The following is a 144,179-nucleotide window of genomic DNA, read 5'->3' as shown; positions in this document are numbered from 1 at the left end:
AAAACTTTTGTGTTTTAAGAAATTAAAATATATTTTTTTTGGTTTTCTAGAAAAATAAAACAAAAATTATGTTTAAATTGTAAATGAATATAGCTTCATCTTTATTTGTATGTAATAGTATATTTATTTAAGGTAATATATATGGAAGAAGAATTATATGCGCCATATTTGGATGTGAAGATATAGTTGATGATGTTGTGGGTATGAACTTCAATATAGTAACTTCAATATAGTAACACACTTACACTGTAAATTACAAATGTGCAGAACACTAGTTGCAATAACAATGTTATGCATTGTTGCACATGTGTTGAATATATTGAATATGTATTCAAACACAACAAATATTGTTAGGGAATTTATGCTAGATAAAGATCATCGCAGAAAGCAATTGATGTCTTACCTTATGCATTCTAATCGATGTCGTGACATTATTCGAGTGGGACCAGAGACATTTGTTAACCTATGTCAACGACTAAGGGCAACTGTGTTTGTCCATAATGCATTACGGTCGATAATGGAGGAACAAATTGCTAAATTTCTACATATTATTGGGCATTGTGAAGAATCAAAGTGTGACATTTTTCTTCCATCGATCTAGGTCAACTGTTAACAAACACTTTCACAGTGTCTTGAAGGCAATTTTTGAGTTTAGAGTTTGAATTTTTAATTCAACCCTCCTTCATCCAAATTTAATAAACAATAGTCAATTTACACATATTTTAAGGTAAAACTGTGAATACTTATTTTCTTATTTTATGAAAACACAAGTTTGTTGTCCACTTTTACTAACAATTGTGATTTCTATGAAATAAGATTGTTTGGGGGTCATAGAAGGAACTCATGTACAAGTAAGGGTCCCACGATCATATGGTCTCAAGTTTCGAGGGTGAAAGGATTGACCAATTCAAAATGTGTTTGTGGCATATGATTTTGATATGAAATTCACATATGATTTAATTGGTTTGGAAGGGAAAACATCTGACTCAAGAATTTTTGAAAGATGCTCTTGTATGAGATGATCTGTTGGTTATACATGAAGGTTAATTAATGCATTATTTGGATTTTTCTTTGTAGGTTGTGAGTAAGATATAAGTCATATATGTACAACATTATAGAAAAGTACTATATTGGGAATGCTAGATTTATACTAAAAAAAAGTAATGACTCCATATAAAGATATGTAAGATGTTGCCTTAAAGAGTTTACATGAAGAGAGCCACAAAATCTACGCGAACTATTTAACCATCATCATTCATCGTTGAGAAATGTCCTTGAAAGGACATTCAATGTTTTGAAAAAAAGATTCCCTATTGTCACTAATGGAAGTGAACCCCATTATGCTTTGGATGCAATGACAGACATAGTTTTAGCTTGTTGCATCCTTCATAACTTCCTATGCGATGTGGACAATGTTGAGTCATTAATTGATGAGGTTGACCGGGAGTTGATGGAACGATAAGATGAAAGGACCATTACTCAAGTTCGTGAATATGACTATAAGGTTTTTTATAATATTAGGAATGTTTTAGCAAAACAAATGTGACGAGATTATGAAAATTCTTAGATTGATGTACTTAATATTTGACTATGTTATGTATAATGATAAAGAGTGTTTTTTATGAAATGCTTTAATGTAATATCATCAATTTTTTTCAATTAGGTTTGACATGAACAGGAGAAATATTGTTGCCACGGAGTCGTCCGTCAAGCCTAGATAATTTACAAAATGGATTGAAGAGATGGAAGAACGACTTTTAAATGTGATGATAGAAGAAGCTCGAATGGGAAACAGGGTTGACAACCGCTAGACGACCCAAGTGTATAGTAATATTGCTTATAATCTTTAATGGCGTCATCATCATCACAAAGAAGTCGTAAAATTCAAAAGAGAAAAGATTCGACCATTGACAAAGACACTCCTGCACCCAATAAGCCATACGTTGAAGATGTTTTAGATCAATGATGTTTCTTTAGCGATTATCATAAGATGAAACATTATGAAAATTTATTTTCTATAAGAAGAATTGTGGAACCAAAACTTATGAATTTTGATTCATTCGCTACATCTGGTCTTTATTTTCATTATCAACTAGTATTTTAAGGGATAATTGACTTCGTAACATTGGACCATCCATGTTATCCAAATTTGATAAAAATGTTTTATTCAAATCTAAAGATATATGATGATTGATTAAACTAAAACTAAATGATTGATTTAATATTCCTCATGTCAAGTACCAACGTAAAAAATCGTCCTTTGTAGATTTACCAAAAGACCTCCCCTTCAACTAAGACATGGTATTGACTTTTATGGTGAGACTAAACATAAAGGGTTAACGTGTGAAAATTGTTGGTTGTCTTAACATAAATGACAAACTTCTTCATTATGTGGTGGTACCTCTACGTGGTGGTAATTTTGCAAAACTGATGCAAGAAGATATTTTTATGATATGGGTGCTGAAAAATAACATATCCATTAAATGGTCTCATCATATCATGCGACATTTGCTTAAATGAAAGGCTAATGATATGTCTCTTCCATATGGTATATTGATCACTCAAATTATGTAATATAATGGAGTAAAACTTTCTGCTGACACAAGCACAACTATTGGATTGAGACAACATTTTTCCACAAACTCTTTGAAGAAGCTTAATATTGTTAAGGTCAACGGGCTAGGACAACCATTATATTAATGATGATGAAGGACAACCAAAAGAACAAAGTCTAGGGCATGACGGGCCTGTTATAGGAACACACTAATATGGTGATCATTTTCAACATCCTTCATCCACTCAAATTCTGAAATGCTAAGTCAAACATGAAACGGGTGCAAGACTTACAAAATAGAACGCAATGAATGAAGATATGCAAGGATGTGCTCAACGAATTGAAGATAATTTATCAAACATAATTCTGGATATAAACCGACACATGGGAAAAAGGGAATTTCAATGTCAACTCAATTCTCCACAAATTATATTTTAGTAACTTTAATTATATTTTAATATATATTACTTCTTAACGTTTTTTATTGTCATTTTAACTTATTGGTCTTCAAATCAAATGGATTCTAGAATAAGTGACACACTCAAAGAAACAAATGTTCAAAGAAGAAGAATCTTTGTCATTGTTGACTGACAACTTGCAACTATTGAATGTCAAAATGCGCTCCTTATTGACAAAAACAACCTAATTAGTGAAACCCCTTCATGTCAATATATCGGAGAGTAAATTTTTGTCTTATTAACGACAATTAACATTCAAAATGACAACTTATTCATATAGTGCTTTGACTTTCTCTTCACACCCATCTCATACACAACGTATAATGGGGATGCTGACACATGAATAAAAGATGTTTATTAGGAATTATAATAAGTCATATTATGAATTATCATCTACATGTTAAATTATATTAATAATTTACATTGGTTCATGTAATTTAAAGTATAACTTTGATGTAAGGATTCTAATGTGATAATTATTAGAATATAAGGTATTAAAGTTATTGGGGTTATTTTAGAGTTATTAAAATTAATCCCTCTCTTCTCACTCTAAAAGGGCATTTTGGTATTTTATTAAAGTTAATTAAAATATCATAAAAGAGGACATGTTAAGTTTCTGAAGAGATATAGAGAACGGAACGTTCTTAGAAAAGAAGAGAAACTTGACAGAGAAAAGAAAACCTCCTACAACTTCTATATCATCCAGAAGGCATTAAAGTGGAGTAAGAGAGAGAGAACAGTTGACAGGAAAAGACAGGAAGAAGTGCACAATGGATCCAGGTTAGTTCTTCTTTACTGTATATGTGGGAATTGTGAGTATCATGAAAATTCAAGATTCTGTGTGTTGTTTTCATTTAATTGGAAATCAAAGATTTTCTTACAAGTGGTATCAGAGCCAGGTTGTGAATTTTATGATTCTCCATGAATGGTAATTTTCTCAATTTTGAAACCCCTAATTTGAAACCCTAATTTTGAAATTATGAAATTTTGGGATTTTAAATTTTCAGATGTTTAATTATTTTATTGGCATGAAAGAAAATCGATTCTCTAGAACGTGAATTTCGTTTATTATGGAAGCCGCAAATTTTTTATCCTTGATTGTTGTTATTACTGTTGCACGTCCAGTGCAATGTGAATATGGCAAATTAAATTCTGCATGGTTGTTTCAATTCACTGTAACACGTGAATTTCATCCAGGAAGCTTTTCATTATTATTTGATTATCGCATTAATTTTTTTTTTGATCTGTGCACAATTAAAGTTTCGAAATTGAAAGCCGTGCAAAGTAACCAAATTAAATGCTGCATGAAAGAAAATTCAATGTCTTGAATTTAACCCCTGAAGCCGTGCATATAAATGTTTTAATTTGGTTGTTAAAGCATAAAAGCAACTTTATTGTTGCATCACTGTAACGTGCACATGTTTTCACAATAATGCAATTTATTGTTGCAACTTATATTATTATTATATTATGAACATAGTTATTGTTACTGCATTGAATGAAAATTATATGTGAATTAAAAGTTTTTGTTTATAGTATTGTGAAAATTATTCATAATATAAAAGATGTTTAATTATGAATATATATAATAATTAATCATTGATGTAAGGATGTTATGGATTACCCAAAGGTGAACCATGGTTTATAATTGATGACATTAAAGTGAAACATTTCATGTACTTAGTATATGTTTGTATATCCAAAGATAGCATACATATAGTCTTAAGTATGATTGATTGTTTATTAAAGTATATATATGGAATTTGTCAGTTTAAGAATCACCCAAAGGTGAACTTAAATGAATGACTTAATTGGCTACCTATCAGTTTAAGTGTCACCCAAAGGTGAACTTGAATGTATGACTAGCGTAGTAATTTGTTTGAATCCATTAAATTTAATCAAAGCATTGATGTATGAGCTTGTGTATTATTCCAGCTTACATGAATTTAGCAGGTTTGAGCAACAATGTCGTCAAGTTTAATGGGCTCAATTATGCCGATTGGTCAGAACAAATCCAGTTCCAACTGGGTGTTCTAGACTTGGATATGGCTATTATGATGGATGAAATGCCCGCAGCCATTACAGAGACCAGTACAAGTGATGAAAAGTCTCTTTATGAGGCTTGTCATAGGTCTAACAGACTGTCATTAAACTTGATGCGCATGTCTATGGCAGAGAACGTAAAACCTTCCATGCCCAAAACGGAAAACGCAAAGGAATTCATGAAAATGATCAAGGAGTATTCACAATCAGACATAACTGACAAGTCTATTGTGGGAACTCTTATGAGTGAGCTGACTACCAAAAAGTTTGACTGGTCACAGCCCATACATGAACATGTAACTGGAATGGCTAATATAGCAGCAAGATTGAAGTCAATGGGAATAGAGGTGAATGAGTCTTTCCTAGTACAGTTCATCATGAACTCTCTTCCTCCTGAATTTGGCCAGTTCCAAGTGAATTATAACACTATTAAGGATAAGTGGAACTTCCAAGAAATCAAAGCCATGTTGGTTCAAGAGGAAGGGAGATTAAAGAAAATGAGAGATCATTCTATCCATCTCACAACTCATGAAGGTGCTAGCTTCAGTAAAGGTAAATCAAGAAAGAAGAACAAGAAGGACAAAGCCCCAATGAAAGTGAATAAGGGCGGTATCCAGAAGGACCAGAAATGTTTCTTTTGCAAGAAAGTAGGTCACTTCAAGAAAGATTGTCCGAAAAGAAAATCTTGGTTCGAAAGGAAAGGTACTTTTTATGTTTCTGTAAGTTTTGAAGCAAATATAGTTGAAGTGCCTAATAATACCTAGTGGTTGGATTCTGGAGCTACTACTCATGTTTCTAATATTATGCAGGGATTCCTTTCAATCCAGCCCATAAAAGGAACTGAAAAGTATTTATATATGGGGAACAGAATGAAGACACGGATAGAAGGAATTGGGACTTACAGATTGATTCTAGACACTGGTTATTGTCTGAATCTTGAAAAGTGTCTCTATGTTCCTGGTTGTGCTAGGAATTTGATTTCTGTTGCAAAGTTGGATTGTTTAGGTTTTAACTTTAGGATTGAAAATGGTATTTTTCATTTGTATAAACTTTCGTACTATTATGGTTCTGGTACATTATTGGATGGTTTATATTGTTTAAATCTTGATGTTAATTTTTCTGAATCCCTGTTTAATGTTGAACATGTTGTTGATAGAAATTCTAGTGCAGGAAAGGAATGTTCTGCTTTCTTATGGCATAAAAGATTGGGTCACATATCCAAAGAAAGGATGTTGAGGTTAGTAAAAAATGAAATTTTACCTCAATTGGATTTTGATGACTGGGATGTATGTATTGATTGTATTAAGGGTAAACAAACAAAACACATATCAAAATATCCTGCCACAAGAAGCAGTCAACTTCTTGAGTTAATACACACTGATATTTGTGGTCCTTTTGACATTAAATCCTGGAGTGGTGAAAAATATTTTATCTCCTTTATTGATGATTTCTCACGTTATTGTTATATATATCTATTACATGAAAAATCTCAATCAGTGAATGCCCTTGAGGTGTTCATAAATGAGGTGGAAAGGCAATTAGACAGAAAAGTAAAAGTGGTGAGATCTGATAGAGGTGGTGAATATTATGGTAAAACTGATGAGAGTGGACAATGTCCAGGTCCATTTGCAAAGTTTCTTGAAAGTCGGGGTATTTGTGCACAATATACAATGCCCGGTACACCACAACAAAATGGTGTAGCAGAAAGGTGGAATCGTACTCTTATGGATATGGTTAGGAGTATGTTAAGTCATAGTAATATTCCTTTATCTTTGTGAATGTATTCATTAAAGACTGTTGTATATCTGGTTAACAAGGTTCCTAGCAAAGTAGTTTCTAAAACTCCTTATGAACTATGGACCGGAAGGAAACCCAGTTTGAGACATCTTCATGTTTGGGGTTGTCCGGCAGAGGTAAGGTTATATAATCCACATGAAAAGAAACTTGATGCAAGAACCATTAGTGGTTACTTTATCGGTTATCCTGAAAAGTCAAAGGGATATAGATTTTATTGCCCTAACCATAGTACAAGAATAGTTGAGTCTGGAAATGCTCGGTTCATTGAAAATGGTCAATTTAGTGGGAGTGAGGAATCACGAATAGTGGATATTCAAGAGCATACTGATAGTGTTTCTACATCTAATGTCTCTTCTGAAGTTGTTATCCCTCTTGTTGTATCACAATCACACAACAAGCAGAGACAACAAATTAATGTTACAATCCCACATAATGAACACATAAATGTTGAGCCAGTTGACAATGAGCCAGTCACAAATGAGCAAGTCATAAATGAGCAATTGATAGAGGAACCACAAGAAGCAGCATTAAGAAGGTCTGTAAGGGAGAAAAGACCTGCTATTTCGAATGATTATGTGGTTTACTCTGTTGAACATGAATGTGACTTAAGCATTGATGAGGATCCAATCTCTTTCAGACAAGCCATGGAAAGTAATAATTCAGAGAATTGGTTGAATGCTATAAAAGAAGAATTGAAATCAATGGACGACAATAAAGTGTGAGATCTAGTTGAATTGCCTAAAGGTTCAAAAAGAGTCGGTTGTAAATGGGTCTTTAAGACTAAACATGACTCAAAAGGCAATATTGAAAGGTATAAAGCTATATTAGTCGCCAAAGGTTTTACTCAAAAGGATGGCATTGACTACAAAGAGACATTCTCTCCTGTTTCTAAGAAGGACTCTTTGAGAATTGTTTTGGCTTTGGTGGCTCATTATGATTTAGAGCTTCACCAAATGGATGTAAAGACCGCCTTTCTGAATGGTGACTTAGAAGAGGAAGTTTATATGGACCAACCAGAAGGTTTCACCATAACAGGAAAAGAAAATCTAGTGTGTAAATTAAAGAAATCAATATATGGACTAAAACAAGCTTCCCGTCAATGGTATCTAAAATTTAATGATACCATAACTTCGTATGGTTTTGTAGAGAACACCATTGATCAGTGTATATACATAAAGGTCAGTGGGAGTAAGTTTGTTATTTTGGTTCTATATGTTGATGATATTCTTCTTGCTACTAATGATACTGGTATGTTACATGATGTAAAGAAGTTTCTCTCTAACAACTTTGAAATGAAAGATATGAATGAGACATCTTATGTGATAGGAATAGAAATATTCCGTGATAGATCACAAGGATTGTTAAGTTTGTCTCAAAAAGGATATATTAACAAAGTGTTAGAGAGATTCAGAATGGAAAAATGTTCTCCTGGAGTAGTTCCAATTCAAAAAGGGGACAAGTTTAATCAAATGCAGTGTCCCAAGAATGATTTGGAACGAAAGGCCATGGAGTCCATTCCTTATGCGTCAGTGGTTGGGAGTTTGATGTATGCTCAAACTTGTACTCGGCCAGATATCAGTTTTGCTGTTGGAATGTTAGCCCGATATCAAAGTAATCTCGGAATGGATCACTGGAAAGCTGCAAAGAAAGTTCTTAGGTACTTACAAGGTACCAAAGAATACATGCTCACCTATAGAAAGTCAGATCATCTTGAAGTGATTGGCTACTCGGATTCAGACTATGCTGGATGTGTGGATTCAAGAAATTCCACATTTGGGTATGTTTATCTATTAGCTGGAGGAGCAATTTCTTGGAAAAGTGCAAAACAATCAGTCATTGCTACTTCCACCATGGAAGCTGAATTCGTGGCATGCTTTGAGGCCACAGTTCATGCTTTGTGGTTGCGGAACTTCGTATCGAGGCTTGGCATTGTTGACAGTATTGTTAGGCCGATAAGGATTTATTGTGATAATTCCGCAGCCCTCTTCTTCTCTAAAAATGACAAGTACTCAAAGGGTGCTAAACACATGGATTTGAAGTACTTGTCGGTCAAAGAAGAAGTGCAGAAACATAGAGTGTTGATTGAGCATATTGGTACGGATTTGATGATAGCAGATCCGTTAACTAAAGGACTACCGCCCAAAACTTTTATTGGCCATGTTGAAAGTATGGGCATTATGGATAAGTCAATATTAACATAATGATGTTATCTATCTATATGGATATGTATAGTTATATGCTTGTACTGTCATGACACTTGTGAATTCAATTAAAGTTATGTTTCTCTTTATTCTATTGTTATCCACATTAAATTATATACATGTATTATTGATTGTGGTGACATGATAGGTGTCCTTTAGAGACATGAAAGTTATAAGATTGATTAAAGTTATGTTGAGTTGTTTTGATTATGTGATACATGGAAGGAATCTTGTCGATCATGACTTTTGCCCGCCATGATCCGATTATTTCAATTCATATAAGGATGATGACTTGATAATTCTAATGAATGGTGCACACTTAAAGTTTATTTTAGATCTTCAAGTCATCACATGAACCAAGTGGGAGAATGTTAAATTATATTAATAATTTACATTGGTTCATGTAATTTAAAGTATAACTTTGATGTAAGGATTCTAATGTGATGATTATTAGAATATAAGGTATTAAAGTTATTGGGGTTATTTTAGAGTTATTAAAATTAATCCCTCTCTTCTCAATCTAAAAGGGCATTTTGGTATTTTATTAAAGTTAATTAAAATATCATAAAAGAGGACATGTTAAGTTTCTGAAGAAATATAGAGAACGGAACGTTCTTAGAAAAGAAGAGAAACTTGACAGAGAAAAGAAAACCTCCTACAACTTCTATATCATCCAGAAGGCATTAAAGTGGAGTAAGAGAGAGAGAACAGTTGACAGGAAAAGACAGGAAGAAGTGCACAATGGATCCAGGTTAGTTCTTCTTTACTGTATATGTGGGAATTGTGAGTATCATGAAAATTCAAGATTTTGTGTGTTGTTTTCATTTAATTGGAAAACAAAAATTAATACCAAGTGTCACTAAATTAATATACTAAAAAAATTATTATAAAAAAAATATGAGTGTGTTATCAAAATATATTATATTATTTTTTTATTAATTTTTTTTAAAATTTTAGTATTTCAAATAATTTTTACAAAATATATGTAACTCATAAATATCATTTTATATTACTATTATCATTAAGGACAATTTGATAATCTTGACCTCCAAATCTCTTAAAAAAAACAACACATTCTTTACTCTCTTTCAAATCTATCTTAAATACACCTTAATCTTAGGTTGAAAGCATAAACTAATTGTAACGAGTTTGAAAAGAATAAAGCAAAGGTAGATCAATTGTAAGAAAAAAGAGAGGTTTTTTTCTCTCTCTGATTTCAACATATCCCCTCTAGAATGAATGCATTTGCATAATGATCAAAGATTGGTAATGAAAAAGCATGCCTATCGTCTAGAATGCATTTGCATAATTATAAAAGTTTGGTGGAGGAAAAGGATACCGAAATAATTCCAATGATGTAGACCCAACACATCTTTATGCAACTTCGTCAACCTACTCCAATGTATTCGGCTTGACCTAAGCAACTTTTGCATCACGTGTTGCATAATCTCATTCAACTTCAACTCAAATAACCAAATTGTCGGATAAAATGTCCTGTTAATAAAACGTAAAGTGTGAAAGAAACAAAAGAAAGAACGTGCAAAAAAGATATGGAACATTGCTAAAGTTCAAACATCTTTTCGTCAGAATATGGAAAAGTAGAAGAGATCTGATATTAATAAACCAAACCCATTAATCTCTTTATATCACATAACAACAGAAATTAAAATTAAATTTCAACTTTAAACTAACAGTTCTGTCATAACCCTAGGTGTAGCATTAAAGTGACATAATAGTACTCAACCAACAACATAAAGTCTTTTTGTAATTTACCCTTTTGGTCCTCTTTTACCACCTAAATCTAGGGCACATGTAGTGGCCACCAGCCATGAAAATTTTATATTATTATCTTAAGGTGTTCATCTTTCTGTCCACATAAAACAAAGCAATCACTACTGTAGGAACATCTTTATCCTTTAACTAGAGAAGAGTAGGTGTAATTTTTTCATAATATTCACACATACGGAGGGTAGAGTTTCGTTTTCTGATATGCAACAATTATACAAGTTAGTAACTCTTTTTATGCAATTTTCTCTTTCAGACCATCAGCTGTAACAATACAATTCAGCACCAACAGTTGAAACTGCCTTAGGAAGATAAACTAGCAAATTTTGCGCACAACCTTATACAAGTACTTTTTTCTTTCCATTACCGTCTCTTATATTATCCTTTAGTTCTTCTCTTCTTATCTCTCCTAAATTATAATTTTTCCATTTTCCCTTTCTCCACGTTGCAAAGTCAAAATTCAGCCGAACAGAAAAACTGAGATTCCCTCACATTCATTTTGGCATATGACAGAGTTGAAAGAGCTGTCAATATTACTCCAAATAAGCCCTTATGTGACTTTCACTATGTTACCAATAATGTTAAAAAGTTAGCAACAAGTTAGCAAGCTAGCCTTTGTCAAAAATGGAAAAACCAATAAATCATTGTCCTCAACAGTGTAGATTACCCCTTCTCCATATACTAGCAGAGAATCAAGTTAAAGAACATTAACCTTCATTAATAATCAATACCAAACTGAGTACAGACTATAAAAATTTGCATTGACTGAATGTCTACTGTATCTAAGGTTCACAGTAGCATAATTGTAGGACTAGAGGAGCAAGCAACATGAATACACCTGCAGGGTATATATGCCACTACCTAATAGTCTTGTCCTATATCATTGTTTCAGTATAAAGGAAGACCAGAATAGGCCTGAAATCATTATTATTTTTCTCAAACATGTCAGCCCTATGCAGCCCCCTTCCCCCACATCAGAAAAATACATGTTACTCAAAACCTCTGTTTGGAATAAAGTTTTCCATGAGAAAATGAAGATAAAAGATAAGTCCTTTGAGGCTAGAAGTAACACAAAACGTAATAAATTTGCATCTCCAATAATAGTTTAAAAAAATCCAATCATTTATGGTATTACACTGCACAGAGTTACGTGTGGACGGCAAACATGTTGAATAGTTCATGCTTATGAATTGTAACACCAAGACAGAGGGCAATGATAGTAGCATACATGATCTACAAGTAACGGATAAATTTTTATCAACAAAGGCGATATTAAGCAAATACTAATCATAAATTTGCATATCAAAAGTGTATAAGAATCTATCAGTTTTGAATTAATATCATAAATTTGATTCAACTAAAAACCCCCAGTATTATATTCTTATGATACAATAACATTTGACATGATACAAAATCTTCGCAAAGTTTTCACCTGAACCCATATCAACCAACAATGCTAGCATCACCGCTATGTTCTCAACGAGAAATGGATTCAGGATATTTATCTCAATTGCTTTCCTCTTTATAAGAACCCATGAATCAATAAATTACGAAGATACGGATTGCTTCTACAACACTAACTCTGCACTATATGAGAAGATAACACAAATAACACAACAGGTCCAAATCAGTGGACCTATTAATTTATACTCTCCGAAGGCATACAATCTGATTGGAGAACCCATGATCATCGTGCTACAGAAAAATTCCATTCACCCTTTTTTGCACGGTCCATACTATAAAACATTTCTTCCAGAGGTCTCCTGATCAAGCTTAAACTCAAGCCTTCCAGATTGACTATGCCCCTGCATATGAAAGACAAACCAAACCGCAGAGATTTTAGCCCAATGCCTCAAAATAGAACATCAAGATTTTCACAGCATGCTCACAATCTGTATGCAACTATATACATGCAATATGAACCATAGGGATACAAAGAGAACAAGCACAAAAGAGATGCCACAGAATACGACTAACTGGTAAAAGAACTTCATCATAATCAGCTCGTTCTAAACACAAAAACAAACAGCATCCAAATTAAAACCTTAGGACGTGTTCGATTTCCTTCTCACTCTTTAATTTTAAAAAGTGTTTCTGTAAAAACAATTCCATGTTACATAACAATCAATTTCTCATCCAAAACATACCCAGTCTTGAAAATTGTTTCGAAAACAAAAGCTTTTAAAAAAAAAACAATAAACAGCCGGGAAATGTCTTCCCATCCTCTTCTGTTTTTGTGGTCCTAGCTCAATAGTGTGGGTCATATCGAGTGACACTGCATGTGATGAGGCATGAGCTTGGTGTCGATATCTGTCCTCTTCATTTAAAAAAGAAACAAAAAATAATATTTTACAATATAAATCACACTCGAGTTACAGAAACCAGTCTGCATAATCATGGCCACAACATTATGCTTTGACTCTCTGTAACAGCCACTGCAGCCGCATCAAACACATTTGTCTCCTAACACCAAGATCGCCACAAAACCCACAACTCCACCAATAGTAAAAAGACGACACAAATGAAAGATCAAAACCATTCAACACATCATCCCATCCTCCACGTGCACCCACTTAATCACCATAAAGAAACGGTTCCCAGGATTAACAGATACACAAAACTAAACCATAATAACGGAATTCAGACAATAACACCATCTTGCTTTTCATCCATTCCTCCCTCCAACAACCCCCCCCCCCCCCCCCCCCCCCCCCCCCCCCCAAAAAAAAAAAAAAAAAAAAAAACTAGATTTGAATTAATCCACCACAACTTCGTCACAATCCTGACAGAAAATTCCAGACAAATGCAACTCCCACTTCTGAAGTTGCATTTTTTCTAGAACCTCCACTCCAAACACACAAAAAGGTTTATCCCCAAGTCAACTCCACGTTCTAAATTAGACATTGGTGGAAAACCTGATAATGACTGAATAGTCAATGGTCTAATAAACCCAATAACAATCACAAACACTATATGTAAGAATTTGGATTTAGGTCTAACTGGATCCTCTAAAACTGACTCACGATGTGAGGCAAGGATTGAAACAAGAGAAAAGGAGAAGAGAGAGTGGAACCTGGGAAGGAGCGTGGTGTTGTTTGGAGCGCACGGCGACGCATTCCGGGGGCGTTTCGAAGAGCGAGAGAGGGAAGCGCTTGTAGGCGGCGCCGACGTCGAAGTAGATGACGCCGGTGGTGGGGACATCGACGCGGATGCTCATGACCTCGAGCCAGAGGAAGAGCTCCTGGGCCTGGAGGCCCGTGAGGGCGTCGATCATGCCGCAGCTGAGGTGGCCCGAGACGTTGCGTTCGTAATGCAGCTCGTTCTCGAACTTGGCGTTGCAGGCCTCGTCAAGATGGACCCAGAAGCTGCCGTCATGGGCCAGGCCGAAGTCCCTGACGCCCTTGGGGAATAGGCCCATGGGTAGGCCGTAGTCGCTTAGGACCTCGTAGATGGTGGTGGCATTGGTCTGGCGGCTGAGCGAGGCCGTGGGAGAAACGAGAGCGAGAAGAAGAAGGAAGAAAGGGTGCGCGAAGAAAAGCATAACTGGGTTGAGGGTTTTGGGTGCGTGGATTGTGAAGGTTTTAAGGTTGTGGGAACATTGTTTGTTCGTTGGTTTGCAGAAGAAGAGATCAGTGAAATGGGTTTTGGGATTGGCGAAGAGAGAGAGAGAGAGAGAGAAACAGAAGAAAGGGTGACAGCTTGTATACAGAAGGGATTAGGAGAAGAATGATCAATTATTGGTATTCGGTGGTGACTGCTCTCAGTGCTATGTGCTGTGTGGGCCTTTTTTTCCTCTTTCTTTTCTTTTCTTTTCTTAGTTTCTTTCCTCCATTTTCTTACAATTTTTTTCTTTTAAAAGTTATCTTTAATCTTAATTAATCTATATTTAACTTCTTACAACAGTCGTGTGTAGATGATAATTATAATTTTAAAAATATTTTGACAATTATTTAAATCAAAATGTGTGTGTATGTGTATAGAATTTTTTCTTATTCTTAATGTAAAAGGAATTTTGAATGATAATTACAAAGATAATAAAGTTTGTATATTTTTGTAATTGCAATCTACATCGTAGACAATATATTGGAGGTGTGACAACGATCGTAATTTTGTCTTGTTTGAATCATAGACCATTATTTTGTGTAATGAATTTAGATAATCATGTTTTGCAATTATTAATGGTAACTGTTATTTTTGTTGAACAACTTGCTCTGTCACCATAATTGTTGACTTTATCAAGTAACAGATGGCGTATGCGCTACCTTTTCGTTAGATTGAATTCACTCCAAGTCAATTTATTAATTAAGAATAGTGTTGACTCTAATCTAAGATTAAGGCAGGCTTATTTTTTTTAGTTTATTTTTAAGATAAACATTGAAATTATAAACAGTCACAAAAAGTGTTTCCGATAAAAGACGTATCATACAAAGTAATCTTTTAATATTTTAGAAATCAACTTGTTTTCTTTTCTTATTTAAATATACTTTTAACAAAATAACCTTTCAAAACCCTCGACTATTATTTAGTGATATAATATTAAATAATATATATAATTAAAGCCGCAAATATAAATAAAAAACAAACTCTTTTAATGATTATATATATTGTATATTAGAATAACTACAATATGTAACTAATATACAAAACAAAAACCAAAAAAAAGACTCCATCTTACTAAACACTTGTAAAAAATATTTATATAGTATATAACTGTAACTAACACAATAGGCAAAGATTTTCTTCTAACGCCAATACCTAATAATTGAAACCCTAAACTTGTAAATGGCTTCCTACTCTCATGACAAATAATAAAAAAAAAAACATCATCCACGATACCCAACCACTGTTATGCACCCACAAAAAATTTTCAGTCGATTCATATAAAGAAAAAGGCTTAATACCTCTTTTTGTCCCTCTTTATAAGGAAAATGTTCAATTTCGTCCTACCTTTTTTAAAAAGTTCAATGTGGTCCCAAGTTGTGAAAAAAGTGTCTAATTTAATCTTTTTTGGTCACGGCGTTAAATATTTAACGATCTAGCTGATAGCGTGGACTGATATGTGCAACGTGGCGGTTTACCTTCGTAACGTGGCAGTGACAGTATTTTTCATTAACTGAGAACGTGGCAGTGATTAAAATTTCTGAGTTAGGACAGTGATTAAAATTTCTGAGTTAGGGTTTCGAAATCGCAATTTGGGGCTTCTAAGGTATTGGGCTTCGAAATCGCAATTTGACTGTTCATGGGTTGTGTCGAGCTTCTAAGGTATCAGAGGCTTTGTGGATGGGGTTGGAAACCCGATTTCATGGCTTATTGGGTTGTTGCCGCAGGGTTCCGATCAATGAGGAATATGGCTACAATGTTTTTCAATTTCATGGTTGAGAAAGAGAGGTTCCCAACTATTTTGACTGTTAATGATTTGTGTAGGAATCTGTGTAGGCATGGCAAGGTTGATGAGTTATTGGAGACGTTCCATGTTTTGAATTCTCAAAACTACTTTAAAGATGTGGAGGGTTTCAATGTAATGATTTCATTTTTGTGCAGGGCTGGGAAAGTGAGAGAAGGCTATACTGTTCTGCAGGAGATGAAGAAGAAAGGGTTTCAACCCAATGTCTCGTCTTATAATTACATAATGGAAGCGTGTTGTAAGGAGGATCTACTGCGTCCTGCGAGGAAGCTTTGGGATGAGATGTTCTCGAACGGCTGTTTGGGGAATTTGAAAACACTACCCACTGCAATTATTGGGAGTGGCAGAGGTGGAAGAAGAAGATGATGTGTCAAGCAATTTTTTTGTTAAATTCAAAATTGACACGTCACCATGCCACGTAAGAGAAAAAATGAACAACTCATCAAGTTTAGTCCAGAGGAGCAGTTTCATCGTTAAATATTTAACGCCGTGACCAAAAAGGATTAAATTGGACACTTTTTTCACAACTTGGGACCACATTGAACTTTTTAAAAAAGGTAGGACGAACTTGAACATTTCCCTTATAAAGAGGGACAAAAAGAGGTATTAAGCCAAAGAAAAATAACGCATTAAAATGCCCAACCCGAATACCACATCTTTTAACTTTTGTACCTCAGATTAAGTCAAACCCATAACCACAATTACTTAGAACAAAAGAACAAAGGTGTAATTGCCAAACTTTGATATATGTTATATTTTTAACCAAACAACATCCACCGTGATGTAAATAATTGTTTTTAACACCATCTTATAAATAATTAGCTTCAATTTTATTTAGATAGAAATTGATAAAGGTGGGGACATTAGGCTCAAAAGAACGACTCTGAAAGTTTATAGAGTGGTCTAATTTTATCCATTCTTAAAATGATTCATTTCTTACCTTAGAGTATTCTAGAAGGAATTTGTTATAATTGTTATGTTTTTTTTTAGGCTTGAGTGTCACGTAACAGAAAAAAGTCTTCTCTCAGTCTTTCCTTTAATTATATTATTTTGCATTCAATGAAGAGGAGGAAATCAATATTCTCATCTTTCTAATTGTCTTTTCTTAGGTGGCAACACTGACCTCGAATCGAGTGCTTATTCACTCAATCTTAACATTTGGTGCTTTCATTGCCCTTTTCCATGATTGATGGTACGTTTGAAAAATCTCTCTGACAAACTTGATTATGTGCTCACACAAATGTCCCTTTTCTCCACCCACATGATAGACATCCATACTTGTATATCTCACCTCGAAGCTCACCCTCTCACCCCTCCTTCTTCACTGCACCATATCCGTTCTAGTGACACCTCCTCCTCACAACGTCATTTTCTAAAGCTTGATGTGCCCTGTTTTGACGGCACCGACCCACTTGGATAGATATTCAAAATCACACAATTCTTTGACTATCATAATACCCCTGAAGAAGAATGCATTATCATTGCCTCGTTTTACTTGGACGACACCGCCTTGGCCTGGTTCTAGTGGATGTATCGCAACGGCCATATCCACTCATGGCAACACCTGCTCCAAGCTTTGGAAACGCGATTAGCTCCCACAACATTCGACGATCCACGGGGCAAACTCTTTAAGCTAGCTCAAACCACCACTGTCTCAGATTTTCTCATAAAGTTTGAGGCGATTGCAAATCGTGTGGCAGACTTACCCCCTTCGTTCCTTCTCAATTGTTTCATCTCGGGTCTCAAGCTAGAGATCCGCCATGAGGTGGTGGCCCAACAACCCCCAACATTATCTCATGAGGTTGGCTTGGCAAGGTTGCATGAAGAAAAAATGTGGCATCCCAACCATGTCCTGAAGCCCAAATCAGTGTCTCCTTGGCCTCCTCCATCTATCAGATATACCATTACTTCCCCTATCCAACCACAAATCGCAAAAAACCTTTCCCCACTTCTACCCTCTCTTACGCCAAAAACCTATTACTGACAACTCACTAAAGTAGAGATGGTAGACCGCCGTGAGAAGGGTCTCTGTTTTAACTGTGACAAAAAATATTCTCGTTCCCACCGTTGTTAAGCTCGTTTCCTTTTTTTCATTGCAGAGGAAGTTGACTCTGTTGGGGAAGGTGACTTAGAATTTCCAATTTTAGATATGGGTCATGGCGTCTTGGAGACAACGAGAGATAGCCTAGATCACTCAGCCCAAATCAGTCTTCATGCCCTTTCTGGCATTAGAGCCCCTAAACGTTGTGACTTATGGGACAAATTGGGCCTCATCAGATTAATGTTTTAGTAGATGGGGGTAGTACCCACAATTTTGTTCAAAGGAAGGTAGCTCAGTTATTAGACCTGACCTATTCTCCTTCACCTCCTTTGAAGGTTTTGGTTGGCAGCGATGATGAGCTGACATGTTCTCATGTGTGCCTAGGGGTAGAGCTCTTTCTTCAAGGTCACTCATTCACATTGGATCTGTATGTCTTGGACATGAGGGGTGCAAATGTGGTCCTGGGAGCCTAATGGTTGAAGTAGTTAGGGCCTATTTTGATGGACTATCAAGCTCTCACCATGAAATTCGTCTTCAACGAATCCATTATTGAGTTGCGCGGTGATTTGGGATTGAAACCCACTTCCATTTCACTTCACCAACTAAAGCGGGATGCGAGAACAGATCCTTCGGCCTAGTTCTTTTCTCTTTCGATTTGTCCATCTCACCTTCCAAACTCTTCTCCATCTCATCCTAACACTTAAGTACAACATCTGCTTCAATCGTATTCCACATTATTCTTTGAACCATCCTGTCTCCCTCCCTCCCGAGCCACAAATCATGTCATTCCCTTATTTTCTCATGCCCAACCAGTCAATGTGCGACCCTATAAATACCCCCATGCTCAGAAATTTGAAATCGAGTGTCAGGTTTCGAAGATGTTGGAATCAGGATGGATCTAACCTAACACCAACCCTTTCTCGTCTTTGGTCCTTCTTTTGAAAAAGAAGGATGGTTCTTGGCGCATGTGTGTTGATTATCGGGTATTGAATGCAATAACGGTCAATGATCGCTTTCCTCTCCCAACCGTGGATGAGCTACTGGATGAATTGGGCTCTGCTCGTTGCTCCTCCAAATTGGATCTCACTTCTGGGTTCCATCAGATTCGGCTACAACCCAGCGACATCCACAAAACAGCCTTTCGAACACACGATGGCCAATACGAGTATCGTGTGATTCCATTTGGGCTATGCAACGCCCCAACAACATTTCAGTCCACGATGAATGAAATTTTCAGACCCTTATTGCGTAAATCTATTATAGTTTTTTATATGATATCTTGTTTTTTAGCACCGACTTTGAGCAGTACTTGTCTCATTTGAACCAAGTTTTCCATATTTTATAGCACCATCAGTTCTTTTTGCAGCCGCATAAGTGCTCTTTCTTCCAGCCACAAATTACTTATTTGGGGTACATCGTGGCTAATGAGGGTGTGTCTCCTGATCCTGCGAAGATACAAGGCATGGTTCAATGGCCTACACCCCAATGCATTAAAGGGTTACATGGGTTTTTGGGGCTTACTGGTTTCTACCGGAAATTTGTTCAAAACTATGCTGTCATTGCGATGCCTCTCACGAATTTACTCAAGAAGGGAAATTTTCAGTGGTCTTCTTTAGCCCAGTCAACTTTCGAAGCTTTGAAATCTTCCATGACGAGTACCTTTGTTCTCAAGCTCCCGGATTTTTCTAAACCATTCTATGTCCAGATGGATGCTTCGGGGTCTGCCATGGGAGTCGTTCTACTTCCGGGCAACCATCCAATTTCTTTTTACAGCAAGGTTTTTTGCCCTCGCTTGTCTAAGTCCTCTGCATATATCCGTGAGTTACATGCCATCACAAGCACTGTAAAGCGGTGGAGTCAATATTTATTGAGCCATTTGCTCATTATACAAACAGATAAAAAAAGTTTGTGTGAGCTCTTAACTCAAGTAATTCAGACTCCAGAGCAGCAACATTACTTGTTAAAATTGCTTGGTTATGATTACGAGATCCAATAAAGACCAGGAAAATTGAACGTTGTCGCAGACGCTTTATCACGTTCTCAAGGACAGTCTCAAAATAATCTTTTCACCCTCACTACCCCCTAGTTTGTATTCCTGCGAGAATTGAAAGCTTCCTTGCTTACTGATCCTGAATTCATATTGATGCATGATAAGTTTATTATTGATCCCTCTTCCCATCCGCTATTCTGATTGCACGAAGGGATGTTATTGTACAAAGGCAAGATTTGGCTTAGCAATAAATCACAATTTGTGCCACTGTTATTGCGTGAGTTTCATGAAACCCCGATTGGGGGTCATGCTGGCATCAACAAAACTTTAAAGCGTCTGAGTGAAAATTTCTATTGGGGGTCCATGGCTAAAGATGTGAAGACATTTGTTTCTTAGTGTGTTGTTTGTCAACAAACAAAGTACAACACTAAACCGCCAGGGGGGCTTCTTCAGCCTTTTCCCATTTCGACAGGAGTTTGGAAGGACATATCTTTGGATTTTATCACCGGGTTGCCTCCTTCAAAAGGTTACATGGTTCTCTTAGTGGTGGTGGACCGTTTTTCCAAGGCTGTACACATTGGTGCTTTACAATCCAATTTCACCGCCTACAAAGTTGTAGAGCTCTTTGTCTCTATTGTTTGTAAGCATCATGGTTTACCCCGCAACATCGTTTTTGATCATGACCCCATTTTTATCAGTCGTTTCTGGTAAGATTTATTCAAATTCAGTGGCACATTCCTTTGTATGAGCTCTTCGTACCATCCACAAACGGACAGATTTATTCAAATTCAGTGGCAGATTTATACCTCTACTCATTCTAGTTCAGGTTTGTCTCCTTTTGAAGTAATGTTTGGGAAGCTGCCACCATCAATTTCGCATTACATAAAGGGCTCTTCCCCTAATGATGGTTGTGACAATGTGCTCTCCTCCCGTGAAGAGATAATTTCTCTCTTAAAGCGTAATTTGTTAAAAGCACAAGGGCGTATGAAAAAGTAGGCTGATGTTAAGCGCTGTGACTTAAATTTGGAGGTTGGCTCATGGGTCTACGTAAAACTGCAACCCTATAGGCAAATTTCATTATCTGGTAACAAATATAATAAGCTTTCCAAGCGTTTTTATGGGCCCTTCAAGGTTCTGGAGAAAATTGGCCCGATTGCTTATCGCATAGAGCTTCCCTCCTACTCCAAGATTCATTATGTGTTTCATTGTTCTATGCTGAAACCACATAAGGGTTTGGTTCCGTCTCTCATAGATCAGATCCCCCATACTTTTGTTGATAATAATCCTCTCATTTCACCCTTGGCAATTTTGGATTTCAAAACAGTGAATATGGGGGGCAACCCAACATGTTATGCTTTGGTTCAGTGGGAAGACCTCTTGCCCGACGATACTTCTTGGGAAAAATAGGATGAGCTTAAATCACTCTTTGACCTTGAGGACAAGGTCATTGTCGAAGGGGATGGTATTGATACATGTGGGAACATTAGGCCCAAAAGAACGACCGAAGGCCTGTAGGGTGGTCTAATTTTATCCATTCTTAGAATGGTTCATTTTCTAAAAGGAGTTTGTTATAATTGTTATGTTTTTGTTAGGCCTGAGTGCCACGTAGCAAAGAAGAATCTTCTATAAGTCTTTCCTTTAATTGTAGTATTTTGTATTCAATGAAGAGGAGGAAATCAATATTCTCATCTTCCTAATTGTCTTTTCTTAGGAGGCAACACTGACCTCGAATCCAGTGCGTATTCACCCACTTTTAATAGAAACATATACCAATGTATGTAATTGTATAAAAGAAATCCATTGCCATTATAAAATTAAAGATCTCATACGAACCAATCATAGATAAGTTTAAAAAACAAACTACAAAACTAGTTCATTTTCCATACTAACTCAAATACAAACAAGAAAAAGGCAACAAGAAGAATTAGCTCATCTCACATAAAAAAACATCTAAACTTTCTTTTACCCACAAAGTTAAACAAGTGTTTATCTCAAATCCATAACATTAATCACATAAAGAAATAAAAATAGACATAACTTAACTTCTTTTACATGAATGGTTAATTTAACTCTAACACTTAATACTGTTGACCAACATTTAAACCTCCAAAATTTATTATTTTTCTCTTTCTTTTTTTACCTTACTGACCTCTAAACCATACCGTTTCAAAAAAATATAACACCACCAAAGCTTCATACTAATAAAAACCAAATGATATATATAACATGTTTGGTCATTTTGCTCATTCTAAAAATTAAAATTTAAACTTAAATCATCATTTTCACTATTCTACTAAGTTAAATTTTTCTAAGGTCTTACATTCTTTTCAACACACAAATTTTCGTCCTAAAAAATTGCACTTACTAGAAAAAAAAAGGTAAATCCTCCTTGTGTCTTCCCTCTCACAAACATCATACACAAAAGAGTGCGTAACTCTAAAGTCAAAAAGCACATTCACACATTTACCATCCAAAATAAACATATCTTGAATCAAATTACATTGAGCACAAACAATCAATACATTATTAGCAAAAAGAGAAGAACTGAGGAACATGATATATTGATGATGATAAAAAACATGTCCAAGAATTCAAAACATGATATATTGATGATGATAAAAAGCATGTCCAAGAATTCAAAACATGCAAATGATGCTAGAAGACTTGTACTTTAGTTTCAAGCTTTTGTAATAAGTCTCTTTTAGTTATATATTGAACCTAGTTTAGAAGGATACATAACAACTTGTAAGATTACTCAGGAAAGTGTTTTATTTCAAAAACGCTCTAGAACAATCAATTATCATAAGAGATAATTGGTTATCCTATTTAATTTAAGATTTTCAGAAAATTCCCTATGATATTCGATTACTGCTATTGGTAATCAATTATCATAGCGAGAAAATATTTTTTGTAACAGTTTATAGAATAATCGATTATCACTTATGATAATTGATTATCAGCGGCAAATGCGAATAGACTCTTCAATTTTTGGACCTAATTTTCAAAAAAGAGACTATATATATTTTACCTAAACCTAGTTTAAAAGAACTTTTCTATTAAGAGGTTTAATGTTGTTTTACAGAAAGGAACTCTCTATGTTTTGAAAAGAGCCTTGTAAAACCTAGTGTTGGTAGAGTAAGAGCTTTCACTGAGTGTGTGTTAAGTGATTATGTGCATCTATTGTGGCTAGGAAAAGTTGTCCATCCTTTATGTGTCAAAGGAAATGTTGTCCATCTCTTATGTCTTCAAGAGAGGTGTTTTCTAAGCTCTACTCTACTCTTTGTGATTGTAAGTTCTGGTTATTTCTTAGTGATTAGTTAATTCCTCTTTAAAGAGATTGACACTAGATGTAGGGTCTTTTGATCCAAATAAGTATAAAACTACTAGTGCAACTTTCTCTTTCCCTACACTCTTTATCTTTCTTGTTGTTCTTTATAAAGAATCAATTTTTGTTATAAAATCAGTTTGTGAAAGGGAATTTTTTTCTTTCAAAAGACAATTTTATTAAACAAAGTCACCCCCCGCCCCAGCCCATTTAGGATGTCACTAACCTCTTGTCAAATTACTTAATCACAATTGAAACTTAGCCTTGATACCATCGTATATTAAAGAAAATTTTCAAAAATCTTTATAAAAGAAAACTTGAGAAAAAAAGGAATATTTACAAATTTAATTTAAACAAAATTTGAGATGACTAGCTTTCTATGTTTGTGATATTTCTTCTCCATTAAGATGTTATATTCTATAGACATTGTTGTTAGGGCTTTGCCAATCTTGAAGGGTCACTTCAATTTGACATGAACTTGTTTTTTGATGGACCCTTGCACGCATTGTTCCTCATTAACCACATTATGTCACCTCTTTGAAATGATTTAGTTTTGAGCTTAGAATATTAGCATCATGATGTTTGCATGCATCCTTTCAATTTTTTTGTTATATTTCACAACTTTTCAACAAGGTCAGTTGGCCCTTAAGCATTTCTCTTTCAATGTTAGGTCAAACGATTCTCAACACAAGGTTAGCTCTTCTACCGTAACTATTATCATGACATTCATCCCACACACTAGGTTGTTAGCCAATTCTCATGTTGTACTTTATAGGCTCCATTGATAAGCTTATGGTATTTCAAGTAGTTCTTCAACCCATTTTTCTTATGACCTTTAACACCCTTTTGGAATTTGTCAAGACAACTTTGTTTGTCACCTCAAACTATCCATTTTTCTACTATATTTAATTAAGTTGGTCATATGTCAGATGCCTAGAAATTTGTAAAACTCTTCAATGTCCTTATCTGTAAATTATCTACCAATGATGATACTATGTGGGACCCTAAAATGACATATTATGTTTTTTCATATGAAGTTTTGTACGTGCTAATTTGTTATTTTTGTTAATAGATTTTCCTCAATCCATTTAGTGAAATAGTCAATGATAACAAGTAGGAATTTGCATTGTCCTTTGGCGAGAAAAAAATACTAACTATATTGATTCGTAGAAAGGAGAAAGACTAAAGAGAGGTGGCGTTATGTACATAAAGTGGACCATATTGTCACATTTTTTAATAGTTTTTTCAGCTTTTTACCATCTTTGTGGAGTCACTTCATAAGGTTGACTTATAATATCACAGTTAAAGAATGCAAAATGTTATATTTCTTTTGTCAAAATGTATCTGACATATTGTTGTTTAGTTTGTTTATGATGTACTCATGTTGAGAATCCAAGTGTGAGTCCAAATCCCACATTGGATAGAAATGAGAAAGTGGAGTAGCATATAAAGGTGAAGAAGACCCATTAACCCATTGTCTTAAGGTTTTGGGTAGAGAGTGATGTCAATCCCTTATGAGGCTAAGCTCATGTCTCATTGGTGTTATATCTCCCAGTGAAATCCTTCCCTTTATAAACCCAAATAAGTATTATTAAAGCTAAGTTAGGTTTAGATGAGTATAATGGTCCATTTACTAAAAGTCTTCCTGGTAAAGGCTTTCAAGTAAGCATGTTTCGTTAAGATGAACGACGATACGAAAATAGATACTCGAATGCTTCCGCTAGAGGGAGAGTGTACCAATGTAGAAGGGACTTACCCTTGAGGGGGAGAATTGTTGAGAATCCAAGTGTGAGTCCAAGTCCCACATTGGATAGAAATGAGAAAGTGAACGACGATACGAAAACAGATACTCGAATGCTTCTGCTAGAGGGAGAGTGTACCAATGTAGAAGGGACTTACCCTTGAGGGGGAGAATTGTTGAGAATCCAAGTGTGAGTCCAAGTCCCACATTGGATAGAAATGAGAAAGTGAACGACGATACGAAAACAGATACTCGAATGCTTCTGCTAGAGGGAGAGTGTACCAATGTAGAAGGGACTTACCCTTGAGGGGGAGAATTGTTGAGAATCCAAGTGTGAGTCCAAGTCCCACATTGGATAGAAATGAGAAAGTGGAGCAGTATAAAGGTGAAGACTCGTTAAGCCATTTCCTTAAGTTTTTAGATAGAAAGTGGTGTCAATCTCTTATGTGATTGAGTTCATATCTCATTTGTGTTGTATCTCTCCAACGCACCCCCTCTATGATAAACCTAACAACTTAAATTATGACTTGGACATACATTTTAATAGTAGCACAATTTCCCTCTCTTATATAGGTCATCAACTCTTATTAAGAACTAGAAGACCTTCTTGACAATGATCAATGTAAAGTTGACCTTATAAGTATATCCTAGTTAGGCATTATTTTATATTAATAGTCCTTATAAAAGAGTCCTATCATGTTGAAAAATATTAATTTGAGAATTACTAGTGCAAAAATAGGTTTTTATGACGACTTATTATACAGGTTAAAATCCACCCAGCATAATAAGTAATGTGGTGGAATAACAATAAATATGATGAGACTTTTTATGCCAGTTATCACTAGAACCGATATAGAAAGTGGGTGCAGTGATAATTTCGTAATGAAGTAGAAAACTTTCTATGCTAGTTATACACAAAACTAATATTAAAAGTAAGAGTAGTGGAAATTTCGTAATAAAGTAGAATATTTTCTATGTTGGTTACACCAAGAACCAACATCGAAAGTGGGCGTGTAATTTATTTTAAATTTAAAAAACATATATTATGTTGGTTCTTCACTATAATTGGCAAAATCTTTAATTTTTTTATTCCTTATTCTCTCTTTCATGCTACACTTCATTATTTTGCTCGCACCTCTATTCCCTCACACTGCTCCATCCTCGGACTAACTCTCTCCTCCCTCTCGTTAGTGGCTTTCGTCTTCTACCTCGCTGCACTTGATTGTCGCTCTCATTCTCGTTGTGCAAGTTTCTCTCATTTTTGCTCTGGTCAGTCTTAAACCTTAATTTGTTATTATGTTTATTGGATTTGTTATTGGTGCTTATTGGGATAGTATCACAATATGTTTATTGTGTTTTCTATACCAGTGTTGGAGTTCCAGACCTCCTTTGCAAAGAAGTGTGCAACGAGAGTGGTATTGGAGGAAAAGAAAAGGTTTGTGAGAACGTAGACCTCGCAAATGTAAATGAAGAGGCAGAGGAAGCAAAGTATGCCTGCAAAAAGAGAAGAACTGAAGATCAGGATATTTTGATGATGATAAAAAGCAACTCCAAGAATTTAAAACATACAAATGATATTAGAAGACTTGTAGTTTAGTTTTAATAAGTCTCTTTTATTTGTGTATTGAACATAGTTTAGAAGGTTACACAACAACTTGTATAATATCACTCGGTAAAGTTTAAAATATTTCAAAAATGGTTTGTGATAATTGATTAACTTAAGTGAGAATATAATATCCCAATTAATTTTAGATTTTCAGAAAAGTCTCTATGATAATCAATTATCGTCATTGGCAATTGATTATCATAGCGAGAAAATATTTTTTGAAAAAGTTTCGCTGATAATAAATTATCACTTATGTTAATCGACTATCAGAGGCAGTTGTGAATAGACTCTTTAGTTTCCTGACCTAATTTTTGAAAATAAAAGTCTATATATTTACCTAAACCTAGTTTCTAAAGTAACTTTTCTATTTAGTGATTTAGTGTTGTGTTGCCAAAAGAAACTCTCTGTGGTTTTTTGAAAAAAAGGCTTGTAAAACCTAGTGTTGGCAGAGTGAAAACTTTCATTGAGTGTGTTTTAAGTGATTGTGTGCATCTACTGTGGGTAAGAAAAAAAATTTCATCCTTTGTGTGGCATAGGAGGTGTTGTTCATCTCTTGTGTCTTCAAAAGATGTGCTTTCTAACATTAACTCTCTATGATTGTAAGTTCTAGTTATTTCTTAGTGACTTGTAGGAACCAAAACCCTTTTCACAATATGATGTTATGGATAGAAATATTATTTCAATTGCTTTAATCCTAAATGAGTTTTATAGGATATTTGTCTGTAAGAGTGCTCAGGAAATGTGGGAGGTTCTACAAGTAACCCATGAAGGCACATATAATGTCAAGCGAGCTTGAAAAACCTCATTGATTTAAGAATACGTGATGTTCCAAATGCAACAAGGAGAAACAATCCATGGTGTGCAGATGTGCTTGATGACAAATTTATGAACACCGAAAACGGCGCCACAAACTTGTTTAACAATCGGCAAGTGTGACCGAATCGTATCAAGTAATAAAACTAGGTAAGACCAAGTATCGTTTTCCCAAAGGACTCACGGCCTAGTTAGTTATCTGATTTGTTGATTATTTAAGACTTGTGAACGATTGATTGTAGGTTTTTAATGCAAAAGACAGTAATTAAACATGTATGCATGAATTTGATCAATGGCAAAAAGAGTAAAACAAACACGTAATGAATGATATGGATGAGTATGTTGTTTGGGTTATCAATTTCATCTTATCCACTCTCATATACTTTAGGAATTCATCAATCTTTTCATCAATGTTAATGTCACTCTCTAAATTACCTTGTCAAGAAGGCCTATCCTTAATTACGAGTTCATACAATTCCTAGCATTCCTAGTAATTAGTTCTGAAGTGCAGGAGCTTAAAGGCAACCAATATGTTATTGGGAGAAATTCCCCGGATCTAGACTTCCCCGTACGTTCCCATATCGACAAAATCAATGATCATGACAATGAATGAGTTAAACAATGCAAGCATTAAGCAAAGAGGAAAAACCCTAACTACCGATGAAAGAAAACATGTATCTCAAATAAGATTTTTAAACACAAATTCCATATATGAAAGTTTCACAAGATTACATTGATCCCCCAACAACAATACAAGGTTTAGTTCACCATATTCATGGTGAATCTAGATGAACAATAATGAAAGAATGAAAGATAAAACCCTAGAAAGGTAGAGAGGTAGCCTGAGCATCCAAAATCTTCCTTCAAAGGGGTGGAAAAGAGAGTGTTTGCTTCGTCCCAGCCAAAGATACAAACCCTAGGAACACCTAAAGCTTATATATATTATTCGTAATAATACAGAAAATTAGGCCCAAGCCCAAAATAATGTCGCTCAGCGGTAAACTACCGCTCAGCGGTAAGTGCGTGAGTTGGTTTCCTCCCCTCAGCGGCCTTTGCACCCCTCAGCGGAGCCAACGTGGGTTTCTGAGTGTCGCTCAGCTGTAAACTGCCGTTGAGCGGTGGTTGCGGCTTCTCCTTTTGCACTTTTTGATGTCTTTTCTGATTCCATTTCTATCCTTCTTCACTTCTTTCACCAAATTCACCTTAAAACCTGCATAAAACACTGAAATCAAGCATAAACCTGTCCAGCTCTCTTATTTCTAAAAATATGACCAAAAGCATGATTTCAAGCTAGTTTCTAAGTGTTAAAGGTTGCTTTTAGTATCAAATTTAAGCATGAAAATAACAGTTTTTCAACTGTTATCAGTGCTTAACTCATATTGTCAATCATCTCTCTAGGTTACAAATATTGTCACATGCTTTTATCGTATGAATAAAAGACACACATCAAACAAATGCAATATTAATCATTATGGTCTTCCTAATGGAAAATATACTTGGTTGCATGTTATAAAATGATTTTGAGGTATCTATTACCCTAAGGACCAATACAAGTTGTTAGAGACCTAAAAAGGTTGTACCTTTCATTTTATGAGCATTTTATGAGAATCTTCAAAATTTAGAAAGCTAATGTGGTAGCTTGACAATGGATGTTCAAGACTCATGATTGGAGATAAGAAGAAATTTGTAAATTTCTAGAGAAAAGAACAAAGTTTTGTTACCTCTAGGGACAATAATAAAGGAAATATCATTGGAATATGTGATATTGGAAGTGCAAATACCTTGATGATTAAAGATGTGTTGTTTGTATAAGGGCTAAAGTATAATCTATTAAGCATAAGTCAACTATGTGACAAAGGATGCAAGGTAACCTTTAAACGTTATTACTATACAATCCATCAAAATGATTCAACTAAGATTGCAATAAAAGGTATGAGACGTAACAATATATATTTAATTGACCTTGAAAAGCAGCTAGTAGTAGCATAGTAGCATAACTTGTTTAGTTGCTAAAGAAGAAAATTCATGGTCATGACATACAAGAGCTACTCATATTTATATGCAACACTTGAATAAATTAATTTCAAAAGACGTAGTATTTAGTCTTCCAAAGTTAAAATTTGAAAAAGATAAATTTAGTGCGGCATGTCAAAAGGGGAAACAAGTAAAATCTTCTTTTCATTTGAAAAATATTATTTCTACATCAAAATCCTTAGAACTATTGCACATGAATTCATTTGGTCCTTTAAGGATAAAAGTCTCAGATGGTCCTCATATTTGTTCAGGAATCTCAATTCGTTCCTCTTATTTAAAACAGTTTCAATCGGGTCCTAAATTTTGTAATTTCGTAACAATTAAGTCATTTATGTTAAATGGTAAGAAACGACGTCAAATATTGATGACGTGGTGCACAAGAAACGTATTGAGGTGAATCATTTTATTATGTGGACTTATGATTTAAATTATGACGTGGAATTTGGTAAAGTAAAAGAAAGGTTTAATCATTTTCGAGGTCCTTAATTTTCCTAAGAAGCCTCAAATAGGTTCTCACTTATTTTTTGTCTCAATTAGGTCTCTATTTTCGAAATTAAAGCCATTAGGTCCTTGTTGTTAGTTCCGTAGTAACACTGTTAAAGAAGGTGCCACATGTCAGTTTGTGATTTTTTTGAATTTTTTAAATATTTTTTAATTATTTTAATTTTTCTTTTTTCTTTATTTCAATTTTTTAAAAATAAAATAAAAATGTCATGTGTCAAATTGACATTGTGCCACGTAGCAATAACAGTGTGACATGACACTGTGTCACGTGTCACTATCAGGCCACAATCATTGCATTAGTCTTAGTTTGATCCTTGTATTTTTATTTTGTCTCAAGTTAGTCCCTCTATTATTATTTTGTCTCAGTTTACTCCTAATTTTAAAAATTAAACAATTTTGTCTCTCCCCAAATTCAAACAAAATTTAATTTGTATATATATCTTAAATAATATTCTTATTAAAATTTATATTTTTATTAAATATTTTTAACAAGATTAAGTTTGCTTATATTTTTATTTATTTAATTATATAAATGTTAATTAGATTCTTTAAATATACCTATAAGAGATAAAAAAAAAAGTGACATGACATGGTGGTGTGAATTCTCCAAATGATTTAGCTCATTGAACAAATTATTAATGTGAAAATTTACTTTTTTTTTAAAAAAAGTTGGAGAAAGTTTTCGTGAAAACGGTAATTAAAGGTAGTCTCTTCTTTCATGATCTTCCATGGAAACTTTCTCCATGAAAATTTACACCAGCATATTATGTCACTATTTTTTTAAACTCTTATAGGTATATTTAAATAACATAATTAACATTATAAAATCAATTAAATATAAATATAAATAAACTTAATTTTGTTAAAAATATTTAATAAAAATATTAATTTTAATAAAATTATTTGTTAGGATTTATATACAATTTAAATTTTGTTTGAGACAAAAAAAAATACAAGGACCAAATTGAGACACAGTAAAAATACACAGACCATATCAACCCTTTTCTAGCTTGTAACTTGCTTAATTCTCTCTATAATCTTAGTTTTATGAATAATTGTGTTTTGGCATACTTTGATGTAATTTCATCTATAATCCCTTTATTTTGTAGCTAATAATGTATTTGGAAGAATCTCCAACAATGTATAGAGTTGAACCAACCACCAGAAGCAAGCAGATCTACAGAAAAAGAGAAAAAGATGGAGTGTAGAAAAGTCAGGCTAAGGGCCCTAGGTCAGGGCCCTAAGCGCCACCTACACCAACTGCACAGAAGTTGATTTCTGGTGTGCTCGCGCTGAGCGCCCCTTAGCAGAAGGCGTTGAACACCATTTTGCTGTCAGAATTTCTCCCTAGGCGACTCTCTAGGGGCGCTGAGCGCCAAGCACCTCGCAATTTCGCCTGGGGGCGTTGAGCGTTGGTGGAGTTGAGCGTTGGTGGCGTTAAGCGTTGGTGGCGTTAAGCGTTGGTGGCGCTGATGTGGCAGATCTGTTCTATTTAAATCTAAAACGCGAAGGGGTTTGGGTCTTTGGTTCTTTTGAGGCACGATTCACTTAGAGGAGAGCTGCTAGGGTTTGTTGGAACACTCCCTTCTTCCTCTTTGGTTTCTTCTTCTTCTTCTTCCGCGGCCAGTTTGTAAGCTTAAAGAAAATGTGGAAGAAGTTTTGTGTGAACGAAAAAGACAATGATGTGTTGGAGTCTATTGAGTGTAAAGACTATTGTATTTTTAATTTCAACACTTTCCAATAATGTCTTTTTCCATAACCTAGTTGTGAAGGAAAGTCAAAATCCAACACGTGACAGAGCATACATAACAAAATTGAGAAGTACAAAGTCCGTTTGGTTCTTGAGAGAAGAGTGTAAGACGAAAATCTTGGAATGACAAAGAAGATTATGATTAGAAGAAGATTATTTCATACAATTAGACTACTAATTATTTTAAAATGGTAAAATTATTAATAAAATTATTATCATCAAATAAAATAATCTTTTAAAAATTAGATAATTGAATTATTGAATATGAAAATCAAGAATAGAAATTAAAAAAAGATTTTTTTAATTTTAAAAAATAAAAAAATATACCTTAAACAACTTTTTTGGGGTTGAATATTTTTAATAGTTTGCTAAAACATATAGAATATGATATAATTTTTGAGACAATTTTTAGTAATCAAAATACGATATTACACAATGAAAGTAACATTAATGGCGATTTTTACTTGATAGTAATTCTTTTTTCCTTTCTAGCAAGAGCACCATATTTAATCTTTTATTGTTAGATCCTACATATTTGATTTTTGACTGGTATTTTTATTAAAACAAAAGGTTATTTATAACATTTGTTAACACTTAAAAAATGAAAATGTTAACCCTCATCAATATAATATCTTTTTTGTTCCGTAACGTGTTATAAAATCATTATATTTTTTGACAAATTAAATGGAAACATAATTATTAATAGAAAAAATTTAATAGTATAAAAAGAATGATAATAATATGAATTAAACCTAAGGACCCTCTTATAAAAAAAAATATTATTTAAATAAAATATTCTAGTTTTTTTAAATATATTGTCATAACACACTCTTATCAATCATTAAAATTTGCCATACCATTATAACGTCAACCTTATAATTACACATAATACTATGTTAACAACTATTTTAATATTCATTTATTTAAAATAAACACACTTTACATTTGAAAATTAAAATATTGTAAATTATTTGTATGAATACAATATTACTACATGAACATATAATTTTGTTTATAAATATTCTTAATTAAAATATTTTTAATTTATAATCATCCATTATAATGGCCTACCTTGTTTTTGTAAATCAATTATTATTTTGATTAATTAGTTTTTATCATGAGTCTTTATTATTTTGAATAATATATTAGTTCTAACTGAAAAAACAATACACACAAATTAGGATACAAACACCACAATGACAATTAAATTGATTACGAAGATATATATATATATATAATATTGTTAAATAAGTTATTTAGTTTTTATAACTCATTCTTATTCGTTAAAAGTTATTATTAGCATATTTTAAATTATAAAACAAGTTCATTCTTAAGATCTTATTTGTAGAAAAAGAAAGAAAAGTTAAGACAAACAAAGGTTCTACTTAAGTTTTTAACATTTTTAAAGATGACAGGTGGACCTATTCCTACTCTAGAAAATGGAAGACAATATGAAAGCAAGATCACAATATTCGTGTTGGTCACATGTTTTGTAGCAGCCATGGGTGGTCTACTCTTTGGTTATGATCTTGGAATCACGGGAGGAGTAACTTCCATGGAACCATTCTTAATAAAATTCTTTCCGAGTGTTTATAAAAAAATGAAAGATGAATCTATCCATGAAAGTCAATACTGCAAATTTGACAATGAACTCCTTACTTTGTTCACCTCTTCTTTATATCTTGCTGCATTAGTAGCTTCTTTCTTTGCTTCCACCACCACAAGAATGATGGGACGTAAGACCTCAATGTTTGCAGGTGGTTTATTCTTCCTTGTTGGTGCATTGTTGAATGGTTTTGCCATCAATATTGAAATGCTCATCCTAGGTCGATTATTACTTGGTTTTGGTGTTGGATATTGTAATCAGGTGAGACTTTGTATCATTTCTAATGCCTTAAAATTTGGATATATGAATATGGAGATACTTTCATGCTTCAATTGTTTTTAACCTTCCCTTTGTCTTCTTCTTCTTTTTTTATTATTATTTCCAATAGTCTGTACCTGTGTATTTGTCTGAAATGGCTCCAACATCGATAAGAGGTGCACTTAACATTGGATTCCAAATGATGATCACAATTGGCATCTTGATTGCAAACCTTATCAATTATGGCACCGCCAAACTAGAATATGGTTGGAGAATTTCTTTAGGTGTTGGTGGAATTCCTGCAATCATGTTATGTGTAGGATCTCTTTTCTTAGGTGACACCCCTAACTCCTTAATTGAAAGAGGTAAAGAAGAAGAAGCTAAGAAAATGTTGAAAAAGATTCGTGGCATGGATAATGTTGATGAGGAGTTCCAAGACCTTGTTAATGCAACTAAAGCAGCCAAAGGTGTGGAACATCCATGGAAGAACATTATACAACCAAAATACAGACCTCAACTCACGTTTTGCTCTCTGATTCCATTTTTCCAACAATTCACTGGCATCAATGTCATCATGTTTTATGCACCTGTCCTTTTTAAAACTTTAGGCTTTGGTAATGATACTTCACTTATGTCTTCAGTTATCACTAGAGGTGTTAATGTGGTTGCCACTTTTGTTTCCATTTTCTCTGTGGACAAGTTTGGAAGAAGGATATTGTTCCTCGAAGGGGGCATTCAAATGCTTATTTGTCAGGTAAAAATATTAACTTAATCGGTAAACGATTTTTGTTATCTTAATATTTAAAAATAATATTTTTATTACTAAATTCATTTGCTAGCATGAGGAACTAATTTGAAGTTCATAATATGTGTAGCTTGCTGTTGGAATCATGATTGCTCTAAAGTTTGGGGTGAGTGGTGAAGGCTATTTTATCAACGGAGAAGCCAGTCTTCTCTTATTCTTTATATGCGCATACGTTGCAGTATATGCATGGTCTTGGGGTCCCCTTGGGTGGTTGGTTCCTAGTGAAATATGTTCTCTTGAGGTTCGATCTGCGGGCCAAGGCACCAATGTTGCTGTAAACATGTTATTTACCTTTGTCATTGCACAAGTTTTCCTAACCATGCTTTGTCACCTGAAGTTTGGTCTTTTCTTTTTCTTTGCTGGATTTGTGCTTATCATGACCATTTTTGTTGCCTTGCTCCTACCCGAGACAAGAAATGTTCGAATCGAAGAAATGAACAAAGTTTGGAAATCACATTGGTTTTGGAGGAAATTTGTTTCGGATGATGTAGTCAACAGTGGACATCCTTGTGTAGCTTCAATTTGAAATTAGATTGTTCAACAACTTCATTTACTTTTACCAATAAAAGTTCTATCATTTATTCAAATAATTCAATGTAGTTATGTAGTTACTATAGTTTGTAACAAATATATTCATTCAAAATCTGTACCAAATCCATTAAAAATATTTATTATATATTTATAATAATATTATAGAATATTGTTTGGATTTTGCTAGATTTTGCGTTAAGTGTAATGTTAATGTTAAATTATTTATATATGTTATATATTGGTTAGTCATTAACTCAAATTTTATTACACCTCGTTAGTTATCCAAGAAATAAAATAAAAAAAATTTCATTTGTTTCTTAAATAAATTGTAAATACATTTTTCATCCATCTTTAAAATTTGCAATACCATTATAACGTCATCCTTACAAATTACATAATGTTAGCAACTATTATAATATAAATTTATTTGAAATAAACACACTTTACATTCGAAAATTAAAATATTGTAAATTATTTTTATGAATACAATATTACTACATGAACATATAATTTTTTTTATAAATATTCTTAATTAATATATTTTGTTTCCCTTTACTATACTAGTGTATGCGCATACGTTGCAGTATATGCATGGTCTTGGGGTCCCCTTGGGTGGTTGGTTCCTTGTGAAATATGTTCTCTTGAGGTTCGATCTGCAGGTCAAGGCACCAATGTTGCTGTAAACATGTTATTTACCTCTGTCATTGCTTAAGTTTTCCTAACCATGCTTTGCCACCTAAAGTTTTGTCATTTCTTTTTCTTTGCTGGATTTGTGCTTATCATGACCATATTTGTTGCCTTGCTCCTACCCGAGACAAGAAATGTTTGAATTGAACAAATGAACAAAGTTTGGAAATCACATTGGTTTTGGAGGAAATTTGTTTCGGATGATGTAGTCAATAGTGGACATCCTTGGGTAATAATTTGAAATTATATTATTCAAGAACTTCATTTACTTGTATCAACAAAACTTCTATTATTTTTCAAATAATTCATTGTAGTTATGTAGTTCCTATAGTTTATAACAAATATATTCATTCAAAATTTGGACCAAATACATCAAAAAATATTTATTATATATTTATAATAATATTGTAGAATATTGTTTCGATTTTGCTTGAAGTGTAATTTTAATGTTAAATTATTTATATTCATCCCAATTTACCAGAAAGAATCCTTTAACATTTTATTCAACTTAACCATGTTTGGATGCATACCAACACGACTCTTTTGTCATTCTTCCAATATTTGTTTCATTAATTATCGATCTAAAGGTCTCCATACCCAACCCCCAAAATCTCAAAATACCATTCAATCTTGTCATAAAATCTTAAACTTAGTTAATCCCCCCGTTTTCAATAATCTTTAAATATTTATCTAGTGTTTGCCTCTCCTTGATTACTTTAAAATGTAATAATTGATGTTGTTCTAGTTGTTCGGATTCGTCTGGGTTGTCGCTAGGATCTCGCTGGTTGACATTGTCTTGGATCTAGAAGCGAAGAAGACGTCGTGTGAAGTAGGGTGAAGGCGGTGTCAGCTTTGCTGATGGTTGCTTAGGGTAGAGGTGGTATGATTGTTGAACCTGATTAACATGGGTGCGTTGAAGACGGAGGAGGGAAGAGTGCCCCCATGAGGATGAACCCATGAACAAAGAAGAAAAGGGTTTCAAATTTTGACCCTACAATTTAAGGTTTTTTCTTTTAATTTTAATTCAATCATAGACAAATTTAAAATTGGCCTTACATGTGGCACATCGTTAGCGGCGTCACAAAAAAACTAACTTCGTTAGTGATTAAGGACTAAATATGACACTTTTTAAAAGGAGAGGGATGAAAATGGATTAAAGTTTCGGAGAGGGACGAAAACTAAAATCGCATGATAGTTTAGGGACAAAAAACATATTTAACCCTATATAGATTTAGATATATACTTAGATGTTTTGTACAATAGTTTACTTCTTTTGAGATATTCATGTATAGGAAGTTTTGCAAAAATGTTTTTATTGATATAATTATTACTTTGGATATTGTAACGGTAAATTACATGTTCTTTTGTCTATCTTCTTTATTCTATCAAACCCATAATATTTTGTTTTGGTACACTACTCTATTAAATGAGATTTTTACATTTTTGGTATTAGAGTTGTAGTTCCTTAGAAGATATGTGAGTATAGGTTTTCTTAGCTTCCGTTGTGTGTACTGGTTATGTTAGTGCTAGTGAGATTATCTTATTAGTGGATTGATGGTTTATTTCTTAGTCTGAACAAAGTTATTGCACATAGGCCACCTCCTACTCCTCCTCCTATCGACAGAGACATCACAACATCAATAGATGGCAACTATATAATAGTTGGGTGAAACAAGGGTTGCAGCTAGATCGTCTCACCTTCCACCTACTCAAACTCTATAATGGAGTTTAGAGAGCTTTCTACAGCATCATTCAACTAAGTTTAATGGTAGGATAAGCCAGATGAGGCAGATCAGTGAGTGAGGGATATGGAAAGGATTTTTTAGGCAAAGAGATACCCAGCTAACAATTTGAGAGCTTTTGTGAATATATGCTTACTGGGGAAGCTGACCATTGGTGGGGTAGAATGAAGATGTGGTTAGAGGAAGGTGGAGAGACTATCACCTGGGAGATATTTAAAAAGAAGTTTTATGTAGAATACTTCCCTGATAGTGTGAAGTTTCTAAATAAAGTGGAGTTCCTACAGTTGGTTCAAGGAGGAATTTTGTGTCTGAATATGCAGAAAAGTTTAAACATCTGATCATGTTCCATAATTTGAAGATGGACAAGGAGTGGCAATGCAGAATGTTTGAAAATGGTCTAAGGATGTAGGAAAAATGAGAGAAAAACTTGGCAGATCTTGATTTGGGCAGAGTTTTGGTACAAATGTGGGTTTTAATGAATTATGGGTTAGTATTCATAGATGTTGAGATTGTTGATAGGGGGCACAATTGTTGCTTAACCCAATCTCAGAAATATCTGTGTTTTTTATGATGACAACACATAATTAATAACAAATGTATATTTTGTGTTACATGTTCTGTGTTTACATATTATATGTTGTTCTTTACTGTGTTAAATCTGTATGACCATACATGAGAACATGATTATATTGTTCATTGCATATCACTGTGTTAAATATGTGATTTTATATGTGTATGCATGACATATGTTTTTGGAAAAGGAAAACCACATGCACTTTAGTTGAACTTTAAATATGTGACAAAGTAGCAGTTTTAAGTCGATTACATTATGGGGTGAATTGATTAAAACTCGTGTATTTGCACATAAGCTTTTCAAGTGTGCTGTGAGATTTTTCAAGAAGAAAAGTTTTCAAAACTGTGCTAAGTATTGTTGCTTAATCGATTGCATGTGATTTATATTCGACTAAGTTGGTTGATGATTTGAAAAACTGTTAAATGCTTGTCACAACTAACATAACGGTCATATTTTTAATTGTGTTGACCAAGCATTAAATGATAGTCGATTGCAATAATTGTACATTCAATTAATTGTTGTGATTGCTGCTAAACTATTATAACATAATGGTGTATTCGATTACGTTAGTAGCAAAGTCGATTAAAATGCACCTGATATGTGTTTAACTATAAATTAACGTTGATTTCAATTCTGTAAGAACTTTTGTGATTCTAACACTTTCATATTCTTTACAGAAAGCTGTGTGATCTTACAGAGAAAGGAAAAGCTCCAAGAATCAAGATTGACCATGGTGATCAAGGATTCTAAGATTTGTTGAGGAGCAAGACTTGTTGTGTTTAAAACGTCTGATCAATCTGCACATCTTGGGTGTTTACTGTGTGATCAGGATTTGCAATCTTTTGATGATTGGCTTGGTTTCCCTGTTGTGATTACAGGAAGAAGAGCGGTAGGGTTCTTGACTTTGAGGGTGCCTCAAAGGGTTAAACAACAAAAGAGGGTGTTCTTGCTGCTGGTCTTGTTGTTTACTGCCTATATTAGATTAGAGGGTTAGAGAGGTGTTTTATATTTTTGACGTGAGGTCTCTATAAAAACCTTGATCTTTATAGTGCATTTGCTTCCTGCGGTTGGAAGGACACTGGATGTAGGCTTGGCCGAACCAGTATAAAAACACGGTGTTTGAATTTTCTGATCCCTACTCTTTTTTATTCATTCGATTAAGTTCTTTCCATATTCGATTAAGTTTCCGCTGAATTACTAATCATTTACCTTGCGATTCAAGAAAAGTGTAAAGGCATCACATTTTATGAAAAAGATTTTAAAAGCTTTTGTTTTTTCACTTCACCATTAATGAATTTCACAAAGTAAGAATGATTGTGTTTATATGATTCTCTTAACTCAAGGGTTTTGTGATCTAAAAAAAACCAATGTTCTTGTTAGCTGATAAGCTGTCGTTGAACCTATCAAATTAGTACTACTTTTCAAGGCAACTTCAGTATTGCCAAGTAGTATAAGAAGGTAGATAGGGCTGAAGTAACCCTGAGTCGTCTCCCAACGAACACGGAATTGCTTTTGAATATCTGACTCTTATGCTATGCAATGCTTATGAATAAAAATGATGTTTGGAGAATGTTTAAAGAACAAATAATAAACTTAAAAACAGTTATGATTAAATAGGCTAATTCCACTGCTTTTCCAAGATAGATTCATCATCGGTTATTCACGGATAATTGTTCAATTGATTATTGTTTAAGTTTCAAATTAATTAAAGTACATTCTTAATTAATTTGAGGGCGATCATGCATTTAACCAAAGTAAATTCTCAATCAAATGCAAAACCTTTCTAGATTATTCACAATAAATTCAACCAAAGTACATTCTCAATCAAATTCTATTGTGTTTAATCATGTCTATTCTTAAATCTCCTAACCAAATTAAAAGCTAATCAATCAAAGTAAATTCTCAATTGATTATAGTTGAAATTATTACTAATCAATCAAAGTACATTCTCAATTGATAGTAAAAACCATTTAATCATATGAAAGTTCCTAAATTAAATCAAAGTAGATTCTCAATTAAACCTAGAAACCCTAAAACTCATAAAATCAATATGCATGGAGATTCAAACACATTATGATGCAAAAATCTTTGCTTTTAACAAGATAGAGAGATGAAAGACATAGAGAAAGAACACTTAAATTAATAACCAAAGTAAACAATTGCATTAAATCACTCTAACCTCAGAATCCATAATGGAATTACAGTAGAATAGCCCTAGATGCTTAGTTCTCCGTGAATGAAGTTGAATACAAGATGAAAGAAAAGTGAGAGGAGTATGAGAGAATGAATGCCTTAAGTGAAGTCTCTGGGTCTCTTTATATAGGGCTTGATTGGGCTTGGACTCTGAGTATTCAGTTGATAGAATCTTTTATCTTATATCTTCCAAATAACTAAAAGATTTAGATAATTATAACATTATTTGGAAGATATTTTCGGTTGATATTCCCAAATTAAATTAATTCAACAACTGAATTTTATCTTTTAACTTTTCTGAATTTCCAAAATTGCACAAATGCCCTGAAATTTTCTCTATCTGCGCTTTAGCCCCAACTGAATTCTCCCAAATTGCACCAGAACCCCTGTTGACCAGCTTTGACCAGACTTAAGCAGTGTTGACCAGCTTTGACTGAGAAAGGGCGCGCCCAATGGGAGCTCGCCACGTGGCTGCCCTCTTCCTTCCCCAGTTAGGGTTTCAGATTTGGGGAAAGGCTCTTCCCCTTTTGCCGCCTGCGTGCCGTGAGGAAAAGAGGAGAAGCTCGAAATTTTGGAGCTGCCTCGATGGTTGCAGTGGCGATTTCTGTTCTGGGTTTTGCTGTGTGGTTTTTCTGAGTGCAGGTGGTGGCGGCGAGATCGTGGTGGTTGTTTGCGGTGGCTCGATTTGGTGAGGAGGGCGGCAAGGCGTGAAGAACTTGCGGAGAAGAAAGGTTGCGCGATTTCGAAGGAGACGAACGGGACTCCGGCGATGGTGGTCGTGGTGGCAGCTGTTGATGATGAGGGCGGCGACGGATCTTGCGAGGAAGATGAACGGTGGTTGCGGATGATGATGCGCGACGGAGGCGGAGCTTGCGTCAATGGAGGAGAAGACGAAGATGGAGGTGCGATGGTGATGCGCGACGGAGGATGGAGGCAGCTTCACGGTGGCGGTCTTGGTGGCTTCGAACCCTTGCGCGAAGGAGAAGGAAGGTGGCGGCGGTCTTGCGGCGTGGTTGCGGCGGAAGCGGAACGGCGTCTGACGGCACTGGCGGCTAGGGTTTCTGTGGAGAAGGTGGAAGATGATGCTCATGGGTTAGGGCTGACGTGGCATGATCTGGTGGACTCTAGCTTAGGAGGGGTATGGGTAAGGAAATTTAGGGGGTGTATTTAGAATAGGGTTACTGTTTGGCTTAGTATTGGGCCTGTTTAAGAGAAGAGGGGTGTAGGTAGGGAAATTGGGAGGTGCAAGGGTAAAAGTTGTCTGTTTGGCCCATCTGTACATTATTTTCCAAATAAAACCTGATTTTGGGCCTTGAATTGCCATTTGAACCAATAAAACTTATATTCTCAGCTGCACAAATAAACATTAGAACATCCAAGAATAATTTATGCGCTAAAACTTACTTTTTACGTCTCTTTCTTTCCCAAACCCAATAATTCCAATCATCACAAATTCACTTAAAATCAACCATTTAAACACAATTATCCCATCAAAATTTTAATTTTTCAAACATAAATGTGGGCATAAATATGCACTCATCATTAGCCCAGCCACATTATAAGCCATTGAAAAGTCCTTGTGATGATGCATGCTTGTGAATGTATTTGATTATGGTTAAATGAAAGACAAAGTAACTTCCTGTGACATTGTGATAGTAGAGTGAATGAGTGATTACCTCTTATACAACAGAACCTCTGCTTGAAGGTCTAGACGAGAGTAGACGGAGGAGAAGAATCCGAACATCTAGAGAACTTTTCCCTTCTCCAGAAACTCTCTTACAATCATCACCACAAGGTTATGTTCATAGCACAGAAAATATGGAGAACAACAATGTTAGAAGAACTCTTGCTGACTACACCAATATAGCTGGACCTCAGCACTTTAACAGCATAGCTAGACCTAGAGTCAATGCAGCTAATATGGAGGTCAAACCAGCACTGATTCAACTGGTGAAAAGCAACCAATTTAATGGGCTATCTCATGAAAGCCCATATGAGCACCTCACTATCGTCAATGAGATTTGCAACACAGTCAAAATTAATGGGGTGCCAGACGAAGCTATCAAACTTAGCTTGTTTCCTTTCTCATTGGGAGGCAATGCTAAGCTTTGGTTGAATTCTTTCCCAGAAGAAAGTTTCACAGAGTGGGAAGCAGTGGTCACAAAATTTTTAAACAAGTACTTTCCACAATCTAAGGTGACAAAAGGCAAGCAAGAGATTTCTTCATTTAAGCAGGGCATGGAAGAATCACTGGGGCATGCATGGGACAGATATAAAAGCTTGCTAACAAAAACACCCACGCATGGCTTTGAAGATCAGGAAGTAGTCTTAACTTTCCTTGGAGGGCTTGGTTCACAAACCAAGATGATGCTGGACGCCTCAGCAGGAGGCAATATTAAATGGAAAACTCCAGAGGAAGCAACAGAGATTATAGAAAACATGGCTACTAGTGATAATGAGCTACACAGTGAGAGAGGAGCTCCTATGCAAAAAGTAGTCCTCCAATTACAGACACATGATGCCCTGCTAGCTCAAAACAAAATTCTAACTCAACAGCTGGAGACTCTGACCAAAACTCTTGCACAATTACCCAAAGAGTTGAAAACTGCTGCACAGGTACAAACCCAGTTGTGCGAATTGTGTGGAGGCGACCATATCAATGGTCAATGTGCCTTTCCAGTTGAAGCCGTAGAGGATGTAAACTACATGACCAATCAGTACCGTCAAGGGAGCTACAATCAGGGGTGGAAACCACACCCAAGTATTGGTCAAGGGCAAACTGGGCAAGCTGGTCAATATAATAACCAGCAGCAACCCACCTTATGGCAACAGTTATCTATGCTTAATGAAAGGTCCATGAGGATGGAGGAAACTCTCAACAATTTCATACAGAAAACTGAGTCTACCCAAAAGAGCACTGAAGCTGCTATAAAAAATTTGGAGACTCAGATGGGGCAGATCACCAAACAGGTGGAAGAAAGGCCAAATAGAAATTTTGGGGCTAATACTGAGGTTAACCCCAGAGAAGAGTGCAAGGTGGTAGAGAGTGTTGATGATGAGAAAGTTGAGTTAGATACAGAAGAGAGAAGAGAAATAGAGAGCAAAAGCACTTCTCTTTTTCCAATCCATCAAGGGAAACAACTGGACTTCACAGAATTATTCAAAATGGTGGATAATGATGCACCTTGGGAACAGATTCTACAACAGATTACGATTTACACTAAATCTAATGAAGAAATCTCTACAAAGAAAAGACGTAGAGATGATGAGGCAAAGGACTGTATAACTGTTAAAAAAGAGTCATTCCCTCCTAAAGCAACAGATCCAGTCAGTTTTTTTATCCCTTGTACCATAGGGAAGAGAAGGGTGAAGAAAGCTCTTCTTGATTTAGGTTCAAGTGTTAACTTGATACCTTACTCTTTACTGGAGCAAATCGGCAATGTTAATGTGAAACCTGTAAAGGTTAATCTAGTAATGGCCGATGGATCTTCAAAGGAGGCATGTGGGATTGCAGAGGACATTATAGTTTGTGTTGGCAAACTTCAGTTCTTGGCAGACTTTGTGGTGATGAAGATGGAGACAGAGAAGATACCTATCATACTTGGAAGACCGTTTATGAAAACGGCCAGAGCTATCATTGATGTAAATGAAGGTATAGTGGTGCTCCAGGACAGGGAGGAGAGAGTGGTTATAGACGTCTTTAAAGATGAGACGCAAACACAGGAGGAAGAAGCTAGTTATAAAGCTGCATTTCAAGATGCACCCATGACTAGCTGTAAAGATAAAATCTCAAGGTTGCAGGTAACCATTGTTTGTTGTTTCAGGTACACAAGGAAGAAAAGATTGGAAGAGGAGGAGAAATTCCTGATGACTGGGAGAAAAGAAGACCCCAACTTGGTACACCTGTGAGAATCAAATACAAGTTGTGGGTTGTGAAGGGCTTTAAAGAGAAGGAGATGATAGAGATAGAGTCTCCACATTCTAGAAGGACCAAAATAGTTCACAGGAAACAGCTGAGGAGTTGGTGGGATGACAACATCAACTATAAAGAAGGAACTTGAGCTTTACTGGGTCAAGCTAATGACGTTAAAAGAGCGCTTTCTGGGAGGCAACCCAGTGATTTTAGAACTTTTAAATTTTACTTTGGTTTGTAATCTTTAAATTTGTTGAACATTATATTGCTGAACATAGCATCTACTGAAGGATGCCAGTTGGATATAGCATATACTGAAGGATGCTAAGTGTGTAACACCTACTGACGGGTGTTGGTAAGTTTTTAACACCTACTGATGGGTGTTGGTAAGTTTGAAACACCTACTGATGGGTGTTGGTGGATTTTGGGTCAGGCTCGTGACGTTAAACAAGCGCTACCTGGGAGGCAACCCAGTTGATTGATTGTTTTTGTTTGTTTCATTTTAGTTGCATAATAGGGTTTACATAAGTATTCTAAACATTGAATTGCAGGGAACCAGTGAGGGGCATGTCTAGGAGGCACTTAGGTTAAGCAAAGAAGGAGAAGAGCACATCACGAAAGTGCCGCTGAGCGGCAAATTACTGCTGAGCGGTACTATCGCAGAGTGGGCTTTGGTTACCCTTTAGCGGAACCCGAGCCCATTAGGGTATTTTTATACCCAAAGCTGTGTTTTGGTTTCTCTTTTCAGACTCTTCTCTGCACACACACTCCTACATACCTTTTCAAAGGTTCTCTACAACTTTTCCCTCATCCCTCTTTAGAAAATCTCCCTTCCACTCACTTGCTCACTAGTTTTCCATCTAAGTTTGGGGTTGGGAGAGAGCATCATTGAAGGGGCTGATTTCTTCATTATGGTTTACTAATGCTTAACAATGTATCTTTTGGTTTTGTGAATTATGTTTGATGCAGGGATGGCCTCCTCATCGGGCAAAAAGAATCAAGACTATAAGATCCAAGAAGAAGGAGGATATAGAGGACAGCTCAGATTGAGGAGGAGTTGAGATAGCATTTACGGATGAATGCTATCATATGCTTATGCTTTTGTTGGTTTAAGTTTTCTAAACTTATTTATTTTTTGTTTTAGATTAGGGTTTGATGTACTCTATTGGAAACCTGGTTTGTTATGATGGTTTGTTATTAACTGTGATTGTGTGATAAGTAATGCTTGATGATGATTAGTGATTGATTGATGTTGAGATAGATGTGCACATAAAATGCTTATACAGGTGATTCACAAGCTTTGTGAACAAATGCAGGATATCATGATTGTGATTGTGAAATTAAGCAGGATGTGTATGTCAAATGTGAATGAGCTTATATGTGAGGTTTTGAGCTCCAGAGTTTTTGGTATGATTGAATGCTATTACTTTGAAAGCATGAATGACTTTGCCCAGGTTTTCTATGATTGAATCAATTGCTTGTTTTGCATCATGTGATCAAGGTCGTTTGTTGGAACCCTTTTTATTGGCCAAATTCATAAAGTTAGCCCACTAAAAGAGAACACTTTGTTCTATCCTTTGAACCCTTAGCCTTGAACATACACTGAAAACCCTTGATTGAAAATCTTTACCTTGAGTTAAGTAGAAGATCTTTTGTGGTATTGTTAAATGTTCAAGTTTGGGGTTGTTGGGGAAACATGAAAAAGGAAAAGCATTGAGCTAAGAGCTAAAAAAGTAAGAATATGCAAAGAAAAAGAAAAAGAAAAAGAAAAGAAAAAGAAGCAAAGCTCAATGCAAATGCAAAGGCAAGTTGGGAAGAATAAGAATAATTGTGTTGTTATGATTCTCTTAACTCAAGGATTTTGTGATCCAGAAAAACCAATTTTCTTGTTAGCCCAGCCACATTATAAGCCATTGAAAAGTCCTTGTGATGATGCATGCTTGTGAATGTTTTTGATTGTGGTAAAATGAAAGGCAAAGTTGATTCATGTGACATTGTGATAGTAGAGTGAATGAGTGATTACCTCTTATACACTTGTGTGTGAGTGAAACACTTTACCTAGTGAGGAAATATTCCATGAGCACATGAACATCCATGCTTAATTGATTGATCATTCATGAAAAATAACATTTGTTGGAATTTAAATGACTTTGTGAACACTAAAGCATGTGCACATCTAGATTGAACTCTTGGTCATAAGTTTGATTGAAATTTTTACTTATCTTGAAAAAGAGGATTTTTGAATGAGTGAACCATCATATGAATTGGTTGAAGATTGAGTTACATCTTGTTTGCTTGAGGACAAGCAAAGTTCTAAGTTTGGGGTTGTGATAACAGTTGAAAAACTGTTATTTTCATGCTTAAAATTGACACAAAAAGCAACCTTTACACTTAGAAACTAGCTTGAAATCATGCTTTTATCCATATTTTCAGAAATAAGAGAGTTGGACAGGTTTATGCTTGATTTCAGTGTTTTTGTGCAGGTTTTAAGGTGAATTTAGTGAAAGAAGTGAAGAAGGAGAGAGTTGAAAGTGAATTTAATGGTTTTGTGCAAGATTCCCTTGATTTTGTAGGCTAATTGAATGATTTGAAAGAAGAATTGAAGTACCGAATGATTGGAATGCTGAAAAGTCAACCAGAAACTAGAAAAGTCAACCAGTCAACCAGAAAAGTCAACCAGTCAACCAGAATACGAAAAAAGTCAATCAGACGAGTTTTGGGCCAGTTTTATGCGATTTTATGATCTGTTTGGGCCTGGACCCGTTTTCTATTATTTTTATGTCCTATTTAAAGACCTAGATGTCTTAGGGTTGGTATCTTTGGCAAAAACGAAGCAAACACTCTCTTTTCCACCCCTTTGAAGGAGGATCTTGGATGCTCAGGCTACCTCTTCACCTTTCTAGGGTTTTATCCTTCATTCTTTCATTATTGTTCATCTAGGTTCACCATGAATATGGTGAACTAAACCTTGTATGTTTGTTGGGGAATCAATGTAATCTTTTAAAGCTCTCATATATGGAATTTGTGTTTGCATCTTAATCTAAGATTTATGCTTTCTTTCATCATTAGTTAGGGTTTTTCCTCTTTGCCTAATGCTTCCTTTGTTTAACTCATTCAATGCATGATTATTGATTTTGTCGATACGGGAACGTACGGGGAAGTCTAGATCCGGGGAATTACTCCCAATATTATATTGGTTGTCGTTAAGCTCCTATGCTAAGAGAACTAATTATTAGGAATGCTAGGAATCGTATGAACTCGTAATTAGGGATAGGCCTTCTTGATAAGGTAATTTAGAGAGTGGCATTAACAATGATGATTTGAATGTTGAATTCCTAAAATATATGAGAGTGGATAAGATGAAATTGACCCCCAACAACATATTCATATATATATTTCATTGAAAGTGCTTGTCGTTTGCTTTTGCCATTGATCAAAACTCATGCATACATGTTTATTTTTTGTCTTGCATATTAAACTCCAAATATTTCGTTCTTAAGTCTTAGCTAATCAACAAACCACACAACTAAACTAGGCCGTGAGTCCTTTGGGAGAACGATACTTGGTCTTACCAAGTTTATTACTTGAACGATTCGGTCATACTTGCCGATTGTAAAACAAGTTTGTGACATCATATTTTGGTGATCATAAATTTGTCCATCACATATGTATGTGTGCAGCTCTTTTATGCTATAGCCAAGTATTTTCTTCCTTTGCAACTAAACATGTTATATTGTGACTAGATGCACTTTCAATGTCAATCAAATATGTATTGTTATGCCTAACACCTTGTAATGCAATGGTAGATGAATCTTTACTATAGACAGTGAATTTATCACTTTCAAAGGTTACCTTAAGACCTTTATCACATAATTGACTTATGCTTAGGAGGTTGTGCTTTAGTCCTTCAATATATAGCACATCTTTGATTGTCAATGTACTTCCTCCTCCGATGTTTCTGGTTCCAAGGATTCTTCCTTTGTTGTTATCCCCATATCTAACAAATCTTTGTTTCTTCTTCTCAAAACTTACAAACCTTTTCTTGTCACTTGTCATGTGTCTTGAGCATCCACTATCAAGTTACCACAATGACTTCTTTGACTTTGAAGGTTCCTACAAAACAAGTTAAGCAAGAATTTAGGTCCTCAATCTCATTATGGGTCCTTGGGTATAATCAATGAAAAATTATTTCACAAGTTTAACCAAGGATATTTTTCATTTGGTACACCAAAATGCTTAATATTACACTTATTAGAGGTGTGACCATGATTCATACAATAGAAGCAACAAACACTATGCAATTTGGTTTTCATAGTTGTACCTTTTTCAACCCAAACTCTACATGTTCTTTTAGTTTGATTTTTCTTATGTTGATGCACATTTTTGTTTTTAAAAGTGTTCTTCATAACATCATTTTTTACATAGGAAGTAGATTTAGTTGTTTTAGCAAGTAAGTTTTCAAGGATATCTATGTCAAACATATGACTCTTACAAGACAAACATTCAGCAGGATTTACAACAACATCAAATTCAGACTCCTTCAATTCTAGATTACTAATTTTATTTCTTAGAATTACCTCGTTATCTAACGCTTTTTCATATTTAAGTTGTAAATCATGAAATTCACTTTTCAGTTTCTCATGTGCAGCATCCAATTTCTCAGATTCATTTAACAATTCAAAAAATGTCTTTTCTAAGTCAATTTCACCAGTTTCAAAGCTAAAATTAATTACTTTACTTGCAGTGTCATCAAGGTCAGCCATTAAACACAAATTTTCTTCCTCATCTGAGTCGCTTGAACTTGATGAGCTAGATTCATTTTCTTCCCAAGCAATATAAGCTTTCTTCTTCTTCGAAAACCTCTTTTCTTTCTTTTCTTCGCTTCTTTTGCTTTTCGGACAATCCGCCTTGACATGTCCTCTTTCTCTACATCCGTAACACTTTATACTAGATGAGGACCCATGACTATGCTTCTTTTCATTTTTGAAATTGTTTTTTCCCTTTGCTCTCATAAGCTTAGCAAATCTCTTTATCGTGAGGCTCATGTGCTCCTCATCATCAGAATCATCATCTTCCCTTTTTGAACTTTTTCCTTTGGAGACTTTGGTTTTGAAGGCCAAGGTCTTCTTCTTACCTTGGTCTTCTTCTACGGTCAATCTGTTGAGCTCAAGCTCATGTTTGTGGAGCTTTCCAAATGAATAGCCATGGACATTTAGGATAGGTTTTGAGATTCTAAGATGGCAATCACCTTGGGTTGCCAAGACCTCTCCAAAGACTTTAAGATTTTAACATTCAATTCATCAATATCAAATGTCTTACCCAATCCTTTGAGATGGTTGACGATGTGAGTGAAACGTTTTTGCACGTCTCCTATTATTTCTCTAGGTTGCATTCTGAACATATCGTACTCCTGGTTGAATGTATTCTTTCTAGCCCATTTCACGTAATCTTTACCTTCATGAGTGACCCTGAGAACTTCCCACATTTCCTGCGTTGTCTAACAAACTAAAAAGATTTTAACATTCAATTCATCAATATCAAATGTCTTACCCAATCCTTTGAGATGGTTGACGATGTGAGTGAAACGTTTTTGCACGTCTCCTATTATTTCTCTAGGTTGCATTCTGAACATATCGTACTCCTGGTTGAATGTATTCTTTCTAGCCCATTTCACGTCATCTTTACCTTCATGAGTGACCCTGAGAACTTCCCACATTTCCTGCGTTGTCTAACAAACTAAAATTCTGTAATTCATCAAGTACAACAGTATATGATATTATATTGCGAGCTTTAATATCAAATTGAGCTCTTCTATTTTCCTCAACAGTCCAATTTAAATAAGTTTTTTCTTGCTCAACACCATTAACAATTCTCATTGTAATAAAAGGGCCATTTTCAAAACCTTCCTAGATGCCTTTGTCAACAGACCCCATAAAGATTTGCATTCTGACTTTTCAGAAAGCATATAATTACCACCGGTAAAAAGTGGTGGTTTGTTGATGGAAGCACCCTTAGCATAGACTTGGTTATGATTGGCCATTTTCGTAAAGTTTGAAAAACTATCAAAGCAAGCTTTGATACCAATTGTTGAGATTGGTATCGCGCACCGGAACGTTTAGAGAGCATGAAAATAGTCAATAACCAAGAGGGGAGGGGTGAATTGGTTCTTTTAAAAAATATGATTTTCTTTCGCAACTTTTATCGAACAGTTTATAAGAAAAAAGTATAAAGATAAAGAAAATCACACAAATGGATTTTTATCCTAATTCGAATCAATAGATTCTACGTCCAGTCTTTAATCACTATAAAGAGTGATTAACCTTTTCACTATAATTTAGTTTTAGATTACAAAAAAAAACTCACTTAAACTTAGAGAACTTCCTCAGAACTTATGTGTGCTCTCAAGTAGTGTAGTTAACCTTCTAAAGGTTTAGGAAAGGTGTATATATAGGCCAGGGGCCAAAAAATGAAAACCTTGCTCCCAACTGCCAGTGATAATCGATTACCATAAGTAATAATCGATTATCTTTAGTGATAATTGATTATTGTTGAACCTTGGACAATATCAAACCAAGCAGTGATAATCGATTATCCCCTATGATAATCGATTATTGCTGCGAGCAACCCTTTTCTGTTTTAGCTTGTGACAATTGAATATCCCCTTTGATAATCGATTATTGCCGTAAAGATTCACTAGTTTATGAAACTTCTAAGTGTTTTTATAATTGAAAAATGATTCCTATACAATGATTGCTTAACATTGATAATATAGATTCTTCAAGTTTTCAAGAGTATCATCATCAAAATCACTTCAACTTCAAGACATCAATGTTCCTCATTGGTAACACAAATTTAAGTTATAAACAGGTTCCTTAATCAAATACAATGTCAAGGTTACTAATTTTCTCTTTTGAATGGGTTTAAATTTTATATAGATCAAAATTTGAGGTTTATTGTCAAAAACTAATATAGATAATCAATTGTCAGGCTGGATAATTGATTATCTCAATTAGCAACTTGTTTGATCTTCAAGACTCTCTAGGATAATCGACTATCCTACTTGATAATCAATTATCTTAGTTAGAGTTCCTTCTTGACTTGAAATCTCTCTAGAATAATCGATTATCTTGTCTGATAATCGATTATTTCAGTCAAAGATCATTCTTTATTTGAAATTTCTCTGGAATAGTTGATTATTAGATGAGATAATCGATCATCTTAGAAGAAATGGAGTTTTGAATGTCTAGCACTTGTTTCTTTTATTTTTGTGGTTATGTTATGAATAAAGATTTGTTTAGACTAGTTTATAGGTATATATATGTTGGATATTATCGATGTTCATGGGATAATATATATGTATATGATGATGAGAATGAGAGTTGTGGTATGAGAAGAATCTCAATGAGAGATTCTATATTCAAGTAAGTTGTAGTGGATGCTTGATAGTGAGACTCAGTAAGCAGGTATCCTGATACCAATCATTCAACTCATGTAGAGATGAATGGGGTAGTAGAGAGAATGGCAAGAGGTCTTTACTCTAATCCTTTTGTGTCTTAGGAGTGAAAGATTAACCTCATGGGTAGTATGTCGAGTTACCCTTGTTTATAACTCTATAGAGTATAAATATTATCATGGTTGCACACCTTCAGTAACATCCATATCAACATCGTATATGGATAATTGAGTTAAAGGTCTTTTGTTGCATGATTTGATGCTTATTGAATTTTATAAATTGTTAATTTAAATTATGATATGTTAATTCCTTTATACATTACCCTGCTTGCTTAGTTTTCTATTATCAGTATGTTTTGTTAAAATCTTTGGCAGTGATCACCAATTGGTGTGAGCAGAGAATGTTGTAGGTGATAGTCTGCCATTGATGGAGCGGGAAGATACCGTCGAGTGATATTCGGAGTTTAGTATATAGATATATACTTAGATGTTTTATATAATGATTTACCTCTTTTGAGATACTTTGTGTAGAAGCAGTTTTGTAAATATGTTTTTATTGATATAATATTATTTGGATGGTTGTGACGATAAATTACATTTTTTTTCTTATCTATATGCTATGTTCTATTTAACCTATAATGTTTTATTTAGTAGATTACTCTATTAAATAAGATGTTACAAAAAGTCATCATTATACCAGTGAATAAGAAATATTATTATAAAAATGACTCAAATTCTCAATAAAAAAATAAAGTAATAAAATAAAACAAGACAAATAAAATTAACATAATTTCAAACAATTAAAAAGAAAATAAACAAAAAAAACAGAAAAACTTATTTTTAATTTTTTTTCTTATTTATAAATTATCTATTTATAAAAATAATAATGAAATGAAAAAAAAAATAGTATTAACACTATATTTTAATAATACTTGACAATAAAATGTGCAAAATCATTTAGCCAACTTATTTCTATATATTTGTTTCTTTTATTAAAGTAATAACTTAATTACTAGTAACCAATTAATGTTGTTATATATACATATATTAAAAACGGGTGTTACAGCAAAACATTATAAGTTGTTAATAACATGAAAAAAAAAAGTGGTTACATCCCCTATATATACTATAGGGAATAAGTTTTTCCTATTGTCCAACTCTTGTTTTGCAGAGACATTCAATAGGTCTTTCTGAACGTCAAAAATGGAGATTTTATCACCTTTGAAAATCTGGAAAACTATTCTAACAATCTTATATGTGGCTTTAAATCCCTGCTTATCAGCTAGGGTTCAAGGTTTGAATTTCACCAATCTTTTAGTACTTATTATTATATGAAATTTTATGAATTGTATTATATAGATGTAGAAATGCTACATATTTTGTTAAATTTATTTATTTTGTGCCTTCATGAATTATTGAAATTTAATTTATATTACTTGTTTTTATTTACCATATCTGTATTCCTACATCTATTCCGAAATTATTGATTTCTCATTTCATTTCAAAATTATTAAAGTCTTAAAAAACTTCTAACTCTCGTCAATTATTTTTTTCTCACACACACCCCAGTTTAAACAACAAAATTTGATTTTTACGAGGAATAATATCCTTACAACCCATTGATAAAGCACATTAATTAACAAATAAAAAACAATTTAAATATAAATATTAAATAAGAGAGGTTAGATTATATATATATATATATATAGCAATACTTTACACGTATTAAACGCTCCTTAATTTAATGTACTTACATTGGAATTAATAGTTTTAGAATTAAATGATTATTTTTAAGGCAAGAACACAATGCAATCGCTGGTGAAGTGTATTTATGTTTTTCAATATGTAATTGGTATCACCCATATATTGTCATTGTTTAAAACTTATATAAAATTATGATTGCAGATTCACACATTCCCGAAACGTTTCCATTATCTGACATTGATACTGGTTTTGGACTTTCTACAACCCAGGTACTCTCGTATGTTGTAGTAAAATACGTTTGTTTCATTGTTTTTAGGTTACTTTTAAGTTACTCATTTTCATAACAAAACTGATCAAACCAATATAATCCATTTTTTCATAATGCATAAATAAAAGAAGATTAATGAATAGAGATAGAAGAAGCAACTACAAATATAACATTTTATTTGTTGAATATAGATAGGAGAAACAAATACTATTCCTTATCGTTCTTCTTTGGGAGATTTACGAAAATTTTACCACTTTCCAAAACGGGGATCATTTCCACCAAACTTCTTGTTTGGAGCAGGAACTTCAGCCTTACAGGTACGAAAATTTTTTAAGACAACAAAATATCTTAGTATTTGGGTAATTTGTCGTTATTATGTTATTACTTAATTAATCTTAATATAGGTTGAAGGAGCAGCTTCTGAGGGAGGAAGAGGACCAGGAATCTGGGATGATAGAATTAACCGTAACAAAGGTTAACCAACATATGTTTTTATGTTATAATTAATGGAAATATTTAACTCTCAAGATATGTTATTACTTGAATTATCATTTTCTTAAACCCCATTCATTACTTTTTCCATAACAACCAGAAGCATTTATTGATGGTGATAAGTTTCCTACAATGATCCAACATTATAAGCGATACAGGGTTAGTAACGATTAGCATGATTATATGTTTGTGTACAAGAACATGGTATTTTTCTATTTTATATGTTTATTTTGTTAATGATCTTGTAGGAAGACGTCCAACATTTAAAGAATCTTGGAATAAATTCTTACAGAATGTCCATCTCATGGAGTAGAGTCTTGCCAGGTAAATTTTGAAAACCAAGAAATATAGTAATTAATGTGATGATATAAAGAACACTTACATATTTTTCTCTTCATTTTTCAATTAAAAATATAGATGGAACCATAAAAGGAGGTGTAAATCAAGAGGGTGTTGATTTCTACAACCATTTGATCGATGAATTACTTGCAAATGGTATGGCGTAATTATTTTTTTTTCAAATAAGTAAAATTAGAGAAATTTTTTTTAACATTACACAAAAAAAATAAATTTTTAATGTGCTTAACTTGATATATTAATTAAACGTAGGCATTACTCCTTTTGTGACTATCCTACACTTTGACTATCCTCTTGCCATTCAGGAAAAACTTCATGGATTTTTGAATAGCTCCATTGTGTAAGAACTTTCTTGATCTATTCTAGATATTGTGCTTTCATGAATTTAATTGAACAACATAGATTTTTACATCATGTTCACAATGATTATTATAAAAATGAAAATTTTCAGGAATTATTACAAGGATTATTGTGAACTCCTTTTCAAAACATACGGAGATCGAGTTAAGCATTGGACTACAGTGAATGAGCCACAAATTGTAGGTTTAATTACTTACATGCATGGTTTTGACAATGATGATCCTGAACCATGCCAAGCTACCAAACTCTGCCAACAACCTTATACTGTAGTTCATAACTACATCCTTTGCCATGCTGCAGCAGTGAACCTATACAGAGAAAAATTTCAAGTACAGTATCTTTTGTGTCGTACATTGCCTCAAAATATGTGTATAGTTTAATTTTAAGTTGCTATGACATATTCAATTACATGTGGGTGCATTATATAAATAACCAATCTTTTACTAATGCTAAATCAAACTCTATTAGTATAGTAAGGATTGTAAACAATAATTTTAAATTTTACTATATTAAAAAGTAGATTTTAAACATGATTCAATTCTACAAAACTAAGTAGGGTTTGTACCTATTTACTATTAACTCGTTTTATCTTTAATCGACATGAAATTTATAATATGAATTTTGAAGAAAAACAAGTTATTCTCTTGTAAACATCTGGTACATGATGAAGGCAACACAAAGAGGAGAAATTGGAATTGTTATCGGATCTGAAAGTTTTGAACCCTACAGCTCAAAATCAGAAGATGTGGCTGCTGCTGAAAGACTTACAGATTTCTTGATTGGATGGTTAGTTTTGTTAATTAAGCCTTCACAAAATCACACCCTTATGCTTGTTTGGTATAATATTTGAAGTATTGATGTATGATAAAATTTGTGACAGGATTTTAGACCCTGTAGTCTATGGAGATTATCCAAAAATCATGAGAGAGTTAGTGGGGAACAGACTACCCAATTTCACAGAAGATGAGAAAAACATGGTTGCAGGAAGCACAGACTTCATTGGAATCAATTATTACACTTCTCATTTTGCTAAGCATGAAACAAACAAAACAAATATATCTTTAACAGACAATTATGATGCCTTAGGAAGATCAGAAGGTGAGTTTTTTCTTACTAAATTCAACTAATTGGATTACAAGAGACAATGATGCATCAAATCATTAATTCTTCTCTCTTTTTTTCTCTATAGATTTCAATGCAGAAGGAAAAACCCTTGGTTACTTGGTGAGACAATCATTTCATAAGAGTGTTGTAGGTTAATAATAAAACTATTTTCTTTTTACATTTTTCAATGTTCATATTTTGTAGGATAAGTATGGTGGTAATTTTGTCTATCCCCAAGGATTATATAACATTTTACAACATATCAAGAAAAAGTACCAAAATCCCATTATCTACATAACTGAGAATGGTTTGTGAAACAATGATTCATTATTTTCACATCAAGTATCTATGATTTCAAATAAGAAGATATTGATCTGCCTTTGTCTTCCTTCCCATAGGTATTGCTTCATTCAACATCACAAATCCATTGATAGACATACATCGGATCAAATACTTAGCCACACATTTAAACTATACCAAAGCAGCAATTGAGTAAGTTCTGTGTCTTAAACTTTTTTTTTGTGTGTGTATATATATACTTACCACTTTTAAGTGAGGTAAGTTAATTTTGTTTTATATTTTTCCTTTTGTTATGGCGTCTATTTTGATATTTAGAGGAAAATGTATAAAAAATTGACGAGTTTGTTAAATATGTTTTTTATTTAATGTAGAAAATATAGAATTATAATTATAAGTTGAAAAGTTAATTGAGTGAATCATAATTCACTATTCATAAGTTGATTTTTTTTTAATTAATAAGTTATATATATAATCATTTACTTCGAAAAGGTCAAATTCATTGAAAGTTTATTAGTTGTAAAAGTTGACATAAATGTCTAAAGCCAACCAAATATATAAATTTAATGTTGAAGGTGATTTTACTTACAATATTCCTTGAATGAATGAATGTTTTGTATCTTGTAAAGTAGACACTAATGTTGGTGTTTTGAAATGTTTTTACCAATAGCAACGGTGTAAGAGTTCGTGGTTATTTCGTGTGGGCTGCCTTTGATACCTTTGAATTCAGAGCTGGGTTTTCCAGAAATTGGGGAATTATTCACGTTGATTTCAATAATAATCTCTCGCGTTGCACAACAGTTGCTGGTAAATGGTACAAGAGATTCTTGAATCGTGTCATTCCACATTAAGACATTCTTAAATTTCACTGATCGAGAAAGAGGAATTACAAAAACAATAAAGAGAATCTCAAGATTCCAGTTGATGTTAATTTTATTTTTATAGTTCTTTTCCTGCCACACTGTGTTCTTTATCCGAAAATACAGATTTTTGTGTTACATTATAAACATTAGTTTTCCAATAACAGTTTTTCCTCTGGTTTCATCCAATACAACGAATTTAGATGTAAAGAGATGTCAAAATTTACTTTGGATTCAAGTTGCTTTGTAAAAAACTAAGTTTAGGTGAGCTAAATTGTTTCATCATACAATACTTAATGGAAAAGACACCTTTCTCATACAAACAGAAAAATATTATTTTTCTATCTAATTTTAACGGGGACGAGAGACTACTATATTATAAAATTTAAAGACTAAAAAATAAATTTTAATTTAAAACCCAAACAATCCAATTTTAAAAAAAGACAAAATATATATTCCAACCTTAAAAATTTCATTAGTTTCTAACAATAATGTAAAAACATATTCACAGAGAAAGAACATTATTTCTCATGGAAGTAATTACATGATTTGCACAAAGTTAAATATGGCTTTTCGATCATTTTTAAGAGAGTAAACTCTTTTTTTATATCAGTTATAATAAGTATAATTTAATGGAATAAAGGAGTTTTCCAAACTCATTCGAAAAACAAAATAAAAAAAGGTGATGACATTTTATGAATTCTCTTGCTTACATAACTTTCTTTTAATTAAAGTAGTTTACATTTTACATGTATATTTTTTTTATCAATTTTTTTAATTAAAAAATTGAATTCACAACTTCTTTCTTTTTCAAACCCTTAAAACTAATCTTATATTTTTCAAGTTAATGAAGAAAGTTGAATTATAATTTCTTTCACCATCCATTCCCAATTTTTCAAACTAATTTTATATTTCTCAAATGTTAATTTGAACCCGTAACTTCTTCCAATTTCTTTTTCAACTTTTATCATTTAATCTATCTTATAATTCTAATTTCATATGCATATGATATATTAAGAAGCGAAAAGTTTTTGTCATGTAATAAGAGAAGTAATTTTAGACCAGACATAGATATAATTTCAGACCCCACAAACTAAAATTATCATGAAAAGGCTGAAAACATCCATTGAGCCTTTGTCTTGAACACGTTCCATTTGTGATTTGTTTTTCCTGTTGGGGACCAATTGTCCAATTTATTAATCTCATTCCTCAAGAGAATTTATTTCTCACACTATCATGTGAGAAATTTCTTTTCCGGGTAGACGAATTCTGGTGAAGATTTTTATTTGTATTATGTAATTGCCTGCTAAAATTTGGCTCTCTAGGAGACGAATTCTAAGCAGCTATTTCTTTTCTAATTTAAAGAAATTAAATAACTTTAAAAAAAATTCTTTATTAAACAAATTAATTATATATTGATTTATTAAAAATAATTTATTAAAAATTTAAAATTTTGATAGTGTGATGTAAATTTGAAATTAAAAAATATATTTAATTTAATATTATAAATAAGTTACGAGTAAAAGATTTGAAGAATAAAAATAATAAATAAGATAATTTGAATATATTGTAATTATGGTAATAGGAAAATTATGATAATAGTATATTCTAATGATGGTTGTTAATTTTGTAAAACTAAATTTGAAATGCATAAGGTAGAGTTGATGTCATCTTCATGGATGGTTTCCACTCTTTTGAAAGTGTTTGATCATGGTTAGGAGATGTGTTATCATCCCCTCTATCTTGAAAAGGATTTCTTCTCAAATCTTGAACTTGAGCTAAGACAAACTTCTTCATCTTCTTTGGAGTCATTGTGCTCTTTTTTTTTTTCGTCGGGGTCAAATACCTATTTTATAACACAGGTTAGAACAAGTGTTAAAATAACACTAGTACAAAAATCGCATACAACGTCGAATATTTTGGGTTTTTAACGGCAAATTCGTGAACGACGTCATATCAGGAGACGTTAAATTTACGTCGAATTTTATTAATATACGACGTTAACTTAACGTCGAATTTTATCAATATTCGACGTTAATCAATTTTTTTGTTTTTTTTAATTAATTTTGATCTTTTTTACAACTTTACGAGACCTGAAAAGCAAAAAAAATAACAAATTTCAGTGTTTGGTATTTTATAAAGCATGAACTATGAACATGTAGTGCAGTATCAATAGCAAACAATAATAACCAACAACAAACAAGTTCAATCAAACAAGTTCAACTAAACAACAACAACAAACAAGTTCAACAAAAAAAACAAAAAACAAGTTCAACAGATAAGTCCTTCAAAACGAAAACGAAAACTAACCTTCAAAAGGTGGGTTCACAGAATAAAGTTTTGTCATAGTGAGAGAGAAAGCAGAATGCGCCTATGAAGGACAAGAGCACGAAAATAATCGGTTAAAAAAAAAACCATACATAAAGTAATCAATTAATATGAATTTGTATCAAATGAAAGAAAGATTACATGTGATGCTTGTCAAACTTCGTTCGAGAAAAGTTTAATAAGAGAAGAGGGTATCGCGCGCTATGATAAAGTTAATGAATTTTCAATCTCCCGCTCAAATTTTTATTGAATTCACTAACCTTTTAATGTCGAATTTAAAAATCATCCGACGTTTTATATCCTTTTACGTCGAATTACAATTCTAAATGACGTTTAATATTTATTTACAAAAATGTCACCTCTCATTTTTAACGTTGGTTATTGAGTAAATGAAGAATATAGCTCCCAAGAATGATACACCTTAAATCAAATGAATGATCAAGGTCTTGGAGATTAGAAGCATCTTTAAAGCTTTTATTTGTCTTGTGTTGGGTGTAAGTGTTTGAAAGAATATTCATTCCAACTCAAGAGTCTATTTGTAGGGATATGTCATCATACCCTCCCTTTTGAAAAAGATTTGTCCTGAAATCTTTATGTTTCTTTATGACAAAAACCTTTTTCCTATTATTGATCAATGTGTGTTTCTTTCTACTAGGATCAAAGATCCATATGCAAGTTTCATCAAACACAAATTCAATAATTTTTTGTACCACAAACAAAATGCATTCAAAGGAAGATTTAGAAGAAGACCTTATATTAATTTTAAGAGAGTTTTGAAGGCCTACTTCACAAAAATGTTTTTGTTTTCTTTTTTAGTTAATGCTAACATAGAAGGTAAAATTAACTCAGTGTGAAGTTGAAAATTTTGAGAAGTTTAAAACGATGGAAGGTGAAAATGAAGATGAAAACAAGAATAAAAGTTGGAATAATGAAAGATGGTTTAATGATGAATTGAGAAAAACTCAAAGATTGGAAAACTCCCTTTATCATATTAGTTTCAACTATGATTGAGGGAGTGGTAGGAGCCTTTAGTAGCATTTCCTCTTCTTTTATTCTCTCAATTTCTTCTTTTTCTCTCTTTTCTTTCTCATTCCTTTCTCTTATCTTTTTATCTTCATACTCTTTACTTTTTTCTCTCCTTCTCTTTATCTTTTCTTTCTTGCTCCTCTTTCTCTCTTATCTTATCTTCCTTTCTCTTCTTTGGACTCTTGGACGAGGTTGGTAGAATTGATTGATAATTCAACTATCTTCCTCAAATTGGGTTATTTGGGTGAGAGTTTTGGAACTCCTCCTTAAGTAGCTCCTACTCCTACTCTCTTTTATTTCTAGTTGAATCTTTTCTTGTTTTTCATTAAGAATTCTAAGTTCTTCTTCTAAGGTAGCAAGACATTATTTTCTTTCAACACTTTCTTTCTTTTCTATCTTTCTCATTTATTCATCTCTTCTTCTTTGAATCTCTCTTTTTCTCTTGTCACTCATGAGCTTTCTCACTTTTTCTTCAAACTCATCTTCTCTTTCAAAGAACCCTTCTACACTTTTTAGAAAAGTTTTTTCTCTTTTAATGAGTTCTCTCATCTCACATATTTGCTCTTGGTTTTTACAAGGGAAGAAGGAACAAATTTTCTTCTCATGCATGCTCTCAAGTCACATCAATATTTAATTGAAGATTTTCTACCTTTCTCAACCTTAGATTGTCTTTGATTCTACCATTCACTTGCATGTCCTACAAGCCTAGAGATGCATAAATGAAGTATATTATATTTACCATGCCTAACTAGGAATGGATGAAGCTCTTCTATTTTTTTCTCTCATGCTAGGTATGATAATGCACTAGTATTCTCACCAAAGAATGGAAGGTCACTCTTAACTTTATAATGTAGTTCATCCTCACCATGACATAAATGCAAGCTATATATAAAAACTCATTTGTTTCAAAAGAATTTTGAAAAATGATTTTCATAAATAATTCTAAACATTTTTAAGATTTTTGAAATTGACTTATGCAAACAAACTTAGTATTTCAAATGAAATTTCTTAAGAGACTTAAGAAGACAAAAGAAGCTTAAATTTACTTCTAAGAAGAGAAATGAATCATTATGGATTGCTTAAAAACCAAGTCTTTCCTAGTCAAAGCTTACCTCAAACTCTTTATATATATATATATATACTAGTAAAAGAAAATTCATTACGTTTGTTATTTGTTATGATAAAAAGTAATCAATTATTATTATAATTATAAAATTAAATATAAATAAATTTTATAGTTTTATTGTAAATAAATTGTGGTTAGTTTTATAATTAAAAAATGATTAAACTAAAGAAACGGTCAAATCGAAAAACTATTAAATTTTAATAAAATTAATAAAATAGTTATTTTAATTAAAATAATTATTTAAAAGATTAAATTGTAAGAAAAAAAAGAAAATGTATATATATATATATATAAATAATATTAATCTCATAAGAAATATTATAATTTAAAGGTAACATTTTCTTGAAATAGTTTATTATGTCTTGAATGGTCAACCTATAAGTTAATTTTAATTCACTGTTGAAAAAACTTTCATTTAGGAGGTCCTGATTGAATAGGTAAAGAAAAAAATATAACCTCAAAGCTTCTTTTTAAGTAAATTAGGGTTAGAATTAAGATGAATTTACTCCATTATATATATTTAACTAATTAGAACTTGATCCATGACTTATAAACTAAAAATTCATTTTAAATTATTGAGCCTTTTCAAATTATTTCTTTTTAAGAACTAAAAAGATTTGTGTTAAAATAATAGATGCCAAAAGAATAAGAAACTTTGAACATGTAATGGATATTTGAAGTACTATTTTCGCATCCCCTTGTCAACAAATCCGCCGACATTAGGATTACTTGTAAATGATTGATCAAGTTTGATAAATACACCTTTTGAAACAAGAAAATCTAGTCCTTGAGATATAATATCAATCACTTCAGGCTCATCCAATGCATCTACTATAGTGATTTCATATCCCTATTTTCTTTTCATATTATTTTTTGACGACCCTTAAATAAATTTCTTTTAAGAACCCTAATTAAAGGGGCAAAAAAGAAAACCCCGACCCCCAAAGCCTCACTCAAGTGAGTTAAAGTGAGGGATAAAGTGGATTTGACCTCACTATACACTTTAATTAACTTTTAAAAACAATGTTTTCAATTTGGGTCATATGTCATCTCGGGCCAAAGATTAACTCCAATAATAATTCAGTCGACTCCAACAATAATTCAATTAAATTTGGTAAAGTTAACTCTGACCAAAATTCAAGACGAGTTTGTTTAGGTCGAATGTTGAGACGAGCCGAATTAGGACAATGGTCTAAACAGATAGTTTGTCACAAACAAAAGGTCGAGTTTAAGCAATCTAACTAAAGCTAAAATCAACTTAGGCCGATTCCGGTTGAAGTTCAAGATTGGTTGATTCGATCCAAAAGTCAAGAATAATTGTCCGGAAAGTCAATTCTAAAGAATTTGATTAAAAGTTGAGATAGATGGCAACCAAATATTTTAGTGGATTTTTTTTACGGACTTTTTTATGTTGTACACTTTTATAATAGGGATGTTTTTACTATGTGAATTTTTAAATCTATTCCACGTTGATTAAGATCAATTTCTATATATTAGGCCAAATTAACAAATTACTTGCTTCTATCATATTTTTTTTATTTGTTGCTTAGTCTTTGCTTTAGGTAATTGACGATTTTTTCATTTCTTTAATTTTTTTACATATAATTCAGATGTGAACTATCATTTTATATTATTTTTTTCTATTCGTTGAGAAAGAAGACAAAAAAAAGAAGTACACAAATTTAATTCCATCTCACAAGGATATTTGTCTATAAAAGTGTTAACCTTGTTAAAGGCTTCACCTCACAAGGATATGATATGAATAATGCCTGTTGCCAAACAAATTTGCAAGCAAAATTGCTTCTATTTGATACTTGGGAAAACTCCGGAACTTCTTGTAATAAGTGAGTGAGTAATAATATTATAAATGCTTTTTTTTCTAAAATTATAATAAAATAAAGAGTAGGTAATTGATTTAGTATAACAAATATTCATATCTTTAATTTTTAATACAGTAAAAAAATATATTATTAATATAATAATTTTAATTTCATCAATTTTGTTTGAATTCATAGTTGAACTAGAATTTAATTTTTAATAATACCATATATTTATTAAAGACATATTTAATTACCACAACTATTAATGGAATTTAATAAAATTAAATTTTATATTAATATCATAACTTTTTTTCTTATTATATTTAAAAACAAAATACTAAATATATCAATTTTATATTCAACCTATTATGTACTCTAAAATAAATATTGTGAATATTGGTGGTAAGAGTCTATATTATAAACTAACAATAAATTATAATTTATAAATTATAATAACCTAATGTATTACCTTTGAATGTCATCAATATCAACATATACTTTTTATAACACATCAATTTATTTTTAGAAGTATAAAAAAAAAAATTTCTCATTGTTTTTTATGTTAAGAAGAAATCAAGTTTACACAAAAAATGGTTTTATTGACAATTAATTTATGGTGGTCAATTTACAAATAATTGTAATGTTTGGAAACTAATACATTATTTTTAACACAAGAAATCATCTAAATACATTTAAATGTTAGAAAATTAAAATAAAAAGAGTGTTTCATCCTGCACCTTCAAGTATTTCATCCTGCACCTCCAAATTTTTCTAAAATACCTACATTACCCATAATTAATACCTATTTAAAAGAAAAATTTAAAAATGGTCAAAGATTCTGGCAGAGATATTATTCTCAATTTCTCTCTCATCTTCATTTTTCTAGACTGCCACATCCACAGCAGCACAGAGCACCAGCAGGACCCGCATCAGACCCTCTCCTCTGCATTTCCTCTTTTCAGTAGCACCTAACACACTGCTTGCATTTCGTCTCTCCAGTCGCACCCAACACACTGCTTGCATTTCCTCTTTCCAGTAGCACCCAACACACTGGTTGCATTTCCTCTTTCCAGTAGCACCCAACACACTGCTTTTCCTTTAAATCGGAAACTTTCCAGTAGCACCCACAATACTTTTCCTTCAAATCGGAAGTTTTCCGGTAACACCCAGCAGTTTCCTCTTCCATTGTCGCACACACACAGGTTATCCACTGTCGCAGACAGAGGTGGTCGTCCAGGCACAGAGGTTGTCCGTTCGTCGTCACGCAAAGGCCAGAGAGATAGAAGAGCTCATCCAGCGCCGGCCAATGCAGAGAAATACCCACCCACAGTACCTTTGAGCACCCAACAAAGGTTGGTCCGTGTTGTTTTTTATGCTGATAGAAATCGGTTATGGAGATCCGAGGAATGCTAAATCGGTTATGGAGATCCGATGAATACTAAATCGGTTGTGGAGATCCGACCGTGTCATGTTGTTTTTTTTTTGTTTATATTATGTTTTAATTTAATATTCAGTTTTTATTTTGTTGCTGGTTGAATTATTTGAAATGTTATTATTTTAGATGTTCTTTTATAATAATTATTAACTTTGTTTTAATTTTTTTAAATGTTATGTTATAATTCTTTTAAATTTTCTGTTTTAAATTTTAAATTTATTGTTATATTTGAAATAATTATTTATTGATATAAAGAAATAATTTTATTCCTTTTAATAAAATAATTTTAATTATTTAAATTTTCCGTTTTAATTTTTTAAATTTTTTTTGTAATTATTTTATATTTTGTGTTATAATTATTTTAAAAATTCTGTTTTAATAATTTTCAAAATTCTGTTTTGTTCTTTAATTTTTTAATTTATAGTTATTTGATTTTTATTTGAATAAAATTTTTCTAATTGAATGAATTATTTATTTATATAAAGATTCGAATAAAATGTTTTTATTTTTAATTAAATAAATTTAAATATTTTAATTTATCTGTTTTATTTATTTTATATTATTTGTTTGAATTATTTTATACTTGCTGTTTTAATTACTTTAAATATTCTGTTATAATAACTTAAAAATTCGTGTTTTAATTTTTGTAAATGTTCTGTTCTAATTATTTTAAACTTTCTGTTATAATTTTTGAATTTATAGTTATTTGATTTTTATTTTAATAAATTTGTTTTAATTGAATTAATTTTTTATTTATATGAAGATTTGAATTAATTTTTTTATATTTAAAAGATTTGTTTTTTTTTTTTGTGAAATATTAGATTTTTACAGTTAGTTAAAAATGTTTTAATTACTTTTTGTAATTATTTGCAATATTTTTAATTTTGTTAGAGATTTAAGTTATTTTGTTTGTAATAATATATTATTTAATTTTATAATGAATTAGTTAAATTGATTTTGTTTGAAATAAATTGTTTTGAATAATTTAATATTATTTAGTAGTGAATTTTTTGTAATTATTATAATATTATTGTTAATAAAGAAATTTATAATAGACATGGCTCGTACTCGAGGAGGTTCCTTTTCACATCGCGGAGAGAGTTCGTCACAGGGTGAGAGGCGGAGACCTACAGCTTCTGCTCGTAGAAGACGTGGAGCAGTTGAGTCTGATATTCATGTTGAGGACCAAGGAGATGTGAGGTTTCACGAGGACGCAGTTGAGGATCATGAGGATGTTGCTAAAGGTGGATTTCCTGGAGGTCCATTAAACGCTTCAGTATTGACACATTACATTCACCATGTTGCTTATGCGATATGGCAGGGTCGGGTAAGTTGAAAACTTTAATTTTAATGAATATTGTTTAGTTGAAATAATTTTATCGCTAAATATTATTGTTTAGGAATGGGAGGAGATCAAGTTGATCTCCCATGGGAAGAAGTTAAACAGATTAGGATCCTGCCATGAGGGTATTCGAGACATCGTTAATGGTTCTGGTCTGATGTCTTTGGTGGGCATGTCATATGACTATGTCGATAGGGGTCTACTGCTGGCATTTGTAGAGAGATTTCATTTCGAGACTAGCAGTTTCCATCTCCCCGTGGGTGAGATGACTTTGACTTTAGATGATGTGTCATCGTTATTGCACCTCCCAGTTTTAGGGCAGTTATGTCATCTAGAGGAAGTAGATTTTGAAGACAGTAGATGCGCCATTATGGAGCTTTTAGGCGTGGATGGCGGGAGAGCTGGTGCTGAGTTAACTGCAGCTCACGGTGTGAAAGTCAGATTGAGCTGGCTTCGAGACATCTATGCTGAGCACTGTGAACAGCAGCAATGGGAGTACGCTGCCCGGGCATACTTGTTGCATCTAGTTGGATGCAGTATATTTGCTGATAAGACTGCAACATCCATTCGTGTGTCTTATCTTTTGCTCTTTAGAGACGTACACACATGTGGCCGATATGCCTGGGGTGTTGCTGCACTAGCATACATGTATGACCAACTAGGAGATGCCAGCTTGGCTTCGACCAGACAGATGGCAGGTTATTTGACTCTGTTACAGGTAGAAATTTAGTTTACAATTTGATTTGATTGAAATTTTTCGATGTCGATTATGTAATAATGTATAATATTTTGTTTTGTAGAGTTGGATATATGAGCACTTCCCTACATTGGGAAGAAGGCGTATGGTGTCTTCGTACATGGAAGACAGACCTCGTGCTGCAAAGTGGGAGTCACCAAGGCAGGGTTCCACCCTCTTAGAGGTCAGGGTACACTTGGATGCGCTTACATATGATTCAGTCATCTGGTACCCTTATGAGTCACATCGGGAGAGTCGTCCTTTTTACGGCATTTGTATGTTCTCGGGATGGATCAGGATTGGTGAGACATTGTGTCGACATTTGCCTGAGCGTGTTTTAAGGCAGTTTGGATTTCAACAGTCCATCCCTCGAAACCCACCCGTTGTTGCAGATGCGGACATACTGGCGACCGATGATGTGTGGTTGCACTATCGTGATCACGTTGTTAGGGGTGTGTCCGTAAGCAGATTCCCATCTGATTGTGTTGATGGTTACCTTCATTGGTTTAGGATCATATCTCATCCTTACATTATTCCGGCTGCTGATGACGACCGACCGAGTCTTGCTCCCAGACTCCGACGTGACATTTCTGATGAAGTGCCGCAGCGTCGTAGATCGGCTTCACAGTCTGGTTTACTGGTATGTTTACCTACATTATTTATATTATATAATTTTGTTGTGATTGTTTATATAATTATGTGTTATCGTTATAATGCAGGGTGTAGTGAGGACATTTGGTAAAAGGTTACAACAAATGCTCTCTTGTAAGGAAATTCCCGAGGGGACGATAGGATACACTCATGCACGGGAACTACTGGATTTAGCTGACGCAGCCGTTGAAGAGTACTCACCGACCAGGATAGCTGCCAGGAATGTTCGTGACAGGCATGTTCGTGGAAGACGATCTACTTCAAATTGAATTAGCTTTTATACTTTTATTGTATCCCATTATATAATTATTTTGGACTCATTTTCTATGTTATTTTTTCCTGTAAAATAACATTAAACATTATATATGCATGATATTTAATGTTTCTATTCTATGTTGTTTTTAACTAAAACAACATTACATAAAAATACATTACATCATGAATCCGTTATGTCAACATAGGAGGTAGTAACACCCATCAATTCTGAAAATGCTTGCATCCTATTTGTATACGAATATGACCACATTCGCGCCTCTGGATAACAATTAGTTGAGCATATCACATCTGTCATAGGCAAAGGACAACCATCTTGTAGTTGAACCTGTAAATTCCCTATTAGTAAATAAATCTTATTGTGTTGCAATTAAACATAATAATAATAATGTTACCTGTACGAAATGATTGCCGTTAACATGTCCTATACATATTAAGTGATGTTGTCTTACATCAGAAGGCGGTCTGGTACGTAGTGGGAATATCGTATAGTTCTGAGTATGTGAAAGACAAACTAGGATGATGTTATAGCGATTAACAATTGCATACCCAATGTCTAGTATAGTCATCCACTTGGTTGCATTAGCCTATAAGGAATAAAACAAATTGTTATGATAAAACTAATAAAACAAATAATAAATACATTGTGAAGTATATGAATGCGTACCGCTGACTGTGGGTCCACCATCAAAGACCTCCTCAGTTGTTCTAATCTATCATAGCCTCCCACTAGTGTCGCATATTCATCACGCCACTGACTCAGTTCTTTATAAAGATCATTTCGTATAGTGGGCCAAGAATCTTCCCCTAGCCCTAATGACGAAGCAATGCATCTATAACCACAGTGACCATCAGCAACGACATCAACAATATTGAGAATGTATGGTTGACAAATAGGATGAAATTGATTTATCATAGGTACTCTCCTTCGTTGTCTAGGTTTATCCTTTAGTTGCAATTTGTTTTTTGCTGACGAAGATTCAATTGTTGACTGAAATGTGTCTACATGCTCAAAATATGAGGGATCACGCTTTGTAGACCTCTCTGTTCTTTGGAGTTTTTTCTTTTGTGCACCCTTCGTCTTAACTTTATGCAATGGAGGTATCATAGATGTCATTGCAGGACAAACAATGTCAAGTAACTTTTGTTTAATTGTCACTTTACCTCCAATCTCAACCTCCTTAAATTTTTCTTCAACCATAGTCAGCTCATGTTGTATGGATAACTCTGGCTGTGATTCATTCGATACAATATCTGAAATAGACAATCTTGTCCACATCACATGAAATTCACGCAAAGGAATCATACCAGGGCCATAACGTGCTAATTCACAGGCACAAGGGACACCGTACGTCCGTCTAAGTATGCATCCACATCTTCCCGTATCGAGACCTACAAGATTCACTCGTTCTAATTCTTTAGCTATTAGTCCTAAAGCATATATGGATACTCGTCCAACAAGTTTTTTGTATTTTATGCCTATATAAGCTTCACTCATAAGATTCAGACTAATTTCGAACGACGCTTTGATCTTATTATGTTGCAACACAATTACATTATGAATGGCATCCCAACAAGAACAAAGATCTCCCATACTGTTTCCCAATACTTTCTTTAAGTTCCAATGAGCAAACTCAACCCTAACAAAAATAAATCAACAATATTATCAAATATTCAAATACAGTGTAAACTAATATATCATTAAAACATACCTGTTCGTTGTTGTATTCCCTAAATGCATAACTTTGTTTGTCCATGCCTTCACAAAGTAAGTATTGTATGGAATAATCCAAGTATTATTCACATATTCAAATAATAAAGGACATGAACGACAGGTGTATTCAAAGTGATTCACACAGTCCCCAAACATAGATTCATCTTCACAATTCATGACGTTCTCCCATTCTTCCATTACGGCATCCCATGCTTCCTTACAATCAAGTAACATTTTGCACTTCGCTAGTACATTTTTTGAAATATGGAAGCGACATAACAACTGATATGACTGAGGAAAGACATTGCCGATGGAATTCATCAAAGACAAGTCTCTATCGCTGACAATGACTTGTGGACCGGTATCAGATGTCAAAAATAAACCTCTAAGCTTTTAAAGAGCCCAAGTGAAATTATTTTGACGCTCACTTGATAAGAATGCAAATGCGACTGAGTAGGTTAACCCAGTAGATGTCATACCAACAATCTCTAACAATGGCAACCGATATTTATTTGTTTTGTAAGTTGAATCCATTAACAAAACAACATTAAATGCATTCAATAACTTTATTGCATCGGGATGTGTCCAAAAGAGGTCACTAACAACTTCAGAATCCTCTACACATCTACTCCAATGTATGTAGTTATCCCGATCCAACATCATCATCAATTGTTGCAACTCAGTTCTCGACCCTCTCAATGAGCGTTTATATGTATACCTTGCTGTGTAAACTTGTTTTATTGTAGTTACATTATGCTCATTATTTTGTTTCAGAGTCAACAAAATATTTGCTGGTGTTACTTGGGTTTTAGTCATATCAACAAGTACTGCTTGTTCAGTAGGATTTAACCTACCAGCATAAGGATGCCCCACTAAAGTTTTTGCTAAATCGTGGTTATGGTATCCACATATCACTTGTAATACCCACCCATCGCCATTACTAGATGGTTTGCCCCTTAACTAGAAAGGACACTCACATTTTCGGGTGCCATATGCACTAGGTTGGTCGGGTTTGTATTTTCTATATTTTCCGCCTCTTTCACATCCTAGCAATACAAACGTCTTCCTCCCAGGTTGACCGGTAGCTTTATCGGATCTTATAGTCACCACAACAAATCCTAGATCATTTGCAATCCCTTTTACCCATTCAATTAAGTTTTCACGAGAAGAAAATATTTCATTTGTTGTGAAATTATTCGTCAGATCTTCCTCAGCAACCTCATTTATAAATGATGAAAATTCTGATTGCATGGTACAATTTATTTCAGAATCCATCCCATAATGATATTCCTCCATTTAAATTATAATCACCTATAAAAATAAAAAAATAATACAATAAATTTAAAATTTATAATTATATTATAAAATCAAAAACTAATACAATAATTATACAATTATAAATTTATGAACAATATAATCTAACTTAAATCAAACACCAAGTTAAATAAACATAAAACTATATAAAAAATTATTAAAAATTATATATTTAAAATGCCTTTTTTATATTAACAACAAATAATAATTATAAAAATAAAGTTAACTACTTTTAATCAATTTTTATATAAAACAAACCTACTTAAATATTATTCATAAAACAACATGGAAAATTATGAAAAAATTACATATTATCTAATTATATTATAAATTCATAAAAATTATACATATACTTAAATATAATTATAAAATAATATATAAAATAGGTACAAATTGTATAAATGAATGAATGACTGTCAAATATCTTAGGAATTTTTTAAATAAATGCTAATCCTTGCTTGTATTAATTGAGTATTGAAATAGGTAACTGAGTTTTCTTCCATAAAAAATGACACTGGTACTAAATAAGATAGTCGAAAGATTTTCTTTCTCGGATATGGAAATCCGATATATATATATATATATATATATAAATTACTTTTATTAATTTTAATAAATTCAGAAAACAAAATTATATCAATTAAAAAATATATAATTTCGTTACAGACTAATACAAAATCATAAATAATTTTAAAATTAAAAAAATAAGTAAAACAATAACATAATTAAAATGTTATGTATGAGATTAAACATGTATCGGATATTAATATCCGAATTTTCACTATCGAATCTCCAGGTCCGATCATCGAATGCATTTCGTTATTTCCAATTTCTTGATAAAAATTAATTTAAATATTAAAAATAAATAAACTCAGGTAACCAACATACATAATAATCTAAGTTCAGGGTTGAGTATCGGATATGTATATCCGAAATTTCATATAATCGGATTTCCATATCCGATGCGCATCATCGGATCTCCACATCCGATTACCATCATCGGCCATCCGCAGTGGATTGACATCATCGGCTACCAGCATGAGTTTATATGTTTCATTTACTGTAGCATGCATTAACGAACATAAATTACATCTCCATCAATAACAATATCTATCTATGCATTAAAAATAATTACTAACCTCTACAACATAAACACAGAAGAAAGAAGAATGAGGTAATCCAAAACTCCACCAACACAAAGAGTCAAGCTGCCAATACACCACTCCAAACTGCACACTCGGAACAATACTTCTCTTTAGATAATACTCAATGACTCTCAAGAAAAAAAATATTATCAAAGTCCAGTGAAGAGTTGTGAAAGAGCCGTATGGTTTCTTTATAAAAAAAAATGAGATGCAAGAAGTGTAGGGGTGAGGGGGTGCAGGAATGAAGGGTTCAAGGAGTTCAGGGGTGAAGGGGTACAGAGGAGCAGAATGCATGTTTTTTAATTGGTGGAAAATAGAGGTGGAGTCAATGGTGGTATAGAAATTTTCAATAATCAAAAGATTAAACTTTTAAACCATTTATTAATTAAGGGTATTTTAGGAAATTGGAGGTGCAGGATGAAATCCTTGGAGGTGCAGGATGAAACACTCAAATAAAAAATACTTAGATTTTAGAACGCTGTTGGTAACATTGTCCAGCAGGCCCAGACCAATTTCGTCGAAGTGCCCAGTTGAGGCCCAAGAGAAAGACCTGGGGTGGTATATTATAGTTGAACAATAAACCCTACTCCCTCTCTCTACCGTCTGCAAGCTCCCAGTTTTCTGACCACTCTCACAGAGAGTTTGACGCGGCTGCGGAACAACATTCCAAAATGAAGGTTCTCTTCTGTGCAAACCCTTCTCGTAGTTGTTGTTTTTTTATTTTTTTTTCTGATTCATATTTTTAGTTTTGCCTTCCTCATCCTAGTCCTTCTTATTTATGCCTATTCTTTCTTACCTGAAGTACTGTTGTTGTTGCTCAATTTCATTGTGCCTTTTTATTCTGCAGTTCAACATTGCGAATCCCACCACTGGATGCCAGAAGAAGCTCGAGATCGACGACGATCAGAAACTGTATTCTCTTCACTTTTTCTTTTCTCTTCTTTTAATCTTTTCCAATTTTTGTTTTATCATGAAAGAAGGATGTATGGTTAAATTTGCCTGCCCCCATTTATTTAGGTTGTAGTAAACTATGCTTAAAACTTTTCGAATTCCTACTCTTATCGGTTCCTAATAGTTATTTTGAATTAAAGTTCACTTTTTTTAAGAGAAAAATTAAGCATCTCAAAATATATTTGTATCATTTGCCCATTTATTTATAAATACAAATCCTAACTTTTACTGAAAGTGTGGCTGTTATAAGTAGTTCCAAAGGCAAGTAGAAATATGTATATATATATATATGTATGTATATGTATATGTATATGTAATGTGGGATATTAGCAAGGAGTACCTTGCATATTACGTGAAATTATAAATGAATCTGTTGAAATTTTAATCGTTTTGGTGTGTGAAATTTATGAGCAAATTATATCTTTCTAGTTCCAATAGTATCTTTGTATTAATCCTCCGTATACTTGATGATCACTATAGGAAATAAAACAAATAAATGAATTTAATTTAAATTTTAAAAAAATGTTAAAAGCTTTATATGAGGCTCGTGTCATATGTTCTTTTGGTCATGCAACTTGTCTTCATACTAAAGTATTCCCAACTTCAAATTACAGACGAGCATTTTGGGACAAGAGGATCTCACAGGAGGTCAATGGAGATGCACTTGGGGAGGTATGTACGCCCTTTAGCTTCAAACCTTAAATGTGTGAACCAAAGTTTTGCTGGATTTTTAGTGATTATTTCATCTATTCTTTTGTTGCCAACAGGAGTTTAAAGGTTATGTATTCAAAATTACTGGAGGCTGTGACAAACAAGGATTTCCAATGAAACAGGGAGTGCTGACCCCTGGTCGGGTTCGCCTGCTTCTTCATAGGGGTATGATTTAAGTACTCTATATATACTTGTACTGTTCCCTTTTTGTATTTAAAATCAGTTCCATTTTTGGTTCTCTGCCTTTAAGAACTTTATTTTTTAAAACCTACTCCGTTTCTTGAATAGGAACTCCATGTTTCCGTGGATATGGAAGGCGTAATGGAGAGCGCAGGAGAAAGTCTGTTCGTGGGTGCATTGTCAGCCCTGACCTATCTGTTCTTAACTTGGTAATTGTGAAGAAGGGAGAAAATGACTTGCCAGGATTGACTGACGTTGAGAAGCCAAGGATGAGAGGGCCAAAGAGAGCCTCCAAAATCCGGAAACTGTTCAACCTTTCTAAAGAGGATGATGTTAGGAAGTATGTCAACACCTACCGTCGGACATTTACAACAAAAGCAGGTAAAGTTCCAATGACATATATCCTGTATTTAATTTTGTAATTGACTATGTTTCTGAACTAGAGAAAGGGATCATGTTTATATGTAAACAAAATGATGTTAATCTGTTACCGAACATACATTTATTGACAACTAATCTGTTACCCATAGCTGTTTTATTTTATGTTGATGTACATTTGTATTACCGGCAGATATACTTCATGCATGGTTGATTGTAGGAGTTCTCCAAAGATCATTTCTTAAAGTGTACAGCAAAATGATTTCCATAAAAATTAATCGGCGGCCTTAGTACATAATATGTTACATTGAAACACGATGTTATTCTTATTGATTATTGAAATTGTGGTTTTTGATAGATCCTAAAGTTTTCTTTGTTTCATGTTGACTGAATGGGATGTTGCTTGACTTGCTTTGCATTAAATATTTTAAGGTCAATTTCTTGTCTCAATATATTTTATCAGAATGGTATTAAATTTTTGTTGAAGTATATATAATTTTCTCGCCCACTTCCCGAATGAAGTTTTACCCTTTAAGAATATGCTCTGATGATGCACGCCTGCTAAGAAACTATATGCCAGATCCTTGTATCAATTTGAAATGAAGAGTTTGAGGTATAATTAGGCTATGGACCCTTTGGGACACTGGATAAGAAACGTAGTTTGTGATGGATTATAGTCTGAATGGGTTTGAACGTATGGTTGCAGGGAAAAAGGTGAGCAAAGCTCCAAAGATTCAAAGACTAGTCACTCCTCTCACTCTCCAAAGGAAGCGGGCACGGATTGCTGATAAGAAAAAGAGAATTGCCAAGGCAAAATCAGAGGCAGCCGAGTATCAGAAACTCCTTGCCTCCAGGTTGAAGGAGCAGAGGGAACGCCGCAGTGAGAGTTTGGCCAAGAGGAGGTCCAAGATTTCCAGTGCTACCAAGGCAGCTGTATAGGCTGACTTCCAGATATAGATATGGTGAATGTTTTATAATACCAATGTTATGATAAACCATGGTTGAGTTTTTCGGTTACATTGAGTTACTTATTACGCAGTGTTATTTATTTAATTATTCTAACTTTGTCTAATTCGACTTAATCGTATTTTATGTATGAGGGAGATTAATCATTCTTTTCATTCCTTCATCAGTCGTTTTTTCATGATTTTGAACATTCGCTGTAACTTCTAGGATTACTTATTAAACCTTTTTCCCTCTTTCCTCTTTTTCTCTTCATTCCTTTGCTCCAACAAAACAATGCATTGTTCTTCACTCCACTCATACACGAGTCTCAATCACTAACACAAACAAGGTAGGTTTTTGGTGCACTCCATAATTTCAATGGGTTCCCCTATAAACATGAAAATTCCAAATTCACTTTTTATTTACGATTTCTATTTTCACTTTTATATTATACATTTTAGAATACAAATTTGTATTCTAGATTGTATTTTAGAATGTATAATCTAAAATATAATATTTATAATTTAAATGGTTAAATATATTTTTAGTCTTATTTAATTCTTTCTTTCAAACTTTGTTGAAACTGTAATTTTTAGTCTTTAAAAACAAATGAGTCTTTAAAAACAAATGAGTGAACTGACTAACAATGTGTTACGTTAAAAATCACCTCTGCCTTCACCCTCAACACCACCATCTCTGTCCTGGTCTTCCATCTCGATCCTGCTGCCCTCCTTAGCCTCTCTAGAAAGCCTTTCATCCTTGTTCTCTCCATCTACAAGGGCCCAATGGGCCGTTTCCTGGGTGCGCCGCGCCAAGCTCTTGTGCCAAGTTCATCCCACCGTTAACTTTTCACTGATTGCATAGAAGGGGTGTTGCTTCCTACACCACCACAAATTTCTTCCTACAACACCCCATTGCATAATTGTCCTTAAGTAGAAATTGAATTACCGTAATTAAAACGTTAAAAAAAATAAATCAAAATGAAAGATCCAACATCCGTAGGCCAAGCCAAACGGATATGATATCCATTTAGACCTTCATCCGTCATCTACTTGTATGTTCTTTTTGTCAACTGGATTTTTTTTTTATGTTTTTCATGAGATAGTATACAATAAAATATAAAACTTTTTTGTAATAAGGTTTTAGTAGTTAATGAAATTTTTCATTTTTTTCACATACCAGCACACACATTTTACATTTTATATATATATATATATATATATATATATATATATATATATATATATATATATAAAAGGTTTAATACCTATTTTGGTCCCTCTTTTGGTATGGTTTGTTCAAAGTGGTTTTCTTTTTTTTCAAAAGTTCACTAACATCCTACTTCTCGCAAAAACGATGCACGTTAATCCTTTTTGGTTACGGCGTTAAAAAGACTAACGGCACAGCTGTCCAGCTGGCACAAAATTGATAAGTTGTACAATTTTGATTGAGGTGTTATGTACCATGTGATGTAACTAATATTAGCTTCATTAGATGTGGAGATGAAGAATTTGAGAGATTAGTTCCTGGATCTTCTGAATATTTTTTAGTTTATCAGTTTGTTTTATTCTCCTTCATCTTTTGCCTCAAATTTGTCAGTCTTTGAAAGTGCTGATTACGTGTTTTTGACTCCAAGTTTTGGGTGAGAATATTCACTTCGTTTTTTATGCTTTTCACAGACACATTCCGTGTACCCTTTCTCGGTAGATAGTGCTTCTTCAGCTGCAACAATGTGTATGTAAACATGGAATTTAACACTTAAGAGTGGTGGTCATTATCAACATTAGAAGCAAAACTATAACATTACTCTCAAACCAACCCTTCTAAATCAAACAGTAGTGGCCAGTCTTTGATATTAAAGATTATTTTCTTACCTCACTAGATGCTACTGTGATCTCTGAATACATGAGATTACTTGCTTAGAGTTGACATGAATGCCGAAGAAAGTTGCAGGGTTATGCACTTTCATTCTCACTGAGCAATTTACTGTCAGCGTCTTGGTTGGTACTCCTATCATGTCTGTTCCTTCTCCGAAGTAGTTGTGTAATGTCAAACTCTGTAAAGAAATAACAGTAACCTATAAGGATATATAACCAACAGTGGATAAATGAAGATTACATTTTTTAGCAAGGCACTTATTGTGAGTATGAGGTACAAGCAATTATAAATTAGCAGGAAAAATTAAAAAGAATGAACAAACAAGTGTGCAATAAATAATTGAACATCACTGAAACTAGATGATTACATAAAACCTATACACAAAAATTCTGTCACATCCCCAGAATTCCAGTAAATCAACTGCAGTAACTTTTTATCCCAAACAATCCTTGGATTATATATGCTAGACACTGACTTTAACCATCAAGGATATGTTTTATTAGGAAGCTAATAAAAGTAAACAAATTTCGTTTATTTTTCTTAGGTTTAATAGGTTCGGAGGTCCTTATATTTGTGGGTTCGTTTCAATTGAGTCCTCCAATTTTGAAAGTGATCAATTTGGTCCCTAATTTAACAAAATTGAGTCAATAATACCCTTTCCGTTAAATATAATGGACGGTGTTAACTTTTTAAACATGTGGCATGTTGAGGCATCCTTTTATTTGCAGGTGGCACAGTTTTATTTGAAGGATGCTTCAACATACCACATGTTTAAAAAGTTAATGACGTCCATTGCATTTAACGGAAAGGGTATTATTGACTCAATTTTGTTAAATTAGGGACCAAATTGATCACTTTCAAAATTGGAGGACCCAATTGAAACGAACCCACAAATATAGGGACCTCCGAACCTATTAAACCTTTTTCTTATTTATCTCCGGAATGTACTTTTCTCCTAACAGATCACAAGTCTAGTCTCAGTTTCACAAATCACACCACATGAGTGTCTCATTCAATATTCTTTCTTGTCTCACACATCACCCTAAATCCATATCTATCTTTTCTTAAATTTGCCTTCCTTCAAAAATAGTTCTATTTAAAAGCATATCACACACTGAACATTAGTATCTCTTTTAACAAATAATTAGTTTATCATGTTACAAGAGACTAATCCTTCTATTAGAGTCAAACCCCTTCGGTCCCAAACCTGCTGCAAAATATAAACAGTAAGCGATTCCTGCTAACTACATTAGACAAACATTAAAAGATCTATTCCCTAATTAACACAAAACTTAAAATTAACATTATTATAAACTATAATACACACGTTCAAAGTCAACCCAACTAGGTTGAGCCACAGAAGTGGAAGGTATTGGAGTAAGAGAGGGAAGTAAAGAGGTTAAATGTGATATGAACTCGGCCCAACAGCTTGGCGTCGTGCACCCAGCAGGAACAACCCATTGGGCTGTTGTAGACAGAGAGAACGAGGATGAAAAGCTTTCCGAAGAGGCGATAGAGGGCGGTGGGGTCGAGGTGGAAGGCTGGGACGAATGTGATGGTGTCGGGGGTGGAGGCCGAGGCAGAGAGAGGGAGAAGGGTCGTTAGCCATGGTAACGAGGAAGAGAAAATGACCAAAGCATTTTCACTTGAATTTTAGATTTTCAATTTCTAACGTGACATCCGTGACACACTCTTAGCCAGTTCACTGAAAATTTAATGTCGTTCGTTTTTTAGGACTAAAAATTACAGTTTCATTAAGGAGAAGAATGAAAGTGAAATAAAGTTTGGAAGAGGGACTAAACCCAAAAACATTTGATAGTTTAGGGACTAAAAACATATTTAACCCTAATTTAAAATACAGAATTTGAAGAAAAAAAAATATTTCACATTGTTGAATACAAAATTTGTTTGTATAGATAGTTAATTGAATTAAAAATTCAATTAGATAATGATAACAATCTCCTAGCTATGTTGGGTCAAAGTTAAAAGGATGCAATGGATAGGTGGATCATTAAGGATAGAGGCTGTAAATACGGAAACTATCAGCTAGACACCTTTATCTATTATAGACAAGAGTGTCTTTTAAAAATCCTAAAAACATGATTTTCCACCTTTGCAGTCATTGGCCGAAAATGAAGCCTTTTAAAGAGTGGACAAGTGTCCACAAATCCTCTCCAATAAGGGGAGGACATGTGGTCACTCATAAAGAAAAATTCTCTCCATTCCTAGAATGTCATATGACCACTATTAAAGCTAAATCCTCTCTAATGGAAGCATGACACATGACACATATTTTCCACATGGTTTGGATGTCTAGCTTAAGGAAAAATTCTACGCTAATGAGGCCTTAATATAAGCCTTAAAAAACCTATACTACTTGGCCGAGCTATATGGCCTAAATTAAACCCATAGTACTCCAAGTTAGGCTCCATGATGACTTCAATGGTGGTCCAAAAGATAGAGTTTAGACCATCTTCATAGATGACTTCAAATCTTCTTATAGATGTTTGACCATGGTTAGGGGGTATGCCATCATCGGGGTATGTCATCATCCTCTCCCTCTTGAAAATGATTTGCCCTCAAATCTTCAACTTGGGCTAAGGCAAACTTCCTAATCTTCTTTGGAGTCATTATGTCTCTTTTCCACCAGGGTCAAATACCCATCTTATAACACAAATTAAACAATTGTTATGTGTTAACACTCCGACAAGTGTACCGAATCGTATCAAGTAATAATAAATGGTAAGACCAAGTTATCGTTTCCCAAGAGACTCACGGCCTAGACATTCATATGGTTTCTTGATTAAATAAGACTTGTGAACAAAATCATAGTGTTTATAGTGCAAAAAATAAATATGAATGCAAGTTTTGATCAATTGACTTGAAGAAGGCACAAGTGATTGATATAAAGTATGGAATGATTATGTTATTGGGGTTTTCGACTTATCCTATCCACTCTCATGTATTTATGAATTCATCTTCTTCATTATTGTTAATGCCACTTTCTAATTTACCTTAAACCCGATGTCTCGGTGAAGAAAGCCTACTCTTAATTACTAGTTCACAATGTCTTGTATCCCCAACAATTAATTATGCATTACATTTGCACAGAAGCTTAAAGGAAACCAACCCTCCTATCTCTATGTCTAGGTAATATTGCGTTTGAGAGAATTTTCCCAGTTCTAGATTTTTCCATATGTGTCCATATTGACAAAATCAATAATCATGCAATTGAATGAGTTAAACAAAGCATGCATAGAGCGTAGAGGAAAAACCCTAACAATTAATGAAGTAAAACATTTATAATATAAATAAATTCAATACATGAGAGTTTCAAAGGATTACATCGTTTCCCCAACAACAATGGAGGTTTAGTTCACCATAGACATGGTGAAACTAGATGAAAATATGGAAAAGAATGAAAGATAAAACCCTAAAAGTTGAAGATCGGAGCTTCCGCGACCAAAATCTGCCTCCAAGGGGTGTGTTTTCGCCTCTTTCTTTCAAAAGATATGAACCCTAGAATGTCCAAAACCTTAAATAACTTATAAAAATAACATAAAACAGGTCCAAGCCCACGTCGTCAGCGCTCAACGCCCCATAAAGGCACTCAGCGGTAGTTGCGACACTCAAATGACGCTCAGCGGTGGCGCTCAAGCGTGAAATAGTGGTTGCAGAACCAAATTGGCGCTCAGCAGTGGCGCCCAGGCGTGAAACAATGGTTGCACTTCCAAATTGGCGCTCAACGCCCCAAACTGACGCTCAACGCTATCTACGATTCTTCTATGCGTCACCTTTCCAGCCTTTCCTGACTCCAGCTCCTTGGTACTTCAACTTCTTCATCCAATTCATCTTAATTCCTATCAAAACAAGGAAAAACAAGCACAAAACCAATAATACCACCTTCAACTCTCTTATTCTCACAACTTAAGCAAAAACATGATTTCAAGCTAGTTTCTAAGTCATAAAGGGTGTTTTTAATATCAAAATTAAGTCTAAAAATAACGATTTTTCAACCGTTATCATTATGATAGTGAGTAAATGAAGAATATAGCTCCTAAGAATGATACACCTTAAATCAAATGAATGATTAAGGTCTTAGAGAGTAGGAGCATCTTTAAAGCTTTTATTTGTCTTGTGTTGGATGTATGTGTTTGAAAGACTATCCTTTCCAAAACAAGAGTCAACTTTTAGAGATATGTCATCATACCCCTCTTTTGAAAAGGAGTTGTCCTCAAATCTTCGTGTTCTTTTATGACAAAAATTCTATTCTTATTATTTTTTAATTTGTGTATCTTTCCACTAGGATCAAAGATCTATATGCAAGTGTCATCAAACACAAATCCAATAATCTGATGTGCCACAAAAACATGTATCTAGATGAAAGATTTGAAGAAGACCTTATGTTAATTTTAGAAGAATTTACTTGAAAATTTTGAAGGTATACTCCATAAAATTGTTTGTGTTTACTTTGAGTTAATTGTATCCTAGAAGGTAACATCAACTTAACATTTGATTTGGAAAAAGTTAAGGAGTTAAAAAAAGTGGGAGGTGAAAAAGAAGTTGAAATTTTTTCAAAAGTAAAAGTTGGAGTTATAGAAGATGGTTGGATGTATTAAGAAAAGTTCAAGGATTAGAAAACTCTCTTCATCATCTTAGTCTCAACCATAATTGTGGGAGTGGTAAGGGACTTTAGTAACTCTTCCTCTTCTCTTCTTTTTCTCTCTTTTCTTTCTCATTCCTTTCTTTTATCTTTTTCTCTTCATACTCTCTTTTTCTTTCCTCCGCCTTTTTTTCTCTTCTTACTCATTCCTCTTTCTCTCTTTGTTCTTTTTCTTTTCTTCCTTCTCTTGTCTTCCTCTCTTCTTCGCTTAATCTTCCTTAAGTCCTCTTGGATTTTTCTTTTTTTTCACTAAGAATTCTAAGCTCTTCTTCTAAGGTGTCAAGATATTGTTTTCTTTCAACTCTTTCTTTGTTTTCTATCTCTCTCATTTGTTCATCTCTTATTCTTTGAATCTTTTTTTTCTCTTGTCATTCAAGAGCTTTCTCACTTTTTCTTTAAACTCATCTTATCTTTCAAAGAACCCTTCTACACTTTTTAGAAAAGTTTTTCCTCTTTTAATGAGTTCTCTCATCTCACATATTTGCTCTTTGTTTATCACAAAGGAAGAAGGAACAAATTTTCTTCTCATGCATGCTCTCAAGTCACACCATTTTTCAATCAAAGATTTTCTACATCTCTCAACCTTATATTGTCTTTGATTCCACCATCCACTTGCACATCCTATAAGCCTAAAGATGCATAAACTAAATATATGATATTTACCATGCCTAACTAAGAATGGATGAAACTCTTCTATTCTTTTTTCCTATGCTAGGTATGATAATGCACTAGTATTCTCACCAAAGAATGGAAGGTCACTCTTAAATTTATAATGTAGTTCATCCTCGCTTGACTTAAATGCAAAACTACTATAAAAACTTATTTTTCATTTTTTTTTTAAAAAAAAACATGCTATGCATAAACAATTACTTAGTAATTCAAAAGACTTAAGGAGAGAAAATAGACTTAAGTTCACTTCCAGGAAAGGGAGGTGAATCATAATGGATTTCTTAAAAACCAGGCCTTTTTATTTATCTTTTGATTTGTATTTTTTTCATTCAAACCCAATGACAAATGTGGCAGTTGACATCCTTTCCTTCTACTGAGGTTTTTTAGGGATTTTATTTGTATTACGTAATTTTTTAATGGCAAGATGTTGGTTAATTTGGTAGGATATTCAATCAAATCTTTCAATTTAAAATTTGAAATTTAAAGTTTGAATCAAAAGTTGTGATGATTGTTTATCTAATAGGGTGTTAGATTTTTGTTGTTGAAAAAAGTAATTAATGTTATATAAATTAGGTGTCTAAATAAAGTATAATAACAAGTAATTTGATACTTATAAACCTTCTACATTGATTAGTGATAAAACTAATTTATAATATAAGTGAAAATAATCTCTATCTTACGAGTCAATTTTGTATGTATAAGTTAGGCTTAAAATAACTTTTTTAATACAATATTAGAGTCATTCAAAGTATATCCTATCAATATTTGTTATTATCAAACCTATCGTGTCACCCATTATCTAGCCACTATTGTATTAGTCACAAATATCTAGTCTCACGCTTGATACGTACATGCCTTAACATGAGAGACGTGTATTAGAGATTCCACATCGAGTAACAATAAAGTTAATTTACAATATAAGTACAGGAAAATCTCGTCTTATAAGTCGATTTTGTAAGATCGCATTAGACTTAACATCCACTTCTTACTTTGGTGTTAGAGTCTAACTTAAAAAAATTTATTACACCCATTATGCTACTTGTTATTGAACCGATATCAAATCACCAATAACATCTAGTCTAACGGACAAGATGTCAATATGAACGCATAGAGTGCATTGAAGATTCCACATAAATTAGAGATAATGTCAAATTACAATATATAAGTATAAAAACAATTCTTATTTTACAATAATAATAAAGGTTAAAGCCCTCGGATGGTCCTCATATTTGTACTGAAATCTCAATTCAGTACTCAAGTTTCAAGTTGTCTCAATTGAATCCTAATTTTTTAAAATGTGTAAAAAATAGACCATTTACATTAAGCAGACAAAAACAACGTTAGAGTGTGTTGATTGTGGCACAGGTGATGTGATTGAGTTTCTTATGTGGAATACATATTTAATTTATTTTCTGAAATTGTTATTTAATTTTTCATTTTATTTGCATTTAATTGATTCTCTAATTGGAGACACAGATAACCCTAATTTAATCCCCAATGTTTTGTTTCTCTCTCAAAAAGAACTCAATCTCGCGGGGTTTCTCGGTTTCGTGCGCACATATGTTGTTAAGGGAGGTACCTTTCTTCTCCTTCTCTCCATTTTTGGTTCGTGGTGCAAGGATGGGGGCCTATCTTCTTCCTTTTTTTTTCTCTCTGGTTCAACTCACGATGTAGGGACGTTTTTCAGTGGCAGGCACGACAGTTTGCGGTGAAGGGAAATCGCATGTGGCCTTCGACCTTGGGGTTTTGGGGTTTTTTTCTACCTGTGTTCTTTGCGATTTGTGGTTCTTGATAGTAAAATTTAGGGTTTGAAATTAGACTTTCTGAAATTGCAAATTTGGGCATTAGGGTTTTCGCATTTTGGGTTTATGATTCTTGTGATTTAGGTTCGTTTGGCGATTTGGGTTGCGAATTGATTTTTTGATTCATCTCTACATGTTGGTGGTGCGAGCCTGATGTTCATGATCCAATGATTTAGGTTTTTTCCGTCTCTTGTGTTTTGGGTACTCATCGTTTGTGGTTGCACCATGGGGTTTGTTTGGGTTTCTAATATAAAAGTGAAGGTTGTTGGAGGTGGCTGGTCTGACTTGGAGTTTTTGGGTGGTGGAAAAAGCATAGTAGCTTGTCTTTTCTGACCATTATAAGTGTAGGATGAAGAAGAACGATACATTTCTTAGTTGATCAATTTTTGAAGAAGAAGATGAACAATGTTAGGCTTAATTTAAATGTTAGGGCAAACAACGCATGACTAAAAAGGATGAAATAACACGTCAATAACTTAAATTATTCAAAAATGACATATGTTTCACTAAATATTACACCTTAGCACATTTTAACATTGTTTTTTTTTACTTAACGGAAATGGTTTATTGATTACACATTTTAAAAAATGAGGACCCAGTTGAGACAACTTCAAACTTGAGAAACGAATTGAGATTTCAGTACAAATACGAGAACCATTTGAGGCTTTTGACTTAATAATACAATTTGTATATCTTTTTTCTTTAAGGAGAAACTACACTAGTACAAAAATAACATTTTAAATCAGTTATTTTTAACATATTGCATTAATTTTGGACTCGATGTTGACTTTGTCGATGTGATAACTTGTACATATTTATCATTAATTCTCTTCAAAATTGATGTAGTATTCCAACAACAACAACAACAAAAACTATTTTTGAAACTAGCACGAAGGCAAGATAGGAAGTAGCAACACAAAGGCAAGACAAGAAGCAACGACGCAAACATTGATCGACGACTAAAGACATTCTGAGCAAACTCATGATCAGAGCCAACAAATGGATGTGTGAAAATGATGGCACTAGGGTTCACGAACACTGGCATGGAGGTTGGAGGCGCAGACGTTGGACAGTGTAGGTAAGGGCGATAATAGAGCAACAACCAACGTAGGAAAAGAGCAAAACCTAAGCACGAATGGCGAGCAACCAAATTTGAAACGGGTGGCATTAGAGTTGGAATAACAACGATTGAAAACAACGAGCAACCATATCTAAAACCTTGTATCACCAGAGTTAGTGCAGGAACGAGCGAAAATGACGAGCAACCAAATATGAAACAGGGTGCCACTGGAGCTAGAGTGTGAACATCAATGCGAAAAAGGGACGAACAGTAGTGCGCATTAGACACGTAGCGAGCGTCGAGGTGAGATCAACCAACAAAGACGAAAATATTTGACGATCTACAAATGTAGTCACATGACAAATATATATGCACTTTCTTAATCTGAGTAAGTTGATTTTCTCCCTTTTTCTCTATAAAAAATATTTTGCATCTTGCATGTGAGCTTACTTTGCTTGCATGTGTTATTTGCATCATCTATATGAGCCTTTGTTGATCAGTGATCATAACGGTATGCCATGATTATTCTTGTGATGTTTCTATGTGTAGATAGATCATCATGTGGAGTTAGAGGAGGATTGATGTTTTAAAGCTGTTTGAAGTGTGTAACAAGTGAGGGAAAATAATTTTATGCTTGTATATTGTTGATGTTTTTCCCAACTTGGGACTTGTAATTTAGTTTGTTGACCTTATTGAATGTAGTGAATTTTACTTTGACATGTGTGGCTATGTATGAAAACTATGTTTTAACTTTGTTTAGAAATGACTTAGTGAGGTCTTTGAACTGATTAATATGGCATTGTCTGGATTAGGAACCTGAAATTTAAAAGTATTTAGATGTTATTAAGTGGAAATTAACTCAAAAGTTTGAAATCATTACAAGAAAAATTAATATACTCATTGTCAAAATTCGTAGGTAATGTTTAAAATTAGTCGGTAAATCAAAATTACCAACAACATACCGAGGATAAAAATCTATTGGTAAAATCTTCATCGGTAAAATTGGTTGAAGGAACAAAAATTTTGTAGGTAATCGATAGAAAACTTCGTCAGTAAAGTTCATTGGTAATTGTCCATGAAAAAAATATGTCAATAAAATCCTTCTGTAATTATCGACGAAGCAATATGTCAATAAAATTTGTCAATTAATATCACAATCTAATTCTTCTTCTTCACCATCCCTCTATTTAATTTGAAATTCCATCAACCAAATATCCAACTATGAATTGTTTGGTCACTAGTCATCTTCCATTATTTCTTAGATTCATCTTTGATTTGCCTTTTTTAGAATCACAAACACTTCGTCACCTTCTCTTCATTTTCACTGATCATCAAACAACATCCAAACCTATCATTATTTAACACGCACAAAGACAATCCATCAAACAAAAAGAACACAGTTAATCGCATGACCTTTTCAAACTTTACACTCATGAGCCACGACATAACACCATAACATAATTAATCACGTCTCCCAATTTTACCATTCATTGCCATTTTCATATCTCCAACCTGAACAATTATCAATTTATAAACATAATCCAAATCAATACAAGAAAACATATAATGGAATGTATCAGATCAATAGAAGGGACGAGCACGGTGGTTCGACAATAGAGCTAGTGATGACCATGAAGGTGATTGGCGTCGTCATTGATGACTTCGACAAAGAAAACTCGTCAGTCGGAGGCAAGGTCATACATTTGGAACTAGAGAAGGGATTTCTTCATGCAAGCTTAATGAAGAAAAGGGATGATGGGAAAATGTAACCGGTGGCACTAGCGACACCGCCGAAAACAGTGTGTAATGCAAGAACAGAGGTGGCACTTGTAGAAGGGATAATGGTCCCGTAGTTTGGGGCGAATGGATATACTAATACAAATGAAAAAAGAAGATCGAAGGGAGATAGTAGATGTGTCATCGACCCCATAGAAAGGTAATAATATCGTGACATATAATATTTTATGAAATACAATTTCCTTTTGCTTATATGCCTTCCTCCTTTATCTCTACTTATGACAATTTCACTGATGACATACATCCCTCCCTTGTTCAGCTAAGGACCAACCCTGAGTCGAAGCCTTTGCCTAAACCTACAAGATTATCCTTCCCTTCATCCAGCACATCAAACTCCACGACTAGCTTATCTACCTTTCCTACATCAAATAGCCTATCTTGCCTCTGAATTCTACCCCTCCATCGCAACCTGCCCTTTCTAGTAGGACCATGGACACCTATAGCATGACTGATTCAAAAAACCCAGAAATCTCGTTAACTTTTTTGTTTTCATTGCTAATATGATGGTATCACCTCTTCCCAAAAATCTAACCCTTGCTTTATAGGCCCTTAATTGGAAATCTACCATGCAGTTTGAATTTTGATGCTCTAATTAAAAATAATACATGGGATTTGGTTCCACGATCTTGTAATGTTGATATCATTTACTGTATGTGGATTTTCAAACATAAAAAGAAATTTGATGGTATTTTTTAGCATTACAAAGATCATCTTGTACGCGATGGTAGGTCTCAAATTGTAGGTGTGGATTGTGATGAGATGTTTAGTCTTGTGGTGGAACTCACAACCATTAGCACGATTCTCACCATTACTCTCTCCAAATCCTACCTTATTCATTAGTTGGATGTTCAAAATGTTTTTCTCCATGGTGATCTACATGAGACTGTATACATGCATCAATCGTTCAGTTTCTGATATCCCCTTCATCCTGATCATGTTTGTCACATGAGGAAATCTCTTTATGGTTTGAGTCAAGTGCCTCGTGCTTGGTACCAACACTTTGATGACTATGTTTCTACAATTGGGTTCCAACATAGTGCTTCGTATCACTCTCTCTTCATCTACCAACGTGATTCTGACATGACATACATGCTCTTCTATGTTGATGACATCATTCTCATCACTTTCCTTCGTAAATCTATTGTGGCACTCCTTTTCTCTGAATTTTCTATGAAAGATCTTGGACCTTTGAGTTATTTTCTTGGGATTGTTGTGACAAGACATGCAAGTGGCATGTTCCTTAATCACAACAGTTATCCTAGTGACATTATTGCACGTGCAGACATGACCTCTTGTAATCCTTTTACTAGTCTGGTTGATAGTAAGCAGAAGCTCCATACATCCTCCTATACACTATATGAGGAAACCACTATGTACCAAAGTCTTGTCGGCATCCTATAATATCTCACATTCACTCACCCTGAAATTCCATATGTTTTTCAATAGATCTATATTCACATGCATGCCCATTGAGCACATGTAGCATTGAAACACATTCTGTGGTATTTCCAGGGAACCTTACAGTATGGTTTACACCTCTATCCGCCTTCTATTGAGAAACTTATTTCTTACACTTGATTGGGATGGATGTCCTGACACTAAACGCTCCAAATTTAGTTACTGTGTATTTCTTGGTGATAACCTCATCTATTAGTCTTCAAAGCGCCAACATTATCTCTCGTTCTACTGCAAAGGCTGAATACCAAGGTGTTGCAAATGTTGTTGCTAAATCTTGTTGGCTCCGCAATCTCTTACTAGAGCTTCATTTTTCTCTCTCTCAAAGCTACTTTGGTATTATTGTGATAATGTTGATAATGTGTAGCATCATTGAGATGAATATTCACTTTGTTTGGGAAAAGGTAGCACGTGGTCAAACATGAGTTCATGTCCCTTCTCGTCACTAGATCGTTGACATCTTCCTAAAGACCTATCTCAAGTTTTTTTTGGTGATTTTCAAACCAATCTAAGGATTTGTGAACCTCTCACTTAGATTGTATGGATGTGATAGAATACAAATTATTCTTCAAAAATTAAGCCAACTAGCCATTACTATCCTGTAATTAAACTAATCATAATTAGGTTAGTAAATATTTTGTAATGATATACCTGATTACATTCCTAATTTAGATGATACTCTTATGTATATATACTTATTTTCAATACATAATGACATACATTCAAATCAACTTTCTTTCTTACAATATACATTATATATTAATATTTCATACCCCTTACAATATTTAAGAGAATAAATCTAGTGTCAATTTAAAATTATGAAATTTGTTTTTTTATTATAAACACATTTAAAATATCGAATAATATAGTCTAGGTTATAAGATTAAAAACATAATAAGTTTTGTTTCAAAATGAATTTTCCATGAATAAATATTCAACTTCCAAGAAATACCCTAAAGCCTCTATCCCATTTTCCATTGGTCTATATTTGTTTTTTCTTCCAATAATTATTTAATACGATAGTCTTCGTTCCCATAAAAACAATTGTTTTAAACTTCCTCAAATAGAAGTTGTCTTTTTATAAAGAGGAGTGAAATAAAAAAATTTTATCATGTACGACCGAGTCAAGAATTCTAAGTAGAAAATTTTAATACTATCAAGCTATGATTATGAGAATTAGTCAAAATATTCTAACTAAAATTAAACCATGCAGGCGTTTTCTGAAGCACTGCATCAAGTCTTTCTGCAAGTCTTCTAGTAGCACTGTATACAGGTCCCTACTCCACTGCATTTGTGACTATAAATACATGACAACACTCTTCACACCAATGCAAAGGGAAAAGTGAATAACATATACTAAGCATTATCAAACACTTTCCAAACATGAAGGCCATTTTCATTGCTTTCTTACTCTTTGCTTCTCTTTTCTTCCTTCCTGCTTCAACTATGGCTCGAGAACTCAAGGGTAATCATACTCTCTAACCTCTCTACACTTGCTCATTTCTCCTATGCACCAAACATACCAATATCACACTTCAAACTCACCAAACTTGCTTCTTATAACTTATTTTGGTGCACTTTTATCTTATTTTCTTTTTCTTTTATCTGATTTTTCTTACTGATCACTAGAAGTAGATGAAAAACATGTTTAGGTATAGTTGAAGCAAGCAAATTGAGACAATTCTTTTCTGAGAAAAGATAACTGTAGTTAACGTAATGACATTCACTCTTATGCAGAAGGGACGTTTCAGACAGGAGATCCTAATAATGCTGCTGTTAATTGTCCTCCGGGTCAGAGTTATAGAAGTTGCAATCCATCCTCGACAACACCAACGCCACCAACATCATCAGAGCCACCACCGCCACCACCATGCTCCGATTATAGGCGTAATTGTTGATCAATATCTAATGAATGAATTAAGTATACTTTCACTTATTATACTGTTGACATTTAACACTTGCTGTGTTAAACATGGAGCTACCATCTCTCTGTTTTGCATTAGAATTTCCAGTGCTTTGTCTGAATAATTGTGTGTTTTTCGAGTTTGTTGTAAAATAAAAAGTTGGCCTCTGCCAATCCAATAAATAAGAATATGGTTGCGTGTACTTTTAACTTTTGTTTAAATTTGTTGTTATATGTATGTCTTCGTTTAACACCTGTTTATCAAAATAAGTTAAAAAAATAAGGGTTAAATATGTTTTTGGTCCTTTAATTTTTATTGAAAATTGGAATTAGTCCTTCTTCAAAACTTTGGTCTAATTTAGTTCCTAAACTTTAGAAATGTGTGAATTTAGTCCTTTTAACTAAATTTTGTTAGGTTTATTTGATGTTTCAAAACGCAGATGCTATCATGAAATACACTTGAAACATCAAATAAAGTTAATAAAATTTGATTAAAAGGACTAAATTCACACGTTTCTAAAGTTTGGAGACTAAATTAGTATAAAGTTTTGAGGAAAAACTAATTCTAATTTTCACTAAAAATTAAAGGACCAAAAACATATTTAACCCAAAAAATGATAGAAAATCGAAATATATATAATTACTACAAAATGTAATTGTTTTTCAAAAATAAAATAATTTTTTTGCAAAATATAAATATATAAAAAATTATATTATAACTATCAATAAAATATTAACTATGGATTATGATAAAATTACAATTGATTATAAATTTATATATATTATATAGGACATAATCGATTAAAATATAATATAACTGATTATATATATATATATATATATATATATATATATAAGGGTTAAATATGTTTTTATTCCCTAAACTATCAAACTAAGGTATATTTTAGTTCTTCTATTTAAAAAAAACGTTAATTTTTTTATCCTCCTGGGAGGACCAAAAATTAAGATTTTTTTTGAAGGAGGAGGACTAAAATGTACCGAGGGACTAAAAACAAATTCGCTTGATATTTAGGGACTAAAAACATATTTAACCCTATATATATAAAGATGATATACATATATTTGATGTCTTTTTTTATTTTTCTAATTTTATCCTTTTAATTATTTCATTTTAAATTTATATAGTTATTATAATAAAAAACTATTTTTCACTTTTATTATTTTAATAACTATTTTTTAATTCAAATGGATTATTTATAATAAAAAAATTATTTACACAGTATTACTTATCTATATTTATATTTATAATTATATATTTATAACAATATACACTTTTTGTCTTTTTAATTTTACTCTTTTCTATACTACTTTTAAGTTTTAAATATATAGATACCTAAAAAAATGTTGATATACAGGTGTAGGTGCGACAATGTTTGTGTTTTCGCCAGTTATAGTAAAATAAATAAAAACTAATATATTTGATTCTTTATTTTTATTATATGTTTCTTGCTTGAAATAATAATTCTACTATAATAATGTGACTATAAAATCAAAATTTAAAACATTATTATTGGTGAAAGAGATTAAATTTAAACAATTATTAGTTTGTTATCTTTGCAAGGAAAAGTTATGTTTAAATTGTGAAATGGTGAATGTAACTGGTTTTAACAATTTTAAGATGGGCTTATCAAACACATATGTTCAATTGTGAACTTCTCCTCACGTCTTCGTTTTCTATTGTCGCTTGTCTTTAGATAAGTATGTCTTCGTCATTTGATTTTGTTGGTATTTGGTCAAGAAATTTACAAACTGGTTCTAATTAGGGTGAACAAATAAAACTGAATTGCACTGTATTATTCAAATTTGTACTCAACTAAAAACTAATTTGTCTAAACTGAACTGAGCTGTAAAACAGTTCAGATAAACTGAACTGAACTGTTTTTTGTTTTATTAAACTCGACTGAACTGAATTATACTAAATTGTACTAAACTACAATATAAACTAAACTGAACTACTAACTATACTGAATTGTACTAATTTTAAACTGAATTGTACTAGTTTTTAAACTAAATAGTATAACAATGCATTTTCTTTTTAATTGAAATTTATTTTAATATTTATTTTATTTTATTCATAAGTGTTTTACAAATTAACTTTTTAATTATTAGATATTATTATTTTTTATTTTATTAATATTTCTTTTATTATTACATGTGTATGGAAATTATTTTATTATTTATTTATTTATTTTATTTATTTTTTTATATTTATTTTGTCATGAATATTATTTTATTTTTATATTTATTTTTTAAATTTTTTATTTATATTTTTTTGTTTTATATGTGTATATAATTTATTTTATCTTTTTATCTACTTATTTTATTTCAAACTAATTTTTTATTCATATTTATTTTGTTGCCTCATAAAATTATTTTATTAATCAATTATTTATTATTTATATTTTATTATGTAAAAATTAAACTAATATTTATTAATTATTATAATATAATAAAAGATGATACTAGAAAAATTACTCTTAATAAACGTTTGTTAATTTTTTTGTCATTTGATATTTCTATAATATTAATTATTTTTGTTATATTACTATTTTTTTATGATATTTCATTATATAGTCATTTAATAAAATTTAACGTTAAAAAATATATTTTAGTTTTAGTCTGTAAAATACTATCATTTAAAAATAATAATATTGATATTTATTTTAAAGTAAGTTGATTTTTAAAATAAATAGTTATTTTAGTGTGTGTGCTTACACACATTTTAATATCATTAAAAGTCTTTTTAACATATTTTTACATATTTAATAATATGTTAAAGAATATAATATATTTAAAGTATTATTTTTTTTATATTGTCTTTTTTTCTTTTATGATTTATATTACTTAATCATTTAATAAAATTAAATTTAAAAAAAATATATAACTTTTATTACTTAAAATAATATTATTTAAAAAGTAATATATGTTTATTGATAAAAAAATATAAAAATTTGTGATAAAAAATTTTTTTCTTAAAAAATTCATTATTAATTTTTTACGTGAACGGTTTGTTTTATTAATATTTTATTATTAAATAACGTTTTCTTGGCAAGACGAAACAGTTGAACGAGAACTAGAGAAGACAAAAGAGTAGATACAGTTCTCACAGTTAACTGAACAAAAACTGTTATAAGTTCAGTTTTTAAAAACTAAACCATAAAATAGTATACTAGACTTTTAGTAAAAGTGGATCAGTTTTTTTTAAGTATAATATAGTATAGTTAACCATAGTACAATACATATAAGTTATTTTTGCCCAACCCTAGTTCTAACGTTTAAGTCTAGGTAAGAAATAATACATGCAAAAATGATTGTAACATGTTTTTGGATAAGGATCCACGTTCCTTATTCAAAGCATTTCAAGCTCTTCTGAAGATCAGATGGTCTCCTTAATAATCTTCCATCATTCGAGTTACGTTGTTCGTTCTATCTTCTTCTTATTTTAGCCATGTGGATGGGTACCTGTCAAAGACAGTATGACGCTCAAATAAATGATTTTACTCAATAATTACGTGAAAAGTAATTACTTGACTTTCCTTTATAAATCTTATAATGGGATGCAATTAGGTCTGATCCATTAATTACCAACAAATGACTTTCATTATTTCTATTAATTTCCAATTTATGACTATTATTCTTATTAATTGTTCATATTAATTATCAATTAATTATTGTTTCTGACCGGTTGGTCATTTCGTTATTGGATAACTGTCTGGTCCTTGCTGACCGTGTGGTATACAATACACAAGCCCCAAGCTCGAGCATGATATAATGTGTGAAGGGGTTTTAGGTAGTCTGCTTCCGATGCGGATTAGTTTTTCCTTCAACACTTGTCTTTGTGTGTTGTTGAACGTTGACCAAGATCCTAAGCTTCATCAACCACTTGTTGCAAGTAAGGCAGCAGTTAAAAAATGTTTCCTACGAATTGGTTGAAGGTAAGTGGTGAGTTTGAAAGACGTTCTCTAACCATCCGTAGAGGGCTTAGCAAGAGTTGAAAAACATTCTTCATCGACTGGTTGAAGGTAAGTGAAAGAATAGACAAGCCTTATATCTTAAGCCAAGAGGGGGATGAATTGGATTAACCCTTTTAAAATGACCTTTTCAAAATCTTTATGAGTTCTTTTGCTTTCTTGAAATCAATAAACAAAAAATGAGGAATCAACAACAGAGAAAGAATAGAGAAAGAATAGAGAAAGATTTAACACATACAATCTATACTAGTTCGGCTATCACAAGCCTACATCTGGTCCTCCTTCAACAACCTGAGTTGAAGGGATTCCACTATAATTGATTGAGTATACAAAAATACAAAGATACCCCTCTCAATGCACTCCTCTCACCACTCAAAATCAATATAGCAACCCAAAAGATGAACAATCCTCAATCTCTTACAATACAAGAGCACTCACAACCGTTAACACCTGACAAACCCGCACAAGAACAAAATACAAAGATTGTCTATGAAGAACCTGATCTATAAGTCACACTCCTCTAGTGTAGATCAAATTAAAACAACTTTAGCACATTTTCTTGATAGAATCTTGATGAGTAATCAACCAATGAAGCTTTGATTCTCCAAGAACACTTATTGAAAGCACTTGTAAGCAAAACTATATGAAAATATTAGTATTTGAAAATGATAACCAATTCTTGTTTTGAAACAGGTCTCAAGACACACACATATATATATATAGGATTTTTCAAGTCCCACATTATAATTGATTAGGATTTTTTTGTAATCTGTTAAGCTTTTACTTTTGTTTTAACATATTATCTTGAGCATGTAATCGATAATTTAAGCACACAAGCCAATTAATTATTTATTTGACTGTTATAACATATCAGGCTATAAATGCATAGGATTAGATTATGTAAACTGATTTAATCGATTAGAAATAATCGATTATTCCAACACTTAAGCAAATTGTTTATCCAATTTCCAATTTAAACAGATTTTCTCACTTATGAAACAGATTTATGTACTCTGTTTTAATCGGTTATATACCCTATATAATTGATTATAACAGAAACAAATTGTCCTTGTTAGCTTACTAAGTGATCTGGTTAAAACTAACCGATTATATACCATTTTTATCAATCTGTTTTAAGTATGATTCATTCATCAATAAGGAACTCATAAATCAAGCACAAACATAATGAAGATAAAACAATTGTTATGCCATTTGTTGTGCAAGAAACCATTAAACCATTCTTTTGTTCATCATCAAAAACCAAGATATAAGAAGGTTAAAGCTCCCTCTATGAATAGTAAGTCAGGAGTTGAAAAACGTCCTTGACCACCCGTGAAGGGCTCAATATGAGTTGAAAAACGTTCTCTTTGAGTTGGTTAAAGGTAACTTAGGAGTTGAAAAATGTTCCCTGACCACCCGTGGAGGGCACAGTAGGAGCTGGAAAACATTTCCTACTAATTGGTTGAAGTTAAGTCAGGATTTGAAAAATGTTCCACCCGTGGAGGGCTCGAAAGGAGTTGAAAAACATTCCCTTCCTGCTAGTTGAAGGTAAGTCAGGAGTTGAAAAACGTTCCTTGAGCACCCTGGAGGGCTCAACAGGAGTTGAAAAACATTCCCTGTTGTCCAATTGCTCAAAGTTGGCCAAGTGATTTGTATGCAAGGTCCTATCATCTACACAGAAGAAAAGGAGCAATTCAAATTTGAACGGTCAGAAAAAGTGTAGTCAATCAAGCTAACACATTTACGAGGTTAGACAATTAGTATTAATCTAGCTTAGGCTATAAGGCCGGATGGTCAAGAAAGCGAGACCATTCGGTCTTCAGTTGAATGTTTAAAGGCAAAAAATGAGGAATCCATATTAGGATGTGTCACAACCAAGATGTTAGTGCTTAATGCCCTATGACTTGTAGGAGAGTTGAGGATGTTGACCTTGACTGTATGGATAGACACCACTTGGGATATGCTAAACAAGAGTTGAGGTACCCAGTTGAGGCTTGAACGATAGTTAAGCCATTAGAGCTTGAGAAGGCTGAACATATGCAGTCCAATCGACCGAGAAGGAGAGAGACCAAGGTATGCTCGGGCTATACCCTGCAGAAAAGAAAAATAGTCCAACATGTATGGCTAAAACCGTGAGGCAAGAAGACTAACACGTTGTGGCTGAGCAATTAACATTGGAGCCGGTCCATGTTCAGGCAGTCATATTAGGATGCGTTGAGATCGAATGGTCACTCATCAACTAATGGAAATGAATAGTCAAATGGATATAACGAATGTTGCAGAGTTATTTGAACTAGCCTCTACTTTAGGGACTCATGGGATTTATCTTTCAGTTGCTCCAACAGGTATTGATTTGCATAATGTCGCATGATGTTATAAAAAAACTTCAAATGTTTTGACTCCGAACAGGACTTTAGATATGTAGCCAATAACTCATGGGGTTGTTTTGATGGATCACTCAAATTGGCCCAAAACGTTTTGGCATGATTGTCCAAGAATTCTTTCCATCCCCTAGCTTACCCTTTAGGCCTCTCTTTTATGCCAGTTTTACAATATCAGCCAACACCTTCTTGTTTGTAGTGTGTATTTTTTCTTTCATATTGGCTTGTTACGAAGAAGTGTCAAACTCTTTGTTGAACAACGTCCAAGCATATATGTCGCGCATCTAGGTTTTTAGGGAAGGCTTCCATTGGCCTAGGGTTTTTACCATGGTAGTCAAAATCGCGTTCCAAAACGATGTTTTTCTCCCACACCGGTCTCGCTCCGCGTTCTTCACAGGTCCTGTTGGACTATCGTTCTCAATAACAACTCGTATGGAGACCGCGATTCTTGCTATGTAGTTCCTCCCAACGGCAAGGGGGAAACCAGTAGAGCTTGCGACCGTGCTTCTCTTGCGTCCTTGCAATGTAACCCCTCCCAGCACTGAGGGAGAATAAGAAGACAGACCTCGCGACTCTCGCAGTATAAACGTGTCATGAGGCGGCTTGTGTGAGAAGGGTAAAGTGGAGAAAGCGAATGGAATGTTGAGTGTGTTGATGGATAAAGGGTTTTTATCGGATGATGTTACTTATTCTTTTTTTGATGCAGGAGTATTGAAGTTGTATTATGAAAGGTGTACATACGTGTGAATCTAGTGTTGTCGGTTATAGCAACTGTTGTTCGGTGTTTGTCTTGTTGTGGAAAGGTTGAACACGCTGAGAGGTATTTGAGGGTTATGAAAGAGTGATTGGTGGTTGGTGGCTCTAGATGCAAGTGTGTATGTGATAATGGTTGAAAATACCGTTATCTGTGATATAATTTTGATACTAAGCACACCCTTTTTGACTTAGAAACTTGCTTGAACTCATGTTTTTGCTTTAGTTTTGCGAATAAGTGAGTAGAGGTTATACTTTATGATTTTATCACTAAATATCATATTTGTTAGGTTATTGGTATGATTTGGAAGAAGAGCAAAAGTATCCAAGAGTTGGAATTCAAGAGGGATAGTCAAAGCATCAAAAAAGGAGCACAGGAGGTCAAGCAGGGCGCTTGAGCGCTAGTTTGTGTAGAGCAGGGCACCTGAGCGCCAGTTTGGACCCGTACCACGCCTAGGCACCCCACTTAGGGCGCTGAGCGCCAGCGAACTGAGCTTGGACCCGTTTTCTGTTATTTTTATGTTCAATTTAAGGACTTAGACGTCCTTGGAATTATATCTTTTGATGGCTTGAGCATAGAAACACATTTTTACCCCTTTGGGGGCAGATTTGAGGATGTGACAACTCTCCTCTTCTCTTTCTTGAGGGCAGATTTCGGGATGTGACATCTCCCCTTTGTTTAACTCATTCAATAACATGATGTATGATTTGCATGAGTACCGGAAGGTATAATACAATTCAGGTTCTGGAGAATTATTCCCAAAAGCAGTCTTGCTCAGGAATGCGGGTATGATTTATGATTGTCTTAAGCTACTAATCGTAATGCAGAATTAATTGTTAGAGATGCAAGGAATTGTGACCTAGTAATTAAGGATATGCTTTCTTCGCCGAGGAATCGGGTTTTAAGTACTTTAGTAGTGACATTGACATTAATGAAGAAGATGAATTCTTATATGCATGAGAGTGATTAGGTGAAATCTAAACTCCAATAACATATTCATCTCATATTTTCAATATCATTCATTCATCTTTGTGTTTAACCTCAATTGATCAAATTGCATTCATGTTTATTTTATTGCATTTGCATTCAAAACCCCTAAATTGTTCTTCAAAAGTCTTAATTAGTTGAGTAATCACATAACTGTTTAGTGTCGTGAGTCATTTGGGAAACGATACTTGGTCTTACCATTTTATTATTACTTGATACAATTCGGTACACTTGCCAGAGTTTTAACAAGTTTTTGGCGCTGTTGCCAGGGACTCGTGGTTTAAACTATACTTTTGTGTGATTCTTAACCGATTAGAATTTATCTTTTCTTTTTATCTTTTTATCTTTTTATCTTTTTATCTTTTTATCTTTTTATCTTTTTTTCTTTTTATCTTTTTATCCTTTTATCTTTTTATCTTTTTATCTTTTTATCTTTTTATCTTTTTATCTTTTTATCTTTTTATCTTTTTATCTTTTTATCTTTTTGTGCTAATTGGGTGCTCTAGTGCAGTGTTCTTTAGTGTCTGCGGGATAAAATCCGAAAATTTGTACTAGAAGCACAAGATCATCTAGAGAAGAAGGTTAAAGAAGGTCGTAGGGCGCCTGACTGCCCCTTTAAGGGCCCTCAGCGCAGGATGCCACACATCACCGTTTGGGCACCCCATTGAAGGCGTTGAGCGCCAGCCTTCAAGTGCCATGTTCACCAACTCTGTGCATGAAGTGGGTTAAAGATATCAAAGAGAATGAAGTTATTGAGATTGAGGCTCCTTATTCAAGGAGGGTAAAGATGGTGAACAGGAAGATGTTGTAGATAAGTTGGTGTGATGAAAGCAAAAGGAACACCACCATCATAGATGTGGATTGTGCTTAATGGTGTCAGGCTCGTGACGTTAAATAAGCGCTTATTGGGAGGCAACCCAATTTTTGATTTTTTCTTTTTAAATTGATTATTTGTGTGGTTTGGATTTGATTTTGTGTTACACTAATGATAACATCTACTAATGGATGCTGGACAACATCTATTGAGGCATGCTAGGAGGACTCAGATGACAACATCTACTAATAGATGCTGCTATGATGAGGGTGATGAATGATAGCATTTACTGATGGAGGCTATGTGAGTAAACGTCTACTGATGGATGCTACTGACGACATTTACTGATGGATGTCGATGAAGATGAGAAAGATCAGCATTTACCGATGGATGCTGATAAGAAATATTAGATATCTACTAATGGATGTTACTGAGAGCATCTACTGATGGATGTTGATGTGAAGGATTTGTATCTACTGATGGATGCTGGAAGATTCAGATGAAAGCATCTAGTGATGGATGCTGCTGGATCAAGATTTTTTATGTTTTTGTGTTATTTTTATGCTTATTTGAATTTTGTTTATTTTGTTTTTATGTTAGCTTGCTTATGTACTTGGTTTAATGAATTATGTTGCAATGGTTTGGTATGATGTGATAAACTGTTGTTTGTAATCAGTAATATTCTTGTGTTTGCTCTATTGTTCTATGATGCATGTTGAGTTAATGATTGGTGAGGCTTTTAAGCATAGATGGTGTTGCTCATAGTTTTGTTAAAAATAGATGCATGATTTCAATTGTGATTAATATGTTGGGCAGGATGTTTATCAAATTGTGGAACTTGAGTTAACCTATGAGAGGTTGGACTCGAGAGTCTTTGATTGATTGAATGCTATTGCTTTGGAAGCATGATTGATTTTGCCTAATTTTCTATGATTAAACCACTTGCTTGTTTGTTACATATGATCAAGGCCATGTTTTGTTCTCCCTTAGAGCCAATGCCAATAGGTGAACCCAACAAAGAGCAATGTTTCTCTTTACCCTTTGAACCTTGAGCTTAAATTTGAAAGTGGAAAAACCCTTTTTGAAATCCTTACATTGAGTTAAGTAGAGTATGTTTTTGTGGTAATGGAGAATGGTTCAAGTTTGGGGTGGTGAGAAACCGAAAAGAACTTTGTGAAGTTCATTAAAGAGCATTAGGCAAAAGAAAGAGCAAAAGAAAAAAGAAAAGAGAAAAAAAGAAAGAAAAGAAAGGTTAAGCTCAATGAAAGGAAAGTTGGGAATAAGTTGAAGATTTGGTTTCTCACATAAAAGGAGAAAGATTATTGTTAATGTGAATAAATGAATTGTGCACTCTCTTAACTCAAGGAACTTTGTTGTCTAGAAAAACCATTTTTCTTCTTAGCATGGCCTCAATACAAGCCTTGAAAAGTCCTTGTGATGATAACTTGCTTGTGAGTCTGTTTCATATGTGGTTAAATGAAAGGCAAAGTTGATTCATGTGGCATTGTGATGGTAGAGTGTAAGAGTGGCACCTCACTATACACCTTTGAGTTTGAGTGAAACACTTTTGAGTGCTTGAGTGAAACACTATCCTTGGTGAGGAATTGTTCCATGCATTATAGGGTAACATTCTTGCTTGGTTGTTGATTAATCATGAGGTTTGCATCTGTTGTGTATGTCTTGATTATGTGAGCACTACAATTGAAACTTGATTGGCTAAAGGATCATTATATCTTGACTAATCTTTCTATGATGAGCAGACATGAGTAATTTACTTGTCTTAGAGTAAAATGCTTTTTGATATGCTAGACCATTGTAGTATGATTATTTTGTTTAAGCCAAGTTACATTATGCTTGAGGACAAGCAAAGTTTCAAGTTTAGGGTTGTGATAACGGTTGAAAATACCATTATCTATGATATAATTTTGATACTAAAGGAACCCTTTTGGACTTAGAAACTAGCTTGAACTCATGTTTTTGCTTTAATTTTGCGAATAAGTGAGTAGAGGTTAAACTTTATGAATTTATCACTAAATACCCTTGATTTTGTAGGTTATTGGTATGATTTGGAAGAAGAGCAAAAGTATCTAGGAGTTGGAATTCAAGAGGGACAATCAAAGCATAAAAAAAAGGAGCACAGGAGGTCACGTAGGGTGCCTGAGCGCTAGTTTGTGTAGTGTAGGGCAGCTCAGCACCAGTTTTGACCCGTACCACGCCTGAGCACCCCACTTAAGGCGCTGAGCGCTAGCGAAGTGGGCTTGGACCCGTTTTCTGTTATTTTTATGTTCTATTTAAGGACTTGGATGTCTTAGGGATTGTATCTTTTGATGGCTTGAGCACAGAAACACACTTTTACCCCTTTGGGGGCAGATTTGGGGATGTGACAGCTCTCCTCTTGTCTTTCTTGAGGGCAGATTTGGGGATGTGACAACTCTCCTTTTCTCTTTCTAGGGTATTCTATCTCTTCCATTCTTTCATTCCATTGTTCATTTAGTTTCTTCATGATGATGGAGAACTAATCTCATTTGTTATCGGGGAAGATGTAAACCTTTGTAAACTCTCATGTCTTGAATTGATTCTTAATTATATATGCTTCTTTCATTAATTTTTAGGGTAATTCTTCTTCACTCAATGCTTGCTTTGTTTAACTTATTCATTAGCATGATGTATGATTTGCATGAGTACTGGAAGGTATCTTACAATTCAGGTTCTAGAGAATTATTCCCAGAAGCAGTATTGCTCAAGAATGGGGGTATGAGTTTTGGTTGTCTTAAGCTACTAATCGTAATGCATAATCAATTGTTAAGGATGCAAGGAATTGTGACCTAGTAATTAAGGATGAGCTTTCTTCACCGAGGAATCAGGTTTTAAGTACTTTAGATAGTGACATTGACATTAATGAAGAAGATGAATTCTTATATGCATGAGAGTGATTAGGTGAAATCTAAACTCCAATAACATATTCATCTCATATTTTCAATATCATTCATTCATGTTTGTGTTTAACCTCAATTGATCAAATTGCATTCATGTTTATTTTATTGCATTTGCATTCAAAACCCCTAAATTGTGCTTCAAAAGTCTTAATTAGTTGAGTAATCACATAACTGTTTAGTGTCGTGAGTCCTTTGGGAAACGATACTTGGTCTTACCATTTTATTATTACTTGATACGATTCGGTACACTTATCGGACTCTTAACAGTATGAGGAATTGATTGATGGCTACATCAAGAAGGGGGATTGTTAAGACCTCAGCAATCGTATCAAGTAATAAACCGGTAAGACCGGATATCGTATCTCAAGAGACTCGTGTGACACTAAACAATCGTATAAATACTTAACTAATTTAGACTAAAGAATGATTCCATTTAATGTGATTTCGGTGCAATAAAATTAAACATAGTGCATAAGTTGTAAATTGAACTTTTGGGTTTAAAACACTTGGAAATGGAATGATTAAAGATGATAAGGAATGGAAATATTGGAGAATGATTTTACCTACTACACTCTCATGCAAATTCACATTACTGCTTCTTCATTTAATTGCTCATGTTAACCTACTAAGTTACTCAAACTCAATCCCTTGGTAGAGAGAGCTTAGACTTACTCATTAAACTCCAATCCCTTGGAAAACCTAACAAGTTTATCCGCATTAAGAAATCAGGTTTAAGATAACTAAAGGTCCAAGATCTATCCCTAGATACAATTCCCTTTAGGTGTTAAGTTCAGTTCAAGATTCACACAATATCTCCCAACATTAAGCAAACCAAAAGATCATGCTATGGTTGATCAAGTCACAACAAGCTTTAAGAGAAGGAAATAAACACTAACAATCAATGAAAGAAGCTTATATTCATTCAAAACAAGTGCATTTACAAGAGAGTTTCATAGTTACATCATTCCCCAACAAAATGAACTTAGCTCTCCATTGTCATGGAGAGCTTGAGCTTACAATGGAAGAAAATGAGGAGATGGAGACCTAAGGAAGATGAATGGAGAGCTCCCACTACCCAAAACATGCTCCAAGAGGTCCAAAATGGTGTTTTCGTGCTTCAACCGCCAAGAAGTTGGCACCCTTGTTGCATGGTAAATAGGTCTAGGGTGCCACATCAGTAAGTGCCACGCTCAACGCCTAGACAGAAGGGCGCCTGGCGCGACTTTAGCAAATCAAGATGGCGCTCAGCGCCCAAGAGGGGGCGCGCGGGCGAGAATGCGAGGTTGTGGCGCTCATCGCCCCAGGAGGGGGTGCCTAGGCGAGACTGTGAGAAGCTGACGCTTAGCGCCCCAAGAGAGGGCGCCTAGGCGTGACTGCGAGAAGCTGGCGCTCAGCGCCCCAAGAGAGGGCACATAGGCATGCTTACGAGCCTTCATTAGCCTTCTAGTTTTGTGCTTTTGTTGTTCTTCCTGTGTTCCAGTCTCCTTGATGGTGTTAATGCTCTTCCAATGTACACCTTTTTCCTACAAAAATGGGGGAATTAGTAATGAAAATCCCTAAGTATAACCTAAACTAAACTTAATCACAAAAGTTAGATAAAAGAGAAGATTAAGCAGATTTTAAGCATAAGAGAGTTGATTTGATATAAAAAATGCACCACAAATAATGGTAAGAATTACCGTTATCAGGGATACTGCTAAGGCCCTTTACCTTCGTGAGGAAATGGATTTTTTGGAGTTGTAATGTGATAATGTTATTCTACAAAGAGGTGAAAGGACTGTAGTGCTAAATTTTTCGCAAAATGAAAATTCTTGCTAACGAGTATGCAAAACCTGTATAGCTGAGCCTAAAATTGGATCTATTGAAGCCCAAGATCTGTTCAATTTCTTCAAGGAAAGTATATGTGTTTGAATGAACAACGTCCAGTTTTTGAAGAAACTAAGCCCATCCATTGGCAAAAATTTGCCTTATAAATGCTAGAAGGTTGTAATTACTTAACAAAGACACAATGTTTGGTCATGCAACAAGTTGTTACATACAAAGCTGTGCAAGATCATTAAGCCAAGGTTGAGCACATCACACAATGACAATTGAGGCCAAGCGACTAGGTGATTGTTTTCCATTGTATCGCTCGTCTGGTTCCTTGTGGTTATAGGACGATGTCGCTCGGTCCCACGCTGGGCGCCAAAATGTTTCGGGTAGGGGGTTGAGGTCTCTTACTTAAAGCACTTCAAGTTGTCTTGAAGACCAGATGAGCTCCTTAATGATCCTCATCGTTCGAGTTACGTTGTCTGCTCTCTCTCTCCTTGTCCTAACCGTGTAGGTAGGTACCTGTCAAAGACATACCGATGTTCAAGTCAGTTTTTACTCAATAATTATATGGTAAAGATGAGTCATCAAAAGTAATTATCTGATTTCCCTTTCTAAATCTTATAATGAGTTATAATTAAGTCTGATTCATTAATTACCATTATTTATATTAATTTCCAGTTAATGACTATTATTCTTATTAATTATTTATATTAATTATCAATTAATTACTATTCCTGATCGATCACTCTTTTCATTGTTGGATGGTTGATTGTCTGGTCCTTGGCTAAGTGGATGGTCATGTTGTACATATCATATTTCATATATATACATAATTAGGGATGACAAAATAATTTGCGCTCGCGGATAAAGTCCGTGATGGATAATTAATATCCGTGGATATTTATTACCCGCGGATAGTGAATATTTTAATACCCGCTTATAAACGGGCGGATACGGGTATTATACTATTCATACCTGCGGATATCCGCTACCCACAAAAAATAAAAATAAAAATTTAATTTATATTTTATTAAGTTAAATTTAATTAAAATTAACATTAATTTATATTTTATAAGATTAAGTTTAATTAAAATTAAATTTTAATTTATATTTAATTCAATTTATATTATATTTTTTGTAATTTTATTTAAATTTTATTTTAATAATTTATAAAAATATATTTTTTAAATATTTGCGAATATCTACGAAAATTCTTGAGTTTTAAAATATTCACCGATATATTTTAAGTGAATATATATATATATATATATATATATATATATATATATATATATATATATATATATATATATATATATATATATATATATATATATATATATATATATAGATAACTAATCGGATGATGAGTAGATTTTGTTTCTCGTATCGGAATGCGAATAAACATTATTCGTATGGGTCGTCATCTTTATATATAATACTTGTATGGAATTTTATCCTTTATGAAAATAGGTTTGATAAGTGTGTTAGGTGATTAGTTGGTTTTATCCTCTTTTAATAACATGAAATGGTTTTAACAAAGTAGTATTATTTATGTGGGAGTGCGAAGGTTACACCATCCCTCTCAGCTCCGTGACGTCATATTACATGTCGCCTAACACTTCATTTTTTTTTAACTATACGCAAATAATATCATGAAAACAAAATGAAATTTATGTCTTTATATCTTGAAACTTTTTCAACACCTCCAAGATGTTATCCTATTCTATTGTGCCCCCAAATCTCATCCTATTATGCATTACCAATTAAGTTATGTTTTGCTCCGATGTAAAAATACACAATCACCATAACAACAATAAAAACACAAATGTGACTCGCAAAGTGTTAAAAGTCCTGAACATATTAAAATATAATGTTTTCAAAACTCATTTTCATTAAACATAAAACATACCAAAATTCACTGAAACTTCCAGTAAAGGAAGCTGAGTTATAATGGATAAACTTGAAAATATAATTTTTCATAGCTAAAGTTTTCTCCAATTCGCCCTCACATATCTTGTTTCTAATTAGAAAAAATGAAAACAATTTCTGACTTAATAGTTTTTAATAAAAATCCTAATTTTTTTATAATGAAACAAAAGCAAGTAAAACAAGTAAATAAACCAAATATTCTATTTTCAACACAAGCATTCAAATGTTTAGATAAAAATAGTGTAAACTATATATTTAAAAAAAAAATTCAAATGATTTATCTTTAATTTATTATGCTGAGTTTAAAATAAATAACTTTAATAAAATTATTTTAACATGAAAGGGATGGAAGTTGTACCTTGATGTTCAATATTGATTATCTGGAGCTCCCGAATATCACCATATAGGTATTTGACGTTTGCCAAATTGTAAATGTCAAATTTAAGTCTAATAACTTTTAATCATATTATGAGCTGAACAACAATTTGTATTGAATTTAACTGTGTCTCAGTTACGTGCCTTAAATTCCTTCTTTACTGACCTCAATCGTTATAAAAATGTAATTATATATTTAGTCACGTAATTTAAAAAATGAGCAATTTTAAAATTTAATTATATATTTAATCATCAATATTTTATAACACTATTAGTGTATTATTCACATAAGTATATAGTAATAACAAAACTTGACAATTAAAAGAATATTAGTATTTTTTTTCAATAATTAGAACATATATGAATATTAGACTCAAATTGTTTAACTTAAAATTAAAGGTTAAAATTGGTATTAAAGTTTTACATTAACCAAAAGTATCATTCACGAAATTGTATTAAAATAAAACAAGAAGAGTGAATTTGAGTCTAATTAATTTATCTACTCATGCTTTGAAACATTTGTCTATATATAAATACTTTTAGAAAAATCTGATACTATTTTTGTTTTATGGGAATGAAGATCTCACATTTAATTAAAAGATAAATAAAATAAATAAAAATGGTATCGGTGGTAAAAGTTGATGAAGAATGACAGCTTTAAATTATGTTATGCTAAGATACTCTTTGTTTTGGACTTATATGTGGAATTTATGTCCAAGCAGACTTGGTCTTTACAAAATTCATTACTCTCCAAAATATCAAAATAATATTTAGTACCACTCAAACAGTATTTACGGTCACAAATTGTTAAATTAAATTCATATAAACTGTTAGATCCTTCCACAACGCAGCAATAAACAAGAATTCAAAGTCAATTTTTGAAACTTGAATTCAAACTAGACATATATTTTACACCTTTTAACAATTTCTGCAGTGTCTAATAGAATTTTTAATATAATGGGATGGATACGCTGCTATTTCAAAGGACACAGTATTTAGCACTAGTGCAAAATATTGAAATCACAATGACAATTTATATTGGTTTTGGCGAAATCGATGTGAAAGAGAAATAAGATGGTATGATTGTAATTATAAGAAACTTTAAGTGTGGTTGATATTTAAACTGATGTAATAAAAGAATATTACATTGGTTTGTTTCTCAAACCGATGTTAATCCTTTTTTATAAAATAATTTTTTTTTTAAAAAGTTACATATACTACATTGGTTGGTATAGGAAACTCATCTAATATGCTTTTTAAGATTTAGGAAAAAACAACATATATTCCATGAAACTAGGAACCTATGTATTATCCTCTATTTTCATACTCATGTTGCATATTCATTTCGCACTTCTAGTCTCTATTTTCATATCCATGTTACATATTCATTTCGCACTTCTAGTTTCATGTTTCGTCTTCTTTGTTTGGCTTTTATTCCAGGTGAATGTGTTGAAGTTTTTGTTCACTCAATTTTCTCTTTCTTTCTCGATACTTTTTGAGATCTTTAGTGTTTCCGTAATAAATAGAATCAAATATTTTAAATATTTTATTATTTATTATTCTTGATTCTGGCAAGTATTATTAAGAAAATATTTATTTGTATTACTATAATTATAGGATCTTAATTATGCATTACTCCTTGTATTTAAACAATACATTATCAATGCAAATTATTATATTTAATATCATTTTCTATCTTGGTATCAAGTTATCAAGTAAATAATTATAATCATCACGTCATCTTCGACTAATAAGAAAATGATCTACCTTCTACAATCTCCATCAAATTAGACAGAGGCAATTATCCACTGTGAAAATCTCTAGTCTTACCAATGATTAGAGGATGTAAAGTTGATGACTATATACTAGAAACAATAGAATGTTAAGACTAATTGATCATTGCATATTTATGGCCACATTTATGGTCTAAATTCAAAATTTTGATACAATTCTTATCCTTTAATGGTTTATTTGAGTCAGATTTGTAACAATTGAATTTATCGGATTTGAAAATTAAAAAGAGTTGAAAGTTATTTTTATATGGATGAAAAGTGTGGAAAATTGTGGAACTAGTTTAGAGAATGATGAAGATAAAGGTAATAGATTATTTTCCATTGTATTAACCTACGTTACGAAATGTAGAAATAAAGGATAAATAGATTAGTTCACCACCACCAAGAACAAAAGTTAAATTGAATTTTAGATTAAATATATTTTTAATCTTAAAATTCGTCTCAAACTTATATTTTGATTTATAAACTTAAAAAAATTTAAAAACAAATAATTATAATCTTTTTAATCTAATTATATTAATTTGTTTAAATGATTAACACTTTCTATGTTATTTGTGTTTGACATATTAGTGATTTAATATTAATTGAAAATGCTTTTGATATGTAAAAAAAATTAATATAATTGAGTTAAAAATTTATTTGTCTATTTTATAAATTTGAACATTAAAATATATTAAAATTTTAAATAAAAATTCTAAATTCTTTTATTAAAATTCAAGAACTAAAATTATAATTAATTCTTTAATTTTTTAGTAAAATAAGTCCAATCACATATGGAAAGTTTGATAATAAAACATTTTTCTCAAATCTTAACCCCTACCATCACTAATAATTTGGGCAACATGCATGTTCTGTTTATAGAATTAAAGGGAAAAAACAATTTAGAAGGCTATATCCGGATAACAGAGTATCGAGGAGAACAAGTTTTTGATATAGAGTTGGTTGTTTTTTATGCATCTAAGAACATAGTGAGGAAGCAACCCTATTACAACATAACGCCGCACGTTCTAGATTAATAACATCCCCATATGTACCAATTGTTTCAAGGAGAAGCAAATCTCAATATGACCAATTATGTTCCAATACTTTAATTTAATCATATATCAATACTTTAAGATAATTTATTCATACTTATCAACAAAATATTAATAAAATATCTAATGAATAAATAAATAGTACTGTTATATGATAATGATTTATAATTTATGCTAACAACTTTAATATACATATAATTTTAATTTGAATTAACACAAAATAATTATATATTTAGCATACTTTTAAGAATTATAATACATTTTTTTGTATGCATACATATTATATTTTATTATTTTTAAATTAAAAATATTTACATTTTAGTATATATATATATATATATATATGATTCCCTTCTGGGAAGAAGTACTACACTGAACTCATGGCTAGCGAATGAATTGGGCCGGCCCATTTTCTATTCTATGCGAAGGGCCTCCAAACAAAAATACGCAGTTTATTAAATGCCTAGCTAAACGACGTGTTGTTTCAGGGCCAATAACCTAAACGACGTCGTGAGTGAGTTCTCAAATACCGAAAAAGCTGAAACGGTGGAGCGTTTAAGAGATGGGTGTTGCTATAAATACGGCTTCTGAGAACAAGAAGTTAGAATCTCAAAACCCTAGCAATGGTTACGCCTCTCAGAGATGAATCGCTAGAGAGCAATTTGTACGTTTTTTTTATCTCTTCGTTTCTTATTATAAACCTAATTATTTGTGCGTTTTGTTTGTTGAATTGAAACTGTGAGGGGGAGAAGGTGCTATGATGATGAGATCGATAATCTCGTTAATCTGATGAATAAATCATTCATGAGGATAGCTTTTCTCATCCATTCAATATTCCTTCTGAGCACACTCTCTCCTCGTTTTCTTATACGAAATATTTGATTCACTTCATTTTTGTTTCGAAATCTGAGTCTCAATTTTTATACTTTTTTTTAATACTTTTATTCTTTGAGCTCCCGAAAAACTTAATTATTAAATAAAAACTTTATTAATTCTTAAATCAAATTTATTAAATAAATGTAATGTAAAATGTTATCATTTTTTTCCATTAAAATGGAGATTTGATGAAATTAATTTAATTTTATCATCAATTGAATCATACTAAACTTTTTTGAATGATCTTTCTGAATAATTTTTATTACAACGCATTTTTGGAATATCAAAATTAGCTTTAAATTAAGATTTTACGATATTTTTTAATATATTTTTCTTTTTTCCACACGTTCTTTCTAACTCTTCTATTTATTTTTTTGCTATCTTCTATTTATTTTTTTGCTAGGTATGGTAGAATGAGCGAGATAACATTATGAAAAGCCGATTATAATAAAACATTAACATTATATAAATATATATTTTAAAGTGCAAAAATATTGTAATATTTAAAATTGGATTTAAAAATGAAATTATAAAATTGGATGCCATCTAGCAATAAAAGTATTTAATAAAATATAGTGAGACTAAAAGGATTTTAAATTAAAGTTTAGAATATGGATTCGATTTTTATTATTTTAATGTAAGTTTTTATAATGAACTTTCAATGGTAAATTTGAACCAATTTAATGATAGAATCTTGTAACCCAGAAGACAAACTTTGAGAGAGTGGTTTGGTGAGGAAGTCGGATCACCATCGATGTGGAATTCTTTGAGCACTTAACTAGCAACCAAAGTTTGGTTTTTAGACCACCTTTTGACCACAAGGAGGAAATACGATCACAAACCGTTTTAAGTTCAGGTTGGAAATAACAGTTTGTTTTTCTTGTAGAATACCTTTTAAGAAGGCATTATTAACATCAATTTCTGAATAGGCCACTGATTTGTGAGAGAAGAGGTAAGAATGATACGAACCGTGACAAGTTTCTGAATAATCACATAGTAACTTTTGATGAAATTCCTTGCTACAATATGTGCTTTATAATTATTGATAGTACCATCAACGTTTTCTTTAACATGAAAAATCCATTTGCACCCAAGTGAGGGTTAATCTCCAGTTACTTGAAACATCAATTTTAGGTTGGTATGTCGATAACTCAAAGAAGTGAAGACATGAATGCTTTTTTTGATGGATTTATAAATTTAAGTATCACTCTTCAATAATTTGTTATTTGGTACAATAACGTCATTAAAGTGAAAGCTAAACAAAAAATAGAAGTTGACTTTTTCTTTCTGAATACCATAGAAGTTGACTTCTCCTTCCTGAATACCACAGTTTCCTATGGTTCTCAATCACCAATTGAGAGATGGTATGTCAAATTTGAGGAAGTGCAGATTGACTTTCGATCAAGAATGAATTGTTTTATAAAAAACATGGTCACATACACATTTTTCATTAAGTGCACGATTAAGGAGAACTGCATTTGGGATGTAAAATGTGTCGATAAATATTACCATGTGGATTTTGATTTAGTTACAAACAATATGAGCTGCACTTGTCTATTGTTTGAGTTTAGAGGTATAATTTGTCGTCATTCTCTATTGGTACTTGGTCAAGAAGACGTCTACAATGTGTCGTCAAAATACGTTTTACGGCGTTGAAGCAAAAATATTCGTAAGAGACACACTCATTAGAGCAGTACAATACTTTGAATTGAGAACCTAAAATGCAAAGATATCAATAATTGTGTAAACGATTCCATGACATCGTTGTGGTAGCCTATGAATCCGAAGCTGCTTCTGATGAGTTGGACAAATAACTTAATTGTATTGCCAAAAAGTTGAGATTGAGTTCATAAATGAGAAATAATATCATAATTGAGGGAGGACAACTTAGATATGACAATCCGATGACCGCTACTCCAATTGACATTGCAGATGGAAGTAGTGATGTACTTGTCCGCACTCCTGCAACAGTGAGCAGAAAGGCCGACCACGAAACGAACAAGTTAAATTCCACCGTTGAAAGAATAACTAAAAAAGAAAAATCGGTTCTCAGGAAACTAGTAACAGAGCATCAATACAACAAACTGTGAGTGATTAAAATGGTTGTCTATTTCATTTATTAATTCACTTTGTTATATGTATTTTGAACTGTACTTGTGTTTAATCAAGAAACAACAACATTTGATGTTAGACAAAGCCAGGAGGTCGTCGAATATGGAACCCTACCTTACCAACAATCACAACTATCTGAAGTGGTTCCAGTTGAGTTTTGGTCCTTGTTATCAGCTGTACATAACAAAGTTGATAACACCCAATTTTGATGTATATCATTTTCATCTTCTATGTATATGATTTTTAGATTATGTTTACTTAGTTCTATTATTGTTGTCCAAATGAATACATGTAATCCAAGATAATATAATGTTTGCTTATTTGTCAAAATTCCTTTTGTTGTCCAAAACTGTTATTGGAATCATGTGCACAATTTACACAGGTCAGTGTTTCAAAATTACAGGGATATCCAAAAAAACTCAGTCCTAATCGATTACAAAATATATGTAATCGATTACAGAGGTGTTGTAATTGATTCTGTAATTGATTACAAAGACCTTGTAATTGATTACAATGTGATGTGCTTCATATACCCCTCCTATGTAGCCACTGTTCAAACCCTATTTTCTTCCCCAACACTTTGTGCCATCAAAGCTCTTTCTCTGTCTCACTTCCCCTTAAATATCTAAACCCTTCATAATTTGTTCACCCTTCCAAAACCCTAAATCCCAACGAATCCCCAATAGTAAACTACACTAACAAAAAGCAAAGACGTCGTCGTCGCCATAGCCCACCCTCATCCCCACCACCAATAAGTAATGAGAATTTCTCCATGGATGACCAATATGAAAGGTTTTTTTCCCATTTTTTTGAGTGTCCAATCATCAAAGGAAAATACATTGATGAGGAATTCTTTGAAGGTCAAAATTTTGAATTCTACAACATCTTGTCAAATGTTGAGCTTAAGGATTTCGTCTCGTATATAAGACATTTTTATCCTGAATTAGTGCGAGTTTTCTACAATAACATGCATAATTCCAATTATGGAGTTATTCGACGTGAGGTGAAAAAGGTGAAAATGACAATAAACCCAACTCTTTTTCATGAAATCACTTCCCTCCCTTCTGTTGGTTTTCCTTTTGAAGGAATTGTTCTTGATGTGTGGAACGAGGAATATGATTTTGTAGCTGCTAGGAAACTGATTTGTAAACTTGGTGCAAACATACACACTATTAGAATAATGGCCAGGAATATGAAGGTTGAAAGTAGGATACTTCATTACGTTCTTTGTCGTATATTAGTTCGACGTCCAAGCAATGTTGCACAGGCAACAGAAGAGGATATTATGTTGATGTGGGCCCTTTTCAATTTCGTTGATATTAACTGGGGGCCTCTCATTAGACATAGGATGAAAAGAGCATTAAGGGACAACACACATCTACCATATCCCTATTTGATTACCATATTCATGGACCACTTTGGGGTCCCTACAGACATTGATACTTTTACCCAAATTAAGATTAAACATAGGATTTGAGTCAAAGTTATAGCATCATTTGGTTTTGAACAAAATGCTGAGGAAATATAGGTTCACAAAGCAGATGATGGCAATCAAGAGCATGAGGTAGGAGAAGCCTCTAGTAGTCCACAAGATAGTTCTTCTCCAATGTTGCAAATACAAAATTATATGAATAAAATCACTCGACCATATAAGAAAATGGACTACATAACGTAAAACGACCCCGAATAGCACCTATACAGTCAAAAAAATGACCATGGGGAGTGACGTTCTCCCAGGTGGGGAGTGACCAACAACTTTTTGTACAAATAGCCTTTTAGTCCCTAGTAATCCATTATAGGTACTCTGTAATCGATTACCAGGGTATGTGTTGTTGGAAATGCTGCAACACTTCACCTACCTTGCTAAAAACACCCTCATTGGGTCTTTCCACCACAAAGGTGTGGGCAAACTATGTTTTTGAATCACTTGTCACCATCAACCTTTACCAACACATGTTATCCATTGCAAAATATTCAAAAAGACACCCTTAATGTCAAAAAAATGACCATGGGGACTGACCAACAACTTTCTTTAGAAACAACCTTTCAGTCCCTGGTAATCGCTTACAAGTACTCTATAATTGATTACCAAGGCATGTATTACCTGAAAATACTATATGACTTCACCTACCTTGTTCAAATCATCCACATTGGGTCTTTCCTCCACAATGGTGTGGGCAAATTACGGTTTTGAACCACTTGCCACCATCAATCCTTACCAACACGTGTTATTCATTGCAAAATATTCAAAAAGACACCCTTAATGCCAAAAAAATGACCCTAGGGAGTGACGTTCTCCCAGGTGGGGAGTGAGTAATGAATTTTTGTACAAACAGTCTTTTAGTCCCTGATAATCGATTACAAGTACTCTATAATCGATTATCAGGGCATGTGTTGCTTAAAAATGCTATAGAACTTCACCTACCTTGCTCAAAACACTCACATTGGGTATTTCCTCCATAATGGTGTGAGAAAACTACGGTTTTCAACCACTTGACACCATCAACCCTTACCAATGTGTTATTTGTTGCAAAATATTCAAAAAAGCACCCTTAATGTCAAAAAAATGACCCTGGGGAGTGATATTCTCCCAACTAGGGAGTGACCAACAACTTTTTGTACAAATAGTCGTTCAGTCCCTGGTAATCGATTACAAGTACTCTGTAATCGATTACTAAGTCATGTGTTGCCTCAAAATGTTGCAGGACTTCACCTATATTGCTCAAAACACGCACATTGGGTATTTTCTCCACAATGGTGTGGGGAAACTACAGTTTTAAACAACTTGCCACCATCAACCCTTACCAACACGTGTTATCCATTGCGAAATATTCGAAAAGGAACCCTTAATGTCAAAAAAATGACCCTGGAGTGGCGTTCTCCCAACTTGGGGAGTGACCAACAACTTTCTGTACAAACAGTCTTTCAGTCCCTAGTAATCGATTACAGGTTTGTAATCGATTATCAGGGCATATGTTGTCTGAAAATGCTGTAGGACTTCACGTACATGTTCAAAACACCCATATTAGATGTTTCCTCCACAATGGTGTGGGAGAACTACGATTTTGAGGCACATTCAAATGGAATAAAAATGGTTCATAAACTTAAAATTGATAAATGATCAACAATGATGACCAAGAACAATTCAAATCAAAATGACAATCATAAACAGAATAACCTGCATCTTTATTAACATTGAAAATATTTTTTATAATAAATTTACATTTACATCAATCTACAATGATATCCTACTGTCAATAATCACTAAATACACAATTCAGTCATGTTTCGAACGATATCTAGTGTAGAGAGTTCTATAAGCTTTACTCTTGTAATCGTCCTTGCTTCATAAGGTTGTTTATATTGGGTTGGTTAGTGTAAATGCCTCACTTGCTTAAAAAGTCAGTGTTGATGTGGGTTTCTTGACAAGGCGTACTATGACCACCATGATCTTTATTCTTCTCTTCAAGCAATTGATCCTCCAAAGCAAAAACCTCTGGTTCGAGTTCTTCAATTAGCGTTTCTTGTTCCTCTAAAGCACACATAAAAGCTTCTTTATGATTGCTATTGCGTGTTGGTTTTTTTGTTCCTTCAAATCCTCTCCATTTGTATTAGCTTATGCTTTCACAAAGGAGTGACAAATTTCTTTGCTTAATGCACCGACATCATCAACCAACTAAAAATTAAATAAAATTACCATTCTATAAAACCATTCATTTCAAGACCAAACTTCACGAAATATACTATAACATTCAAAACTCAAACAACAAACTACATACCACACCTGTCTCTATAGCACGTTTGATGAAGTTGTCACCCACATTTGTATTCATCCAATGCAATAGTCTTGGGAATTTGTCTACAAGAAAATTTGAAGGAATGAAATGATCACAAAATCAAACGTGAAATACAAGAAAAACATAAAAATTAGTAACAATCTAATCCACAACATAAAAATATTTACATCTCAATCAATATACAAAATTTACCTGCAACATGTAAACACATTCATCAACATAGACATTGTTGGTACCTTTTCCTTTCTTCAAAGCTATAGAAGCTTTGCATAAACTACTTACCAGATAATGGTAAACTAAACTACCCTAACAATTTCAAAAAAATTTGGAAAGATTGTTCTGCTACTATTAGGAAATAACACTTGAGATATTCCTACCAAAATGTATAAGCTACAAGCATGTGATAAAGGGAAGTTCTCATGTTCTTTCAACAGAAAATCGTATATCAATTGCAAATCATGTTTTTTCTTTACCAAAGTATTTGCGACACTCACTGAATCCAACAATGTCATTTAATTTAATATTTTTTCCATCTAAACTCAACCCTAATCTTAAACAAACATCCATTTTCTTGAATTCGACAACTCTATCTCCAAAACAGAATTCACCACTCAAATAAACCCATCTAACCAATAATTCATTCAAAATATTCCTACCAAACTTAAACATTATCATTCAATTCTAAAAACCATCAAAATGATATCTTCTCTCGATAAATGACATGTGCTCCTAAGTCAATCTTTCATTTAAAGTACCAACATACTTGGTTTTGAAAGAATGATGAACACACACAACTACATAAAAAAATAATAGTTTTCACGTTACAACAAACCCGAAAAAATATTAACAACAAAGGAAAAGGAAAAAATTGAAACAACAAAAGGCAAAACCAAAGGGGAAAGCAAAACACGAATAGGAAAAGGGAATACAACATATACCTTGCTCGCAACACCAATGTCAATGGAGAATTCCATTTTGCACAATATAATCAACGGAATGAAAGTAAAAAGGTGAGAACTTGAAGACAAAGAAGAAATTTTGGTTTGTCGGAGACATAGGACATACAAAGGAGAGAGGTTGAACGAAAATGGAGAGAATGAGACCTTATTTCCATTCAAACGTTAAAGGTATTTTCAAAATCACGAAAAGGAGAATCTTAAACCCTTTTCTAGGTCAGCTTTCTACAAAATAAATTTTTTTCAAACATACCTATAACATGCTGACACGTGAACACGTGACGTTGATAAAAAGTTGTTAAATTTGAGTTGTTAACCTATCGAAATTCAAAAAAGAAATGACAAATGAAAAAAGAAGACTCCCAAGTCGAGTTTTGATACCAACTTGAAAAGATTAACTTAAAAGAAAGAAAACATTTATTTAATTTATTTATTTGAAATAATCTCTTAATAGAGTACTCTAACCCTATAATAGTAATTATAAAGAAATATCAAGAATCACCTAATATCCAACTAACAACAATAATTTATTACTTTTTAAAACGAAATACACCAGTTCAATTAACATGAATCAATTATATTACTCATATCCTGACATCGTGATCGACTCTGTTATTTTTAAAAACGCAACACAATAGCGTGCTTGAGACAAAATACTTCAATATTATTGATTATGAAATGGTGGAAACGTTACAGTATTTAAACATAAAAAAGTAACTACCCATTAACACTGTTATCCTAATTTTAATCCACCACTTCAGCCCATAATTAAAAATAACTAAATCTTAAAAATAAAGAACAAACTTTGACTCAATTAAATTTAGAAATAAAAACTCCTAAAGCATTTTCTTAACACTCCTCCTTGCTTTAGGATTTGCAAACACCAAGTCTTGACCTTAAAAATTCAAACTTGCAAGTAGGCAATGGTTTAGTAAGGATATTTGCAACTTGATTTTCTATTTTGCAGTAAATAAGAATTACATCTCCATGTTTCTGTACTTCCCTTAGAAAGAATAACTTGATGTTAAAATGTTTAGTTTTTCCGTGAAACACAGGATTATGAGAGATAGCAATTGCACCTTGATTGTCTACAAAAATCTTTGTACTTTCCTTCTGCTCTAGATTTAGATCAATTAAAATCTTCCTCAGCCACAAAGCTAGATTAACTGCAGATGTTGCAGCAATAAACTCAGCCTCAGCAGTGGATTGAGCCACTATTTCTTGCTTTTTTGAGTTCCACAAAAAAACAGCAGATCCAATAGTAAAACAATGACCTGAAGTGCTCCTCATATCATCAGCAGAACCTCCCCAATCACTATCAAAGAAACCAACCAGCTTGAACTCCTTGCTCCTTGTAAATTTAACACCAAAACCACTTGTTCCTTTGACATATCGAATCACTCTCTTTGCAGCCTTGAGATGAAGTTCACTTTCACAATGAATAAATCTAGACACAATATTCACAACATTCAAAATGTCAGGACGAGTTGCTGTAAGATACAACCAATCAAACTTCTAAAATACCCTTCATCAACTTTATTGGTACCATCTTCTTTGCACAACTTCTCCTTTTGATTCATAGGAGTATTTGTCACTTTGCAATCCTCCATTATGAATTTTTTTAGACTTTCTTTTGCATATTTCTTTTGACAAATGAAAACCTGGTCCTTTTCTTGATTAATCTCCATCCCAAGGAAATAAGTCATTAGACCAAGATCAATCATTTCAAAAGCCTGCATCATATCTAGTTTAAACTCATCAATAAATTTTGCACTGCTCCCAATAATTAAAAGCTCATCCACATAAAGAGAAACAACAAGCATCTCATTGCTATTGTGTTTAACATAGAACGTAGATTCTGAAAGACTTCTTTCAAAGACATGGCCAAGCAAATAATCATCTATTCGACTATGCCAAACTCTTGGGGCCTGTTTTAGGCCATACAAAGCTTTGTGTAAATGATAGACTTTGTCTTCTTTGCCTTTCACAACGAAACCTTCGAGTTGCTCAACATAAATTTCTTCTTCAAGGATTCCATTAAGAAATGTTGATTTGACATCCATTTGATGCACTTTCCAGCCAAGTTGTGCAGAAATAGCAAGAAGTAACCTGATTTTATGAAGTCTGGCAACTGGTGCAAATGTGTCAAAATAATGAACACCAAAAATTTGTGCATACCCCTTAACTACAAGCCTTGCTTTATGCTTATTGATTGAACCATCAGCATTTAACTTGGTTCTAAATACCCCTTTTACCCCAATTACCTTTTTACGTTGAGGTTTGTCAACAAGTTTCCATGTTTTGTTCTTCTCAATCATAGACAACTCCTCCTTCATTGCAGCCATCCAATTTTGATCTTTCTCTGCTGCTCCAAAATCTGCAGGTTCACAAACAGCAACGTTGCACCTCTCATAAATATCCGAGAGTGATCTAGTACCTCTTACAGGAGCATCATCTACCAATTTATTTTGCCAACTTTCATCTTCATTTTGTTCTGTGTCTGAAGCTGAAAACTTGAAGTTCGCATTTATAGAGGCTAGATCTGTCTTCTTTGTATCATTTGAATTCCATTCTTCATCTGCCATAAAGTGAACATCCCTGCTAATAACCATTTTTCCAGTTTGTGGTTGAAAGATTTTATAGGCTTTGCTAACTGTGCTCTAGCCTATAAAAATTCCTGCTACTGCTCTTTTATCAAGCTTATCTCGCTTGCGCTACGGAACATGAGTGAAGCACAAACAACCAAATATCTTAAGAAATTTCAGAGATGGTTTGTAACCATACCAGACCTCAAATGGTGTTTGATCCTTCAACGCCTTTGTGGGAAGTCTATTTTGAAGAAAAACAGTCGTACCTGCTGCCTCTACCCAGAATGTTTTTGGTAGATTCTTGTCATAGAGCATGCATCTTGTCATCTCCAAGATATATCTATTTCTCCTCTCACTAACCCCATTTTATTGTGGGGGTATAAGGAGCAGTAAGTTGATGTTCAATGCCAGAATCTTCACAAAAATTGATTAAACTTTTCAGATGTGTACTCCTTGCCATTGTCTAACCTCAAGTTCTGAATTTTGAGACCAGTTTCATTGTCAACCTTGAATTTGAATTTCCAAAAAATTTGAGCTACCTTTGATTTGTACTTGAAGAAAAAAATCCAACACATCCTGGTGAAGTCATCAACAAATATAATATAATATAGATTACCTTTTAATGAAGGTGTTCTTTGAAGACCTGCAACATCAGTGTGAATTAATTGCAGCTTCCTTGATTCTCTCCATGTTACCTTTGGAAAAGCTTTTCGATTTTGCCTACCAAATTGACAAGCTCTGCAATTAGAAATTCGATCCTCAAGCTTTGGAACATCAACTGCCAACCTTTTTTCACTCAACTGCAGCAACCCTTTATGATGGTAATGTCCAAGCCTCTTGTGCCAGATTTCTGTCAAATTTTCTTTGAGTGAGAAAACAACTTGCTCCCCCTCTAATGGATTTGGAGCAAAGCTTTTCCCTTTCACTTTTACCTTGAACATATCTTGACCAGCTGCATCTTTAATCAAGCAATTTTTGTCTTCAAAAACAACTCTAAATCCTCTTTCAATCAGTTGACCAACACTTAACAAATTCTGGTCAATTTCAAGAACAAAAAGAACATCTGGAATAAATTTTGTGCCTGCGCAGCTTGTAATTGCAATTGTTCCCTTTCCTTTGACTGAGATATTGTCACCATTGCGTATTCTGACTTTGGTGACATCAGTTGGCCTCATATCTCTAAAGAGTTCCTTATCAAAGGTCATGTGGTTAGTACAACCACTATCAATTAGCCAAGATTCGCTTGAAACATTAGTTGAAAAACAGGTTACAACAAAAAGTTGATCTTCCTCCTCTTCATTTGCAATTTGAGCATCTTCTTCCTCCTGCTGAGTTTGGTTTTTGCATATGACAACTTCATGCCCAAGTTGATTGCACTTGGTGCATTTAGCGTCAGGCCTTCTCCAGCACTTGAATGGAGGATGACCCATCATGTTGCAATGCTTGCAAGGAGGATACTTCCCCTTGGAACTTCCAGCTTTGCTTTCATTTCTGACAACACCTTCTCTATTTGGTTGCTGGTTCCTTTTTCTATTTTTCCAACTGTCTTCATGTTTGGCAGGCAAGGCTTCCTCAAGAAAGCCTTCTTCTGTCATAGCCCTTCGTTGTTCTTGTGCCTGCAAGGAATTCAGCAACTCTGCCAAGGTGATCTTGGATAGATCCTTAGTGTTTTCTAAGGTGGTTATGGTAACTTCAAATCTTCGAGGTACGGTAACCAAAATTTTTTCAACAATACGAAAGTCCTTAAATTCAGAACCAAGCAATCTTACTCTGTTTGCTATGTTCAGAAGCCTCTAAGAGTACACTTTGATAGTTTCAGATTCCTTCATCTTTTGCAATTCAAAGTCTCTAATGAGATTCAACACTTGCATGCCTTTGATTCGGTCATCTCCATCGTATTCTTCTTTTAGGTAATCCCATATGGCTTTGGTTGACTTTAGAGTCATGATTCGAGTGAAAATTGTTGGTGAAACTGCAGCAAAGAGGCATGCCTTTGCCTTAGCTTTTTTAGTTTTTTCATCTCTGTGATTCCTGATTTGAGCCATCGTTGGACTGCCAGGTAGCGCAATAATTTCATAATCCTCTTCAATTGCTTCCCATAGATCCAGAGCTTCTAGGTAGGCTTCCATTCGTACTGCCCAAATTTGATAATTTTCACCATTGAAGACTGGTGGTGCCATTGCTAAAAATCTTGAATCTCCTTCCATGATTTTAGATTTTTCTCACAGGTCCCTCAAGAACATGGCTCCTGATACCAATTGCTATTTTTAAAAAAGCAACACAGTAGCGTGCTTAAGACAAAATACTTCAATATTATTGATTATGAAATGATGGAAACATTACAGTATTTAAATATAAAAAAGTAACTACCCATTAACACTCTTATCCTAATTTTAATCCACCACTTTAGCCCATAATTAAAAATAACTAAATCCTAAAAATAAGGAACAAACTTTGACTCAATTAAATTTAAAAATAAAAACTCCTAAAGCATTTTCTTAACAGACTCCATATAACGCCAACGTTAGACTAATTTAAATAATTGGGTTTGCAAGAAACATTGACAAATATGAAAGTGAAACAGAATAATTTGACTGGCAACAATTCAAATCAATATTTTGCTCATGAACATTCAGAGGATTGCTGTTGATAACCAATAATCCCATAAACCAATAAATAGTACTTTTTTATGTATAATGATATCGAGGTTCGAATAGAAGACTTCATACATACTACTCAGGTTGACCCATTTGAAGAGTCCACACAGTTCCTAATTAACCTGAAAAGAAACCCTATCTTAATAACCAATGAAGAATTGCAAAAGCTAGAAGAAAAGCAAGCAACATGGAGAACATAGTTAGAGAAAGTCTCCGATATAATAAAGGATTGTTTTGCCCCCCCCAAAAAAAATGTCTGCGGTAGTGAATATTAATCAAGTATGAACATGCCTTCACAGCTTTTCATTCAGATTTAGGAACATCACCGCCCATGATCCTCCAGGGACCCCCATAAAACTTTGGAAACATGATAGGAACTGCTTTCCCAGGGTGCTCTTCCCAGTACTTTTCCTGTGATGTTGCAATAGAAGTTAGTTTTTGAAACACAGATTACCCTAGTATATATTCCAATTAAGCGTTTTTCAACCAAAATGAGCAATCACTATTATTGCACTAGGCAAATGGGCAATCATTATGAAGTTATTCAACGAGACATCATCTTATTAATTGACAGCTATGTTGCAAACGAAAGCCTCATGAAGGAAGGTGTGATTGATTGCGTAGGGGTTGGAATTTCAAGAATATTTATTTTAGCGGTTTCATGGTTGTGACAATTTATTTTTTATTTTTTTTATTTGAAACGTCTTTCTTTGGCACAAGGGCATACAAAGCAAGCTTGGGGTGAATACCATTCATACAATGCAACTGTCCAAAATGTCTGATCCATCACATAAATGGATAATTAATAAACAAAGGTTAGATACCAAATTATTGTGCTACTACAACTTGGCCTTCTATATTAAGTGTTTTCCAGAAAAATATTTCAGATTATATTATACAGAAATTAATGTAGGAAAAGTGATCACAATTTATCCAAACCAGCAGAGGCAGCAAGTAGATTCCCACAGAATAGATGTAATTTGAATTTGTTTAATAAAAATAATCAAATACCTATTACTGTAAACCCAGAAAATGGTATTTTTAGAAGTGGTGGTAGTCTAAAAATAGTGAAACTCGATTATTTTAATATTAAACCGTTTTATTATAAATAGTTTTGTTATAAACGAGTTTTATTATTTTAAAACGTTTCATCTCTCTAGAAACCACTTTTCTAGAGTTCTCTACCTTCTCTCTAAGAGTTCTAACTTCTGAGTCATTTCTTTGATAATCAAGAAGTACCTAATCGACCACGACAACGAAGTCTACAAATCTAACCGATCAGTTTCTTCAATAGAGCAAGTAAGATTTGACTCATTTTTCCCCTTCCGTTCCTAAATCTGTTTTAGAGGAATCTTGTATTGTTGCATGTGTAATCATGCATCTCATACATGTTCTTGATTCATCTAGAGTTCTAAGGACTCTGTCCATTTTCAATTTGGTGTTTCGTAGGCTAGTCTAGGTATTTCTTGCAGTTCAAGTAATCGGCGGAGCGTTCTTTGAGTTGGGGCCGTTTCTTTGAGAGGTAAGGGAAGCTAAAACTTGTTTTATTATTATTGTGTTGAACTGAATTTAATATATCTATGTAGTATAAAATGAATTGCATGTATTTGTATTGGTTGTTCCAATGATGTTTGATTTTTAAATGATGATGCAAGGTGGTTTGATGTTTGAATGCTTGGTGTGATATGTTTAGATTGTTTTACTGTTATAATTATGTGTTTGGAGGTTGTATTGTGGTTTAAATGGTGATCTTAAAGTGGTTGGAGTAATGGAGAGTGAATTACTTGAGTTTCAAGCTTAAAAGAGGGGTTTTGGTGAGTGAGGTTGAGAATTTGGTATTGGAGTGAGATGAGAACTGGTCTAGCACTGTTTTGTGGTTAATTGGGACTTGTTAGAAGAGTTAGATGGTTGAAAATTGATATGGAGCAAAGATTTTGGTTCATTGTGGAAGTTTGGAAGTGTTTTGAAGGAAAAAGGAGGTTTTAGGTAGTGAAATGGTGAGAGAAGGATGGTAAACCGGTTTGAGGCATTTGAGGTCTGTTATGAGATGTTTTATGACTTGTTTAAGCATTGAAATGGAGTAAATCTAGTGTAAGAGTGTTTGGTGGTTGATAGGTAGAGTTTAGTTTGATTTAGAACTAGTTTTTGGGGGTTCGGACTAGTGAGAATTTGAATTATGGGTTCTATGCTTAAATGGTCTTTTTGGAGGGTGTTAGTAAATCATTTGGGACTTGTTGGAGTCCCTAAGTTGCTTGAAAATAGGCCATAATTGGTGGAATTCAATTTGGGTCTCTAAAGTGGGGTTTTGATAAATTTTAGTTTGAAATCTTGTGCTCAATGAGTTTAGAATGTGTTTAGGTTGGTTTAGAAACATTTATTGAGGTATATTTGAGTCTAGAATACAATCTAGGGGTGTTAGAAGTTGAAAAATATGCATAGGATAGGTCATGAGTGGTTGAGTAGTGCAAATTCTACAGTTTTAGTGCTGCAGAATTATGCAGTCTCGCTGAGCGAACTCCCGGCTGAGCGAGAGGTGAGTGAACAGAACCCACTATTTCTGTTTTCGCACAACGAGCTGGTGTCCGTTGAGCGAGTAGAACACTTCTAGCTGAACAAACTCCCCGCTGAGCGAGAGGTGAGTGAGCAGAACCCACTGTTTATGCTTTCGCACAACGATTTTTGTGCGCTGAGCAACTAGTCCAACGCCTGTTTTGAATGTTTCTTTGTTTTATGATAACTTTAAGCTATGTTTTGACTTTGAGGATGGTGTAGAAATATTTATAGTATTCTATGAAGGTTTATTCTTTAAGTTATGTATGTATTTGATGTATGATTAAAGATGAAATAAGTTGGTACTCAATGTGAAAGTAAAGTGACATATGTACATGGTTTCAAAGGTGGTCAAAGTTGTGAAAGTAAGTTCCAAAGTGGAACCTCCTGGTGAGGTTCGAGTATGTTTAGAATGAATGCAAGAACTCAGTCTTGGGGGTTATCCTGAAACTCCAATGGTCTTTCATTCTCAAGCAGATAGGATTGAACCATGTCGTGAGGAGTAGCAGGAGGTCTTAGTCTTGGGAGCTTCCAGTATGCTCCAAGGCCTGGAACAAACTAACCTTGTGAGTGTGGTAGGGTGAAACTCATTGGCAATGGCTTTGCAAAGCAGTAGAAGCCACCACAAGTGCACAACCCGCCATAGTTCGACAATCATTCTAAGTCCAGACAGTCCATTCATAATAAGTGTTCTGCATAAAGTGTTTGATGACTATGTAGTGATATGTGTTAGAGAATTAAAGGTGTATAAAAGAAAGAATAAGAAAGGAGGGAAGGAGATAGAGTAAGGAAGGCGGGAAACAATAGGATATCAGTTAGTTGATATCAGTTAGTTGTGAATTAGGAGGGAAAAAGGGAGAGTCTAAATGGAAGTTAGTTGAGAGGAGAAGGTGATCGATTCTATATTCTTTGAATTGTACTGAACTTTGTCCAGTGGAGGAAGGTTCAGGCTTCCTTCAAAGAACCCATTATACATTGAATTCTTTGATTGATTCAATAACACGAGAGTTATTCATTGTTTCTGATTGTTCTTGAGTATTATCGAGGGTGGATCGACTTCTTGATTAAAGAAGTCTATCAATATGTTTGTTGTATGTAACATGTTTTAAATGAGTTTATTTATAGATATCGTTCCTCAATTGTAAACTAGCTTACCCCTGCTTTTCTATTGTCTGTCTTTGTATGTTGTTTCTCTTTTGCGATGATCACCTAATGGTGTGAGCTTAGGGATTCACCTTTTTAGTTGTTCAAGTTAGAGGTGAGGGAGAAGCAGATGAGTTGTTAGATAGATCTACAGAAGTAGATCTCTTCTTTGAAGGAGGTTTGTTTTACCTAGTTGTTCTTGTAGCATCTATGTAACCTTTCATTTTAGTAGTTTTATACTATTAAAATGGGATGTTACAATTACTATCAATTCAAGCAAAGTATTAGACCCTAAAGATTGAACCAAATAACAAATGCGATTCTTGTTGTTTAGATTGGCTATGTTGGTTATTCACAACAAATAATACAGCAGAGGACTGCAATGACATGGTCAACAGCGATTTATTATTTACAATGCTTGCATCCCGCCAAGTTTTACTTTTAAAAATGTGACCTCTACCTCCACATAATTACTTCATATAAAATCTATATCTTCTTCTAATTTTAGTAACTTCCCTATCTGACCTCTCTTCTGATTGCAATTAATTTCCGTTCTCATCTTGGGCCCTAAAGCTGAACAGTGTTGGAGCCATCTAGGGCCCAAGCTGAATCTTCTTTGTTCTGGTAATATATTGGAATTGAGCTAATTTGGAAGGAGAAGTTCTCAATCTTTTTTAGATTAGCAACCCCATAAAAAAACTAAGCCAAATACAAGAAGCCTTTTCTTCATAACCATGCTACAGGAAACCAGAAAATCCCTGTATAATAAACAATTTATTGGCAGAAATTATAAAGAAAGATCGATAAAATTACTTTCAAAAACCGAAGTGCAAGCATTCAGTAGATAGATTTTATCATAAGGCTGCATCCAAGAAACAGCGACAGAAGGGACAAAATTTAAATGGCAGAAAATGAATTATATTGATAAGTACAATCAATTATAAAATAATTGCTAAAATATACCAGTCACTGCACATTTAGAACCTGGAGGTTAACAAAACAGGTGAAAATTTTAATGCAAATGCACATGTCATATAAGTAATATAATTGCTTTAAGCCGTCAAAATCTAGAGCAGCAGATAATCAAATATAACATAAAACACTTGAAAAGATTAAAACTGAATTAAACTCATGCATAAGCTATCCATGTTGAAGCTACCCAAATCCCTGATCAATCACTGAGCTCCTTCAAATAGACAAAAACTAAATAACAAAATGTAATTCCAATCCCAATAGAACTTAAATTTCCAAATTAGGTAGATAAAGCAAACAAAAATCAGGTCCCAAGTAACAGGACATTTACACATTAGTTTGAAAATAGTTACAGCCTACACGGATTCAATTGAAAGCCTCAAGGCACGAGCTAAGCCTTCAGTGATCCTGGTTAGATACTGAGGCATACTTTCTAACAGTAATGATTAATCAGCCCTTCATCCAACAAACAAAACCCATAAGTGTCATTTCTATAAGAATCAAAATCGTTTAAGCAGCCCCTTTGAAAAAATCATGTTCATAGGAATCTAAGTCCAAAAGTGTACCCAAACAAAAACTACTAGTTGGCATACACAACAAAATTTCACTATTTTTCTTTTTCCAATTCCATCAGAACATACAAACAATAAAACCCACTCAGAGTCTCAGTTATGCCTAAAACTACAGATATCCAATAAGTGGTAGCACAGATAAGAGAAAGAAATTAAAACAAAAATACCAAACATACTAAAAATAACAGAATCAAAATTAAAAATTAAATAATAATAATAATAACCTTGTAGAGTTGTTCAGTAATGGCAGCACCAATGACTCCAGAGTAGAAAGCCGCGATATAAATAGTGACCAATGGAGTAAATGATTTGGGCCTTCTGTAAGGCTCCACCATGTCCCAAAGAAAGGTTTTTTCCCACTTTGTGTACAAATAATCTGCATATTTTCTCCACAGGTAGCTTGCCATTTCAATCACTTCACTTTCGATGTCCTCAATCAGTATTCAAGGTCCTGAAAGGAAAAAGAGAAAGAAGACAGTAATACCACCTTCAATTGAAAAGAAGACTGAAGTAACCATATGATCAAGAGCACACTCTCAGGATATTCATTGTTTGTTATTGACTGTGCTAAGATGAGTCAACAGATTATTTACACTGGCACCTCCTTTATAATTAATCTAAATATACGATTTAGGGATGGAGGTTAAAAGCCCCAACAAAGAAGCTGAGGGTAGTCTGTTTGATAAAGGCAAACAGACACCAAGAAAAACAATAAACAATAAACGCAAAGGTTAATATCTATAGACATGATTTAAGATAAAACATTATGACATCGGTTTAATTTAATTCATCCAACCAGCCCTACATAATAGGAAATGACTCAGTTGTTGTAAATGAACAATTTATAAAAAAGATTATGATTACCATCAAAACTGCCACAGACCAAACAAAAACAAACAATAAACTGATGCAGCAGCAGCAAAACTTCTTCCACCTAGCAGAAAAAAATTAGACAAGGTCAAGACCATTTTCACTATGAAACCCCATAGCATTTTCCTAACCCATCGGAACTCAATAATCCTAAACTGTTGCCACTATATAATATGTGATATGCTTGAGTATTTGCTAGTTATTTCTTTGCTTCAACACTTCCCTTTTACTCCAAAGAACTTTTATCAAATAGTTTATGAGCAAAATTTGAATGGCACAAAACATGAATGATTAATATTTAAGGATCGGTCAATTACACTTTTTCCATCAATAATTAAGGTTGGGTTACTCTTCTTCCTTCAATTAACTAATCATTCTAAAAGCCCCAAAAACAAATCAAATCACAATTTACAAGCGACCCAGTTGTTTGCCTCACACAAAAATATAACAGACAAAGTGGGCTACAAATTACCTTGTTGTGAAGTGGGTTGAGAGCAAGAAGCTTCAACTACACGATGAATTGAACGCTGCGAGGGTGATGCGAACAACGAAACTCAAGAATAGAGCACTAAATTTTAATAACTTTTTGAGATGTTCAAAATTATTACACGCAGATTATTAAAGGCACACTCCATTTGTAATCAAATGCTTAAATCATCAAAGAATTGAACGTGACATTTGTTTTTACAATGAAATTAGAGTTTCAGTCGCTTTATATTTTTTTATAAAACTTTGAGCTACATAATTAAAATTATTTTATCATACATTTTTGTGAATTAAATCATTGTGAAATATATAAAATGGTAAATTTAATATTCTTCAGGTTGAAGTACATTGATAATATTTTTAAATAGCAATGTTTATTAAGATTTAAATAAAATAAATTTATTTGGAATCCAAAGATAATAACGTATTTGTTATAATTTTGTTTAAAATTAAAAGAAAACATAATATATTTTAATGGTAAAAACAACAGCAAATTTTAAAAAATACTTAAATTTGAAAAATCAATCAATCAATTTGCAACAACTAGTTTTAAATGCAACTATATCAAACAAGAAAAGAAAGTAAATATAAAAATGAGTTAATTAAAACAATGAAAATAATTTGTTCTGGGGTTGATATGGGACATGTATCATGCCATGTTGTATACTTGAGATCATGTTGTTAATGGACTATGTTGAGCATGTTGCTCAATTGTTACAGGAAGTTTTAGGTTAAGTCGAGGTGTATATGTGTGATATCTTGTTGTGTCGGGTTAAGGGTTATTATAACATTTTTGGGGTTGTTGGGTTGCCAGGTTGCTTAAATAGGATGTCATGTTGTGTGATGCTAGGCTGAGTTGTTCTATGAATTAACATAAGGTTCTTTGCATCTGTCGAGCTATTAAGTGTGGTTAATTTGATTGTTATAATATTTTCCATGCATTGCTGGGTTGATTTGGGTGAATTTGTGTATGTTTCTAGTATAGTCGAGTTGTGTTTTGGGGTTTTCTAGGTTTCGTGAGTGATTTTCGAGCTATGTCTTGTGGTTTTATGGGTTATGCGAGTGAGTGCAAAGTTGTTTGAATAAGTGTTGAGTTGTTTAGAGTGAATGTTGAGTTGTGTGGTTGGTTGTGGTGCAACTCAAACTTGTGGTTTATTAGGTGTTATAATTTATGTCCATGATGATTATGTGGTATCCCATGATGTTGCATTGATTGCAATATGATTATTGATCTTGTATCTTCTTGCATACTTATTGTTGAATGGTGCGAGAAAATTCTACTTTGGTGAGTAAGTCCTGTTCTGGTGAACAAGAAAGTCATGCTTTGGTGAGCAGATCCTGTTTTGGCGAACAGGAAAATCTTGCTTTAGTGAGTAAACCCTGTTTTGGTGAACATGAAAGTAATGCTTTAGTGAGCAGACCCTGTTTTGGTGAACAAAAAAGTCTTGCTTTGATGAGCCGATCTTGTTTTGGTGAACAAGAAAGTCTCGTTTTGGTGAACCGACCTTGTTTTGGTGAATATAAAAGTCCTATTTTGATGAACAGAAAAGTCCAACAAGCTTTGTTTTGGTGAATAGGAAAGTGGGTTGGACTACGAAAGATGACATAAGTTATTAATGATTGATCGTGTTGGCATGGATTCTCAGAGTTGAAGTATGGATTGGAAAGAATTGTTTGTATAAAGTTTTATTTGATTATGTTTGGAGTGGTAGGAACATAGAATTTACTTGATAAATTGTGTTATTTGGTTGTTATGATGTTTATTCTGTTAGCTCATTCTTGTTTGTATTACTATAATTTGTAATTTATCTTTCTCTTAATTTTATACATTATAAAATTAAATAGAAGTTGATACATACAAAAATATATATGTATAAATATATAAATAAGATTATGGATTTTTATACATATTCAAAAAGTTTTATATTTATATCATGGATATCTAGTTCTTTGAACTCAAGGAGGAAAAGAAATCACTTATCTCATATTGTAATATCTCTCAAATATTTAACAGATTTAATCAATTTTAAAAATATTTCGAAGATATTCTTGGTTGACATTTTCATATATAATTAAATTATTTATTTTTGTCAAATATCTAATAAATTATCAACAACATAATTATGCCCAAAATTTTAATTAAGCTCTTCTTATTTTGTCTAAAATTACAAAGAAACCCAAAAGATATTAATATTTGCACTTTAGCCCCTTTTTTTGACCAAGTTTAATAAGTGACCCTTTGATCGTCCAATAAGGGATTGCTATGTGACAATTCCCTTTTTCTCCCAATATTAAGGTTTCTATCATTGCAAAGGAGATTTGTGTTGGTGATGGAGGCACTCGTGATGTCTCGCGGTTTCCATCTCCTCCGTGGTTGTTGTTGAATTGTTGTAGTGCAGATTCTGATGGTGCGAACAAAGCTGCTCTAATGGTGAAATGATAGGAAAACACTATAGTGGGGTGAATAATGTTTTAATTCTCTATAGAATGTACAACACAACAAGAAACCACTAAAGGATTCACAAAAGATCGATGATTTAAATAAGATGTTCAAACATTGATTTTTATAAATAGTGTATATGAAAAATGTTTTAAAGAGCAAAACAAAACAACACAGATTTTATATTGGTTCACTCAACCTGAGCTACGTCTAGTTCTCCCTTAACAACTCTTAAGGGGTTCCGCTAATCTTTAAGAAGATTGCACAAGTTACCTTTTCAGGTTTACAACAAGTATTAGCACCACTTCTGGTTCACCTGGTCAACACGACTAGTTCGAGTTTAACCACTCCTAGTATACAAGTACTCTAACCACGTCTGGTTTAACCCTAGACAACTGTTTAGACTGTCGCAACCGAAATCGCGACGGGACAATGACCCGATAAACAAACGGGTTTGAGAAATAAATTTGTGGAGTCGCCACCATAATTTATTATGGAAAAACTATGGAAAACCATAAAATAAGACATGGTCTACGAAAAGAGATTTTCAGGTTTGGAAATCGGTTACGCGTAAGGAAGGTATTAGCACCCTATCGCGCCTGCCCAAAGGCAGTGCCTTTAATTAAATGTATAAAGTTGACGTGGTTTTTCAAAATGTTTAAATTTCCCTAAAAAAGTAAAATAAATAAATAAATAAAGCTATTAAGAAACAAAAAAATATTTTTTGTTTTATGAACCCGACAAGAATTGACCTTGGTCCTACGTACATCCATTTATAATGGACAGGGATCACATTGTTATTTATCTAGAAAAAGGTTTGTGAGTTTGTTTAAAAATTACTATTGATTGATTTAGATTTTTGAAAAGTGAATCCGAAAAAAGATTCGGTTTAACAAGATTGACATCTTTTTATAGTTTTGAAGATTTTGTATTTTTATCTATTTATTTAAGAATGGTGGGAAAAAGAAAGAAACCGGCCATAGGCCGACACATACTTATAAAAAAATTATGATTTAAAAAAACATTATTTGTGTGTAGGAAAAAAAATACCTTTAGAAAAAAACTTCAGAGTACAATAAAAAGAGAAAAAGAATACATTATTTTTGTGTAGGAAAAAAAACCTTTAGAAAAAAACTTCAGAGTACAATAAAAAGAGAAAAAGAATGGTGTAGAGGTGACATACCTTTTTAGCTTTCAGTACTCTCCTCTTTCTTCTTTGATGATTGCCGTTGACAAAACCCTTATGGGTGAGAACCTATATTTTTTTTCTATACTCTCTTTCCGTTATTTCTGCATGCTTCTCTCTATTTTTTTTTCCTTCTCCTTTTCTATGACAAAGTGCATATTTATATACACACATTATGATATTATGGAAATCTTGCCTTAATTGTGAATTAATTGACAATAAAACAAAATAGAGAAAGACATGGTCATGGTTGCCAGAAAACAAATTAAATAATATTCAAAACATTGATTATCATTATTGTCAGAAAATCATATTTTCCTCTTTAAAAGCAACTGACGCAACAAATTATATTAATATACTATTTTAATTATTGTTTATAATTATTAGCATAATATTAATTCAAATTATTACCATATTAAACTAACATTTAAAAACTATTGTGTTTGGTATTAAAGTTATTATTTTATCCATTTTTACCCACCATTAATTATTATTCTCTTATTTTTTATATTTTTATTGATTTACTTACCCGGATGAAATTGGGTGTTGACATAGACTATTTAACTCAATTGAGAAAAACACCAAGTGTTTTAATTCTCTTCAGAATGTACAACACAACAAGTGCTAAGAGCAAATACAAATTGGTAACTCTCAAAGAGAGGATAAAAACACTACAATAAAATATGAGATTCTTGTATGAGCGTTCAAGAGCTTACTATGGTATCCTTCTTGTCTTCTCTTCATGCATCTGTCTATATATAGCTTTCTTTGATAAATGACTGTTAGATAGAGAGGTTGACTTCATGTAGAGCTAGTAGCGTTTTAGGTGAGAAGTCAGACTCATGTCTACTTTGTAGAGGTACAATGTTTTGTCATAGCTTTTATCAAAACATAACTTGTATGATGTGTCAAAGCATAATACTTCAAGGGAAACATTCCCAGAATGTTCTTCATATCTCTCAATGTCTTTTATCTTGAATGCAGTGATTCTAATAAAGTCTTTGTACTTTTATGATTTGTACAAATATCAAGAACAAGGTATACAAGCATTGAAGCACTTTATCATATATGCATTAAATATTTTGAACATTGATAAATGTTAAGTTGTATTGTGTGTTCAAAATATTTTATCATATGTGAACTCATTAATAAATGCATCGTTTAGTAAAACATTCAACATAAATTATTAGACCGTGTAAAACATTACATTATTTATGTTCAAAAATTTGGTTGTGATATATATTGCATTTAGCGAGCTTTCCCTAGACGATACATTTTGTAAGACGCTTGCTTTAAATGACACTGTTTGAGTAAAACATATTTTAAGCTTCATAGAAACGCTTTTCACAAGACGTTGTTTGTAAAACTTTGCCAGTTTAAACGATGTAAGTTTGAAAGGGTTATTCAATAAATCATTCAACGATTCAAATTGATAGATGTTTAGAAGTTGTTTATAAAAAATTGTGTTTCTGACAATATAATCTAGAAAATGTTATTACAAGCTTGTTTTCATATAGAAAAGATGTTCTAAAATATATTTCCCTTAAACGTTTTTCTTTTAACACAAGATTTCTTTCAACGTGATATTTCGTTTAATATTATTTGTTAAACTTCACAACTTGAGTTGCTAGACAACCTAGTTTCTAGACGATCTTGTCTTAACAAGTGGTTTGGGTGGCGCCACATTGATGTTATTATTGTTTGTAGGTGCAACATTGTGCACGATGGATGACGTAAAGGAGGCTTGCTGGGTTCATTTTGTGATTTGGTTTGGTTTTTTTCTACAGGTTTTGTCCGGATGATTCGTGGAGGCTTTGAACTCATGATTTGGGGTTCGCGTCTTCATGTAAGTGTTCTTCAGACACAAAGGTTCGTCCAACGAAGGAGATTTGGTGGTGTTGTTGATAACGGTTGAATTTACCGTTATCTGTGATGCAATTCTGATACTAAATCAACTCTCTTTGACTTTGAAGCTTGCTTAAACTCTTATTTTTAGTTTAATTTTGTGAATAAGTTAGATGAGGTTATACTTAATGATTTTATCACTAATTCCCTCAATTTTTTAGGTTTATTGGTATGATTGGAAGAGGAGCAAAAGTATCATGGAGTTGAAACCCAGGAGGGACAACAAAAGCACCAGGGAAGAAGGCTGAAGAAGGCGTAGGGCGCCTGATTGCCCTTTTCTGGGGCCCTGGGCGCTGGTTGTTACGCAACCACGCTTGGTTGCCCTCTTTAGGGGCCCTTAGCGTTGGAGGTCTCGCAAGAGCGCCTACTTGCCCCCATTTGGGGTGTTGAGCGTTACTCTTCTCGCAGTGTCGCCTGATTGCCCCTATCTAGGGCGCGCCAACTACATGTCACGTAACTCACCTGGTTGCCCGACTTATGCCGCTGAGCGCCAGCGACGTTGGCCCATGATCCAAGTTTGATCCATTTAAAAGCTTTTACACATTAGAGCTGGTATCTTTGTGGTATCTAGGTTTCCATTCATTCATTCTTCCATTGTACACCAAGGTTCTCCATGACAATGGAGAACTAAATTCATTTGTTGTTGGGGATGATGTAACCTCTAAACTTTCTTGTATTTGAACATGTTTTAAATATTTTATGCTTCTTTCATTGAATGTTAGTGATTTTCTCCTATTTGTAATGCTTGTTATGTTTTGGCCACTCATGACTTGATGTTTGATTTGTTTGAGTATTGGGAAATATCTTATGAATCATGATCTGGAGGATTTTACCCAAAGGGAATATTGCCTAGGGATAGGGATATGACGTTTGGTTGTCTTAAGCTTCTTTTCTTAATATGGAATTGGTTATTAGGGATTCAAGGGATTGATGTCTAATAATTAAGGCTAGGCTTTTTACGCCGAGGGATCGAGTTCTAACTAATTTCGTAAGTGACATTAACATTCCAATGAAGAAGATGAGTTCTAATATGCATGAAAGTGAAGTAGGTGAAATCTAACCCCAACAACATCATCATCTCATATCATCTTAAATGATTCATTCATTCTTGTTTTAGCCTCAATTGATCAATTTTACATTCAAGTTTATATGTTTACTTTTACGACAATTCAATTTCATTCACTGGAATCGTTCTTTAGTCTTAATTAGTTAAGGTATTACACGATTATTTAGTAACACGAGTCTCTTGGGAATTGATACTTGGTCTTACCATTTTATATTACTTGATACGATTTGGTATACTTGCCAATGAGTTAACAATTGTATTTTGGGATTCTGATGCAGGTTGTCTCAAGGTGGACATTGATCTTTGTGTGGCTCTTTGATGAAGGTGAAATGTAGGAAAACACTAGAAGGGGAGGGGGAGGGAGGGGGGTTTGAATAGTGTTTTTAAATTCTTTTGCAAATCAACGCTTACTAACTATTGCAAGGGTTAGACGGTCTGCAATAGTTGTTAGATGTGTGTGTTTTAGGAAAACAATTTAAACAAGGGAAACAATAACACAAGTATTTTTATACTGATTCACTCAGCTTAAGCAACGTCTAGTCTCCGTTAAGAGCTTTTAAGGAGTTCCACTAATCTTTTTCAAAGATTACAAACGAGTATAAACAACTCCTGGTATACACCAAGTATTATTGATCACTCTTGGTTCCCAAGTATTATCAACCACTCCTGGTTCCCCTAGTCAACCTGAATAGTCTAAGTTTAACCATTCCTAACATATAAGTATTATCATTCACAAATTTTTCAATTCACTTATGAATATCCAAAAACAATTATTGTTTTTTATTACAAGTTTAGATTCTGATAACTCTTAAGGAGTGATAAATACAACACAATGAAATCTTAGAACTTGCAAAGTTCTTTCTCTTATAATGTAGAGCTTTAGACGATATGAGCTTAGAGAGTAGCAGAGTAAGTATTCAATAATCTTTCTTGTAGATGTTCTTTATTCTCTTTTGTTTCAACAACTTTCTTTTCTTCTACAAATCTTCTTTATATAGCCCTCTTGAGGGATGACCGTTGGATAGAGTTGACTTCCAGATACACTTTATAGTCTTTTTAGGTAATTAGTCATACTTAAGTCTACGTTGTAGAGTGTCAATGCATTATCAATGCTTTCTTTCATAGGCATCTTGTACATCTTTCAGAACTAAAAGCTTTGAGGAATCATTCCACGAATTTCTTCCTATCTCTCAACGTCTCTATTCTTTGTGTAGATCTTCTGAAAATAGTTTAGTGCTGATATTTCTTGCACAAACAATGAGAATATGCATGCAAGCGAAGAAACACTTTTTTGTACAACTGATAACGGTTGAAAAACCGTTATTTTTATACTTAATTTTGATATTAAAAACAACCTTTATGACTTAGAAACTAGCTTGAAATCATGCTTTTGCTTAAGTTTTGGAAATAAGAGAGTTGGATGGGTTTTATGCTTGGTTTTCCTTGTTTTGGCAGAAATTAAGATGAATTAGATGAAATAAGTTGAGGTAGTAAGGAGATGGACTCAGGAAAGGAAGTAAAAGTGCACAAAAGAAGAGCTGCATTCACCGCTCAGCGCAGCTTTTACCGCTGAGCGGCATTCAGAAGCACCGCAGTCACTGCTGAGCGCAATTTAATTGGGTTTGGGCCTATTTCTGTAAATTTTAATAAACTATATAAGGGTTTAGTCGATCTAGGTTTAGTATCTTTGGACAGAAAGAGGTGAAATCACACTTTCTTCACCCCTTGGAGGCGGATTTTGGATGCGAAAGCTCCTTTCTTCAAATTCTAGGGTTCTATCTTTCATTCTTTCATTGTTTTTCATCTAGTTTCACCATGTCTATGGTGAACTAAACCTCCATTGTTTTTGGGGAACCGATGTAATCTTTTGAAACTCTCGTGTATTGAATTGGTTCTATATTTTATATGCTTTGTTTCATTAATTGTTAGGGTTTTTCTTCTATACTCTATGCATGCTTTGTTTAACTCATTCAATTGCATGATCATTGATGTTATTTATATGGACACATATAGATACATCTAGAATTGAGGAAATTCTCCCAAGAGCAATATTACCTAGACATAGGGATAGGAGGATTGGTTGCCTTTAAGCTTATGTGCGAATGTAATGCATGAATAATTGCTAGGGAGACAAGACATTGTAAAATAGTGATTAGGAGTAGGCTTTCTTCACCAAGACATCGGGTTTAAGGTAAATTAGAAAGTGGCATTAACATTAATGAAGAAAGATGAATTCTTGAATACATAAGAGTGGATAGGATAAGTCGGAAACCCCAACAACATCATCATTCCATATTTTACATCAATCTCTTTTGCTTCTTTCAATCCAATTGATCAAAAACTTGCATTCATGTTTATTTTCTGCAATTCAAACACAATGATTTTGTTTACAAGTCTCATTTAATCAACAAATCACATAACTGTCTATGCCGTGAGTCCTTTGGGAAACGGTACTTGGTCTTACCATTTTATTATTACTTGATATGATTCGGTAGTGTTAACAACAACATCAAATTTTTTTAACATTGATGATCATTATGCATATTGTGTGTTTAAAACACTTTGACACATGTCACCATCGTATGATAAAATCATCGTTAGAAGGCAAAGCGTTTGATATGTTACACTTAGATGTATGATCTTTTAAACGCTTATTTCATAAGGTTGTTTAAGCTTTAATATATCATTTAGTTATGCTCGACAGAACTATTGTTCAGATACTATATTCTTTTGTTCAAACACTATGGTGATTAGACACTATATCAGAAGATCTATAGCATTTGGCGATTTTCATGTCCATGCATTAGACACGTTCAAGATATCAGATAATTATATATCATTTGATGGCATTTTAGGGCATTATACTAATATCTTAGATTATTTGTTCTGTCAAACGCTTAGTAGCTCAACACATTTGGATATTATATCTTAAGCATCAATGTTTACTTGGATTAAGTTTCTATTATATTATATTTTATTTATGTTAAGACATAGTTTACTTTTAAGTATTTTATTCTTTATAAATGTTTATCTCGTTTAATACTCTAGATAGATTGTTATATCTGATAGACACTTATTTCATTAAGTATTTTTCTTTTATCACATGCAATCGTTGAGTAAATTTTGTTAAACTTCAAAACATGAGTTAATAGACAGTCTAGTCTTTCCAAACGATCTTGTCTTAACAGAAGGTGTTAGGTGAACACAGTTGACACGAGTGGTGAACATGGTGGCGTGATGTGGTTATGGTCGTTGGCTTGACATCTCGTGATGAAGCATGAAGAAGATGGAGATCTAGTAAAGATAACGTTATGGTTGACGATATAGATCATGGTGGTTGCTGGCAACAGGGTTTAGAGTTGTTGTCGGCAACATTTTGACCATGGCTGGTGAGAGATTGAAAATGATGGACACATGGCATCATTTCATTGGCTAGATTCAAGAGTGAAAGATTGTCATGAGGCAACATCTTAAAGGATCTGATTTTATGAGTCGTAGGAGGGGTGAAAATAGGGAAATAAGGTGTAACGACAAAAGCTAATTTTGTGGCCCAATTTCTGAAAAAGTAAGTGTATAAGTAAAAGCTAGAGGTTTATTTAGCTTCTTGTATATTTCTTTTTAGAATTTACTAATTTTGGCCTTATTTTATAACTTGGAACAATTCAATTTCACACTTTGAATAAATCAAAATTTAACTTCAGTTGCATCAACAAACATTAGAATATTCAAAAGTAATTTATGCAACTAAAAATCTATTTTACAAACATTTTATTTCACAATTTTAATAAGCCCCATTATCACAAATCTTATTTAAATCAATATTTTAAACACAAAAATTTGATCAATATTGATTGACATGAATCTTAACTGAAAACTAAAATATGTTGGGATATTTTATGGGCATGTGTAATGAAAATGTTATAATCTTTAGGCTTTATAATGGGAGGAATGTTATGTAGGTTTTAACAATTCATTTTGCGCATGATGAATGCATATTTATGTCCACGTTTATGTTTTAAAATTCAAATTTTTTATGAGATTCTTGTGCTTAAATAATTGATTTAAAGTCAATTTGTGACAATTGGATTTATTGGGCTTGGGAATTAAATATGCTTAAAATGTGATTCTTAGTTGCATAAATTATTTTGGATGTCCTAATGTTTATTTGTCGAGCTGAAGTTAGAATTTTATTCATTTAAAGCATCAAATTGAATGGTCAAAGCTGGTCCAACCTGGTCAACGTAGGGCTCCTATGCAATTTTGAAAAGAAAGAGATGGCTAATGTGCAATTAGAGGAAATTTCTAGACTTTTGTGCAATTTTGAATAAAATAATAAAGGTTGAAATGTAATTCTGGGCAAGTTTAAATCTGTTAGATATTTTAAAAGATAATTTGGAGAAAATATATCTTAAGATATTTTATTTGATATTGTTAAATAATTACCTTATTTAACTATATCAATAAAAATCAAAAGATAATATTTGCCAAATCTTTTTGAATCTAGAAAAGATATTATCAAATATTCTCAAAAATTGATTAAATCTGTTGAATATTTGAAAGATAATAGATATAAGATAAAAAATCTTACCAACAGAAGATTTAGAGTCCAAGCCCAATCAAGCCTATATAAAGAGACCCAGGGGAGGCATAACTCATTCATCCACTACTCATCTCACTTTTATTTTGCCATGTATTATATTCCATCCATAGAGGGCTAAGCTTCTAGGGCTATTCCACTATAATTTCATTATGGATTCTAAGGTTAAGTTGAAATAATGCAATTGTTTCTTTTGATTATTGATTTGAGTTGCTATCTTTCTATGTCTTTCATCTCTCAATCATATTAAAAGCAATGATTTTTGCATCATAACGTGTTTGAATCTACATGCATATTAATCATATGAGTTCAAGGGTTCCTAGGTTTGGTTGATAATCTACTTTGATTAAATTTAGGAACTTTCATATGATTAAATGAGTTTTTGCTATTAATTGAGAATGTACTTTGATTGGTGGTAATAATTTCAACTATAATTAATTGAGAATTTACTTTGATTAATTAGCTTTTAATTTGGTTACAAGATTTAAGAATAGACATGATTAAACACTATTAAAAAAGAAGTGCTTCGTTTCTCACACCAAGAGGGGGGGGGGGGGGTGAATTGGTGATGTGTAAAAATGATTGCTTTTAAAAACTTTTTCTCAAAGTAGGAAGTCTTTAAACTTTTCTTGAATCGCAACTAATTGTGTATGCAATGAAACCATAAGCGTATTCGAATGCAATGACAGTATAATCGGCTTAATGAAGAGAGATGGGATAAGAAAATTAAAACACTATAGTTTAGACTAGTTCGGCCAAGCCTACATCCAATGTCCTTCCACTCAATCCGAGATAAAAGCCAATGCACTATAAAGATCTGAGTTTTTACACCAAGGGCTTTACAACGACCTCACGTCAAAATGTAAATCACTTCTCTAACTCTAAGTATAGGCAGTACACAAAACAAACAAGCAGCAAGAACAATCCTCTTCTACTGTGAACCCCTTTGAGATACCCCTCAAAGTAAAGAACTACATTCTTCTTCCTGTATACACCACAGGGAACACCAGCAACAATCAATGTTTATCAAAGCTTTTCCTGATCACGTAGAAAGCACCTTCCTATGCAGAACGATCAGTCTTTTCTTATCAGTCACTTGCTTCACAAGAAATCCTCAAGACTTTATCTCCACGGTAATTCTTGATTCTTGGAGCTTTTCTTCTTTTGTAAGATTTCAAAGAACACACTGAAAAAGATAAGAAAGTGTCAAGATCAATTCTTCTTACAAAAATCAAATCATGTTACGATATATAGTATAAGACAAATCAGACGTGTTTTAATCGATTACGCTATTAATCTAGTCAAGTACAATTCACAGTTATAACAGATTAACAACAGTCAAATGCATTAATTGAAAGTGCAATTAATGTAATCGATTTGTAATAAATGCTTTGTCAACATATTTAAAAATATGACCGTTGTGACAGTTATGTCAAGCATTTAAACAGTTTTCAAAACTTTAACAGACTTAGTCGAATACTAGATGCATGCAATCGATTAAGTAGAAACATCTAGCATATACTTTAAAACTTTTCTTCTCAACATTCATCATAGCAGACTTGAAAAATATTTGTGCAAACATACAAGTTTTAATCGATTTAACCAATAATGTAATCGACTTAAAACTTGTTGTTTTGCCACACTTTAAAGTTCAAATAGTTGAAGCTAGATGCTTGTGATTTTTCATTTCTGAAAACTCATATTATGCATATACAAATAAAAAACACATTTTTAACACAGTAATATGCAATAATCAACATAATATGTTCACAATTATGCTTATACAAATATAACACAGTAAGCATATAAGCATGTAACATGTAACATAGTACATACACATGTGTTTTCATTAACTATGTGTTGTCATCATAAAAAACACAAATATCATTGAGATTGTGCGTTTAGCTAATCCATTTCTCCCCCTATCAACAATCTCAACAATCTTCCCCCTTTTTTTATGATGCACAACCATGATTAATAAAACCATGTTGTACAGTCACAATCACAGATTAAGACAACCAAACGTTTTATCCCTATGTCTAGGCAATAGTCCCTTTGGGTGAAATTCTCCGGATCCTGGTTCCTAGTTATTTCCCAATAACAAAGAAAGCCATACATCATGATATGAGTGATCAAAACATAACAAACATTAAGTAAAGGAGAAAATCATTAACAATTAATGAAAGAAGCATAAAATAATTCAAAACATATCTAAATACATGATAGTTTAGAGGTTACATCTTCCCCAACAACAAATGAGTTTAGTTCTCCATTGTCATGGAGAAACTTAATGTACAATGATGGAAGAATGAGATAAAAATCCTAGAAAGAGAAGAGGATAGCTCCCGCATGCCAAATCTTCCTCCAAAGGGTCGAAAAGTGTGTTTTTGAGCTTCAATCGTCAAAAGATACAAACCCTAACATGTAGAGGTCCTTAAATAGATCAGAAACAAAGTCCAAGGCCCAACACGCTGGCGCTTAGCGCCCCTAGTTCGGGCAATCAGGCGAGCTTGCGAGAGGAGTGACATTGAGGGCCTTGAAAAGAGCAACCAGCCGTCTTACGGTACATGGAGTCTGGCGCTCAGCGTCCTTGAAAGGGCGCCCCGGGCGTCGTACGGGTCAAAACTAGCGCTCAGCGTCCCTGGAAGGGCGCCCAGGCGTGGTGCGGGAAGAAAACTGGCACTCTGGTTGACTTTTCTACATTCTGGTGTACTTTTCTACACTAGTTGACTTTTCTGCATTCTGGTTGACTTTTCTGCATTCCAACTATTTGGTACTTTAACTCTTCTTTCAAATAATTCCAATAGCCTACAAAATCAAGGGAATTTAGTGATAAAATCATCAAGGATAACCACAACTCTCTTATTCACAAAACTAAAGCAAAAACATGAGTTAAAGCAAGTTTCTAACTCAAAAATTTAGTATCAAAATTACATCATAGATAACGGTATTGTCAACCGTTATTAGGTACCACCAAAAGCATTGATCCTTAATGCATAATCCAATTTTCTATGTAGTTTAGAGAATGATTTTCGAAGCTTTGACATCTTATTTTCATGTCTTTTGAATTGGTGGACAACAAACCTCTCAAAGTATGTTTGAGGTCGGAACTGATAACTTGATGTTTCAAATTTAATGGGTTCAGCTTCCTCTGTTCCAGAAAGATTTTCATCTCTGAAGGATCAACCATTTTCATTTCTACTAAGCCCCATGTGATCTAGAAACAGCTTCTCAATCACGTTTCTTTTATTTCAACCAACAATTATTTCATTTGTGACGTCCACCCCATGAAATTTTAATACTCGGCTAATGAAAATAGCATATGGAAGGGGATATTCATTTAGTATTGTGACTTTCATCATATGATCACCTATTACAAATGCCATATTTGTTTGTATTTTTGTCCTTAGTGCATGCAGTAGATAAACATCCTGATAGGGCTAAGGCTAAGAAAGGGAAGTGAAGAAGGACTGTTAAAGACTCTTTCTTAATTTTCTTTCTCAAAGTCTTAGTAGGATTCTCTTTAATATGTTTATATGTGTTTTGTAGGGTCTAATAAAGCTAGGAGATCATGGATCAACTAGCCAAGAAACTTGATAAATCAAGAAGCAAGGAAACATCAAGAATGAAGAAGCAAGCCAAATCTTCACTTAGAGGAATGTTGGAATCTACACTTGGATGCATAGTAAGCTGCTTTGGAAGCCCACATGAGTCACATACCAACCAGCAACTTGGTTGAAGTTGAAGAAAGCCTAGTGCTCAACAGATGAGGGTTTGCGCCTAGCGTCAACAAATGCACCAGTTGCCACTCACGTTTCTTCACCAGCTTCTTGTTTGATAGGCCACGTAGCCACTCAGGTTTTCTTTCCACTTGCACAGCTGGCCCTTTCATCATAGCTAACGTAGCTAAGTGTAGGCGTGAACCAGGAGCTTTGTTTCTCCTTTAAATACCCTTCTCCATTGCTTGTAACGGGCACCTTTGATTTGAATGAAGAATAGTTTTCTGTTGATGTTGTCCAGAACTTTCTTCTTATTGAAGGTCACC

At 33.3% G+C, this 144,179-nt stretch overlaps 8 protein-coding genes and 1 non-coding gene across 11 annotated transcripts; 6 read left to right on the top strand and 3 right to left on the bottom strand.

The window, feature by feature from the left end:
* Positions 1 to 12,149: 12,149 nt before the first annotated feature.
* LOC108329761 (uncharacterized) lies at positions 12,150 to 14,558 on the bottom strand. The gene is made up of 2 exons (XM_017564125.2): positions 13,912 to 14,558; positions 12,150 to 12,643 (listed from the first exon to the last, which is right to left on the bottom strand). Exons 1-2 carry the CDS (start codon positions 14,377 to 14,379, stop codon positions 12,575 to 12,577), a joined length of 537 nt encoding a protein of 178 aa, XP_017419614.1. The 5' UTR covers positions 14,380 to 14,558; the 3' UTR covers positions 12,150 to 12,574.
* A 1,519-nt stretch (positions 14,559 to 16,077) lies between these two features.
* On the top strand, positions 16,078 to 16,608 carry LOC108327354 (pentatricopeptide repeat-containing protein At5g14080-like). The gene has a single exon (XM_017561070.1). The coding sequence runs from the start codon at positions 16,078 to 16,080 to the stop codon at positions 16,606 to 16,608; it is 531 nt and encodes a 176-aa protein (XP_017416559.1).
* A 16,846-nt stretch (positions 16,609 to 33,454) lies between these two features.
* LOC108327355 (sugar transport protein 10) lies at positions 33,455 to 41,613 on the top strand. The gene is made up of 5 exons (XM_052872554.1): positions 33,455 to 33,913; positions 34,041 to 34,664; positions 34,786 to 35,226; positions 35,831 to 35,925; positions 41,085 to 41,613. Exons 1-5 carry the CDS (start codon positions 33,455 to 33,457, stop codon positions 41,611 to 41,613), a joined length of 2,148 nt encoding a protein of 715 aa, XP_052728514.1.
* Positions 41,614 to 53,010: 11,397 nt separating this feature from the next.
* On the top strand, positions 53,011 to 57,240 carry LOC108327356 (beta-glucosidase 24). Its single transcript, XM_052872553.1, has 15 exons — positions 53,011 to 53,101; positions 53,713 to 53,780; positions 53,971 to 54,096; positions 54,184 to 54,253; positions 54,372 to 54,430; positions 54,520 to 54,595; positions 54,689 to 54,766; positions 54,881 to 54,968; positions 55,080 to 55,317; positions 55,659 to 55,774; positions 55,869 to 56,086; positions 56,178 to 56,212; positions 56,297 to 56,399; positions 56,491 to 56,584; positions 57,060 to 57,240. Exons 1-15 carry the CDS (start codon positions 53,011 to 53,013, stop codon positions 57,238 to 57,240), a joined length of 1,641 nt encoding a protein of 546 aa, XP_052728513.1.
* A 7,118-nt stretch (positions 57,241 to 64,358) lies between these two features.
* LOC128195523 (protein MAINTENANCE OF MERISTEMS-like) lies at positions 64,359 to 68,024 on the top strand. Its single transcript, XM_052873431.1, has 5 exons — positions 64,359 to 64,901; positions 66,040 to 66,311; positions 66,385 to 67,044; positions 67,127 to 67,702; positions 67,782 to 68,024. Exons 2-5 carry the CDS (start codon positions 66,042 to 66,044, stop codon positions 67,980 to 67,982), a joined length of 1,707 nt encoding a protein of 568 aa, XP_052729391.1. The 5' UTR covers positions 64,359 to 64,901; positions 66,040 to 66,041; the 3' UTR covers positions 67,983 to 68,024.
* A 125-nt stretch (positions 68,025 to 68,149) lies between these two features.
* On the bottom strand, positions 68,150 to 69,898 carry LOC128195308 (uncharacterized). Its single transcript, XM_052872551.1, has 4 exons — positions 69,699 to 69,898; positions 68,654 to 69,626; positions 68,439 to 68,573; positions 68,150 to 68,314 (listed from the first exon to the last, which is right to left on the bottom strand). Exons 1-4 carry the CDS (start codon positions 69,896 to 69,898, stop codon positions 68,150 to 68,152), a joined length of 1,473 nt encoding a protein of 490 aa, XP_052728511.1.
* Positions 69,899 to 72,680: 2,782 nt separating this feature from the next.
* Positions 72,681 to 75,494, top strand: LOC108326930 (40S ribosomal protein S6). Its single transcript, XM_017560544.2, has 6 exons — positions 72,681 to 72,836; positions 73,007 to 73,071; positions 73,725 to 73,782; positions 73,878 to 73,986; positions 74,110 to 74,382; positions 75,086 to 75,494. The coding sequence occupies exons 1-6, from the start codon at positions 72,831 to 72,833 to the stop codon at positions 75,316 to 75,318; spliced, it is 744 nt and encodes a 247-aa protein (XP_017416033.1). The 5' UTR covers positions 72,681 to 72,830; the 3' UTR covers positions 75,319 to 75,494.
* A 34,620-nt stretch (positions 75,495 to 110,114) lies between these two features.
* LOC128195704 (small nucleolar RNA U30) lies at positions 110,115 to 110,207 on the top strand. Its single transcript, XR_008247500.1, has one exon. It is a non-coding gene; the product is annotated as a small nucleolar RNA U30 (small nucleolar RNA).
* Positions 110,208 to 122,306: 12,099 nt separating this feature from the next.
* LOC108326980 (uncharacterized protein At4g29660) lies at positions 122,307 to 129,120 on the bottom strand. Of its 3 annotated transcripts, XM_017560623.2 has the most exons (5): positions 128,927 to 129,120; positions 128,449 to 128,518; positions 127,809 to 128,035; positions 122,639 to 122,758; positions 122,307 to 122,469 (listed from the first exon to the last, which is right to left on the bottom strand). In XM_017560623.2, the coding sequence occupies exons 3-4, from the start codon at positions 127,989 to 127,991 to the stop codon at positions 122,651 to 122,653; spliced, it is 291 nt and encodes a 96-aa protein (XP_017416112.1). In that variant the 5' UTR covers positions 127,992 to 128,035; positions 128,449 to 128,518; positions 128,927 to 129,120; the 3' UTR covers positions 122,307 to 122,469; positions 122,639 to 122,650. The 3 variants fall into 3 exon arrangements, with proteins under 3 accessions (XP_017416112.1, XP_017416110.1, XP_017416111.1); XM_017560621.2 differs by having other exon boundaries at positions 122,307 to 122,758; positions 128,927 to 129,116; XM_017560622.2 differs by lacking the exon at positions 128,449 to 128,518 and having other exon boundaries at positions 122,307 to 122,758; positions 128,927 to 129,116.
* Between the last annotated feature and the right edge of the window lie 15,059 nt (positions 129,121 to 144,179).

The sequence above is a fragment of the Vigna angularis genome, chromosome 2 (assembly GCF_016808095.1).
Source record: "Vigna angularis cultivar LongXiaoDou No.4 chromosome 2, ASM1680809v1, whole genome shotgun sequence".
In the NCBI taxonomy this organism is placed as follows: Eukaryota; Viridiplantae; Streptophyta; class Magnoliopsida; order Fabales; family Fabaceae; genus Vigna; species Vigna angularis.
This window is presented reverse-complemented; position numbering and strand designations above follow the sequence as displayed.

Excerpts from the sequence above, each read along its gene's own strand:
- LOC108326930 (XM_017560544.2), top strand. Across the intron at positions 73,987-74,109 it reads TCGCCTGCTTCTTCATAGGG|GAACTCCATGTTTCCGTGGA; the intron begins GTATGATTTAAG and ends TTTCTTGAATAG. Across the intron at positions 74,383-75,085 it reads GACATTTACAACAAAAGCAG|GGAAAAAGGTGAGCAAAGCT; the intron begins GTAAAGTTCCAA and ends GTATGGTTGCAG.
- LOC108326980 (XM_017560623.2), bottom strand. The coding sequence starts at position 127,991 with ATGGCAAGCTACCTGTGGAGAAAATATGCAGATTATTTGTACACAAAG. Across the intron at positions 122,759-127,808 it reads TTACTGAACAACTCTACAAG|GAAAAGTACTGGGAAGAGCA; the intron begins GTTATTATTATT and ends GCAACATCACAG.
- LOC108327354 (XM_017561070.1), top strand. The coding sequence starts at position 16,078 with ATGGGTTGTGTCGAGCTTCTAAGGTATCAGAGGCTTTGTGGATGGGGT.
- LOC108327356 (XM_052872553.1), top strand. The coding sequence starts at position 53,011 with ATGGAGATTTTATCACCTTTGAAAATCTGGAAAACTATTCTAACAATC. Across the intron at positions 54,097-54,183 it reads CAGGAACTTCAGCCTTACAG|GTTGAAGGAGCAGCTTCTGA; the intron begins GTACGAAAATTT and ends ATCTTAATATAG. Across the intron at positions 56,400-56,490 it reads TATCTACATAACTGAGAATG|GTATTGCTTCATTCAACATC; the intron begins GTTTGTGAAACA and ends TCCTTCCCATAG.
- LOC128195523 (XM_052873431.1), top strand. The coding sequence starts at position 66,042 with ATGGCTCGTACTCGAGGAGGTTCCTTTTCACATCGCGGAGAGAGTTCG. Across the intron at positions 67,045-67,126 it reads GTTATTTGACTCTGTTACAG|AGTTGGATATATGAGCACTT; the intron begins GTAGAAATTTAG and ends TTTGTTTTGTAG. Across the intron at positions 67,703-67,781 it reads CTTCACAGTCTGGTTTACTG|GGTGTAGTGAGGACATTTGG; the intron begins GTATGTTTACCT and ends GTTATAATGCAG.
- LOC128195308 (XM_052872551.1), bottom strand. The coding sequence starts at position 69,898 with ATGGAAGAATGGGAGAACGTCATGAATTGTGAAGATGAATCTATGTTT. Across the intron at positions 68,574-68,653 it reads TGGTGGACCCACAGTCAGCG|GCTAATGCAACCAAGTGGAT; the intron begins GTACGCATTCAT and ends TATTCCTTATAG. Across the intron at positions 68,315-68,438 it reads GTACCAGACCGCCTTCTGAT|GTTCAACTACAAGATGGTTG; the intron begins GTAAGACAACAT and ends GGGAATTTACAG.
- LOC108327355 (XM_052872554.1), top strand. The coding sequence starts at position 33,455 with ATGACAGGTGGACCTATTCCTACTCTAGAAAATGGAAGACAATATGAA. Across the intron at positions 34,665-34,785 it reads TTCAAATGCTTATTTGTCAG|CTTGCTGTTGGAATCATGAT; the intron begins GTAAAAATATTA and ends TAATATGTGTAG. Across the intron at positions 35,227-35,830 it reads TCAACAGTGGACATCCTTGT|TATATGCATGGTCTTGGGGT; the intron begins GTAGCTTCAATT and ends CATACGTTGCAG.
- LOC108329761 (XM_017564125.2), bottom strand. The coding sequence starts at position 14,379 with ATGCTTTTCTTCGCGCACCCTTTCTTCCTTCTTCTTCTCGCTCTCGTT. Across the intron at positions 12,644-13,911 it reads AACACCACGCTCCTTCCCAG|GGGCATAGTCAATCTGGAAG; the intron begins GTTCCACTCTCT and ends TTTCATATGCAG.